Source organism: Oncorhynchus nerka, linkage group LG13 (assembly GCF_034236695.1).
Source record: "Oncorhynchus nerka isolate Pitt River linkage group LG13, Oner_Uvic_2.0, whole genome shotgun sequence".
NCBI classification, from domain to species: Eukaryota; Metazoa; Chordata; class Actinopteri; order Salmoniformes; family Salmonidae; genus Oncorhynchus; species Oncorhynchus nerka.
The window spans coordinates 58,432,015-58,559,457 of NC_088408.1; the positions used below are offsets into that span (position 1 = coordinate 58,432,015).

The 127,443-nt window shown below is 43.0% G+C and overlaps 1 protein-coding gene across 1 annotated transcript; it reads right to left on the bottom strand.

The window, feature by feature from the left end:
• Window positions 1–61,732: 61,732 nt before the first annotated feature.
• Window positions 61,733–105,445, bottom strand: tmem161b (transmembrane protein 161B). Its single transcript, XM_029677454.2, has 12 exons — window positions 105,223–105,445; window positions 75,192–75,295; window positions 74,068–74,151; window positions 71,452–71,549; window positions 71,101–71,257; window positions 69,080–69,231; window positions 68,620–68,680; window positions 68,339–68,479; window positions 66,621–66,734; window positions 66,088–66,262; window positions 65,867–65,963; window positions 61,733–65,754 (listed from the first exon to the last, which is right to left on the bottom strand). Exons 1-12 carry the CDS (start codon window positions 105,223–105,225, stop codon window positions 65,471–65,473), a joined length of 1,470 nt encoding a protein of 489 aa, XP_029533314.1. The 5' UTR covers window positions 105,226–105,445; the 3' UTR covers window positions 61,733–65,470.
• Between the last annotated feature and the right edge of the window lie 21,998 nt (window positions 105,446–127,443).

Sequence of the window (127,443 nt, forward strand, 5' to 3'; positions counted from 1 at the left end):
TGTACATGGCTGTGACTATAATTGAAGAGAATTCTCTTGGAAGATAATGCGGTCGGCATTTGATTGTAAGCAATTCTTGGTCAGGTGAACAAAAGGACTTGAGTTCCTGTATGTTGTTGTGATTACACCACGAGTTGTTAATCATAAGGCATACACCCCCGCCCTTCTTCTTACCAAAGAGATTTTTGTTTCAGTCGGCGCGATGCGTGAAGAAACTGGGTGGCTGTACCGACTCTGACAACGTATCCCGAGTGAGCCATGTTTCCGTGACACACAGAATGTTACAATCTCTGATGTCTCTGTGGAATGCAACTCGTACCCTAATTTTGTCCACCTTGTTATCGAGAGATTGGACATTGGCGAGTAATATGCTAGGAAGCGGTGGATGGTGTGCTCACCTTCTGAGTCTGACCAGTAGGCCGTTCCGTCTGACTCTCCTGCGGCGACCGCGTTGTTTTGGGTCGGCCTCTGGGATAAGATCGCATGTCCAGGGTGGAGGTCCAAACAAAGGATTCGCTTCGGGAAAGACGTGTTCCTGGTCTTAATGATGGTAAGTTGACATCACTTTTATATTCAATAGTTCTTCCCGGCTGTATGTAATAACACTTGAGACTTTCTGGGCTAACAATGTAAGAAATAGTACATAAAAAACTAATAAATGCATAGTTTTCTAAGGACCTGAAGCGAGGTGACCATCTCTGTCGTCGCCATCTTGCGGTAGGCTGCCTAACAGACAACCCGTGGAATTGCTCCAGCAATGTTTTCAATGCTCAGTCATGCCGTTCAGCCAAGGTCTGGAACCCTCGTTCCTTCAAATGTTGGCTCCTTGGGAGTAGATGGCATTGTGGAGCTGGTCAGAGTCTGCTGGGTCAGTCATGGCCAGTTAGTGCTCATGCATTTCAGGGAAAACCCAGATGCAGACAGTGTAGAAGTAACAAAAGTTTATTACTGGAACAGGGGCAGTATCACGGAGCGCATGTCCATGACTTGTAGACAATGACACTGAAACAAATTATTGGTTGAAGGAAGACTCTTTATTGTATCTCTTCAAGGTATAGCTAAGAATCCTGAAACCAAAGCGAATGTTGGATTGAGTAGCACATTCCATTTGCCAACAATACTGCGCCAAAGTCTAATGTTTGTTGCGCACGCCAGTTACAACTAACAATGTTTCTACTGTGTATAAAGCTGCCCATTTAAATGTACATGCTCTAGCATTGTGAAATGTATTATTAGAATAACAATTGAAGTATTAGTAGAGTATAACCATATCATTTAACCTACCTCTGTTTGTCTGAAGCGCTGTGCTGTTTCCTTGTTGAAGTGTCGGTGTGCATTAAGCATGCATGAGGCAAATTAGTCTACGAGTCATCAAGGAACATTTATTGGTTGACGGGACTAACAAAAAGGGATGAATTATCGTGGCGGTGAATTACGTCATGAATGTGTATTGTGTGACTTAAAGTAGAAGTTATGGCACAAGTTATTGAAGAGTGTGTTTATGTAAAACTGTTGTTTATGATATATGTCCATGGGAAAGTATGCATTATGGTAGAAATGTGTTTTGTGGCTATCATGATGGAACATTCTTAGCTGAAGAGAGTTCCTGGAAAGAGTACTTAGGTGCTCATTTGGCTTTTCCCTGGGGGAGAGCAGGCAACAGGTTGGCTAGAGCAGAGTTATACCTGTGCTTTGTTATAGGCAAAGAGTTGTTACCGGAATAATTTATATTGAGAATATGTTTGATTTATTCAAGTCTTTGTCAACGTCCCATTTGTTATTTTCTGTACAAGGTTTATTGGCCGATTATTCGTACACTTAATATTGTTAATATTGTAAATGAAAGCCCCTAAGAGAGGTGAGCACCAGGACATCCTGTCTGTTTCCTCACTGTCCAATCCTCCGCTTTTGTTACTGCTTCACAGGCAGGCAAAACGACAGGTCAAGAGCAGCCAGAGGTCAGTAATCCAGATCATTCCTAAAGGTACAGAACGGCAGGCAGGCTCGGGGCAGGCAGAATGGTGAAAACTGTGAAAACTAGAAAACAGGAACTAGAAACACACAGGAGCCATGGGAAAACCGCTGCTAGGCTTGATGAACAACACAAACAGGCAACAGACAAATAGAGAACACAGGTATAAATACACTGGGGATAATGGGGAAGATGGGCAACACCTGGAGGGGTGAGGAGACAAGCACAAAGACCAGTGAAACAGATCAGGATGTGACAGTAATGATATACACTGAGTGTACAAAACATTAAGGACACCTGCTCTTTCCATGACATAGACTGACTAGGTGAATCTCTTATTGATGTCACTTGTTAAATCCACTTCAATCAGTGTAGATGAAGGGGAGAAGTAAAGTTCAAAAATTATTTTAAAGCCTTTAGACAACTTTAGACAACTTTAGACATGGAATGTGTATGTGTGCCATTCAGAGGGTGAATGGGCAAGACAACATATTCAAGTGCCTTTCAACAGGGTATGGTAGTTGGTGCAAAGTAAACCGGCTTGAGTCTTTCAAGAAATGCAACTCTTGCTGGTTTTTCACACACAACAGTTTCCCATGTTTATCAAGCATGGTCCACCACCCAAAGGACATCCAGCCAACGTGACACATCTATTTGGAAGCATTGGAGTCAACATTGGCCAACATCCCTGTGGAACGCTTTCGAAACCTTGTAGAGTCCATGCTCTGACAAATTGAGGCTATTCTGAGGGCAAAAGGGTGGGTGCAACTCAATATTAGTGTCACGTTCTGACCTTTATTTCCTTTGTTTTGTATTTATTTAGTATGGTCAGGGCGTGAGTTGGGTGGGCAGTCTATGTTTGTTTTTCTACGTTTTGGGTATTTCTATGTTTCGGCCTAGTATGGTTCTCAATCAGAGACAGGTGTCATTAGTTGTCTCTGATTGAGAATCATACTTAGGTAGCCTGGGTTTCACTGTGTGTTTGTGGGTGATTGTTCCTGTCTCTGTGTTTTGCACCAGATAGGGCTGTTTTTGGTTTTCCACGGTTATTGTTTTGTAGTGTTCATGTTTATCTGTTTTTATTAAACATGAATCAATATAACCACGCTACGTTTTGGTCCGCCTCTACTTCACCACAAGAAAACCCTTACAATTAGGAAGGAGTTCTTCATGTTTTGTACACTCAGAGTATACCCATTGATTCTTAAAGAATATAACATACAAATGTATCATGAGCTTAGTTCAACTGTTGTACCCCATCAGAACCCAAAATACAATATTTGTAAAAAGGGGTGTAACGTATTTAAGTAAAAATACTTCTTTACAACTTTTACTTCACTATACTCCTAATAAAATAATGCACATTTTTACTACAAACATTTTCCCTGACAAGCAAAACTATTCGTTACATTTTGAATTGTAAGCACTTATCAAAAGAACATTCCTGGTCATCCCTACTGCCACTGATCTGGCGGACTCACCAAACACATGCTTTATTTGTGAATTATGTCTGAGTGTTGGAGTGTGTCCCTGGCTATCCATAAATATAAAAAAATATATAATAATGGTTTGCTTAATATGACATTTGAAATGATAGTTTCAAAATTTGATAGTTAAGTATATTTGTGAGCAATTACATTTATTTTTGATGCTTAAGTATATTTTAAACCAAATACTTTTAGACTTTTACTCAAGTAGTATTTTACTGGATGTCTTTCACTTTTACTTGACTGATTTTGTATGAAGGTATCTTTACTTTTACTCAAGTATGACAATTGGGTAATTTTTTATTTTGTCAATCAATCAAATGTACTGTATTTATAAATGTCTTCTTACTTCAGCAGATGTCACAAAGTTCTGTACAGAAACCCAGCCTAAAACCCCAAACAGCAAGTAAAGCAGGTCTAGAAGCAAGGTGGCTAGGAAAAACTCCCTAGAAAGGCCAGAACCTAGGAAGAAATCTAGAGAGAAACTGGGCTATGATGGGTGGCTGTGATGCTGTGCCGGGTGGAGATTATAACAGAACATGGCCAAGATGTTCAAATGTTCATAAATGACCAGCATGGTCAAATAACAATCACAGTGGATGTCGAGAGTGCAACAGGTCAGCACCTAAGGAGTAAATGTCAGTTGACTTTTCATAGCCGATCATTCAAAGTATCTCTACCGCTCCTACTGTCTCTAGAGAGTTGAAAACAGCAGGTCTGGGAAAGGTAGCATGTCCGGTGAACAGGTCAGGGTTCCATAGCCGCAGGCAGAACAGTTGAAACTGGAGCAGCAGCACGGCCAGGTGGACTGGGGACAGCAAGGAGTCACCAGGCCAGGTAGTCCCGAGGCATGGTCCTAGGGCTCAGGTCCTCCGAGACAGAGAAAGAAAGAAAGAAAGAAAGAAAGAAAGAGAGAGAGAAAGAGAGAGAGAAAGAAAGAAAGGAAAAGAGAGAATTAGAGAGAACATACTTATATTCACACAGGACACCGGATAAGACAGGAGAAGTACTCCAGATATAGCAGACTGACCCTAGCCCCCCGACACATAAACTACTGCAGCATAAATACTGGAGGCTTAGACAGGAGGGGTCAGGAGACACTGTGGCCCCATCCGACGATACCCCGGGACAGGGCCAAACAGGTAGGATATAACCCCACCCACTTTGCCAAAGCACAGCCCCCACACCACTAGAGGAATATCTTCAACCACCAACTTTCCATCCTGAGACAAGGCCGAGTATAGCCCACAAAGATCTCCGCCATGGCACAACGCAAGAGGGGGGCGCCAACCCGGTCAGGAAGATCACATCATTGACTCAACCCACTCAAGTGACGCACCCCTCCTAGGGACGGCATAAACAATGTAAATGTAAACAAGCACTGTATAGCCTCAGAACATGGTTAAATTTGATGATTTTGATATGATGGATGGTCGGTCGGTCAGCCCTTGCATCCATAGCTCGGTCTATGAATTTGAGAGTGGTTACATTTCTCAACGCCCATCCCTCAGCTTTCTAACAAAATGTAGGTGGGGTGACCGCTTTGTTATTGTTTCAATTAAAGATTTGAAATGTAAATAATCAGATATAGTAAGCCTACATCGTAATACCTTTAAATCATTAGTACCTGGAATGAATGTGATTCCGACCATTATTACCCCACTAAAACACAGCTTGAACGTATCCTCCCAGAATCACCACCACCAACCCGTTGACAAACTCAGTGAAAACCTGATAAAGGAAAGACTCAATGAGATCTGTGTGCGTTTTCTCTGATAATTTGCATTCCGAGTGGGGGTATCTCAATGATGAGCCTACTCTCCCCTCCACGAAAAGCTACATGCGTGTGTGTGAGCAGCCATGCACCTCTGGTAGAAACTGCCTACGGTGACAGCGCGGTATGCTAATCCCGTATCTGCCTCCCGGTCTCTCAGCTGTCTTGGCAGATGTGGAGCAACGTTTTAGCCCCTGCAGTGTGCCGTAGGGCACAAATGCTCGCCAGCGTTTGTGCTATTCAGAGGGTGAAGGGAAAGGGAAAGGGGATACCTAGTCAGTTGCGCAACTGAATGCATTCAACCAAAATGTGTCTTTCATATTTCACCCAACCCCTCTGAATCAGAGAGGTGCGGGGGGCAGCCTTAATTGACATCCATGTCATTGCTGCCCAAGGAGCAGTTCTTGTTAAACGGCCTTGCTTAAGGGTAGAATGGCAGATTTTCCCACCCTGCCGGCTCGAGGATTCTAACCATTACCCTTTCGGTTACTGGCCCAACATGCTCAACCGCAAGGCTACCTTCCAAATGGGAAAATGAGAAAATGTTAAATGCCTTTGAACGGGGTATGGTAGTAGGTGCCAGGCGCACCGGTTTGCGTGATGGGCTTTTCACGCTGATGGGTTTTTCACGCTCAACAATTTCCCTTGTGAATCAAGAATGGTCCACCACCCAAAGGACATCCAGCCAACTTGGCACAACTGTGGGAAGCATTGGAGTCAACATAGGCCAGCATCCCTGTGGAATGCTTTAGACACCTTGTAGAGTCCACGCCCCGTTGAATTGAGGCTGTTCTGAGAGCAAAAGGGATTGCAACACAATATCAGGAAGACGTTCCTAATGTTTTGTACACTCAGTGTAGATAATAAAACACACATATACTGACATTATAAATAGTCCATTGATTGAAAAGGAGAGCAGAGTTTCTACATACCGAAATCAAGCTCCATGATGGGCAATCAAAATACATTCAATGAATGAATTCAAGAACTGGCAATACTTGCATAGGTCTATTTACTGCGAATTTGGAAATCAAATCACACCATTTTTGGGAAGACTGAAGAGTCTAAATGTATTTGTCTAAATGGATTATACAATTAAACACAAACACTATATCTAAGAGAAAGGTTATATCTGCAACCAAGGTTGTCCACCACCTTAACCATTTCAGTTCATCAGTCTGTCTGGCAAAGAACAGGTCTTATTCCTTTGGTCCTCCTCATGACAACCCAGCCCCTGGCCCCCTGAAGTGTTTATTAAGGGGTCTGTTGAGGGGGTAGCGGATGGGTGACAGGTGGTCAATAAATACCCCCGTCCACCTTAACGACAGAGGGGTGGCTGTAGAGCAAACAGCAGGATAGTTGCTACCACACTCTAGTTGTGAGCACAGAGAATGTCATTACACGGTAAGGTCTGTACCAATTGACTGATATACCATTTGGACTCCCTGGCTTTGCATCTTTCCTTTGACTGGATCATAGCTTTGGCAATAATCCAAGGAACACACACCCTTTTCTGTCTCATTGCTTTATTAGATGTTGGACATTCATCATGGAACCAGCAGGCCACCAAGACTCCCTGAGTGCTTTCTATAGCATCAGCTAATCACAGTTATAAGCTCACTTGGAGGACTGGAAAGAGGAACGTCTCTGCTCTCTGGCTGTGGTGTTGTTTCACCTCCCTGGCCCTGCCACCCTTGACTGTCCTCTCTCTGAGAAAGTCCTCATTTGGAGAAACCCAGTTCCCCCTGCTGTATTCCAGCATAACAGTCTACATCATTAGTGACAGAGGTAAACGACTACCATGGCTATGCCCGTGCTCATGGCTATAGGCGGGAGGGTTTCAGACCAGCATTCTAAGAGACAAATCTGAACCAGGACGGGTCCAAACTTACCCAGTTGCCACAGACTGGAGGTTGATCCAACCACTCAGCTTATAGCTATGGTGCCACTATGGCACTTAATATCAAATGTGTCTGGGCACAGTGCTCTGTAGGCCGGGGCTGGGGCTAGGGCGAGGGTGACTGGATCAAGGCGATTCCACCTTCCTGCTTGTGACAACAGGGCAGAGTGGTGAATGGCTGGGAGGGCATTTTAGATTCATTTTATTTGTTTAAATACTAGATACCGAGAGGGACTTGTACAATGGGTCACAGTCTTTCATTTAAGTACATGGGTAATTGATATACTGCTGCTCTGCTTCACAGTACTCTTTATTGGAAGGGTGAATAGAAAAAGTAGAGTTTATTACACTGTCAGACCACTGACCAATTCTGCTTTGCTCCTTTGAATAGAGAAATGTCACCCTTTGGATGAATACACAATTAACACCATTAACACACAATTAGTTAAAATTATACTGTATCCAATGCACTCATTATATGAGATACTAAAAGAATAGGCTTTTATCCAGTCTATAACATTCACCTCAGATTGCAATTTCTCACTATGTCACAATTCAACTATGCTCAGACCTTTCAATGTGGCATGGGAATCCAACTCCACACAAACCATATGTTTATCTCTCAATAGCTTTATTGTCCAGGAGATCCTCACAGAAACTACATTAGAATATGTCTCCTACCCAAGGTGACAATGATGGCATGAAATCACTGTAGTCTCAGCAGACTGTATTCCCCCTCAACTCTCTCTCTCTCTCTGTCTCTGTGTTGAGCCCATCTCTCACTATTTCCCCCCCTCCTCTTTCTCTCCCCCGTTCTCCTTTTCCCTCCATTCAAAGGGAATGTCTAACTGAATTTGAAATGCAGTGCCCCATCTTTCAAGGAACTGAGCTAATGAGACGTTTTGCCTTGAATTCCACTCTGGACAAGAGACCCTGTTGGACAGAGCCTGAAAATGACATCCCAGTCAGGTATAGCTGTCCAGATAACCCCCAAGACATATGCATCTCATAGAAGAGAGAGAGAGACAAAGCATTTACTATCTCATCCTGGAATAACCGTGGCCTGAGGTCATCTGCCTTTGGCCTAACGAGCAGGAACCTGGACTTCATCAAATAAATCAGAAATACAGACATTGTCATACTACAAGAAATATGGTATAGATTAGACGGACCCACTGGTTGCCCTCTTGGTTACAGAGAGCTGGTAGTCCCATCCACTAAACTACCAGGTGTAAAACAGGGAAGGGACTCAGGGAGTATGCTAATTTGGTATAGAGCAGACCTAACTCACTCTATTAAATTAATCAAAACAAAAACATTTTACATTTGGCTAGAAATTCAAAAGGAAATGATCTTAACAGAGAAAAACGTCCTACTGTGTGCTACCTATACCCCCCCATTAGAATTCCCATACTTTAATGAAGACAGCTTCTCAATCCTGGAGGGGGAAATCAATCATTTCCAGGCCCAAGGACATGTACTAGTCTTTGGCAACCTAAATGCCATAACTGGACAAGAACTTGATACTCTCAGCACACAGGGGGACAAACACCTGCCTGAAGGTGACAGCAATTCCCTCCCCCATATGCCCCATAGGCACAAATATGACAACATAACCAACAAAAACGTGTCACAACTCCTGCAGCTCTGTCACATGCTGGGTATGTAAATACTCAATGGTAGGCTTCGAGTGGACTCCAATGGTAGGTACAACTATAGCTAATTTCTTGGCAGTAGTATTGTAGACTACTTCATCACTGGCCTCTACCCAGAGTCTCTCAGAGCGTTCACAGTCAGCCCACTGACACCCCTATCAGATCACAGCAAAATCACAGTCTACTTGAACAGAGCAATACTCAGTCATGAGGCATCAAAGCCAAAGGAACTGAGTAATATTAAGAAATGCTATAGATGGAAGGAATGTAGTGTGGAAACCTACCAAAAACAATTAGGCAACAACACATTCAATCCCTTTTAGACAACTTCCTGGTCAAAACGCTCTAAACAATATAAACAATATATTTGACCTCTCAGATTCCCCATCAAATCTAAAAATTTCAAACAGAAAACTAGGACAAATGGTTTGATGAAGAATGCAAAAACCTAAGAAAGAAATTGAGAAACCTGTCCAACCAAAAACACAGAGACCGAGAAAACCTTTGTCTACGCCTTCACTATGGGGAATCACTAAAACAATACAGAAATACATTACGGAAAAAGAAGGAACAGCACATCAGAAATCAGCTCAACGTAATTGAATAATCAATAGACTCTAACCACTTCTGGGAAAATTAGGAAACACTAAACAAACAACAACACGAATAATTATCTATCCAAAATGGAGATGTGCTGTAGAACCCATTGCCCTTTATGGTTGTGAGGTCTGGGGTCCACTTACCAACCAATAATTCACAAAATGGGACAAACACCAAATCTGCATGCAGAATTCTGCAAAAATATCCTCAGTGTACAACGTAAAACACCAAATAATGCATGTAGAGCCGATACCAGCTAATTATTCATATCCAGAAAAGAGCCATTAAATTCTACAACCACCTAAAATGAAGCGATTCCCAAACCTTCCATATCAAAGCCATCACCTACAGAGAGATGAACCTGGAGAAGAGTCCCTTAAGCAAGCTGGTCCTGGGGCTCTGTTCACAAACAGACCCCACAGAGCCCCAGAACAGCAACACAATTAGACCAAACCAAATCATTAAGAAACAAAAATATAATTACTTGACACTTTGGAAAGAATTAAGAAAAAAAACAGAGCAAACTAGAATGATATTTGGCCCTAAACAGAAAGTACGCAGTGGCAGAATACCTGACCACTGTGACTGACCCAAACTTAAGGAAAGCTTTGACTATGTACAGACTCAGTGAGCATAGCCTTGCTATTGAGAAGGGCCGCTGTAGGCAGACCTGGCTCTCAAGAGAAGACAGGCTATATGCACACTGCCCACAAAATGAGGTGAAAACTGAGCTCCACTTCCTAACCCCCTGCCAAATGTATGACCATATTAGAGACACAAATTTTCCTCCGATTACACGGATTCACAAAGAATTAAAAAACAAACCCGATTTAGTTAAAGTCCCATATCTACTGGGTGAAATACCAATGTGTGCCATCACAGCAGCAATATTTGTGACCTGTTGCCACAAGAAAAGGGCAACCAGTTAAGAACAAACACCATTGTAAATACAACCCATATTTATGTTAATTTATTTTCCCTTTTGTACTTAACCATTGACACATCGTTACAACACTGTGTATATACAGTTGAAGTCGTAAGTTTACATACACCTTAGCCACATTTAAACTCAGTTTTTTTTCTAAATTCCTGATATTTAAACCTAGTAAAAAGTCCCTGTCTTAGGTCAGTTAGGATCACCACTTTATTTTAAGAATGTGAAATGTCAGAATAATAGCAGAGAATTATTTATTTCAGATTTGATTTCTTTCATCACATTCCCAGTGGGTCAGAAGTTTACATACAACCAATTAGTATTTGGTAGCATTGCCACAATAAGTTGGGTGAATTTTGGCCCATTCCTCCTGACAGAGCTGGTATAACTGAGTCAGGTTTGCAGGCCTCTTTGCTCGTACATGCTTTTTCAGTTCTGCCCACAAATTTTCAATAGGATTGAGGACAGGGCTTTTTGATGGCCAATCCAATAGCTTGACTTTGTTGTCCTTAAGCCATTTTGCCACAACTTTATGGATACTTGGGGTCATTATCCATTTGGAAGACCCATTTGCGACCAAGCTTTAACTTCCTGACTGATGTCTTGAGATGTTGCTTCAATATATCGACATACTTTTCCTCCATCATGATGCCATCTACTTTGTGAAGTGCACCTGTCCCTCCTGCAACAAAGCACCATGATGCTGCCACCCCGGTGCTTCATGGTTGGGATGGTGTTCTTTGGCTTGCAAGCCTCACCCTTTTTCCTCTTAACATGATGATGGTCATTATGGCCAAACAGTTTCATCAGACCAGAGGACATTTCTCCAAAAATAACGATCTTTGTCCCCATGTGCAGTTGCAAACCATAGTCTGTTTTTTTATGGCAGTTTTGGAGCTGTGGCTTCTTTCTTGTTGAGTGGCCTTTCATGTTATGTCGATATAGGACTCGTTTTACTGTGGATCTAGTTAATTTTGTACCTGTTTCCTCCAGCATCTTCACAAGGTAATTTGCTGTTGTTCTGGGATTGATTTGCAATTTTTGCACCAAAGTATGTTCATCTCTAGGAGACAGAACGCGTCTCTTTCCTGAGCGGTATAACGTCTGCGTGGTCCCATGGTGTTTTTACTTGCGTACTATTGTTTGTACAGATGAACGTGGTACCTTAAGGCGTTTGTAAATTGCTCCCAAGGATGAACCAGACTTGTGGAGGTCTACAATTTTTTTCTGAGGTCTTGGTTGATTTATTTAGTTTTTCCCATGATGTCAAGCAAAGAGGCACTGAGTTTGAAGGTAGGTCTTGAAATACATCCACAGGTACACCTCCAATTGACTCAAATTATGTCAATTAGCCTATCAGAAGCTTCTAAAGGCACAGTCAACTTAGTGTAAGTAAACTTCTGACCCACTGAAATTGTGATACAGTGAATTATAAGTGAAATAATCTGTCTGTAAACAATTGTTGGAATATTTACTTGTGTCATGCACAAAGTAGATGCCGTAACCGACTTGCCAAAACAATATTTTGTTAACAAGACATTTGTGAAGGGGTTGAAAAACTAGTTTTAATGACTCCAACGTAAGTGTATGTAAACTTCCAACTTCAACTGTACATAATATGACATTTGAAATGTCTTTATTCTTTTGGAACTTCTGTGAGTGTAATGTTTACTGTTCATTTCATTATTGTTTATTTCTCTCTTTTGTTTATTACTTCTACTTCACTTGCTTTGGCAATGTTAACATATGTTCCCCATGCCAATAAAGCCCCTTGAACTAAACTGGAGAGGGAGAGAGAGAGAGAGAGAGAGAGAGAGAGAGAGAGAGAGATAATTCAACCCTTTATAGTGGAGGGGTCACTATGGGCTGCCATTGTAAAGCTAAGAGCTGACCTGAAAATATTGTATGTGAAAGACAGACTGTTCTATACATACATTAGGGCTTATACTGAAGAAGAAAAAACACAAGGGTCTAGTGGGGAAAATGAGGTGACAATTAGATTGAGCAGTAGGTGGCGGGCTGGAGTGGAATGGCGTGAGGTGAGAGGGATGAAGGGCGGAGGGGACAGAGATGGGAAGGGGTGGGGCCCGTGGAAACAGGTACACTTGACAGTTTGCGGTTTGGGCGAGGGATCAGCCGAGAGGTGCAACACGTGAGAGATGATGAAAGAAGATGAAAGGTTTGCGTCCGAGAGGTTCTCCTTTTAATCAGGAGCCCTGTGGAGAGAGCACTGCTGCCTGTGGTCCTGCGGCCGCTGCTACCCACTGTCATGCTAATGAAAGGGTCTTGGGGTGTGAATGGAGGGAGCTAGCTTGTTACCAGAGTGCTAATAAATGCATGCGATAGAGATGTGAGGGGTTTTACTGGTTTATTCAGATCCTCACTAACTTTTGCTGAAGCAGCATAAAATACGAGATGTAACAAAACACTGATACACTGACAGACAAGAACACTCTACTCAGCCAACTGGATGCAGTCTATCACAGTGCCATCCGTTTTGTCACCAAAGCCCCACATACCACCCACCACTGCGACCTGTATGCGCTCGTCGACTGGCCCTCACTACATATCCGTCGCCAGACCCACTGGCTCCAGGTCATCTATAAGTCTTCGCTAGGAAAAGCTCCGCCTTATCTCAGCTCACTGGTTACGATAACAACACCCACCCGTAGCATGCGTTCCAGCAGGTACAGTATATCTCACTGGTCATCCCCAAAGCCAACACCTCCTTTGGCCGCCTTTCCTTCCAGTTCTCTGCTCCCAATGACTGGAACGAATTGCAAAAATCGCTGAAGTTAGAGACTTATATTCTCCCTCACTAACTTTAAACATCAGCTATCTGAGCAGCTAACCGATCGCTGCAGCTGTACACAGCCCATCTGTAAATAGCCCATCCAATCTACCTACCTCATCCCCATGTTGTTTTATGTGTGTGTGTGTGTGTGTGTGTGTGTGTGTGTGTGTGTGTGTGTGTGTGTGTGTGTAGCGGCAGGGTTTTGCAGCATGGGGCTGAGTGGGATGTGAGGATTGGGTATGTAATAGTGGCCCAGCTGCAAAGGGTGATAAACCATGATGAATAAATATTCCTGTCTGATAGAGCGGTTGTTCATGTAATTGTTGACAAGCTGAGACACAACCTTCCACCATAAAAATAACCTTTGACCATCGTTAATAAGGCATATTTTTGGGATTATTCAACCAATGTAATTGTCCTGGTTAAATTAGGATATTCTAGGGCAAAATAACTATCATTATAGGGTTGAAATACTATGGTTGGCAGCTATTTTGTTCCATTATATAGCATTATGGCATCCTAGGGATTCATTGGAGTCATCCAATACATGTTCTTCACTACAATTCTTGATCAGTACAATGGGAAGGCACCTCCCCCTGACAAAAGTTAACCACCACTTCATAAAATCCTTACCAAAAAACAGCCCAGTACAGCCTGTCAGACAGATTCTCATGTCAGTAGTATTTGCTTGGGAGACCCATACTGCCCTCCCAAGCAAAACATGCAGTAACTGCTCATAGTGTGGAACTGAGAAAAATGGCTTCAAAGTTTCTTAATTGTCCAGCCAAATGAATTCTAGGGATATCATTGGAGATGTATATATGTTGCCTTACTATGAGTAAATGTTTTATTCATGTTGACCCTGACCTCGGACATGACCTTTGACCCTTAACTTCTTTGAGATAGGGGGCGCTCTTTTAATTTTTGGATAAAAAACGTTCCCGTTTTAAACAAGATATTTTGTCACGAAAAGATGCTCGACTATGCATGTAATTGACAGCTTTGGAAAGAAAAAACTCTGACGTTTCCAAATCTGCAAAGATATTATCTGTGAGTGCCCCAGAACTAATGCTACAGGCGAAACCAAAATGAAGTTTCATACAGGAAATGCCCCAGATTCTAAAGGCGCTGTGTTCCAATGTCTCCTTATATGGCTGTGAATGCGCCAGGAATGAGCCTTCCCTTTCTGTCGTTTCCCCAAGGTGTCTGCAGCATTGTGACGTATTTGTAGGCATATCATTGGAAGATTGACCATAAGAGACTACATTTACCAGGTGTCCGCCCGGTGTCCTGCGTCGAAATTATTGCGTAATCCCCAGGTCCATGCGCGTTCCATTTCTTCAGAGGAGAAAGTCAACTGCCACGAAGGATTTATCATCGATAGATATGTGAAAAACACCTTGAGGATTGATTCTAAACAACGTTTGCCATGTTTCTGCCGATATTATGGAGTTAATTTGGAAAAAAGTTTGCGTTTTAATGACTTAATTTTCGTTTTTTTTCTTACTCAAACGTGATGAAGAAACGGAGGGATTTGTCTACACAAATAATATTTTTGTAAAAACTGAACATTTGCTATCTAACTGAGAGTCTCCTCATTGAAAACATCTGAAGTTCTTCAAAGGTGAATTATTTTATTTGAATGCTTTTCTTGTTTTTGTGAAAATGTTGCATGCTGAATGGCAGGCTTAATCCTATGCTAGGCTATCAATACTGTTACACAAATGCTTGTTTAGCTATGGTTCAAAAGCATATTTTGAAAATCTGAGATGACAGTGTTGTTAACAAAAGGCTAAGCTTGAGAGCAAATAGATTTATTTCATTTCATTTGCGATTTTCATGAATAGTTAATGTTGCGTTATGCTAATGAGCTTGCCTAGAGAATTTACACTCCTGGATACAGGTTTTTTTCGTAGCCAAACAAAACGGAGCGATTTGTCCTACACAAATAATATTTTTGTAAAAACTGAACATTTGCTCTCTAACTGAGAGTCTCCTCATTGAAAACATCTGCAGTTCTTCAAAGGTAAATTATTTTATTTGAATGCTTTTCTTGTTTTTGTGAAAACGTTGCATGCTGAATGCTATGCTAAATGCTATGCTAAATGCTACGCTAGCTATCAATAATCTTACACAAATGCTTGTTTTGCTATGGTTGAAAAGCATATTTTGAAAATCTGAGATGACAGTGTTGTTAACAAAAGGCTAAGCTTGAGAACTAGCATATTTATTTCATTTCATTTGCGATTTTCATGAATAGTTAACGTTGCGTTATGGTAATGAGCTTGAGGCTGTATTCACGATCCCGGATCCGGGATGGCTAGAATCAAGAGGTTAAACGGCAGTTAATGCCTTCTTCCTTGGCATGATATGTTATAAATTGCAGGGTAATACCAAAGCAAAGAGCAGTATCGGCCATTTTCATTTCTTAGTTTACTATACTTCTCATTTATGCTATTAATAAAAGAGTAGTGTAGTTACTGACAGTGTAACAGAGATGAAACTGCATCCTTTGTGTGTCTTCCACTAAGATACCAGTTGCATTTACATAGCAATGTAGGTTCTGCGTCAGTCACATCACATACGGTGTTTGACAAGTAGCCCATGTCTTGTAATAAGAATAAATGTGAAAAGCAGCCCTGCAATTGTTTGAATTACATGAAATGATTACCTGTCTTGTAATATATAATGATGGAACATGATAGAAGTATGACATAGGGTAATACCAATTATTTTTTAAATACCATGAGATTGCTAATAAAAACAATTTATTTTTATTTTTTCAAATGACACTTGGATAAATAAATAACAGCTTTAAGAAAACATTTTAAACAAATTGACATGCTCATATTCATAAGAGGACATAAATGACATTCAGCTACAATTGCTAAAATGTGAAAAGCTACATTACATTTTTCAGTAACATTTCACTTTTTAAGTGAAACTTCTTCAGTGCTCTTCCATATCACTCCTCATCCTCAGCAATGCTGTTCACACCCAAGGTGTGACCGGGATCAGAGGACACATCTTGGTGATTATGTCCATCTTAATGGACTCTTCTATCCCTCTATCTTGTGTATCGGCTTTGGTGCCGCTGCCTTCTTCAGCTTGACGAATGAATGGCCAGCTTTCCATGCCAGGATGTTTTCCCTTTAAATTTCAACCACCTCCACCTTGCCTGGCGACCACATGGAGGAAGTCCCCGAAGTTGTTCCCCGAAGTCGTACACCACACCTCCAGGTTGAGATTTAATTTCCTGTTCCACACCATAACGAAAACGGTCTGCACTCATGAAGGTGTGTCCCGGCTCGAGAAACTTGAGGGTGATGTCCTGCATCAAATTTGAGTCATCATTGACAACACTCACCAGTGATGTTAGGAGGCACCAGTTTGTGTTTTGAGAAGTGCAGTAATCCACCCAATACATGGCTTGCTTCACATCCCTCTCTCCAGTGCTGTTACGTAAAATGAAGTAATCTCCTCTGCCTTCTGACCAGCTGTTCCTTCATGCCATACAACTGAGATTGTTTTCTTCTTCTTTTGAAACTTCTTTCCAACGGTGGCGAATGTCTCATGATAGACAACGATTCTTCTTGTGAACACTGCTGTTTTCACACCTGGCATGCGAGGGAGCATGGCGACTTTCTGCATATCAACGTTCCTCACAGACCAGTCCTCAGGCCAATCTTTCTGTGCATCAGTCTGGTAATGGCTTCTGCTCTGCCCTGCAGACTTCTTATGTTCCTCATATTTCCTACATTGCATGCAATCGGGGTTGGTGATGGTGAATTCAGGTGCTGCATAGCTGTGGTCTTGGCAGGGTTGGGTTTCCATGGCCTCATTCTCCCTGTGCTCCATCTTCAGATGATGACCCTGCACCAAACAGAGTTTGCACTCCTCCTCCCCAAGTTTCATAATGCTGAAGTCCCTTCCCTTTATTGCACTTCGATAGGTTTGTAACTGTAGCTGGCATCTTTGTTCTTCTCCTTGTGGTCATTGTGCATGAACCAAACATTGAAATCATTTGGGAAGTAGAGGCGACGTGTGGCATGCTCTCGTCTGTAGTGGCTGATTTTGGGATGAAAGGACTCAACGTGTTGCGGGATTGGATTCATGTTCAATCAGAACCGCTCTGGTTTGGAAGGTGGTACTGAAACGACCTGCTGCATCGACTGTCAGCGCCAGCAGTGATATTTGTCTCAGATTGCTGTGCCACCATGTTGAAGATCCATGACCTCTTCTCTTTATATTTCATCTCCCAATACCTTCCCATATTTCCTTTTGCCTACCCTCTGAAATATTCCTAGTACATTCCCTCTTGCATTTGGGACCACATGGCTTACCCATTGGTGGAATTTGGGATTTCTTGTTTTATAGTCGGTCTGGAGTTGTGTCCACGGGCTCAGCTGCCACTTGGAACATTGGAACATCCAACTCTAAACGTGGATGATAATCCTCATTATCATCATCGGCAATTGATTTCTCATCTACTAGACGGATGTCTAAGGAGTCAGAGACCACCCACTGGTTCTCTATCTCTTCAGATAGTGTTGACACTGTGACTTCAGTTGAAGGGGGCAGATCAGGAATCTTTGTTGGGATGTGGCCCTCAAAATCGACTGCAATAAATAGAGCAAATAATCAGGGACGTGCATCCTAATGATTCTATTCATAACGGATGATAATAATTAATACTGACATTTTGTGGTGTGCAAACATACGATCATGATCCTTTTCAGGTGTTCTATAATATAGGATATAATCAATGTTGATTTTATCTTGTGCAAACATTATCATAATCATTTTCACTGGCATAATTCAGTTCATCTATTCATTTCATACCTGCTCCCAAAAAGGCTCTTAAATTTGCATCTTTATTTCCAAATATAAAAAAATTGCATGGATGGAGATGGACAGGAATAAAACCTAGTATTGACATGGTTGTACTGTCCTAATGCACCCTCACATGGCAGCTTTGATCCACATAGATACTAAATCATCCAGGGATTGGGACCACAGGGATTGGTGGAAGTCATTTTGGCTAAATGTTTTTTCCGCATTCATGTAATGATGGCACTGAAGCAGACACACTGAGCACACGTTTGGCATGCCAAAGCTTGTTGTACTAATTACATATGCCACCAACGAAGGTATGGATACAATTTGGGATTTTAACTTTCCTGACCGGGACAGTCACGCAATACTGGAATATAAAAGAAAACCAGAAACCCTGAACATGTGAGTAGATATATTATTAATGAGCTAGCAATGCTGTGTGTGTGTTCAACCGGAAAACGAGTGTGCGTGGCTTTTGACAATTCAGTATGGGGTGCACGTCCAACTGACCGTCAGCTGGCTAGAGATCGTGTGTGTGTGGTGTAATGTTACTGATTCAAATAACCCATGAATGTCAGAATACAATTATAGGGATTATATCAATTCTAGATATAATAGATTGAATCTAGTATAAACTGCTACAGAGAGCGAAATCACACAGTCGGCCGGAACAGCTGTTGATCTCATGCATGGTTCAGTGTTGCTTACCTCAAAGCAAGCAAAGAAGGCATTTAACTCATCTTGTAGGCTTGCTTCACTGGGTGGCTCACGTTTCCCTTTGTAATCACATTTCCCTTAGTCAACACAGGACTAAGATCTAATCCTACTACGCCGGCTCTGATGCTTGTCGGATGTGGCAGGGCTTGTGAAATTCACAGATTACAAAGGGAAACGTGAGCCACCCAGTGAAGCAAGCCTACAAGATGAGGTAAATGCCTTCTATGCTTGCTTTGAGGTAAGCAACACTGAACCATGCATGAGATCAACAGCTGTACCAGCCAACTGTGTGATTTCGCTCTCTGCAGCCGATGTGAGTAAGACCTTTAAACAGGTTAACACTTACAATGCTGCGGGGCCAAGTGGATTACCAAATCAAATCACATTTATTTGTCACATACACATGGTTAGCAGATGTTAATACGATTGTAGCGAAATGCTTGTGCTTCTAGTTCCGACAGTGAAGTAATGTCTAACAAGTAATCTAACAATTCCCCAACAACAACCTAATATACACAAATCTAAAGGGGTGAATGAGAATGTGTACATATAAGTATATGGATGAGCGATGGCCGAGCGGCATGGGCAAAGTGCAATAGATGGTATAAAATACAGTATATACATGTGATATGAGTAATGTAGGATATGTAAACTTTATTAAAGTGGCATTATTTAGAGTGGCATTGTATGAAGTGACTAGTGATCCATTTATTAAAGTGGCAAGTGACTGGGTCTCAATGTAGGCAGCAGCCTATCTGAGTTAGTGATTGCTTTTTAGCTGTCTGATGGCCTTGAGATAAAAGCTGTTTTTCAGTCTCTCAGTCCCAGCTTTGATGCACCTGTACTGACCTCACCTTCTGGATGGTAACGGTGTGAACAGGCAGTGGCTCAGGTGGTTGATGTCCTTGATGATCTTTTTGGCCTTCCTGTGACATCGGGTGCTGTAGGTGTCCTGAAGGGGAGGTAGTTTTCCCCGGTGATGCGTTGTGCAGACCGCACCACCCTCTGGAGAGCTTTGTGGTTGAGGGTGGTGCAGTTGCCGTACCATATTGTGACACAGTCCGACAGGATGCTCTCGATTGTGCATCTGTAGAGGTTAGTCAGGGTTTGGGGTGACAAGCCAAATTTCTTCAGCCTCCTGAGGTTGAGGAGGCACTGTTGCACCTTCTTCTGTGTGGGTGGACCATTTGAGTTAGTCTGTGTTGTGTACGCCTAGGAACTTAAAACTTTCCACCATCTCCACTGCTGTCCCTTCTATGTGGATAGGGGGGTGCTCCATCTGAAGTCCATGATCACCTACATTGTTTTGTTGACATTGAGTGAGAGGTTGTTTTCCTGACACCACACTCCAAGTGCCCTCACCTCCTCCCTGTAGGCTGTCTCGTCGTTGTTGGTAATCAAGCCCACTACTGTTGTGTCGTCTGCAAACTTAATGATTGTGTTGGAGGTGTGCATGGCCACAAAGTCAAGGGTGAGCACGGAGAACATGCGGGGCTGAGCATGCAACCTTGTGGGGCCCCAGTGTTGAGGGTCAGCGAAGATATTGATGTTGTTTCCTACTATTACCACCTGGGGTGGCCTGTCAGAAAGACCAGGACCCTATTGCACAGGGAAAGGTTGATACCCAGGGCCTCCAGCTTGATGATGAGCTATGATAAACTATGGTGTTGAATGCTGAGCTGTAGTCAATGAACAGCATACTTACATACTGTAGGTATTCCTTTTGTCCAGATGGGATAGGGCAGTGTGCAGTGTGATGGCGATTGCGTCGTTTGTGGAGCTGTTGGGGCAGTATGCAAGTGCGCCTAAGGTGACCAATTAGGTGGAGGTGATATGATCCTTGACCAGTCTGTCAAAGCACTTCATGATGATAGAAGTGAGTGCTACGGGGAGGTATCAAGTTAGTTCAGTTATCTTTGCCTTCTTGGGTACAGGAACAATGGTAGCCATCTTGAAGCATGTAGGGACAACAGACTGGGATAGGGAGCAATTAAATATGTCCGTAAACACACCAGCCAGCTGGTCTGCGCATGCTCTGAGGACATGGCTAGGGATGCCGTCTGTGCCAGCAGCCTTGCGAGGGTTAACACAGTTAAATGTTTTACTCACGTCAGCCATGAAGAAGGAGGGGGGGCAGTCCTTGTTAGAGGGCTGCGACGGTGGCACTGTGTTATCCTCAAAACGGACAAAAAAGGTGTTTTGTTTGTCTATAATTGTGATGTCTGCATCCGTGACTGGTTCTCTTTTTGTAGATTGTAATTTCCTGTTCAATTGCGACTCCACCTTGTCCCTGTACTGGCATTTCGCTTGTTTGATTGCCTTGCTGAGGGAATAACTACACTGTTTATATTCAGTCGTATTCCCAGACCAGTAGGAGCAAGATAGTGGTCATGGTGGTCGGATTTGCCAAAGGGAGGGCGGGGGAGGGCTTTGTATCCATCACGGAGGTTAGAGTAGCAGTGGTCGAGGTTCTTGCCCGTGTGTTTAGCGCAATCAATATGCTGGTGGAATTTAGGTAGCCTTGTTCTCAAATTAGCTTTTTTTTAAATCCCTAGCTACAATAAATGCAGCCTCAGGATATATGGTTTCCAGTTTGCATATAGTACAGTTCATTGATGGCCGTCTTGGTGTCTGCTTGACTATAAATGACGAGAATTCTCTTGGTAGGTAAAATGGCCTGCAATTGATTGTAAGAAATTCTAGTTCGGGTGAGCAGAAGGAGTTGAGTTCCTGTATATTGTTATGATTACACCATGAGTCGCTAATCATAAAACATACACCCCAGCCCTTACTCTTCCTAGAGAGGTGTTTATCTCTGTTTGTGCTATGCATGTAGAAGCTCGGTGGCTGAACCGATTCCAACAACATATCCCGAGAGAGCTATGTTTCTGTGAAGCAGAGAATGTTACAATCCCTGATGTCTCTCTGGAAGGCAACCCTTGCTTGAATTTCGTCTACCTTGTTGTCAAGAGACTGGACATTGGCTAGTTGTATACTCGGGAGTGGTGGGCGATGTGCCCATCTACGAAGCCTAACCAGGTGGCTGCTTCGTCTGCCCCTTCTGCGGCGCTGTTGTTTTGGGTCGACAACTGGAATTAGATCCATTGTCTTGGTTGGTGGTCAGAACAGAGGATCCCCTTCGGGAAAGTCGTATTCCTGGTCATAATGTTGGTAAGTTGACATTGACGCAAACTCAGGATAAAGGAGAGGTTGGAAATGTCAGTGAAGGCACTTGCCAGCCTATCAATGCATGCTTTGTCTGAAATACCTATATGTTTCAAGCAGACCACCATAGTCCCTGTGCCCAAGAATGGCAAGGTATCCTCTAAAAATGCCTATCGCCCCGTAGCACTCACATCTGTAGCCATGAAACGCTGGTCATGGTTCACATCAACACTATCATTCCAGACACCCTGGACCCACTCCAATTTGCATACCACCCCAATAGATCCACAGATCTCTTTTACACCTGTGTGGGAATATTGTTCATTGACTACAGCTTAGCATTCAACACCATAGTGCACTGCAAACTCATTTCTAAGCTCAGGACCCTGGGACTGAACACCGCCCTCTGCAACTGGATCCTGGACTTCCTGACGGGCCGCCCCCAAGAGGCAACCTTTCCCTCAATGTCACTAAGACAAACAAGCTGATTGTGGACTACAGGAAACAGAGGACCGAGCATATCCCCATCCACATCAATGGGGCTGTATTGGAGCTGGTCTAGAGCTTTAAGTTCCTCTGTGTCCACATCACTAAGGAATTAACATGGTCCACACACACCAGCACAGTTGTGAAGAAGGCACGACAACGTCTCTTCTCCTTCAGGTGGCTGAAAAGATTTGGCATGGGCCCTCAGATCCTCAAAACGTTCTAAAGCTGTTCTACAGCTGCACCATCACCGCTTGGTGGGGCAACTACTTGGCATCCGACCACAAGGCGCTACAGAGGGTAATGTGTATGGCCCAGTACATCACTGGGGCTGAGGTCCCTGCCATCCAGGACCTCTATACCAGGAAGGCCCTAAAAATTGTCAAAGACTCCAGCCAGCCAAATCATAGACTGTTTTCTCTGCTACCGCACGACAAGGAGTACCAACGCACCAAGTCGGGAACCAACAGGATACTGAACAGCTTCTACCCCCAAGCCATAAGACTGCTAAATAGCTAACCAAATATCTACCAGGACTTTCTGCATTGACCCCCCTTTTACACTAACTGTTTTGACTCATCTCATACGCTGCTGCTACTGCTTATTATCTATCTTGTTGCCTGATCACTTTACCCCTACCTATATATACATATCTACCTCATTTACCTCGTACCCCTGCAAATCACCTCGGGACTTGTTCCACGTGCATATAGCCAAGTTATCGTTACTCATTGTGTATTTATTGCTTGTGTTATAATCTTTTGATTATCGTTGTATTTTTCTCTCTGCATTGTTGTTAGGGGCCCGTAAGTAAGAATTTCACTGTTAGTTTACACTTGTTGTTTATAAAGCATGTGACAAATAAAATTAGTTTTGACTTGATTTTGATTTGGCCATAGGCCACACCATTGTCTGAGCCAGTCGTGTCGGGTTGGTCGAGTGGAGGGACAGCATTGTTGCACGTGTCATCCAGACTGAAAGGGTAAAAGAGAGGGCCAATGGGGTGCACAGCCTTCCAAACAGCCCGTGACTTCTCCCACAGACCTCTGTCTCGTCTGTACCCTCCCACTCCACAAAAACATGGGTGTACGGAACTTGATCAATGTCACTAGCTTTCACAGGGAACATCTATATTTAGTTTTTTACTAGTATGCTATCAATCTCATTACCATGTCTAATGTGGTACGTGGGAATATTGTTCATATAATGGTTCAAATATCTGGACATTTTTTCTTGAAATGTCAAACTACTGCCTTTGATAAAATGGAAATGATTTATAAAAGTTGACACTGCCACATCAAAATGAGTATGTCTCTCATAGGGAATTACACAGTGCACTGATGTTCTGTGCTACAAAATGATGTTCCTCTTTTCTATTTGGCAGTCCATACATGGAAACTGTTGCACTATATTTATAAAACTGTCTTTTACTAATTGTGTCACAATATCAACAAACATACTGTCAAAAATATCTAATGTAGCTCTCTGAAAAATGTACTCAAATTTAGTTCTAGTTTTTACATCTCCACTCAACTGACTTTAATTTCCACCCCTTCTGCCTTCTTGGACCACAGAGATTTGTATCGCAAAAAAATGCTTTGAACATTTTATATTTGCCATTTAGACATTTTAAATACATACATTTTCCCATAGTCTTAAACTGCGTAAGTATTGCATATTTAGTTATGCGGATGCCCATAACCATACAGGGTAGGGGCGGCTTTTTGCACCTGCATGTTTCGAAGGTCCATGTCTGTTAAGGGGAAGTAAGTGTCCCCTGCATTCTCAACAACAAACTACAAAACACAAGCTATAAAATACAAAATAACAACCCCATCATAGGTCTCTGTTTTGGATAATGCTGAGCCATTTGAGGTCCCTACATTTCGTTCTTTCTCTACAACCTATATTCTCCGGTAAAGTGCCCCGAATAGTTGCACAGCCTTTGGCCAAGATAACTTCACAACAAATGATTATTGTAGCCATCAACGAGCTTGCTGCACCTTTCTACTGGCAATTTGGCAAACTTTTCAGCAGCAAATCGCTGCAATTCTTCAATGTTTTAAGGGTGCCCTCCCCCAACTACGGTTTTCAGCTCTCACCATAGGTTGTGCATGTGATTCAGATCTGAACTCTTAGATGCCCACTCCAGAACAGTCCAGCGCTTCCTATTTTTAACCATTCCAGTGGGCTTTGATGTTTGTTTGGGGTTGTTGTCCTGTTGGAAGACCAACATCCTTCAACAGAGACACAGTTCTTGGAATCTGTGTTGAATATCCAAAAACCCCTTGATAATCTGCTAATTTCATAATTCCTTGCGCACATTCCAAGGCCTCCATTACTCCATTACCAGGGGCAGCAAAGCAACCCCACAGCATTATCTAACCTGCTTTGCTGCCCCTGATACTGGAGGTCTTGAACATCCGCAAGGTTGTGGGTCTTCCAGCAGGACAACGACCTCAAACACACATCAAAAGCACCCTGGAATAGTTCAAGAAGAAACACTGGATTGTTCTGGAGTGTCCAGGGAAGAGTCTAGATCTGAATCACATCAAAATCCTATGGTGAGAGCTGAGAACAGCAGTTGGTGGAGGACACCCCTCAAACGTTGAAGAATGAGAGCAGTTGTGGTTGAAGAGTGGGTCAAATTGCTATAGAAAGGTGCAACAAGCTCACTGATGGCTACAAGAAGCATTTTAGCCAAAGGCTGTGCAACCAAGTCTTGGCTCTGCGGTGCTAAAACTTTTGTCCATGCCATTTGTCTTCGGTATTTTTTCAGTTTCAACTTCTTTTAGAAGAAATAGGGAATGATTTAAGAAAAGTGCAAGTGTAACAATATATTTGTACATACATTTATGAAATACAGTGAGTCATCTTTATTTGCCTTAGAAGGTCAAAACACTCAATTCACATAGGCTGATTGCATTAAGATGTTCATTATCAATGTTCAATAAGCGTTGTAGTATTTATGGGAAAAGATGGAAAAAAATTCTCAATCAGGTCCAACATTATTGGCACCCTTGATAAAGATGAGCAAAAAAGACTTGTATAAAAGAAATAATACAAATACTGAGTTATATAGTATGCTCCAAAAAAATAGGAAATTCTGCTTATAAAATTGCTCAGAGAATGACTTTTTGCTTAAGAGGATTTTCATCATTGATACCAGCCCTCACCAATATCACACTAAATATACATATCCTAGCATTGACTTAATCTCTTTGAATTGCATTTTTAAATGCTTTTCACAGAGAATATCTGATAGAACCGCACATGTAACTACATTTTCTTAAACTCTCTCTCACTTTCATTGGCCTTAAGTTGTCTGTGTTTGAATCCAAATGTCAAAGAGATTTTGAGGTAAAAATGGAAATAGGGCGAGTGTGGGAGAAAGTGAGAGGGGGGACATAAGAGGGAAGATTAGACTGTTTAGAAGGTAGGCGTGAACCTGAAAAGCAGGTCAACCCTATAATGTGCCAATTTAGAGGGAGGATCATTAGAGGCATTTACCATGACTTTTCCCTACACTCTAGTCCTCTGGTAATTACACTGTAGGTCCCTCTCAAGTGCGTTGAAGAAAATGGTGGAGATCCTATAAAAGCCCACTTAGAATACAGTGCATCCAGAGAGGAAGCCAAGGTTGTTATTACATCACTTTGGGATGCATAGGGATCTCCATTATACCTGCAGAGTGTATAGATGGGCAGAGAAGAGGAGAGAAGAAGATGGAGATTTTCATACTGGCAGCCCTGAACCATATTTTACTCCATTGTTTCTTTCTCGGGAACAGAAGTGCAGGATGCGGTATGAATGACAGCATGGGTGATGAATGTTGACGTGAGGACCTGCTTTACATTCCCACTAATTGCTCTGCCTTGCTTGGTCCTGGCACGTTTGTAAAAGGTGGTGAAAGGCGCTTTTTTAGGGTCGAGCGAGGGGTCAGTGAATTGGGGGGAAGGTGGGGGTTGAAGAGGAGGAGGAGGAGGAGGAGGAGGCGCCTCAGTGCTCTTGATAAACTCAAGTGAAGGACAGAGAGGTGAAGACCTAGCTTGTAGTTCTCTGTAGCTCGATGTCTTAAACACCCATAGTAAATCTGTCCACAGTTTAAAGCATCATACATCGCTAGTATGTTTTTGGTGTGGATAGGACATCATCTGCATTCTATCAGGTAGTCCTGTCAATGACGCAAGCATAGAGAGATGGTTGAAGAAGACAAACTGCGGCCATGTTAGAAATCGACAAAGAAGACAGGGAATAGTAACGGTATTATACACTGGCAGACGTGTCACGGTTTTTGATTCACGTTGTGCTGGAAAGCCCTAAGACTGGAAGAAATCCTGGGTTAGGAAAAAAAATACCTATCTCTGCTGATGCTATTTTAATTAAATAGTTGCTAGGTTACACAGAGAAAGACGACAGGGGTAGGTAGGTGGTGGGACAGGCGCCTGGCGAGGGGGGTGGTGGTAGTAGTGGTGGGGGAGAGGGAGGAGTTTGTTTGAGGAGGGGACATGTCCCTGAACCATGAACACACATCCCTTTGTCACCCAGTCTATAATAAGGATTTCAAATGCGAGACGTATTGACATGAAGTACAGTGAGTGATTTTATGCTCTTTCTCTATTTCTCTCCCTCCTTTCTCCCTTTCGCTCTCTCCCCCATCTCTCTCTTTCTTTCATTTCTCTCACAGATCAGAGGAAGGGGAAAGTCCCCTTTTATCTTGGGGACAGTGCTTTTCACCTCCACCGGTGACTTACTGGGGGCTGATGCTCTCGTTTCAACCTGGGATACCAGACGATGGCGGATGCCTCTGGCCCACGTACCCTGGCAACCATTCCTGGAGCCAGACAAGCCTTGCCCACAGCCCCCCTCTCCAACCCTCTACCCCCTACCCCTTTAATCGAGCAGTCCTCATCCCTCTAGCCCGCCACCCAACGTCCTCAGTCTGCGTCCAGGGCTCTGGCCACACATAAACCCGAGACAGGTCTCTGATGGATGGGGCTGGCTGGAGAAAGGAGAGAGGCCCTTGATGTTGGAAATAAATCTGACAGGCCCTATTGGAAAGGGCCAGGCCTAATCTTTCCCAGCAACTCTGTAGACTAAGGCTTATTCCTTTTCTTGTTCTGTAGCCTTCCCTCTCTTTATTAACCCTCCCTCCCTCTGTCCATCCTTCTCTTCGTCCATGTCTACAGAGATAATGCTGTAATTTACTTTCAAGCATTGTGGAACATGAATGATAGTGGCTTTTTTTCAACGCAGTACACATTAGCCTTTAACAGATAATAGCCTACTGGTAAGAGGAATAAATAAAACATTTGTGGTCACAATTGCTAGGTGCTAAAAGTGAAATAATTCTTATTATTTCATAAGATTCCAAACAGATACTGATAAAAGGTGGTCTGGTCCATCTTCTTTTCAAAGGTACTTTGCTTTTATTTTTCATATTCACGGGGTAAAGTATGGACGTATAAAGACAATTAAGCAATGCCTTTCCCATTACTCTGTATAGTGCCTTTAGAAAGTATTCATCCGCTTGACTTATTCCAAATTGTGTTGTGTTACAGCCTGAATTCAAAAATGGATTGAAGTTGACACAACAACACAAAATTACATTTTCTCAAATATATTGAAAATGAAATACAGAAATATCTCATTTACTAAACATTCACACCCCTGGGTCAATACTTTGTAGAAGTCTCTCTGGGTAAGTCTCCAGGAGCTTTCCACACCTGTAATGTACAACATTTGCCCATTATTATTTTCAGAATTCTTCAAGCTCGTGAAATGAGTTGTTCATTATTATTATTATTTTTTTCAACTTTATTTAACCAGGTAGGCCAGTTGAGAACAAGTTCTGATTTGCAACTGGGACCTGGCCAAGACAAAGTGTGACAAAAAACAACAACACAGAGTTACACGTGAGATAAACAAAAGTACAGGCAATAGAAAAATCTATATACAGTGTGTGCAAATGGAGTAAGGAGGTAAGGCAAAAATTAGTAATTATAATTGAGCAAATTAACACTGGAGTGATAGATGTGCAGATGATAATGTGCAAGTAGAAATACTGGTGTGCAAAAGAGCAAAAAAAGGTCAATTAAAAACAATATGGGGATGAGGTAGGTAGTTGGATGGGCTATTTACAGATGGGCTGTGTTAATCATTGCTAGACAACCATTTTCAGGTCTTTCCATAGATTGTCAAGTAGATTTAAGTCAAAACTTGGCCACTCAGGAACATTCACTGTGTAGATTTGGCCTTGTGTTTTAGGTTATTGTCCTGCTGAAAGGTGATTTCATCCCCCAGTGTCTGAATCAGGATTTTGCCTGTGCTCTATTACATATATTTTTAATCCTGAAAAACTTCCCAGTCCTTAACAATTACAAGCATACCCATAACATGATGCAGCCACCACTATGCTTGAAAATATAGAGTAGTATTCAGTAATGTGTTGTATTGGATTTGACCCCAAACATAACACTTTGTATTCAGGACAAAAAGTGTATTTATTTGTCAAATGTTTAGCAGTTTGTCTTTAGAGCCTTGTTGCAAACAGGATGCATGTTTTATTCTGTACCTGTGTCACGTTCACTGTCTTAAAACTCCCTGTTATAAATGAGCCAAGGCGCAGCGTGCATGTAATTCCACATCTTTAATAAAGTGAAACCTTCGCAAATAACAGGTAAACAGAAACCGAACGTGACGCAACTGTGGCGCACACAAACACACACAGAAAATAAATATTTACCCACAAACACAGGTGGGAAAAGGCTGCCTAAGTATGATTCCCAATCAGAGACAACGATAGACAGCTGCCTCTGATTGGGAACCACACCCGACCAACAAAGCAACAGACATACTAGAATGCCCACCCAAATCACACCCTGACCTAACCAAATAGAGAAATAAAAAGTCTCTCTACGGTCAGGATGTGACAACCTGCTTCCTTCTTTTCACTCTGTCAATTAGCTTAGCATTGTTGAGTAACTACAATGTTATTGATCCATCCTCAGTTTTCTCCAATCACAGCCATTAAACTCAACCATTGGCCTTATGGTGAAATCCCTGAGTGGTTTCCTTCTTCTCCGGCAACAAGGATCCCTGTGTCTTTGTAATGACTAACCCCTTTGTAGTGACATTCTCAAAGGGATATTCAATGTCTGCAATTTGTTTATCAACCAATAGGTGCCCTTCTTTGCAAGGCATTGGAAAACCTCCCTGGTCTTTGTGGTTGAATCTGTGTTTGAAATTCACTGCTTGACTGAGGGAAATTACAGAAATTGTATGTTCAAAAACATGTCATACACTATTATTGCACCCCAAGTGAGTCCAACTTAATATGTGACTTGTCAAACAAATGTTTACTACTGAACTTATTTAGGCTTGCCATAACAAAGGGGTTGAATATATTTTTGACTCAAGCCATTTCAGCTTTTCATTTATAATTTGTTTAAAAAAATCGAAAACATAATTCCACTTTGAGAAATAAAGTGGGGCGGCAGTGTAGCCAAGTGTTGGACTAGTAACCGAAAGGTTGTAAGTTCAAATCCCCAAGCTGACAAGGTACAAATCTGTCGTTCTGCCCCTGAACAGGCAGTTAACCCACTGTTCCTAGGCCGTCATTGAAAATAAGAATTTGTTCTTAACTGACTTGCCTAGTTAAATACAGGTCAAATTGACATTATGGGGTATTGTGTGTAATCCATTTTAAATCCAGGCTGTAACACAACAAAATGTGGAAAAAAGTCAAGGGGTGTGAATACTTTCTGAAGGCACTGTAGGTAGGTCTCCTAAGTGTGTACACATGTGTAACTGACTGTAAAGAAACACAATGAATATAGTTATGACACACACACACCTGTCAACATTAAGTGCTTTGAGAGGCTGGTCATGGCCCACATCAAGGCCAGCTTGCCAGACAATATGGACCCATTCAAATTTACCTACCATTTCAACAGATTCACGGAAGATGCCATCTCCATTGCTATTCATTGACTAGAGTTCAGCATTCAACATATTTTTTTCCCTCTAAACTTGTCACCAAGCTCAGGGCTCTGTGTCTCGAAATCACCGTCTGCAACTGAATCCTGGACTTATTGTCGGGCAGGCCACAAGCTGTGGGGATTGGCAACAACACCTCCCCCAGTCTTAGAAAAAAGGGTTCCAAAAGGGTTCTGCGGCTGTCTTCATAGGAGATCCCTTTTTCTTTCCAGATAGAACCCTTTTGTGTTCCATGTAGAACCCTCTCTGGAAAGGGTATTACATGGAACCCAAAAGGGTTCTACCTGGAACCAAAAGGGGTTCTTCAAAGGATACTCCTATAGGGACAGAACCCTTTTTGGTTCTAGATATCGCCTTTTTATCTTCTTGAGAGTGTAACTCTCAAGACTGGTGCCCCGCAGGGATGTGTCCTCAGCCTACTGCTGTACTCCCTGTTCACCCATGACTGTGTGGCAAAGCACAACACCAACTCCATCATCAAGTTTGCTGACAACACCACGGTCGTAGGACTTCAGGAACCAGGGAGGAGGACACGCCCCAATCCACATCGACGGGACTGCGGTGCAACATCATCAAGGACTCCGCTCACCCCAGCCACGGACTATTCACTCCGTTACCATCTGGCAGACAGACCTCCGGACTCAGAGACAGTTTTTACCCACAAGCCATCAGACTACTGAATTCTTGAACTGAGCTCCCTGCACCTTAACACACATGAACTAACTCACACACAAACACACACACACCCTACACACACTCCATTATTGCTGCAACTGTACACCTATTCATATTACTGCAAAATGTCTATTTATTATTGCACAATCTATTGCACAATTCCCCGGCATATGTGTACATATCCTACTTTAATTAGTTTGAGTGCCTCCTTGTATTATATTTTAGCTACACTTGATCCTATTTCTCATTCATTCATTCATTCATTCATGTATTTTTTGTACCCTTTTATTAACTTAATCACTTTCCTTTTGTTGTCACTTATCAGTAGGGGAACATGTAAGTAAGCATTTTGTTGCATTGTGTACTCCATGTTTATCATGTGTACACCTTGTTCCTCAATTAAATGTTTTGAGCTTATGCCGCAACCGTTTGTGGTAGATTGTGGCAGGTTGTGGTAAATTGCATCATTCTGTCATTGTACCACACTACACAAGGGGGAGTTAGAACGCTGATCTGTCGGTAGTCTAAACTGTGGCACAAATGGACTATCTTTTCGGAATGAATCGAGGTGTGAATGTTTCTGTCCGAGAGTCTCTCTTCTCTGGCACTATAGTCCTGCATCTGGCAAAAATATATATTAGCTGGTAAATAGAATTGCGCAATTACACTTGACATGATGATTTCTTTTTAAATAGACACGGTGGGCTTTTGGTTTTTCTCCCTCTAAAAACAGAAATAAATCATTCTAAATAACAAACTGGCTTTATTTACCACCGTGTGAAAGAGTGATAGCCCCTCTACATAAAGTGAGTTTCTGAAAGAGTCCTTCTTTGCTGATGTGAAGAAGAAACTGGAAAACAGGTTGCCCATATTTTCAAGACCAGAGCTACTATTTAGTAGGCTATTTCGCAGCATTAAGCTATATTTGTCAGCATAAAGCTGAGTAACTCACTGATTTGTGGCTTTGAATCAAAATACCAACATTCTTTCTGATAGTTTTTAATAAAGAAATGTTTTGACAAAATTAACCTACTCATGTTGTGTATGTTCAATTATTTGTGACATTGTGGTTACAATGAAGAATGTAAACAAAATCAATGGAATAAATCCTATTCGTAATGAATAATCAGATGCGTGTTGCAAACATATAATTTGTACTTATTTCATTTTTAGACAATACAAAACATACACATACAAACGACAATTGCATCACACCTGCCCATAACGAATAAACAAACTTGATCTTGAACACACATGGTCAACAGCATATCCACAGCAGTGGTTTGGTTTTGCATGCATCGTCCAACGTATTGCTATAGCAGAGGTTTAGCCTTGCGGGCAGTGCAGGAATCCGAGTGTCTGTCCGCTGGCCTGGCCAGACTCAGTCTCCCCTGGGAGCCTCCATTGATTCCACTGAATGGCCCTAATGACCTAAGTTACTCCCAGGCCGCCATTTGTCTAAAAGGTGACATGAAGAGGTCAGAGGTCAGGTCAATGTGGATGTCAATATGTGACCTCTTAAGAGACAAAATCAAATCACAACAATAACTCTAAAGCAGGACCTTATTCACGCTCATCAAACAGATTCATTCATTCTCAACGATACTAACAACCTCTTCACAAATTACATTTATATGTGTATATTTTGCTTTATTTTGGTCAAGTCAACCTTATTGAAAACCAAACACAAAAATACAGTTGTCAGAACAAAGCCCAAAACATGTTTCACACATTAGATTTGGATCCAATTTTTATTTTCACATATATAGTGTAGCTACACTAAATATGGATACTTAAGACTGCTGTATTTTTCTGCATAATTGCCCAGATTAATTCCATAATATACAGCTAACTGCCAAAATAAAGGAAACACCAACATAAAGAATCTCCCATAAGTGTTCAATTGGGTTGATATCTGGTAACTGAGATGGCGATGACATATGATTTATATCATTTTCATGCTCATCAAGTCATTAAGTGACCACTCGTGCCCTGTGGATGGGGGCATTGTCATTCTATTGGGCCATAGCCATGGTAGCCCAAATAATGGCCTGCCCAGCCAGCATTTCTATACATGACCCTAAGCATGATGGGATGTATATTGCTTAATTAACTCAGGAACCACACCTGTGTGGAAGCACCTGCTTTCAATATACTTTGTATCCATCATTTACTCAAGTATTTCCATTATTGTGCACTTAGCTGTATATTGATCCATGAAAGAGTTTATTTGTGTTTAATATCCTCTATTTGATGAGATTCTATTGTTCTCAATCTAAATTAAATGTAATTTCCTGATAGTATAGTACAGTGTTAAACTGTCTTAATGAGGAACATAGCTTGATTTTCAGGAACTGTGTGGAAGGGCTGGGGGTGTAGCACTCCCTGAATGTATTGCTCATCATCAGCCTTAATGAAATATTGTGATGCAAATTAACTCTATTAGAATTGAGACATGCAGGAAACGTGGCCTGTAGCACAATAATGCAGATATCAGCTGTGTGTGTGTGTGTGTGTGCGCGCGCGCGTGTGTGTGTGTGTGTGTGTGTGTGTGTGTGTGTGTGTGTGTGTGTGTGTGTGTGAGGCCCAGGGTTTCGGAGGTTCAATTAGTGGTGTTGCACATTTTGTCAATCTATCACAGAGTATAAATCTTATCAAACCAAAATGCAATCCAGGGACCAATATTTAATTGAATTGGGAAAGATTACTTATTGGGTAGACTTTTTTCCCCACTCTCTTCGATGCACAGCAATGTAATGATAGCACAATAGGCCAATGGATGAGGACAGCGGTCACAATCTGTCAGTCATGCTGATGTTCCATGTGTGACACTAATATCGTGTGATGCATTTCAAATCACAGACACCCTCATTGCACATCCCTATAAACTACAGCAGAATTTCAGGCTATTCCACCCCTTACTATCATGATTGCAACTTGAAAGAAATAGAAGTGCGGTACCATTGCTGAATAGAAACCATGATCTTACGCTTAAAAAATATAGATTTGCATTCGTCACCTGGTTGTGTTGGATATGAATGCTTTAATAAGCTGCTTTCTCACTGGACAATCCATTGCAGTTCTGTCCATAGACACTAGGGGGAAGTCAACCCCGTTTCTTCATAAATGAGATCTCTATAAGTGATCAAACCTGATGAAAAATATCAATTGATTGGCATTGACTTTGACGTTGTGTTTCCACTTGGTGCAACAATTCAGTGTCAATCTAATTTCCGGGTGATCCTTTGTAATATAAAAGTCTAATGTAAAACCCTATGTTTGTCCTACTGTACTTACATTATCTGTATAAAATGTCCTGTACAGAAGGATAAACTACCAGATCTAACAGCTATCATGTTTTTATTTTGAAAACCACATTTGCTGTAGCTGTGTTTTATAATCTTTTATCATTGTATTACTTCACTGATTCCTCACACGCACGCACGCACGCACACACACACACACACAGATATGTTTTATACTTGTGAGGACTTTTGGGGATTAACAATTTCTGCCCATTCAAAATCCTATTTTCCCTAAACCTAACCCTAACCCTTAACCTAACTTTAATTATAATCCTAACCCTAAACAAAACCTCTAAGCCTAAAATAGCCTTTTTCCTATGGGGACCGTAGAAATGTACCCACTTGCCAAAACCTAACAAATAAAACCTAATTCTAAACCCAACCCGACTAACCCTAAATCAAACCCTAAGCCTAAACCTAACCCCAAAGCCTAAAATAGCCTTTTTACAAGAGAGAACAGACACAATGTCCTCACTTCTCAGAATTTTTGTTGGTTTACTATTCTTGTGGTACTCAAAAAGTATAGTAAAACTTGTACACACACACACACACACGTTTGTTTGGTGTGGCGATAAGAATAAAATGACATTCGGTGTGGTAATACAGAGATTCATACTTTTTTATAAACACTTAGCTATACGTTTGATATTTCCTGTCTCTGACCTGAGTATAAGCATGTCAAACTCCTCTATTTTGGAGTCGGATGTGGGAATGGATAGTAAAAGCCATAAAATGTGAGACCTGTGACATGTTCATTGCAGTCAAACAGGAAGAGGATACTTACCTATATACTTGTGATAAATGCAAAAAGCTCTGTGCCTCAAAGGGCCAGGATCATTGAGCTACTAGAGGAGAACAGGGTCCTAAGAGAACATCACGCTCTGGCTAAGGAGACTTCAAGACTGCATGCTATTTTTGATGCAACAATTCTAAATGACAGAGGGGAAATTCTGGGTGCTCTACGAGATTGGGCTCCTCTGTGGATACTTTCACATCCCACCGACAAGAACCGGAGATCTACTGCATTTTCTTCTACACCATCAGAAGTAAAGTGGAATCGAGTTAGAAGGAAGAGATGAGGACGATTCCAATGAATTTTCCCTCTCCCACTCGTTCAGACCTACGGCTCTCTAACCGTTTTTTGGCTCTGAGCACCCTGACTTCACTGGGGCCCTCTGTCAAATGACCTACTCCGCCCCACCCACGCCCTTCCCACTCAACCTCTGATCCTGGATTGCTGAGCCAACCACGCCCCCTTCATACATCAGCCATCCAGGATCTCTGGCTCTGGGAATCCATGACCCCTCCTCCCAAGGTAGTCATCGTCGGGAGTTCCATTGTCCGGGATGTGGTGGTTGTTGGGGCAAAGACTTTCTGCTTCCCTGAAGCCAGGGTGTGTGACATTACCGGGAGCTTACGGCCATCCTAGACTGAAATCCGGAGCTGCACACGGTGGTCATGCATGCCAGTACTAACAACATCAGGCTGCGGCAATGAGGGGAGTTGAGACAGGATTTCTAAAACCTGAGGGAAAGGCTATTGGCTACCGACAAGCTGATTTATCTTTTCTGGCACTATCCCTACACACGATCGTTGAGTTGAAAGAGCAAATTTATCGTCAATTTCGACTTATTCTGAGAACGTCCTCAGTTCTTAAAAAAGGACAGCATGCACCCGAATAGGATAGGAGCTAGGATGCTGAGTGCTAATATTGAAGAAAACATTTATTATGGGATATCAGTCCTTATCCTCAACAGGTAACCCGAATTGACTCTTGTTCGAGGCATAGGCTTAAAGGTTCCGTTCTGGGCAATCTCTAAGTATCTATTCCAATTCAAGCCAACCCCATGGTATTAACTAGTAGGGGTTACCTGCTGAACATGGCATGTTTGTATTAGAAAATCCGTCTGATCTGAAATCCCACAGCTGCGGCCTTGAACTGATTCGTGTAAAAGCCAGAAGTTTGATTTCGAAAATGTATTTTATTGTAAACCAATAAGGACATTTTGGTTGTAACTGAATATTGGTTAAAGAAGTCTGTGCCCGACTCTGACGTGTATCTGACTGGTTATAATGTTTTTATATCTGATACAGTCTGCAGAGGAGTGGGTGTCGCTTTATACATACAGAGCAACTTAAATGTGGTGATGGATACAGAAACCTCTGTCCCTAAGCAATTTGAATGTCTAGTCCTAAATGTGGGACCACCTGATGCTACCGGGAATTTATCACCCTCCCTCGGACTCCATATGTGCTCTGAGTCTCGATTGGTTGATGACACCATCTGATGGGCTGAAAGATATTTGTACTGAGCTAAATCTAATTTAGCTGAGAACTAAACGAACTCACCTCAACTTTCAACACCCTGAAAAATCTAATCTTGTAGATATTATTCTAGCAAATGCCTCTCATAAGTTTACAGCCAATGGAATATTTGCCAATGAGTTCAGTGACCGTTGTCCCGTTGCCTTTATAAGAGGTGTTAAAATGCCTAAATCTCGCTCATTATTACAAAAATACATTTTAGGAATTTGAACCATTTTACATATATGATCACATGTTTGTGATCATTGTTGAGTATTCCATGCAGCGTACTATCGCAAATATGTGATTGGAACAGTAGCAAAAGAACGTATGATTGCAACAGACGTATCTGAAAAGCATCTAAACAATGTTTTGTACTGATGTTAAATAAAGGCTTTATTCCTCAATTTCACCTTTTATTGTAAAACATAAATGCAAACTTAACTTCATCATCCAAACAGCACACGGAACACAACCACAGCCAAACTCATTCCATAAACCTGTCTAAATAACAGGTTGCGTTGCCAAACAAAACTAAACTAAATTCAGACCCATTGACTTTTTCCAAAATTTGTTACATTACAGCCTTATTCTAAAATGGAAAAAATATATTTTTCCCCTCATCAATCTACACACAATACCCCATAATGACAAAGTCAAAACATGAAATACCATATTTACATAATTATTCAGACCGTTTGCTATGAGACTCGAAAGGGAAGTGACCAAGAACCCGATGGTCACACTGAAAGAGCTCCAGAGTTCCTCTGTGGAGATGGGAGAACCTTCCAGAAGGACAACCATCTCTGCAGCACTCCACCAATCAATCAAATGTATTTATATAGCTCTTCGTACATCAGCTGATATCTCAAAGTGTTGTACAGAAACCCAGCCTAAAACCCCAAACAGCAAGCAATGCAGGTGTAGAATCATGGTGGCTCCAGTCCTCTTCTGGCTGTGCCGGGTGGAGATTATAACAGAACATGGCCAAGATGTTCAAATGTTCATAAATGACTAGCATGGTCAAATAATAATAATCACAGTAGTTGTCGAGGGTGCAGCAAGTCAGCACCTCAGGAGTAAATGTCAGTTGACTTTTCATAGCCGATCATTCAGAGTATCTCTACCGCTCCTGCTGTCTCTAGAGAGTTGAAAACAGCAGGTCTGGGACAGGTAGCACGTCCGCTGAACAGGTCAGGATTCCATAGCCGCAGGCAGAACAGTTGAAACTGGAGCAGCAGCATGGCCAGGTGGACTGGGGACAGCAAGGAGTCATCATGCCAGGTAGTCCTGAGGCATGGTCCTAGGGCTCAGGTCCTCCGAGAGAGAAATAAAGAGAGAAAGAGAATGAGAGAGAGCATACTTAAATTCACACAGGCCACCGGATATGACAGGAGAAGTACTCCAGATATAACCAACTGACCCTAGCCCCCCGACACATAAACTACTGCAGCATAAATACTGGAGGCTGAGACAGGAGGGGTCAGGAGACACTGTGGCCCCATCCGATGATACCCCCGGACAGGGCCAAACAGGAAGGATATAACCCCACCCACTTTGCCAACGCACAGCCCCCACACCACTAGAGGGAAAACTTCAACCACCAACTTACCATTATGAGACAAGGCCGGGTATAGCCCACAAAGATCTGCGCCACAGCACAACCCAAGGGGGGGAGATCACATCAGTGACTCAACCCACTTAAGTGACGCACCGCTCCTAGGAACGGCATGAAAGAGCACCAGTAAGCCAGTGACTCAGCCCCTGTAATAGGGTTAGAGGCAGAGTCTCCCAGTGGTAAGAGGGGAACCGGACAGGCAGAGACAGCAAGGGCGGTTCGTTACTCCAGAGCCTTTCCTTCACCTTCACACTCCTGGGCCAGACTACACTCAATCATATGATCCACTGAAGAGATGAGTCTTTAGTAAAGACTTAAAGGTTGAGACTGAGTCTGCTTCTCTCACATGGATAGGCAGACCATTCCATAAAAATGGAGCTCTATAGGAGAAAGCCCTGCCTCCAGCTGTTTGCTTAGAAATTCTAGGGACAATTAGGAGGCCTGTGTCTTGTGACCGTAGCGTACCTGTAGGTATGTACGGCAGGACCAAATCAGAGATTTGGAGCAAGTCCATGTAAGCAGGTAGGAGCAAGTCCATGTAATGCTTTGTAGGTAAAACCTTGAAATCAGCCCTTGCCTTGACATGAAGCCAGTGTAGGGAGGCTAGCACTGGAGTAATATGATAAAAATGTTTGGTTCTAGTCAGGATTCTAGCAGCCGTATTTAGCACTAACTGAAGTTTATTTAGTGCTTTATCCGGGTAGCCGGAAAGTAGAGCATTGCAGTAGTCTAACCTAGAAATAACAAAAGCATGGATTAATTTTTCTCCCTCATTTTTGGACAGAAAGTTTCTGATTTTTGCAATGTTACGTAGATGGAAAAAAGCTGTCCTTGAAACAGTCTTGATATGTTGGTCAAAAGAGAGATCATGGTCCAGAGTAACGCCGAGGTCCTTCAGTTTTATTTGAGACGACTGTACAACCATCAAGATTAATTGTCAGATTCAACAGAAGATCTCTTTGTTTCTTGGTGCCTAGAAAAGCATCTCTGTTTTGTCTGAGTTTAAATGTAAACGTTTGCAGCCATCCACTTCCTTATGTCTGAAACACAGGCTTCTAGCGAGGGTAATTTTGGGGCTTCACCATGTTTCATTGAAATGTACAGCTGTGTGTCATCCGCATAGCAGTGAAAGTTAACATTATATTTTCGAATGACATCCCCACGAGGTAAAATTTATAGTGAAAACAATGGTGGTCCTAAAACGGAACCTTGAGGAACACATACATTTACAGTTGATTTGTCAGAGGACAAACCATTCACAGAGAAAAACTGATATCTTTTCCGACAGATAAGATCTAAACCATGCCAGAACTCATCCGTGTAGACCAATTTGGGTTTCCAATCTCTCCAAAAGAATGTGGTGATCGACGGTATCAAAAGCAGCACTAAGGTCTAGGAGCACGAAGACAGATGCAGAGCCTCGGTCTGATGCCATTAAAAAGTAATTTACCACCTTCACAAGTGCAGTCTCAGTGCTATGATGGGGTCTAAAACCAGACTGAAACATTTCGTATACATTGTTTGTCTTCAGGAAGACAGCCTTTTCTAAATTCTTTGAGAGGAATGGAAGATTTGATTTAGGCCGATAGTTTTTTATATTTTCTGGGTCAAGGTTTGGCTTTTTCAAGAGACGCTTTATTACTGCCACTTTTAGTTTGGTACACATCCGGTGGATAGAGAGCCGTTTATTATGTTCAACATAGGAGGACCAAGCACAGGAAGCAGCTCTTTCAGTAGTTTAGTTGGAATAGGGTCCAGTATGCAGCTTGAAGGTTTAGAGGCCAGGATTATTTTCATTACTGTGTCAAGACATATAGTACTAAAACACTTGAGTGTCTCTTGATCCTAGGTCCTGGCAGAGGAATACGCAGATTTAAAGCGGAGTCCGTAATTTGCTTTCTAATAATCATGATATTTTCCTCAAAGAAGTGCATGAATTTATTACTGCTGAAGTGAAAGCCATCCTCACTTGGGGAATGCTGCTTTTTAGTTAGCTTTGTGACAGTATCAAAAATACTTTTCTTATTGTTCTTATTTTCCTCAATTAAGTTGTAAAAATAGGATGATCGAGCAGCAGTAAGGGCTCTTCGATACTGTACGGTGCTGTCTTTCCAAGCTAGTCGGAAGACTTCCAGTTTGGTGTGGTGCCATTTCCGTTCCAATTTTCTGGAAGCTTGCTTCAGAGCTCGGGTATTTTCTGTATACCAGGGAGCTAGTTTCTTATGAGAAATGTTTTTAGTTTTTAGGTGTGCAACTGTATCTAGGGTATTGCGCAAGGTTAAATTGAGTTCCTCGGTTAGGTGGTTAACTGATTTTTGCCCTCTGTCGTCCTTGGGTAGGCAGAGGGAGTCTGGAAGGGCATCAAGGAATCTTTGTGTTGTCTGTGAATTTATAGCACAACTTTTGATGCTCCTTGGTTGGGGTCTGAGCAGATTATTTGTTGCATTTGTAAATTTAATAAAATGGTGGTCCGATAGTCCAGAATTATGAGGAAAAACATTAAGATCCACAACATTTATTCCATGGGACAAAACTGGGTCCAGAGTATGACTGTGACAGTGAGTAGGTCCAGAGACATGTTGGACAAAACCCACTGAGTCGATGATGGCTCCGAAAGCCTTTTGGAGTGGGTCTGTGGACTTTCACCAATCAGGCCTTTATGGTAGAGTGGCCAGACGGAAGCCACTCCTCAGTAAATTGCACATGACAGCCCACTTGGAGTTTGCCAAAAGGCAACTAAAGACTCAGACCATGAGAAACAAGATTCTCCGGTCTGATGAAACCAAGATTGAACTCTTAGCCTGAATGCCAAGCGTCACATCTGGAGGAAACCTGGCACCATCCCCAAGGTGAAGCATGGTGGTGGCAATATCATGCTGTAGGAATATTTTTCAGCGGCAGGGACTGGGAGACTCTTCAAGATCGAGGAAAAGATGAACAGAGCAATGTACAGAGAGATCCTTGATGAAAACCTGCTCAAGGGCACTCAGAACATCAGACTGGGGTGAAAGTTCATATTCCAACAGGACAATGACCCTAAGCACACAGCCAAGACAACGCAGGAGTTGCTTAGGGACAAATCTCTGAATGTCTTGAACCTGGAATTGAACCCGATCGATCAAACATCTCTGGAGAGAGCTGAAAATGGCTATGCAGCAACACCCCCCATCCAACCTGGCAGAGCTTGAGAAGATCTGCAGAGAAAAATGGGAGAAACTACCCAAGTACAGGTGTGCCAAGCATGTAGCTTCATACCCAAGAAGACTCAAGGCTGTAATTGCTGCCAAAGGGGGCTTCAACAAAACACTGAGTAAATGGTCTGAATAATTATGTAAATGTAATTTAAGTTCTTTTTAATACATTTGCAAACATTTTTAAAAACCTGGTTTTTCTTTGTCATTATGGGGGATTGTGTGTAGATTTTATCAATTTTAGAATAAGGTTGAAACATAACATAATGTGAAAAAAGTCACAGGGTCTGAATACTTTCTGAATGCACTGCTAGTTAGTGTCGTGACATTACTTTCATTAATCTGCTGACTGTTATTTATTGAATCAACTAACTATGTTTAATTATTACCCGATTAAATTAATAATGTAACAATTAACTCATTAGGAATTTTGGGCACCACAAGAGCGGTTTTTTGAAGAGTTACCATCTCCCGAAGAAAACTCTAAAGGTCTTTACCTATCGCATCCATAAAACAGTCAACATATTATATCATAACCTCTTATATATCATATCATCATTCTGAACAGTCGTAACCTTCTAGGATCTGCAAACACCCTAGCCTTACTTATGATTCAGTACTTCACAGATTGGTAAAATTATTTATTTACTAGCTAACTAAATAATAACACAGAATAAGCATACACACGAGGTTAATACATGAGAAAAGGGTCCCTAGCGGACTAACACAACATATGGTGGCTTGTTACACAGAAAATGAAGAACCAGGTTGTTGGCCTTTCAGTTGAATGCTTGTATGCCTCTGATTGTCCAAGAGGGGTCTTCCCTGTTCCGTCTTCTACGGATTTTCACTCTGGAAGATGCTCCTTGGAAAGGCTAGCCAGCCGAGTCAATGGGACCCATTGGTGATGAGCGTAGTAGGATACGGCATTTGAGAAGAGTAGTGGGATGTTCCCCCTTAAATTTTCTAGATATTTGGCTTAGAACAGCTAATCAGCTGTACCAGTAATTGTCCGAGAGGGGAGTTTTCTCCTCTCTCCGCATCATGTTGATAGTCAGAGTTTGAACCACTTTACATGGGCAGATGCAGCCTAGCCATGTTCTGGTCTAGTCTCGGAGGTGAGTATATTTTCTTCACCTCGTGTTGAGGTTCCAAGTTCCAATGTGTAGCGACCGCTCCACGCTTTTCTGGTCTAATGTTAATCTCTCTTCCAATCCTTTTATGCACTCTGGCCGAAGGGGATGGTTCCATCAGTCTGACACGCTCTCTGACCTCACTCGGGACGTGGCTAATTACTATGCACAGTTTAACCTCTTCAGTCGACCCTCTACTTTTTTGAACATTCTGTTAAAAATCGCGCAACATTTCAGCGCCCTGCTACTCATGCCAGGAATATAGTATATGCATTTGCTTAGTCTGTGTGGATAGAAAACACTCAGACGTTTAAAAAACTGGTTAAATCACTGCTGTGGCTTTACCAGAACGGCATTTACATCGAAAAGCACAGGAAAAACTGATCACTGAAAATGGGGAAAATATATCCATGCGCTACTTGAACCCATTGATAAACGTGAACCACAATTAATTGCCTGAGGTTGCAGTACCTACAGCTTCCACAGGGTATCTAGAGTCTTGTCATTTCCTTCGAGTTTTTTTTCTTGGTCAAACACATACAGGACACCGTATCTAATCCGGTCTGGGACCGGATATTTTCGTTGAGTTTCTAGCCGGACATTTTTCCAGACGGACAGCTAATGATCTTTACATCGCCTCCTGATGAATTTTATCGCTTATTAACGTTTACTAATACCTAAAGTTGCATTACAAACGTATTTCGAAGTGTTTTGTGAAAGTTTATCGTCGACTTTTTGAATTTTAAAAATGACGTTACGTTTTGAAACGATGTTTTTTTGGTTTATCACACAGTCTACATATAACGATATCTAGGCTTTATATGGACCGATTTAATCGAAATAAAGACCCAAATAGTGTTTATGGGACATCTAGGAGTGCCAACAAAGAAGATGGTGAAAGGTAATGAATGTTTTCTATTTTATTGTGCGGTTTGTGTAACGCCGAAATGCTAATTATTTTGTTTACGTCCCCTGTGGGTCTTTTTGGGTGTTACATGCTATCAGATAATAGCTTCTCATGCTTTCGCCGAAAAGCATTTTAAAAATCTGACTTGTTGCCTGGATTCACAACGAGTGTAGCTTTAATTCGATACCCTGCATGTGTATTTTAATGAACTTTTGAGTTTTAACTAATACTATTAGCATTTAGCGTAGCGCATTTGCATTTCCAGAGTTCTAGTTGGGACGCAAGCGTCCCGAGTAGAAGCAACAGGTTAAAGGAGAGATTATCTGATGGCTCCTAAAATCACAGTCATAGCTTAAATCTTAGGGCTGAGATCCCGTTAACGCGATCGATATGACAACAGCCAGTGAAAGTGAAGGGTGCCAAATTCAAAACAGAAATCTCATCAATTAAAATTCCTCAAACATACAAGTATCTTATACCATTTTAAAGGTAATCTTGTTGTTAATCCCACCAGTGTCCGATTTCAAATAGTCTTTACAGCGAAAGCACCACAAACAATTATGTTAGGTCACTGCCAAGTCACAGAAAAACACAGACATTTTTCCAGCCAAAGAGTAGAGTCACAAAAATCAGAAATAGAGAAAAATGAATCACTAACCTCAAATCAAATCAAATGTTATTTGTCACATACACATGGTTAGCAGATGTTAATGCGAGTGTAGCGAAATGCTTGTGCTTCTAGTTCCGACAATGCAGTAATAACCAACGAGTAATCTAACCTAACAATTCCACAACTACTACCTTATACACACAAGTGTAAAGGGATAAAGAATATGTACATAAAGATATATGAATGAGTGATGGTACAGAATGGCATAGGCAAGATGCAGTAGATGGTATCGAGTACAGTATATACATATACATATGAGATGAGTAATGTAGGGTATGTAAAACATTATATTAAGTGCATTGTTTAAAGTGGCTAGTCATACATTTTTTTTTACATCTATTTCCATCAATTTCCATTATTAAAGTGGCTGGAGTTGAGTCAGTATGTTGGCAGCAGCCACTCAATGTTAGTGTGAGGTTATTTTCCTGACACCACATTCCGAGGGCCCTCACCTCCTCCCTGTAGGCCGTCTCGTCATTGTTGGTAATCAAGCCTACCACTGTCGTGTTGTGCGCAAACCTGATGATTGAGTTGTAGGCGTGGCCACGCAGTCGTGGGGGAACAGGGTGTACAGGAGAGGGCTCAGAATGCACCCTTGTGGGGCCCCAGTGTTGAGGATCAGCGGGGTGGAGATGTTGTTACCTACCCTCACCACCCGGGGCGGCCCGTCAGGAAGTCCAGTACCCAGTTGCACAGGGCGGGGATGATGACGAGTTTGGAGGGTACTACGGTGTTAAATACTGAGCTGTAGTTGATGAACAGCATTCTCACATAGGTATTCCTCTTGTCCAGATGGGTTAGGGCAGTGTGCAGTGGGGTTGCGATTGCATCGTCTGTGGACCTATTGGGGCGGTAAGCAAATTGGAGTGGGTCTAGTGTGTCAGTTAGGTGGAGGTGATATGGTCCTTGACTAGTCTCTCAAAGCACTTCATGATGACGGAAGTGAGTGCTACGGGGCGGTAGTCGTTTAGCTCAGTTACCTTAGCTTTCTTGGGAACAGGAACAATGGTGGCCCTCTTGAAGTATGTGGGAACAGCAGACTGGGATAAGGATTGATTGAATATGTCCGTAAACACACCAGCCAGCTGGTCTGCGCATGCTCTGAGGACGCGGCTGGGGATGCCGTCTTGGCCAGCAGCCTTGCGAGGGTTAACACGTTTAAATATTTTACTCAAGTCGGCTGCAGTGAAGGAGAGTCCGCAGGTATTGGTAGCGGGCCGTGTCAGTGGCACTGTATTGTCCTCAAAGCGAGCAATGGGGCTGGTTTTTCTTTTGTAATCCGTGATTGACTGAAGACCCTGCCACATACCTCTTGTGTCTGAGTCGTTCAATTGCGACTCTACTTTGTCTCTATACTGACGCTTAGCTTGTTTGATTGCATTGCGGAGGGAATAGCTACACTGTTTGTATTCGGTCATGTTTCCGGTCACCTTGCCCTTGTTAAAAGCAGTGGTTCGCGCTTTCAGTTTCGCTCGAATGCTGCTATAAATCCACGGTTTGATGATCTTCATCAGATGACACTCATAGGACTTCATGTTACACAAAACATGTATGTTTTGTTCATATTTATATCAAAAAATCTCAGTATACATTGGCGGGTTATGTTCAGTAGTTCCAAAAACATCTGGGGATTTTGCAGAGAGCCACATCAATTTACAGAAATACTCATTATAAATGTTGATGAAAATACAAGTGTTATTCATGGAAATATAGATAAACTTCTCCTTAATGCAACCGCTGTCAGATTTCCAAAAAGCTTTACGGAAAAAGCAAACCATGCAATAATCTGAGTACGGCGCTCAGAGACCCAACAAGCCAAAAAGATATCTGCCATATTGTGCAGTCAACAGAAGTCAGAAGTCAGAAATAACATTATAAATATTCACTTACCTTTGATGATCAGAATGCACTCCCAGGAATCCCAGTTCCACAATAAATGTTTGATTTGTTCGATAATGTCCATCATTTATGTCCAAATAGCTACTTTTGTTAGCGCGTTTTGTAAACAAATCCAAAGTCACGAAGCACGTTCACTAGGAGCAGACAAAATGTCTAAAAGATCTGTTACAGTCCGTAGAAACATGTCAAACGATGTATAGAATCAATCTTTAGGATGTTTTTAACATAAATCTTCAATAATGTTCCAACCGCAGAATTCCTTTGTCTGTAGAAAAGCAATGGACAGGAGCTACCTCTCACTCTGCCAGACCACTGACTCAAAGAGCCTTTATGAGCCCCTCCTTTACAGTAAAAGCCTCAAACAAGTTTCTAAAGACTGTTGACATCTAGAGGAAGCCTTAGGAAGTGCAACATGACCAATATCCCACTGTATCTTCAATAGGGAATGAGTTGAAAATCGACCAACCTCAGATTTCTCACTTCCTGGTTGGATTTTGTTATCAGGTTTTTGCCTGCCATATGAGTTATTTTGTACTCACAGACATCATTCAAACAGTTTCAGAAACCTCAGAGTGTTTTCTATCCAAATATACTAATAATATACATATATTAGCAACTGTGACTGAGGAGCAGGCAGTTTACTCTGGGCACCTCTGGGCACCTTATTTATCCAAGCTACTCAATACTGCCCCCAGCCATAAGAAGTTAAGAAAAATAAGTTCAGAATTGTTCTTATTTCATTTACTACGTTAAGGATGGAACTTGACAGTTGACGGATATACTTTCCATGTTACAGTATTACCTTTATAACTTTTTTAATGATATCACAAAATAAACACCAATATGACACTACTTTTCTATATATCATCTCTGACCATTCCCCACATTCTTATGTTAGAAATATTGTTCCAGTATTCGCTTTAGAAACTGTTAGAGTTTTGGTGGGAAGACAGTCTGCTAACAAAGACATTCATTTGGTTAAAACTGAAGGGGGATAGAGAGTCCTCTACTCCTGTAATGTACGACAGGGTGTGAGCTGTCAAACCGGCAGCAGCTCCCTCCTCTCCTCTTCTGTGGGTGAGAGAAGGCGTGGTTACTGTCATCCACCACCAAGCTGATCTGACCCATTCTGATTCTCACAGGACAGTCATGACAGTAGCGACCTAACAGCTAGACTTTTTTTCAATGTACCACTTCTCTTGTGAGCACAAGGGAAACATTTATATTGTACAAAACTGGGTCCAGAGTATGACTGTGACAGTGAGTAGGTCCAGAGACATGTTGGACAAAACCCACTGAGTCGATGATGGCTCCGAAAGCCTTTTGGAGTGGGTCTGTGGACTTTCACCAATCAGGCCTTTATGGTAGAGTGGCCAGACGGAAGCCACTCCTCAGTAAATTGCACATGACAGCCCACTTGGAGTTTGCCAAAAGGCAACTAAAGACTCAGACCATGAGAAACAAGATTCTCCGGTCTGATGAAACCAAGATTGAACTCTTAGCCTGAATGCCAAGCGTCACATCTGGAGGAAACCTGGCACCATCCCCAAGGTGAAGCATGGTGGTGGCAATATCATGCTGTAGGAATATTTTTCAGCGGCAGGGACTGGGAGACTCTTCAAGATCGAGGAAAAGATGAACAGAGCAATGTACAGAGAGATCCTTGATGAAAACCTGCTCAAGGGCACTCAGAACATCAGACTGGGGTGAAAGTTCATATTCCAACAGGACAATGACCCTAAGCACACAGCCAAGACAACGCAGGAGTTGCTTAGGGACAAATCTCTGAATGTCTTGAACCTGGAATTGAACCCGATCGATCAAACATCTCTGGAGAGAGCTGAAAATGGCTATGCAGCAACACCCCCCATCCAACCTGGCAGAGCTTGAGAAGATCTGCAGAGAAAAATGGGAGAAACTACCCAAGTACAGGTGTGCCAAGCATGTAGCTTCATACCCAAGAAGACTCAAGGCTGTAATTGCTGCCAAAGGGGGCTTCAACAAAACACTGAGTAAATGGTCTGAATAATTATGTAAATGTAATTTAAGTTCTTTTTAATACATTTGCAAACATTTTTAAAAACCTGGTTTTTCTTTGTCATTATGGGGGATTGTGTGTAGATTTTATCAATTTTAGAATAAGGTTGAAACATAACATAATGTGAAAAAAGTCACAGGGTCTGAATACTTTCTGAATGCACTGCTAGTTAGTGTCGTGACATTACTTTCATTAATCTGCTGACTGTTATTTATTGAATCAACTAACTATGTTTAATTATTACCCGATTAAATTAATAATGTAACAATTAACTCATTAGGAATTTTGGGCACCACAAGAGCGGTTTTTTGAAGAGTTACCATCTCCCGAAGAAAACTCTAAAGGTCTTTACCTATCGCATCCATAAAACAGTCAACATATTATATCATAACCTCTTATATATCATATCATCATTCTGAACAGTCGTAACCTTCTAGGATCTGCAAACACCCTAGCCTTACTTATGATTCAGTACTTCACAGATTGGTAAAATTATTTATTTACTAGCTAACTAAATAATAACACAGAATAAGCATACACACGAGGTTAATACATGAGAAAAGGGTCCCTAGCGGACTAACACAACATATGGTGGCTTGTTACACAGAAAATGAAGAACCAGGTTGTTGGCCTTTCAGTTGAATGCTTGTATGCCTCTGATTGTCCAAGAGGGGTCTTCCCTGTTCCGTCTTCTATGGATTTTCACTCTGGAAGATGCTCCTTGGAAAGGCTAGCCAGCCGAGTCAATGGGACCCATTGGTGATGAGCGTAGTAGGATACGGCATTTGAGAAGAGTAGTGGGATGTTCCCCCTTAAATTTTCTAGATATTTGGCTTAGAACAGCTAATCAGCTGTACCAGTAATTGTCCGAGAGGGGGAGTTTTCTCCTCTCTCCGCATCATGTTGATAGTCAGAGTTTGAACCACTTTACATGGGCAGATGCAGCCTAGCCATGTTCTGGTCTAGTCTCGGAGGTGAGTATATTTTCTTCACCTCGTGTTGAGGTTCCAAGTTCCAATGTGTAGCGACCGCTCCACGCTTTTCTGGTCTAATGTTAATCTCTCTTCCAATCCTTTTATGCACTCTGGCCGAAGGGGATGGTTCCATCAGTCTGACACGCTCTCTGACCTCACTCGGGACGTGGCTAATTACTATGCACAGTTTAACCTCTTCAGTCGACCCTCTACTTTTTTGAACATTCTGTTAAAAATCGCGCAACATTTCAGCGCCCTGCTACTCATGCCAGGAATATAGTATATGCATTTGCTTAGTCTGTGTGGATAGAAAACACTCAGACGTTTAAAAAACTGGTTAAATCACTGCTGTGGCTTTACCAGAACGGCATTTACATCGAAAAGCACAGGAAAAACTGATCACTGAAAATGGGGAAAATATATCCATGCGCTACTTGAACCCATTGATAAACGTGAACCACAATTAATTGCCTGAGGTTGCAGTACCTACAGCTTCCACAGGGTATCTAGAGTCTTGTCATTTCCCTTCGAGTTTTTTCTTGGTCAAACACATACAGGACACCGTATCTAATCCGGTCTGGGACCGGATATTTTCGTTGAGTTTCTAGCCGGACATTTTTCCAGACGGACAGCTAATGATCTTTACATCGCCTCCTGATGAATTTTATCGCTTATTAACGTTTACTAATACCTAAAGTTGCATTACAAACGTATTTCGAAGTGTTTTGTGAAAGTTTATCGTCGACTTTTTGAATTTTAAAAATGACGTTACGTTTTGAAACGATGTTTTTTTCGTTTATCACACAGTCTACATATAACGATATCTAGGCTTTATATGGACCGATTTAATCGAAATAAAGACCCAAATAGTGTTTATGGGACATCTAGGAGTGCCAACAAAGAAGATGGTGAAAGGTAATGAATGTTTTCTATTTTATTGTGCGGTTTGTGTAACGCCGAAATGCTAATTATTTTGTTTACGTCCCCTGTGGGTCTTTTTGGGTGTTACATGCTATCAGATAATAGCTTCTCATGCTTTCGCCGAAAAGCATTTTAAAAATCTGACTTGTTGCCTGGATTCACAACGAGTGTAGCTTTAATTCGATACCCTGCATGTGTATTTTAATGAACTTTTGAGTTTTAACTAATACTATTAGCATTTAGCGTAGCGCATTTGCATTTCCAGAGCTCTAGTTGGGACGCAAGCGTCCCGAGTAGAAGCAACAGGTTAAAGGAGAGATTATCTGATGGCTCCTAAAATCACAGTCATAGCTTAAATCTTAGGGCTGAGATCCCGTTAACGCGATCGATATGACAACAGCCAGTGAAAGTGAAGGGTGCCAAATTCAAAACAGAAATCTCATCAATTAAAATTCCTCAAACATACAAGTATCTTATACCATTTTAAAGGTAATCTTGTTGTTAATCCCACCAGTGTCCGATTTCAAATAGTCTTTACAGCGAAAGCACCACAAACAATTATGTTAGGTCACTGCCAAGTCACAGAAAAACACAGACATTTTTCCAGCCAAAGAGTAGAGTCACAAAAATCAGAAATAGAGAAAAAATGAATCACTAACCTCAAATCAAATCAAATGTTATTTGTCACATACACATGGTTAGCAGATGTTAATGCGAGTGTAGCGAAATGCTTGTGCTTCTAGTTCCGACAATGCAGTAATAACCAACGAGTAATCTAACCTAACAATTCCACAACTACTACCTTATACACACAAGTGTAAAGGGATAAAGAATATGTACATAAAGATATATGAATGAGTGATGGTACAGAATGGCATAGGCAAGATGCAGTAGATGGTATCGAGTACAGTATATACATATACATATGAGATGAGTAATGTAGGGTATGTAAAACATTATATTAAGTGCATTGTTTAAAGTGGCTAGTCATACATTTTTTTTTACATCTATTTCCATCAATTTCCATTATTAAAGTGGCTGGAGTTGAGTCAGTATGTTGGCAGCAGCCACTCAATGTTAGTGTGAGGTTATTTTCCTGACACCACATTCCGAGGGCCCTCACCTCCTCCCTGTAGGCCGTCTCGTCATTGTTGGTAATCAAGCCTACCACTGTCGTGTTGTGCGCAAACCTGATGATTGAGTTGTAGGCGTGGCCACGCAGTCGTGGGGGAACAGGGTGTACAGGAGAGGGCTCAGAATGCACCCTTGTGGGGCCCCAGTGTTGAGGATCAGCGGGGTGGAGATGTTGTTACCTACCCTCACCACCCGGGGGCGGCCCGTCAGGAAGTCCAGTACCCAGTTGCACAGGGCGGGGATGATGACGAGTTTGGAGGGTACTACGGTGTTAAATACTGAGCTGTAGTTGATGAACAGCATTCTCACATAGGTATTCCTCTTGTCCAGATGGGTTAGGGCAGTGTGCAGTGGGGTTGCGATTGCATCGTCTGTGGACCTATTGGGGCGGTAAGCAAATTGGAGTGGGTCTAGTGTGTCAGTTAGGGTGGAGGTGATATGGTCCTTGACTAGTCTCTCAAAGCACTTCATGATGACGGAAGTGAGTGCTACGGGGCGGTAGTCGTTTAGCTCAGTTACCTTAGCTTTCTTGGGAACAGGAACAATGGTGGCCCTCTTGAAGTATGTGGGAACAGCAGACTGGGATAAGGATTGATTGAATATGTCCGTAAACACACCAGCCAGCTGGTCTGCGCATGCTCTGAGGACGCGGCTGGGGATGCCGTCTTGGCCAGCAGCCTTGCGAGGGTTAACACGTTTAAATATTTTACTCAAGTCGGCTGCAGTGAAGGAGAGTCCGCAGGTATTGGTAGCGGGCCGTGTCAGTGGCACTGTATTGTCCTCAAAGCGAGCAATGGGGCTGGTTTTCTTTTTGTAATCCGTGATTGACTGAAGACCCTGCCACATACCTCTTGTGTCTGAGTCGTTCAATTGCGACTCTACTTTGTCTCTATACTGACGCTTAGCTTGTTTGATTGCATTGCGGAGGGAATAGCTACACTGTTTGTATTCGGTCATGTTTCCGGTCACCTTGCCCTTGTTAAAAGCAGTGGTTCGCGCTTTCAGTTTCGCTCGAATGCTGCTATAAATCCACGGTTTGATGATCTTCATCAGATGACACTCATAGGACTTCATGTTACACAAAACATGTATGTTTTGTTCATATTTATATCAAAAAATCTCAGTATACATTGGCGGGTTATGTTCAGTAGTTCCAAAAACATCTGGGGATTTTGCAGAGAGCCACATCAATTTACAGAAATACTCATTATAAATGTTGATGAAAATACAAGTGTTATTCATGGAAATATAGATAAACTTCTCCTTAATGCAACCGCTGTCAGATTTCCAAAAAGCTTTACGGAAAAAGCAAACCATGCAATAATCTGAGTACGGCGCTCAGAGACCCAACAAGCCAAAAAGATATCTGCCATATTGTGCAGTCAACAGAAGTCAGAAGTCAGAAATAACATTATAAATATTCACTTACCTTTGATGATCAGAATGCACTCCCAGGAATCCCAGTTCCACAATAAATGTTTGATTTGTTCGATAATGTCCATCATTTATGTCCAAATAGCTACTTTTGTTAGCGCGTTTTGTAAACAAATCCAAAGTCACGAAGCACGTTCACTAGGAGCAGACAAAATGTCTAAAAGATCTGTTACAGTCCGTAGAAACATGTCAAACGATGTATAGAATCAATCTTTAGGATGTTTTTAACATAAATCTTCAATAATGTTCCAACCGCAGAATTCCTTTGTCTGTAGAAAAGCAATGGACAGGGAGCTACCTCTCACTCTGCCAGACCACTGACTCAAAGAGCCTTTATGAGCCCCTCCTTTACAGTAAAAGCCTCAAACAAGTTTCTAAAGACTGTTGACATCTAGAGGAAGCCTTAGGAAGTGCAACATGACCAATATCCCACTGTATCTTCAATAGGGAATGAGTTGAAAATCGACCAACCTCAGATTTCTCACTTCCTGGTTGGATTTTGTTATCAGGTTTTTGCCTGCCATATGAGTTATTTTGTACTCACAGACATCATTCAAACAGTTTCAGAAACCTCAGAGTGTTTTCTATCCAAATATACTAATAATATACATATATTAGCAACTGTGACTGAGGAGCAGGCAGTTTACTCTGGGCACCTCTGGGCACCTTATTTATCCAAGCTACTCAATACTGCCCCCAGCCATAAGAAGTTAAGAAAAATAAGTTCAGAATTGTTCTTATTTCATTTACTACGTTAAGGATGGAACTTGACAGTTGACGGATATACTTTCCATGTTACAGTATTACCTTTATAACTTTTTTAATGATATCACAAAATAAACACCAATATGACACTACTTTTCTATATATCATCTCTGACCATTCCCCACATTCTTATGTTAGAAATATTGTTCCAGTATTCGCTTTAGAAACTGTTAGAGTTTTGGTGGGAAGACAGTCTGCTAACAAAGACATTCATTTGGTTAAAACTGAAGGGGGATAGAGAGTCCTCTACTCCTGTAATGTACGACAGGGTGTGAGCTGTCAAACCGGCAGCAGCTCCCTCCTCTCCTCTTCTGTGGGTGAGAGAAGGCGTGGTTACTGTCATCCACCACCAAGCTGATCTGACCCATTCTGATTCTCACAGGACAGTCATGACAGTAGCGACCTAACAGCTAGACTTTTTTTCAATGTACCACTTCTCTTGTGAGCACAAGGGAAACATTTATATTGTTTAGAAAAGAGATGCGTGTCAGCTAAGCCAATAGTAGCTAAATTCTTTATGACAGCCACAGTTGTTTATGTTTGACAAGTGAATAATCCCAGAATGCCATTCACTATAAAATGCAAATAGTCAGAGTCAAAGATGGCTGCGCCCATTGCCCCAAAAATATTAACTTAATTTGGCCACTTTTCAGCATATCAATAATCTTCAATGTACTTGTTACAGTGTATACAAAAACCAGAGCACATGACTTGACAAGTCATTTACAGTCACCTCACAGATTATCACCCCAAATAGAAGCCAGCTGCCTAGCCTAACCATAGCGCGAAAGCTAAACATGGTTGTTGTTTAATTTGCGGGGAATTTCAAGTCAATGGGGGATAGAAATGGGGGATGGTATCGTGACAACAGCTCTGGTGGACATTCCTACTGTCAGCATGCCAGTTGAATGCTTTTATTTCAGCTCATGAAACATGGGACCAACACTTTACAATTTGTTTATATTTTGTTCAGTATAGCTTGGACTAAGACTGACTGATTCTACATCTGATTGGCCTTCCTTCAGACATTTGAGAAATAGATGTCTATCCCTGGTTAAAATCAACATATTTCTTGAAATGTGTGTCAGAGAGTGGTTGTGCAGCCTAGCCAATCCAGCCAATTTCTGGAAAGGGATATTTGAAACAAAACTCCACCCATTCATTGCCCCAGCAGTTTTGACAGCCTCCGGTCACATACTAGAAAACATTTATATTTGTGATGCTTTTAATAACCATTCACTTTAGCTGGCCACCTGTTTGAAAGGATAAACTCTGAAAAGTCATCTCATCCCACTAGAGGGAGTCTTGTAGTCACCTCAGAGCAGATTGTAGAGAATGATGCACTAACAGACTCGGTTGCAACACTCACTACCGAGTTCCAAACTGCCTCTGGAAGCAACAAGCACAAGAACTGTTTGTTGGGAGCTTCATGAAGTGGGTTTCCATGGCCGAGCAGCCACACACAAGCCTAAGATTACCATGCGCAATGCCAAGTGTCGGCTGAAGTGGTGTAAAGCTTGTCGCCATTGGACACTGGAGCAGTGGAAACACATTCTATGGAGTGATGAATCATGCTTCACCATCTGGCAGTCCGACAGATAAATCTGGATTTAGTGGAAGCCAGGAGATTGCTACCTGCCCCAATGCATAGTACCAACTGTAAAGTTTGTTGGAGGAGAAGTAATGGTCTGGGGTGTTTTCCTGGTTCGGGCTAGGCCCCTTAGTTCCAGTGAAGAGAAATCTTAATGCTACAGCATACAATTTCATTCTAGACAATTCTGTGCTTCCAAATTTGTGGCGCTTTCCTGTTTTAGCATGACAATGCCCCCATGCAGAAAGTGACGTCCATACAGTTTGTTGATATAGGTGTAGAAGAACTTGACTGGCCTGCACAGAGCCTTGACCTCAACCCCATCGAACACCTTTGTCATGAATTGTCATGACAAATTGATCTTGTCTCTCCCTAAATATCAAGGAGCCAGATTGTACAGTCAACTTTCCTGCCAGGTCTTGACTATGGTGACACCATTTACCAGATTGCAGCAGCCCCTACTCTTAAACCTTTGGATACCGTCTACCATTGTATCACTGGTGACAGTTTAAATACTCACCACTATATCCTGTATCAAAAGTTTGGCTGGTCATCATTAAAGTCCCCTAGATTGATTCATTGCTCACTTTTTGTTAGCAAAGCCCTACTACAAGCTTCCAACTTAGCTAACTTTAAAAAAAAAAGAAGGGGTGGGGTACTTACCTAAATTGGTTCTTAAAAGTATAAAAACAAAAAAGTGTAAAAACATGAGATACCAAACCTACTCACAGGGTTGGTTAACTCTTGAGGTTCCTCGGGTCTCCACCAAACTAGGTAAATCTTCTTTTAGTTTTAATGCATCTCATTCCTGGAACCAACTGCAAAATACACTGCAATTGGATGCTCTGGTGCTGCTCGGGCATTTAAAAATATTAATTGCGGAACTACTTTCTGAGGAATGTGGCAGTTTTTTGTTTGTTTGTGTTTGCTGTATTTTAGTTTGTTTTTGCACAATATCTGATTTTGATGTGATTTTTCTTGTGAATTGTATATGCAGTTCTCCCTTGCAAAAGAGACCTTTGTCTCAATGGTGACTCTGTTTAAGTTAAATAAAGGTAAAACTAACCCTAACTCTAATTCCATCCCTAATTAGACTTTTTCCTGTGGGGACTGGCAAAATGTCCCCACTTGTCCGGATTGTCCTTGCTTTATTATCCTTGTGAGGTCTTCTGGTCCACACAAGGATAGTAAAACAAAACACACACACACACACACACACACACACAGTGCTCAGAAAGGAGACTGCTAATTAAAGGCTGTGCTAGAATGCACCATGGAGACCGCAGAGGAGCAATATTCATCTCAATGTGAATTGATGTAAGAGCACTGTTGATTACGAGGAGAGCAGCCAGCCATTTCATATCGCTATGAGGAGCCAGCACAACCCAAAATTCACTCATGACTAGATGTAGATTTATTTTGCCCGTGAAGGGAGAAAAATCGTTATTTTCCCATCTTTGCTTGTTTCTGACTGATCACACAGTATCCTCTCACTGATGTTATGTGCCCCCCCCTCACACAAACGCATACCCACGCAGGGCCAGCAATAGCCTTTTGGGGGCCCCAACCAAAATCAATGGGGGCCACCTGGAGTTCAGGGCCCCTGGGCACCTGCCATGCATAATCAGTTGGTATTCGGCTATGATAACAACAAGTTTAGATTGCTGGCTAGACTAACTGACCAATCTACAAACTGACATAACAAGAGAAAAACTGCTGTTCCGCAAATGTCGAAATTCCACCTTCTGTATTCTACTATTTTTACTCTCAAAAGTTGGTTGAGACCCCGACTGAGTTTATTTTATTTTGTTGATGTTAGGGGGGCCCGTAGCGATCATGTACACACACACACACACACACACACACACACACACACACACACACACACACACACACACACACACACACACACACACAGAGCTCAACAATGACCACTGCACTTGACCACTTGACCATTAAAGAGAGTCTGACTGAGTGTACCCCAAACGAACCCTTTGGGGATAGGAATACATCCAAACAACAATTTCAGTGGACACATTAACGGAGGATAGTTTGGATAGGAGGACCTCATGATTCACAATATCAAAGGCCTTTATAAGATCCAAAAATAAAAGGGTTTGAAAGATCATACACAGCAAATCCCCAGGTCCTAAATTGCATTTTTGTGTGCATGTTCTGTAGACCAACAGACCCCCTCCCTCCCCCACTTGCCTACTACATTTACTATGGACAAAGATGTTCTATTATACTGACAAGATAGTCAAGTGACTGCTCTAACAATGGAAGTATATGTCCTCAAAGATAGAAGGCATGCAGGAGGAGGCGAGTTCAGGTGGGACCATTCTAGCCAAAGAGGGCAGATACGCCTGTGAGTTCCCGAAATGTCACGTGTGTCCACTTATATCAGAGCATTTGTAACAACCTCACCTTCGCGAAACTTCTATCCGATCAAATAAGCTTTGTGGCAAATTAGCAATGATTTTTTGTTGTTGACCATATTCGAAACTTTCTTAATGACATTCATACAAAATTTCCTCACTTCGTGGTCTTACTTTTGTGGTTGGATTTTGACAGTAAACCCTCTCTCTTCGCCTCTTCCTCTTTGCTATGAATCACTGTTTGTTTATTTCATGAAAACAACTGTTTCCCTGAGCCTCCTTTTGACATTGAAATTCTCAGTCTGATTGTGTGGGCGTGTCAATATGAATTTAAATACATTTACATACACAGCCCTGATTTTTATTTTACCTTTATTTAACTAGGCAAGTCAGTTAAGAACAAATTCTTATTTTCAATGACGGCCTAGGAACAGTGGGTTAACTGCCTGTTCAGGGGCAGAACGACAGATTTGTACCTTGTCAGCTCGGGGGTTTGAACCTTCCGGTTACTAGTCCAACACTCTAACCACTAGGCTACCCTGCCGCCCCATTGGTTGGTGGATAGGATCGTCTAGACCAGGGCTGCCCAACCCTCTTCCTGGAGCTCTACCATCCTGTAGGTTTTCAGTCCAACCCTAATTTAACACACCTGATTCTACTAATTAGCTGCTCAATAAAACCTTAAATAGCTGAATCAGAACTGCTAAATTAGGGTTGGACTGAAAACCTACAGGAAAGTAGATCTCCTGGAAGAGGGTTGGGCAGCCCTGGTCTAGACTCTATTTCCCCCCACTTACCCTTCAAAGTAGGAGGATACAAATCAAAGATGACTGGTCATTGGTCAGAATAATCAGATCAGATTGTGACGTCTTGATCTGGGCTAACCAGACTGAAATTCAAGGCATTTTTTTCAAATAGCTCTTACACAAAAATGGCATTATCATAATTTTCACAATTTCAGAGTGTTATTTCAACCTCATAGTGTGGATATTTGATTTTTAAAACCTGGAAAAGCATGTTTTTAACTGCACTGCCTCTTTAAGGTCATGTTTGGTTTATATAAGCTTGTGGCTACTGGTGTTACTGACATTACCATACCATTCACAGATTGTTCACAGACTGTAGTATTCCTTTTGATGTTCACTCTCAGTAGCACAATATGTTTTAGGAATCTTTTTTTGAAGCATTGCAAATATTCTGGCCAAGATATTTTGTCTATCTTTAGTCAAATGTGATACAAGGGAGTATGTGGGTCTTATTTGTGTACATAACTTAGGTAAGATGAGATGGTAAGGTACACCAAATCAAACAAATTCAGTCTATACCCTGCTTCAAATGATAATGATTTTGCAAATAGACTACAGGTTTGAGAAAACAAAAGCTGTTGCTGGGCTCAAGCTATAAAAATGGTGTGTGTGATCTGCCCTTGATTTCATTGACGGCCCTTTCGGCAGGCCACGTTTTTTCCTTGTCCCAAATCTGAAGTAGAATTGCTAATGTTCTATAAAAACAGATCAGAGGCTTCCAGGGAAATGTTATGTCCTCTTTTGGGCCATTCAATCCGCAAGGTCAGGTCATTGATGGAGTAGCTCCTCTTCATTGCTACTAGTTCTCACAATCCCAATAACACAATGGTGGAATTCCTATTCTCCCTCAGACAGAGAGCTAGCGATTAAAGGGACACCTCTCCAGAAGGTTCTGTCATTCTTGCTGTGGAATAGGGTGGTGGGGGTCTGGAGGGGTACGCCAAACCCCCCAAAGGGGTGCTCTGTGGCCCTCTGTAGAGAAACAGACTGGTCTGAATAGGCCCCTCTCAAGGGAAAGAAAGGAACCTCTCCAGAGGTTTGTTTTGAGATCCTGCCTCTGAAATGAATGTATTGGCCCAGTTTCTCCTGTTCATATGGAATATGGACAATGGCACTCACAGGCTTTATTATAGCTCCCCTGCACTATCCAATGAATGCCTCATAATGCTTGAGTTGGATGAGAATGACCCCCCGGTCCTACAACACACCACCCCACCCCAACAACGGAGGACAGGCAAAGCAAATCAATAGATTGATTTAGCCAATTTCAGGTAATACAAGGACTTCCAATTAGTCTAACGTGACATTCTGGGCTAAATCAAAATATAGGATGAAAAAACTATATTGAACACCATATCGTGAGCATCTGGTTTACAATGGAGTAGAACATGTGTTTCTCAAACGTGACTAGTTTGAGGCCTTGGAACACGAAGTAATCTAGAGTGAGAGGCTTATCAGACCAATGAATTTATCAATGTACTTGACAGGCTGGCGCTGACCTTGTGAGGACCAAACCTGGACTGAGCCAGAAGGGACCAAAACATCTTGAATAACAAGGCCACTTACTAAAGTACAGTTCTTTATTTACTTCTGTTTAACTATGCAACAGTACAATGTTGTTGCTATTAACTGTGGCCAGGTTACACATGCTACTGTAACAGTAACAGTTGCAGTTGTCTCACAGTTGGTTAAAGTCTGCCCCGCCATCTGGACAACCCCTGAGCTAAATAAAAGCAGGGGCGTAGTGTCATAATGCAAACTAACAGTAATTATACTGTATGTATTACACTGAAAAAAAATATAACATGCAGTGTTGGTCCCATGTTTCATGAGCTGAAATAAAAGATCCCAGAGATTTTCCGTACACCAAAAAAAGCTTATTTCTCTCAAATTTTGAGCTCACTTTTGTTTACATCAGTATTTCTCATTTGTCAAGATAATCCAGCCACCTGACAGGTGTGGCATATCTAAAAGATAATTATCATGCTGTTTAATCACACAGGTGCACCTTGTGCTGGAGACAATAAAAGGCCACTAAAATGGGCAGTTTTGTAACATAACACAATGCCACAGATGTCTCAAGTTGAGGGAGCGTGCAATTGGCATGCTGACTGCAAGAAAGTGCCCCATGGTAGCGGTGGGAATTTGGTATGGACAACGAACACAATTGCATTTTATTGACTCTAATTTGAATGCACAGAGATACCGTGGCAAGATCCTGAGGCCCATTGTCGCGCCATTCATCCACCGCAATCAACTCATGTTTCAGCATGATAATGCACGGCCCCATGTCACAAGGATCTGTACACAATTCATTGAAGCTGAAAAGGTCCCAGTTCTTCCACGGCCTGCATACTCACCAGACATGTCACTCTTTGAGCATGTGTGGGATGTTCTGGATCGACAGCGTTTTTCCAGTTCCCGCCAATATTCAGCAACTTCGCACAGCCTCTGAGTAGTGGAACTACATTCTACAATCAACTGCCTGATCAACTCTATGCGAAAGACATGTGTTGTGCTGCATGAGGCAAAATGTGGTCACACCAGATACTGACTGGTTTTCTGATCCACTCCCTTACCTTTAAGGTATCTGTGACCAACAGATGCATATCTGTATTCCCAGTCATGTGAAATCCATAGATTAGGACCTAATGAATTTATTTCAATTGACCGATTTCCTTTTATGAACTGTAACTCAGTAAAATCTTATACATTGTTACATGTTGTGTTTATATTTTTGTTCAGAATATATTCATCTGGCACTTTTCATTATGGTTTTAAAAACACTCAAAATTGTATGGATGTAACTCAACCCATCCATGGCCAATGTTTAAGTCTACCTGGGTGATGCACGGCAGCCTTTTTGGATTGACAATAACAGGGTGAGCCTTAACACATTGGGCACGTTCCACTGCCCAGGCATTGCTAATGAATAGATAGGCATTTTAAGTATCAGCTAACTACATCATACGTTATAGAAATCTGTCAATCGATGACGTGGCACACAACCATTGGTTGAGGGCTGCAACGTCTGAGCAGGGGAACACAACCATTGACTGACTTATCGCAATGCCTCGACAGAGGGGTTGACAGAGGGAGGGACAAGACAAGGACACATTACACAGTCTTTTGGAAGGCACCGTTTCTGAAGTTGTCCAACATTTTTTGTACTGAACACTACCTAACAATACTAAAAGACTAGGAGAAAATTAAAACTGTAGCTAATGTTTTGCACTGGTAACATATGGATTATTAGGAGTCTAGACACTATATTCTCACATGGCCTCATTTTAACACTTGTCCATTGGCAAATTTCTGCATTAGCTGTCGAGAACAGGTGCCATATGCCATGCCTATGGTGGGTAAAGTGGGTCCTTCCTGCAATGTCCACACCTCTGATGCGGAAAGCTCAAGTGAACAGCAGTCTAAAAAGGTCCTCACTGATATTTCAGAACAAACCTGTTCAAAATGTTAAAAAGATAATAAAGACTTGAATGTAACCCTCAAGCTGAGTAACTATTTGTAACAGTCACGCAACCTATGGGGCCTCTGGGATAATAAGCCTCTGGGCCAATAAAATAGCTTTTCCTTGTGCAGTATTTCATCCCGGCCAATTATCAACCAGTAAGTCAGTAAATAAAAAGTATTGAGATCAAAACCAAATTCCAAAACACATGGTAATGATTGGAATTTATTAAAGACAAACTAAACCAGAAAAAAATAAATACATGGAGGAATAGTAATACTTTTTAACTAAATAAAAACACTAAAGTGGTGACAGACAAGGCAAACAACACCTTTTTGGCCAATGGATTGTAAAAGTATCCCAGCTACTTTTGACATATCAGGGGAAATATATATCTAAAAAAGATGCGATTTGTCTTGTACACGTTTCTGAACTGATTGAAAACATCATAGTCCAATAATACAATGTTTGGTGTTAAGATTATATATATTTTTTTACAGGCCCCAAAATATATTGAACTTAAAACCCAGTTTCCGAGTGGGTAGGGAGGATGTGGGCGGGTGGAGGGGGATGGGTCAGCTTCATATTCTTTTATTTGATTGTTTTAGTGCTTGTAACCCCCCTCTGAAAAAGAAAAATGACAAAACTAAATAAGTTGGTCACAAAAGAAAACATGGTGTTCAGAGGTAAAAAAAAAAGAATCTTCTGTTGACCTAATCACGAGGCATAGGGCTAGGAATAGGAGCCAAGTGCAGTCATTAACCGTTGAGGGTACAAATTAAAATCACATACCAATAATTTATCATTTTTACATTTAAGTCATTTAGCAGACGCTCTTATCATCACAAAGAAACATCTGAAATTAGGCAGGATTGATACATTCATAGTGTGCATACTCTCCACCTTTCAAATAAATAAGAACAAGTGAAGACTTTTGACCGCTCTTTAAAAGCTTGAAATGGGCACGGTCTAACGTACTCGACATCCAAAAACATACCGTACGAGTCAAAAGTTTGGACACGCCTACTCGTGGAATGGTTTTTCTGAAGTTTTGCTATTTTCTACATTGTAGAATGGCAAAGACATCAAAACTATGAAATAACACATGGAATCATGTAGTAACCAAAAAAGGGAAACACAAATCAAAATATATTTTATATTTGAGATACTTCAAAGTAGCCACCCTTTGCAGTGAACAGCTCAAATAAGCAAGGAGAAACGACAATCCATCATTACTTTAAGACATAAAGGTCAGTCAATCCGGGAACATTTCAAGAACATTGAAAGTTTCTTCAAGTTCAGTAGTGGCAGCGGGTGCCGCTGTGGCCTAAGGTACTGCATCGCAGTTGCTAGCTGTGCCACTAGAGATACTGGGTTGAGTCAGCCGGCCACGACTGTGAGACCCATGGGGCAGCACACAATTGGCCCAGCGTTGTCCTGGTTAAGGGAGGGTTTGGCCGGCAGGGATGTCCTTGTCCCATCGTGCTCTAGCAACTCCTGTGGCGGGCCAGGCACATGCAGGCTGACAAGGTTGCCAGGTGTACAGTGTTTCCTCCGACACATTGGTGTGGCTGGCTTCCGGGTTAAGAGGGCATTGTGTCAAGAAGCAGTGCGGCTTGGTTGGGGTGTTAAGGAGGACGCATGACTCGCGACATAAGCCTCTCCGAGTCCTTACAGGAGTTGCGGCGATGAGACAAGACTAACTACCAATTGAATACCACAAAATTGGGGAGAAAAAGGGGTAAAAGTGTTTTTTAAATATATAAAAAGTTCCATCGCAAAAACTATCAAGCGCTATGATAAAACTGGCTCTCATGAGGATCGCCACAGGAATGGAAGACCCAGAGTTACCTCTGCTGCAGAGGATAAGTTCATTAGAGTTAACTGCACCTCGGATTGCAGCCAAAACAAATGCTTCAGAGTTCAAGTAACAGACACATCTCAACATCAACTGTTCAGAGGAGACTGTGTGAATCAGGCCTTCATGGTCGAATTGCTGCAAACAAACCACTACTAAAAGGACACCAATAATAAGAAAAGATTTGCTTGGTCCAAGAAACACGAGCAACGGATATTAGAACGATGGAAATCTGTCCTACTGCCGTGTCTTTGTGAGACGCAGAGTAGAACGGATGATCTCCACATGTGTGGCTCCCACCGTGAAGCATGGTAGGACTATCATTTGTTTTTGAACAGGACAATGACCCAACACACTTCCAGGCTGTGTAAGGGCCATTTGACCAAGAAGGAGAGTGATGGAGTGCTGCATCAGATGACCTGGCCTCCACAATCACCCAACCTCAACCCAATTGAGATTGTTTGGGATGAGTTGGACCACAGAGTGATGGAAAAGCAGCCAACAAGTGCTCAGCATATGTGGAAACTCACTCTAGATGGTTGGAAAAGCATTCCAGGTGAAGGTGGTTGAGAGAATGCCAAGAGTGTGCAAAGCTGTCATCAAAGCAACAGGTGGCGACCTTGAAGAATCTGAAATATATTTTGATTTGTTTAACACTTATTTTGTTATTACATAATTCCATGTGTTATCTCATAGTTTTGATGTCGTCACTATTATTCTACAATGTAGAAAATTGTAAGAATAAAGAAAAACCCTTGAATGAGTAGGTGTGTCCAACTTTTGACTGGTACTGTATCTATGTTTAGCTTTCTCAATGAACCATTAAATAAACTGTTTGACAAAGTTATCTGGCTAACTCATTGACCGTGCTATGTAGTATACCACTCTGTCCAGACAACTGTTCTTTACTCCTGAACGGGCTGGACAATTATCCCTGTGTTTGAGCTTGTGACTATGTGTGTGTGTGTGTGTGTGTGTGAGAGAGTGTCAGTAAGCCTATGAAAGTCTGTACATATACACTTGTGCATATCTTGTTCTGAGTACACACTTGTGCTCTATTGGTTCCTCATGGGGACTCTGAAGACAGAAGGCCGCATTGTTGCTGTAAAACTATCAGTCATCAAATCTTACAGCCCACTGGAGGGGTCACTCTTACTTGGCAGCTCATTCAAATAAAAACACATTTCTAAATTCACAATTTGATCCATGAAACAAAAACAGAAGACCTAAAAATGGTAGTTTCCCTACTGGCTCTACAAGGGGTGGACGGGGACAGGGGAGGGTGGAGGAAAGAGGCTGTAGCTTACAATTGGCATTTGACTTGACACTTCTCCTATTGATCAAAATGCCCTTTTAGTTGTACACCAACCTAACAGCAGGGATCTTACTCACATTCACACGTACCATTCCCTTGACCAAGGCCTGTGTGTTGCTGCCCTCCCTGACTGTCGTCACAACTGGTCAGAAGGGGCACACGTTTCTCTCAGCTCTTCCAGTATGGCTCAGTTTGTACCAGGGACAGTAAAGGGGGGATAAAATATTTCAGAAATCATAAGGAACGTACATTTAAAAACCCATGTTCGTCCTTGGTAGCCAGTTAGACATATTTAAATTTAACAGTTTCAAGTGACGGGATCTCAGCAGGGACTCTCCCAGTGAGGTGTCCCCTCCTTCTCCAGTAGGACAAGCATCGCAGTGGTGACCTCTTATTGGCTGCTTTAGTTCACACATCCCTTTACAACATCCACAGCCCCCCACCACCACCACCACAAGGTTCTCTGCTGCTCTGTTTAAGACTGTACGCACATAAATATTACCATTTACTCTCATTTATATTAGTGTCTTTTTGTTAAGGATTTGTGAATCCTGCTCTCAAAATAAAAAGGTAGTAAAAGTCAAGTTAAGAGTCATCCATGAAGGAAGCACTGGGGGGTGAACCAGGGGTTCTCTGGAGATATGGTCATGAGTGACGTGGCTGTGGGAGAGGAGAATGGTTGTCCTTAGAGCCCTGCCCCACACAGTCGTTTCTGAACGGGGCTGGAACAGAGCCCAGTGGGACACCACCCTGACCCTGGGGGAATGCTGCTATGCCGCCATGAGATACTGGTGGTAGAAGAGGCCGAAGATGGAGGTGGAAAAGAGGCAGGCAGCGATCCACCAGGTGAGGAAGGAGAGGAGGCCACGGAAAAGCAGGGGGGTGAACACTGTTCGCAGGCCCCCGAGGGCCACCGACAGCTGGACCACCGATGCCTGGGCCACCACAGCCAGCCCTGGAGCTGCAGTTGCTGCTGCAACCACAGCAGGGTCAGAGTTAATCTCCATTGGGCAGGGGAGGTCTTCCTCAGAGTACACCCCCCAGGAGTGTCCACCTATAACACAAAGAGTAGGGTGCTACATTAGCAGTGTGGTGGACTAATGACGGCTGCTAAATGGTTCAATTTAATATATGAGCAATAATTTCTGATGATGTGCCAAACTCACCTAGGGTTTTTAGCAGGAAGGTTGTATGCAGCAACATCACCAAGGGTGCCATATACTGCAGTGCGATTACACATAGGTAGTAGAAAACACGGGCCACCTTGGAAACAAAAGAAAAAAAAGAGTACTCCCTGTCAAGAGGAACTCTTAAAACCCCATTTGTTTTATCATACTCTGCCCATCTGTCAAGGCCAAATGATTGGCTGATTTGAGGCGCCACTCACCATCTTCTGCAGGTCAATGGTGCTGATGCGTCCCGCCTCCTTCTTCATCTGCTCCACGCCCTTCTGGGCCAGGTTGAGGTAGGCCTGGAGGTGGTGCCTCATCATGGCCAGGCGCAGTACACACAGCAGCAGGATGGCCCACAACCGCAACGTGTCATAGGTCTCTTCAGTCATCCTGGTGAGGAGTCAGACACAGCAAGTGTGTGTGTGTGTGTGTGTGTGTGAGTGAGAGAGGAGTCAGACACAGCAAGTGTGTGTGTGTGTGTGTGTGTGTGAGAGAGGAGTCATACACAGCAAGTGTGTGTGAGTGAGTGAGTGAGTGAGTGAGTGAGTGAGTGAGTGAGCGAGCGAGCGATGGGTCAAGGAAAAATAAATGAGATAGTGTGTGAGAGAATGTGAGGGTATGAAAGCCAGGAGTGACAGGGATAGGTGGAAAGAGATGTTACAGAGATGTGAAACTTTGGGAAGGCTTCATCCTTTGACCATGCATGTGGTTGAAAAATGTACTGACAAACAAAACAAGGTGAACTTACAAAGGCATACTCTCCTTCCCCAGGGCAGGATTCAGGAGGTAGTCCTTGGTTATAGGCTTCACCCACAGCAGTACCATAATAAGAGGGGAAAGGAAGTTGATATGAAGCAAAGTCCTGGAAGAGAAGAACAAAATAAATGGTCACATATTCTTGTCAGTAAAACGCTTTGCTTATCCAGGAGTACAATGTGAATACTGTATGAGCACTATATGTTTATGGCATACTATCATCTACACTAGAGGTCGACCGATTATTGGAGGACCAAAAAATCCAATACAGATTAACTGGCCGATTAAAAAAAATATTTTTTTATTTGTAATAATGACAATTACAACAATAGTGAATTAACACTTATTTTAACTTAATATAATACATCAATAAAAATCAATTTATCCTCAAGTAGATAATGAAACATGTTCAATTTGGTTTAAATAATGCAAAAACAAAGTGTTGGAGAAGAACGTAAAAGTACAATACTTGCTATGTAAGAAAGCTAACGTTTCAGTTCCTTGCTCAGAACATGAGAACATATGAAAGCTGGTGGTTCCTTTTAACATGAGTCTTCAATATTCCCAGGTAAGAAGATTTAGGTTGTAGTTATTATAGGACTTTTCCCCTCTATACCATTTGTATTTCATTAACCTTTGACTATTGGATGTTCTTATAGGCACTTTAGTATTGCCAGTGTAACAGTATAGCTTCCGTCCCTCTCCTCGCTCCTCCCTGGGCTTGAACCAGCAACACAACAGCCACCACATCGAAGCAGCGTTACCCATGCAGAGCAAGGGAAACAACCACCCCAAGGCTCAGAGCGAGTGAAGTTTGAAACGCTATTAGCGCACGCTAACTAGCCAGCCATTTCACTTTGGTCACACCAGCCTCATCTCAGCAGTTGATAGGTTTGAAGTCATAAAGAGCGCAATGCTTGACGCACAACGAAGAGCTGCTGGCAAAATGCACAAAAGTGCTGTTTGAATGAATGTTTACGTGCCTGCTTCTGCCTACCACCGCTCAGTCAGATACTTAGATACTTGTATGCTCAGTCAGATTATATGCAACACAGGACACACTTAATAATATCTAGTAATATCATCAACCATGTGTAGTTAACTAGTGATTATGATTGATTGTTTTTTATAAGATAAGTTTAATGCTAGCTAGCAACTTACCTTGGCTTACACCATTTGCGTAACAGGCAGTCTCCTTGTGGAGTGCAACGAGAGAGAGGCAGGTCGTTATTGCGTTGGACTAGTTAACTGTGCGGTTGCAAGACTGGATCCCCCCAGCTGACAATGTGAAAATCTGTCTTTCTGCCCCTGAACGAGGCAGTTAACCCACCGTTCCTAGGCCGTCATTGAAAATAAGAATGTATTCTTAACTGACTTGCCTAGTTAAAGATTAAATGTGTAAAAAAAATACAGATTTCCGATTGTTATGAAAACTTGAAATCGGCCCCAATTAAATCGGCCTAATTAATCGGCCATTTCGATTAATTGGTCGACCTCTAATCTACACTCATTGAGGACCAGCCAGTAGACCACATTACTTATTGGTTTATTCAGATCTCCATTAGCTTTTGCCGATGCAGCAGCTATTCTTCCTGGGGTCCACAAAAAACAATAATTTAAAAACTCACACCTACTTCAACCAGCCCATTTATGAATGGGACAACAGTGTAACTGCGGAGAGGGTGAGGAGGAGAGAAGAGAGGGACTCACTGTGTGACTTTGGCTGTGGTCAGGTTGAGGGCGTCCAGGTGCATTTGAGCCAATCGTAGGCCGGGAAAGGTGAGGAATGCACCAATCAGAGAGCAGAGCAAGGCCAGGATCAGCTTAAAGGTGAGTTTAGATATGGGACCCCTGGAGAAAAGAACAGACCCAGTTGTACTGGGCTAAAGCGTACGCCACAGTCATACAACTTGTGAAAACGCGCACACACACAGTCCACGAGTCAATTAGATTCAAGACCCATGCATACTGATAAAAAAGCTCATACTTACTGGGACTCTAACCCCTGGTTTTCCAAAAACTGTGTGGCACTTTCAGAGAAATTTGCAAAACCTAGATTGAAATGAAAACACGATTACATTTTAAAAATGCCCAGAAAAATAACAATTACAGTACATTAGACAAAACAAATGGAATCTAGTAAGAGATTTAATCTATTCCTCTAATGTAGTGTTCTTCCACCCCGGTCCTAGGGAAGCACAGAGTTTGCAGGCTTTTGTTCACTCATCACGAACACAGCTAGTTGGATAGAACTTGATGTGTTAGTACTGGTCTGGAACAACAGCCTGTGGGTCCCAAGGGTTGTAATCACTAGGAAGCAAACGGGACGAAAACGCTAGTTTTCTTTTTCCATTACAAAATGTTGTGCTATGTTTTGTACTAGGACCCATGTGCAGGACGGAAGAGCACTGTGGGCTAGCCATACTGACAGATGGCTCATCGCCCACTCACCTGTCTCCAGGCCAAACTCCAGGTAGTTCTCAGTGACGATGAGGATGGCCATGGCTTTGACAAAAAAGAAGAAAGCGAAGGTGATGCAGAGCGAGCGCTCGCCACCTTCCTCCAGCTTGAAGTAGAAGGCCGTCAGGGAGAACAGGGTCTTACTGTGGGGCAGGGGAGTTAAGGAAAATGCCAGCAGAAACACACCACTCATGAAATATAGCCTACTAATCATATTGCTGTGAGCCATGGCCGTGTAGAGACGTTTCTGCAGTAATGGTGGTGGCTCATTAACATAATGGACTCGAAGGATCAGAAGCACGCAACAGTACTCGACAGTGACCCTGCAACAAGCATGCGCACACACAGTCTCGCTTCTCTCACTCTCTTAAGCAGAGGCTGTCACACATTTACCATGAGGCTCAATGGGCCGGGCTTCCTCAGAACTAGAATGGTGTTTTCTGCGGTGCCTTGCTGCAGTGTTTCTAGGGTGCTAAGTAAGGACATAGCGTGCTTCTAGAGCTGCCTCGCATCTCCAAGGTGATGGAGTTCAGCCTTTATTCCACATAGCAATCTCTCAGGCCATTCTGAATGGGGAATCATGGTAATGTAGGCAAGCCAATGGATTAGCCTTTTCCTGGGGGACACAACCAGGATACTAAAGGCTGCATAAAAATAAAAAAAAGTACCTGACAACTTAAGAGCTAGTTTCTCTCAAAGGAGCAATGAAGCCCCATTATCAGATCTCAGTGAGGCAGCTTCTAATGTAGCCCTAAATACACCTTGGGAAGCAGCCACAGAACGCAAGTGGCAAATTTCGATGCAGCATTTCAGCGAGAGTAGCTTTAGCCCACTTCGTTATACCATCACTGATTGTCAGGATAAATCTAGGCTAACCAACAGGCCACTCAATGGGATGTCTACCTGTTGTGCATTCAACTTCATCAACACTTATTGAAATCCCTTTCTGTTAGGTGGAAATCACAGAGCTTGGGAAGAATCCAATGTTCCAATACCTCATACTGTAACTTCACAAAAAATGCAATCTGCTAAATCCATTCCAATTTGGCAGTTTTAAGATTCCATTCCATGGCTGACGTGTGTTAAGTCGAGGTTAACACAACAGTTTCCCGGCTGCAGCCTCTGGCTCTTTACTTCTCCAAGAGGGTCGCCCGAGACGGGAATATGAAATCAAGTGTGCCATTAACACACACACACACACCATCTTCATCATCCACCTAGCCGTGCAACCCCTCCTCCACGTACCACCCACTCCCAGTCGCCTCTTTTCCCAAGCAAATCAGTCTGGTGGGCTGTGAAAATTGGGCCTCCAATCTTCCTCAGCAGGCACGCAGGAAATGGCATGCCTTCTGACCGCACTCAGCCAGGGAGCGTGGGAAAGATTGATCCCCACGGACTGCGGCGGAGGATAATGCGTATGATTTGGTGACGCGTCGGCAGAAGAGAGTAGCAGGGAGGCATGTGGTGGCAGGCAGTGGCTGGAGCTGTGTCTGTCAGTTTATGGCTACTTACTGCCGTCTGCCTGCTGAAATGGAACCTGGGAACAATCAAGGCTCTCTCTCTCACATGTTTTTTTACACTCTCACAGACAAAGAGATGTTAACCGGCAACAGGTAGGGAACAAAAGGTAGGATTCTCAGTATGTGCACGGAGTGATTAAATGCAAGAACTCTAATGAAAGTAAAGTCTTTTCGAGGTACGTTGAGCAGTGTGCAAATAAATAAATAGAACAGCAGAATACGTACCATCGTGCATGTGATAGTCGCAAGAGAAAAAAAAAACAGCGTTCACTGTTCGCAGTAATGTCTTTTTGTTATGTAATAGACGTTTCGCCATTAATGACTTGGCTTGTCAAACGTTGCCATTCGTTGAGACTGGGGTTCCACTGAAACCCCGACAACCTCTAGACCTGGATCGCTGTTCAGCAGGACATTGTGACAGATGGATGTTATATAGAAGGAATGATCGAAAGAGAGAAAAAGGGATTGGACGATGTACTGACTGAAGGATGCATGACGAAGGCGAGGACGAGCAGGCACCACACCACGCTGATGTTCATCTCCCCAGAGGGCTGGGCCACTGTGTAGTACAGCTCTGTGATCAGATACACCACTGTGGCAGCCACCGTGAAGTCCACCAGCCACTGGAACTCTGGGAAGTAGTGCAACGCTGCAGGAGGACGAAGAGGAGGATGACTGATTTACTGTTCTGTTACTTGGTTGATTTATGACAGTAATTCTGGACTGTGATGATGTGCTCAAATACTGAACGATGAAGATTTGTTGAGGTTTAAGAGGGGAAAACAAAACTGGTTATAAAGATAAGAGGATAACTGAATGGTGCCAGTAGATATGGCCTCATACCTAACGTGTCCACTTCTGTGATGCACTTGGTCTCCAGCTGCAGGTCTATGTCCTTGGGAATGGTCAGAGGCTTGTTCTCTATGTGGCCATTGTTCCTCCTGGGACAAAAGACAGAGCGCCAAATCAATACCAGACAGACATGGGGGAAGAGAGAGACAGACATGTCCTATGTTGCAGGCAGGTGTACTCTGTGTAATTTTTCTGGTCATTAGTCTACCTCTAAAAATCGACTGCTATCGTGTCAATTTACTGGCTAAATTAAAGAAAAACACATCATATCCCAGACTATATCAAACTTAATCTGTGTACAAGGTCATTTGGGCATCTGCGAGATGGCTAGCGTCATGGAGGTCACGAAAAACGTGACAAAGTATTATGTGCGCACGTTGATGAGGCAGACGGCCGTGTTGTGTTTCTGAGCAGTCAGATAGTTAGCAACAATGACAAGAAGCTGCCATGGGAGGAATCGTAGGTGGCTCATTTCAGCTCGTTGTATCTTTTAATTGATACAATGTCTAATTGATTAATGTCAGGTCTACCCTAATATGGCTAAAATAAGCTATCTAGCTAACAAACAACTGTAAACATGTATTTGAGAGACACCAAGTGCAAATGTATGTTTTCAATAAACATTTGGAGACTGAATATAGTTTACATGTTGTCAACAATCCAAGCCAACACAGTATGTTTTGGCCCATAGTTGTACACGCGTCGGTTTTGTTGTCTAACAACCAACCAGTCTATTGTCAACCCAACCAAGGCATACTGAGCACTGACGCTAGCTCTTTTGTAGTGAAGAGTAGGGCCCATGTAATTCACAAGTCCAATATTTTGTCATAGGGCTACAGGGTGCAAAATGCAGTAAGACTGCAGGAGCAGCACATGGCACTGGCTGGGCCAGCTGTTCCTTGGACAAGCCAACCTTTCTAGAGGGCCTCCGGGACACAGGGCAGTGTTTGTTCAGCCATGTGTGTGTGCTGGATTCAGAGGACAATACTATGGCAAGACACTGGGGCCAAACTTGAAATGTGTCCAAGGCATCTTTGGGGGACCTGACAGGAAAAAGTGTTCTTGGCTTCACAACAAAAGGAATGGAGATGTGTGGCACAAGCAGGCAAAGGGACAGTGGTCCGTTTTTGAAGCGTAACACGGAACCCAAACCGGCTGTGCGCGTGCGCCATCATACATACATTTATTTTGTTCCCCTACACCAAATGCGATCACGACACACAGGTTAAAATATCAAAACAAACTCAGAACCAATGACATTAAACATGTATGGTAATTTAACTAGTTAGCTTGCACTTGCTATCTAATTTGTCCTGGGATATAAACATTGAGTTGTTATTTTACCTGAAATGCACAAGGTCCTCTACGCCGACAATTAATCCACATATAAAACGGCCAACCAAATCGTTTCTAGTCATCTCTCCTTTTTCCAGGCTTTTTCATCATTGAACTTACATGGCGATTGGCATATAAAAACTTTCATAGTATTACTATGACAACCGGCAAAAACATTTCGTCTTTCAATCACCCACGTGGGTATAACCAATGAGGAGATGGCACATGGGTACCTGCTTCTATAAACCAATGAGGAGATGGGAGAAGCTGGACTTGAAGTGCGATCTGCGTCAGAAATAGGAATGACTTCTATTTTAGCCCTTGGCAACGCAGATGCTCGTTGGCGCGCGCGAGCAGTGTGGGTGCAATAATTGAATAACATGGATTTCTAAATTTATTTATAAAATAACAACTCAATGTTTATATCCCAGGACAAATTAGCTAGCAACAGCAAGCTAGCTAAACAGGACAAATTAGCTACCAAGTGCAAGCTAACTAGCTAAATTGCCATACATGTTTAATGCTTTTCGACCTGTCCCCAAATTAATGTCATTGGTTGTTTTGATATTTTAACCTGAGTCAAGATCGCGTTTGGTGTAGGGGGACACAATACATGTATTCACGATAGCGCACGCGCGCAGCCGGTTTGGGTTCCGTGTTAGTAAACGTGGCGCTGTGCTCCAATCTGCCTCATGGAGGCCTAGGAATTGGACTAGATCTACGTAATGGCTCCAAGCAAGAACCTATAAGATAAACTTCATAAGATTTAATTTTCAAATGTTTGAGGACATTTCACATTGCCAAACCTTGCTTTCTATTAGGCTAAAAGGCATGAACACAAAATGGAGATGAGGAATAAATATCAACATAACGTAAGTCTTATTTCAGAACTCGCCATAGTATCGTCATGACTTCTACCTGAAACCCTTACATGGGGTTGGCCCTAAAGCTTGTTTTGTTGGGAGTCTTAAACTATGGTTTATTCACCACTGAAAGATGTCACCTGCATGGCCAGAACTGACCAACCATTCAAGGTTCTCCCACCTTAACTCACTAACATAAGACAGCCAGAGACCATTTTCGCAGGCAAGGCAAACAAAAAAATATGTCAGTCCTCTCACTTCAAACAGGCCTTAAACAAGCCTCCTAAACACATCAGCTTAATCTCTCAAATGCCGTGCCCGTGTTCACCATCCATCTCACACGTCTGCCTTTCCTTCCTGCTTGATGAGAGGTGCCACTCGCTCCCCTCTGCTCCACCCCCCTCCTTACCGGTCTTTCTTGCTCTTAGTTTTTTGTTGCTTTCCGGCAAGGCTCCTCAACTCATCTTCCGTAGGGTGCTGGTACCACCGCAGACTGGGAAAGGAGGAGACAAGTGAGTAATCAAGGTAGCTTTAGAACTACACCAGTGGTCCCATGTCCTTGAGGGATGAAGGGTGGACAGGCTTTTACACATCAATCAATTAACCAATACATGTGTTTTTTGTATTGTGCAAGAACAATATATTTACACAGGCTATGGCCCACTAGGACCAGTATTGGTGACGTTATACATCACATACCCCAAAAAGTGAGCCCTTCTATTGTTTGTGGTTCCAGGCCTTCATGATTGAAAATGATTAGGACCATCAATTAGCGAACAATCTGGGTTTTGCGATAATTTACCTTAGAAAATACACACAAGACATCCCTCAAAGCATATTCAATGTATTCAAGACAACTAATACACCCTTGACAAATACTTGCCAGAAGTTTACAAAGAGGGTAGTTATCGTGTCCTTTGAGGACTGTACTTAAAACAAGAGCTAATTTAAGAGCAGCCTTTTGAAGACTAACATTTCACGCAAGCTCTAACTTTGTCACAAGCCCTGAGAGGCATAGGCATGAGGGAGGAATAGAGGGCTTGTTTTCATTCATTCATCTTTATTTATTTATTAGGGGAAACTTAATTGCAGATCTCTCTGAAGCAACACTGAGCCTCCTGTTTGAGCTAAAGTATTTTTTTTTAAATGCATCAACAGCCTCCTAGAAAGAAAAAAAAACACTGGTGAATTATTAAGCGTTTTCTGGGGAGCTGTTTACTCAAAAACACATATCGCACTAATTAGAGGAAACGAGACGGGTGATTTATTTGTATTGCCCGTCCTCTCGGGTTCTCCCAATATTTGATGATGCCCTTTGGTCTATGCGACGAAACTTAAATTATTATTTTATTTTTATTCCCTTTCAGCAGACAATGAATAAAGAGACCGTGTACAAATTGAGCAAATACTATTTCCCGCATTGTTAAGACTTGAAATGAATTGTTCTGATGGGAAAACCACTGAGGAGATTAAATCATGGCTCTTAAATACACCACCAAAAACATTAATGTCAGGTACAGAGTTCTACATTACCTGCCACTGCAGAGTAGCCATCTTGCAAAGGAATAATGAGGAATGATCTTCTGAATTACACTGGCCATTACCATAGTAACCACCAGCTGCACACCGATCACCCCCTGAGGGAGGGAAAAACAAATCAAGTTATAATTTAATAGGAATTGGACAGATATGAAATACATACAGTTGAAGTAGGAGGTTTACATACACCTTAGCCAAATACATTTAAACTCAGTTTTTCACAATTCCTGAAATGTAATCCTTGTAAAAATTCCCCGTCTTAGGTCAGTTAGGATCACCACTTTATTTTAAGAATGTGAAATGTCAGAATAACAGTAGAGAGAATGATTTATTTCAGATCTCTTTCTTTCATTACATTCCCAGTGGGTCAGAAGTTTACATACACTCAATTAGTATTTCGTAGCATTGCCTTTAAATTGTTAAACTTGGGTCAAATGTTTTGGGTAGCCTTCCACAAACTTCCCACAATAAGGTTTGTGAATTTTGGCCCATTCCCACTGACAGAGCTGGTGTAACTGAGTCAGGTTTGTCGGCCTCCTTACTCGCACACGCTTTTTCAGTTCTGCCCACACATTTTTATGGGATTGAGGTCGGGGCTTTGTGATGGCCAATCCAATACCTTGACTTTGTTGTCCTTAAGCCATTTTGCCACAACTGTATGAAGTTTGCTTGTATGGTCCATTTGGAAGACCCATTTGCAACCAAGCTTAACTTCCTGACTGATGTCTTGAGATGTTGCTTAAATATATCCACAATTTTTCTTACTCATGATGCTATCTATTTTGTGAAGTGCACCATTCCCTCCTGCAACAAAGCACCCCCACAACATGATGCTGCCACCCCTGTGCTTCACGGATGGGATGGTGTTCTTTGGCTTGCAAGCCTCCCCCTTTTTCCTCCGAACATAACGATGGTCATTATGGCCAAACAGTTCTATTTTTGTTTCATCAGACCAGAGGACATTGCTCCAAAAAGTATGATCTTGTCCCCATGTGCAGTTGCAAACCGTAGTCTGGCTTTTTTATGGCGGTTTTGGAGCAGTGGCTTCTTCCTTGCTGAGCGGCCTTTCAGGTTATGTCTATATAGAACTCGTTTTACTGTGGATATAGATACTTTTGTACCGGTTTCCTCCAGCATCTTCACAAGGTCCTTTGCTGTTGTTCTGGGATTGATTTGCACTTTTCGCACCAAAGTACGTTCATCTCTAGGAGGCAGAATGTGTCTCCTTCCTGAGCGTTATGACGGTTGTGTGGTCCCATGGTGTTTATACTATTGTTTGTACAGGTCAATGTGGTACCTTCAGGTGTTTGGAAATTGCTCCCAACGATGAATAAGACTTGTGGAGATCTACAATTTTTTTCTGAGGTCTTGGCTGATTTCTTTTGATTTGCCCATGATGTCAGGCAAAGAGGCACTGAGTTTGAAGGTAGACCTTGATATACATCCACAGGTACACCTCCATTTGACTCAAATGATGTCAATTAGCCTATCTGAAGCTTCTAAAGACATGACATAATTTTCTGGAATTTAAAGCAGTTTAAAGGCACAGTCAACTTAGTGTATGTAAACTTCTGACCCACTGGAATTGTGGTACAGGGAACTAACTATAAGTGAAATAATATGTCTGTAAACAATTGTTGGAAAAATTACTTGTGTCATGCCTAGATGTCCTAAGCGACTAGGTGCACCAATGTGTACCTAATCATAAACATCAACGCCTTTCTTAATATCAATACACAAGTATACATTTTTAAACCTGCATATTTAGTTAATATTGCCTGCTAACATTTCTTTCTTTTAACTAGGGAAATTGTTCTGTGCAACAGAGTCAGGGTATATGCAGGAGTTTGGGCCGCCTGGCTCGTTGTGAACTGTGTGAAGACTATTTTTTCCTAACAAAGACTGCCAACTTCGCCAAAAGGGGGATGATTTAACAAAAGCACATTTGTGAAAAAAGCAATCATTGCACGAATGCACCCAACCATAAACATCAATGCCTTTCTTAAAATCAATACACAGAAGTATATTTCTTTAAACCTGCATATTTAGTTAAAAGAAATTCATGTTAGCAGGCAATATTAAATAGGGAAATTGTGTCATTTCTCTTGCGTTCATTGCACGCAGAGTCAGGTATATGCAGCCGTTTGGACCGCTTGGCTCGTTGCAAACTAATTTGCCAGAATTTTACGTAATTATGACATAACATTGAAGGTTGTGCAATGTAACAGCAATATTTGGACTTATGGATGCCACCTGTTAGATAAAATACGGAACTGTATTTATCTGAAAAAACAAACATTTGGTTTTCTAAATGATCGTTTCTGGATTTGACCATATTAATGATCTATGGCTCGTATTTCTGTGTGTTATTATATTATAATTAAGTCAATGATTTGATAGAGCAGTCTGACTGAGCGGTGGTAGGCAGCAGCAGGCTCGTAAGCATTCAGTCAAACAGCACTTTCCTGCATTTACCAGCAACTCTTCGCTGTGCTTCAAGCATTGAGCTGTATATAACTTCAAGCCTATCAACTCACGAGATTAGGCTGGCAATACTAAAGTACCTATTAGAACAGCCAATAGTCAAAGGTATATAAAATACAAATGGTATAGAAATAAATAGTCCTATAATAACTACAACCTAAAACTTATTACCTGGAAATATTGAAGACTCGTGTTAAAAGGAACCACCAGCTTTCATATGTTCTCATGTTTTGAGCAAGGAACTTAAATGTTACCTTTTTTTTTTTTACATGGTACATACTGCACTTTTACTTTCTTCTCCAACACTTTGTTTTTGCATTATTTAAACATGTTTCATTATTTATTTGAGACCAAATTGGTTTTATTGATGTATTATATTAAGTTAAAATTAGTTTTCATTGGTCATTCAGTATTGTTGTAATTGTCAGTATTACAAATATATACATAAAAATCAACTGATTAAATCGGTATCAGCTTATTTTGGTCCTCCAATAATCGGTATCGGCGTTGAAAATCGTGATCGGTCGACCTCTACTCTAGACCCAAACTGCTACAGACCTATATCTATCCTAGCCTGCCTTTCTACGGTCTTCGAAAGCCAGGTTAACAAACAGATTACCAACCATTTCGAATCCCACCATACCTTCTCCGCTATGCAATCTGGTTTCAGAGCTGGTCATGGATGCACCTCAGCCACGCTCAAGGTCCTAAACGATATCCGCCATCGATAAGAGACATTACTGAGCAGCCGTATTCATCGACCTGGCTAAGGCTTTCGACTCTGTCAATCACAACATTCTTATTGGCAGACTCAAAAGCCTTGGTTTCTCAAATGATTGACTCGCCTGGTTTACCAACTACTTCTCTGATAGAGCTCAGTGTGTCAAATCAAAGGGTCTGCTGTCCGGACCTCTGGCAGTCTCTATGGGGGTGCCACAGGGTTCAATTATCGGGTTGACTCTTCTCTGTATACATCAATGATGTCGCTCTTGCTGCTGGTGATTCTTTGGATCCACCTCTACGCAGACGACACCATTCTGTTTACCTCTGGCCCTTCTTTGGACACTGTTAACTAACCTCCAGAAGAGCTTCAATGCCATACAACTCTACTTCCGTGGCCTCCAACTGCTCTTAAATGCAAGTAAAACTAAATGCATGCTCTTCAACCGATCGCTGCCCGCACCTGCCCGCCCGTCCAGCATCACTACTCTGGACGGTTCTGACTTAGGTATTTGTAGTTATTCACATATTCTAGGTGTCTGGTTAGACTAAACTCTCCTTCCAGGCTCACATCTCCAATCCTAAATTAAATCTAGAATTGGCTTCCTTTTTCACAACAAAGCATTTTTCACTCATGCTGCCAAACATACCCTCATAAAACTGACCATGCTACCGATCCTCGACATCGGTGATGTCATTTACAAAATAGCCTCCAACACTCTACTCAAGAAATTGGAAGCAGTCTATCACAGTGCCATCCGTTTTGTCACCAAAGCCCCATATACTACCCACCACTGCAACCTGTACGCTCTCGTTGGCTGGCCCTTGCTTCATACTCGTTGCCAAACCTACTGGCTCCAGGTCATCTACAAGTCTCTGCTAGGTCCCCGCCTCATCTCACGCTCCAGCAGGTATATCTCACTGGTCACCCCCAAAGCCAATTCTTCCTTTGGTCGCATTTCCTTCCAGTTCTCTGCTGCCAATGACTAGAACAAACTGCAAAAACCACTGAAGCTAGAGACTCATATCTCCCTCACTAGCTTTAAGCACCAGCTGTCAGAGCAGCTCACAGATCAATGCACCTGTACATAACCCATCCAACTACCTCATCCCCATACTGTATTATGTATCTTGCTCCTCTGCACCCCAGTATCTCTACTTGCACATTCTACCATTCCAGTGTTTAATTGCTATATTGTAATTACTTTGCCACCATGGCCTATTTATTGCCTTACCCTACCTCATTTGCACATGCTGTATATAGACTTTTTTCTACTGTATGTTTGTTTATTCCATGTAACTATGTTGTTCTACATGTCAACTGCTTTGCTTTATCTTGGCCAGGTCGCAGTTGCAAATGAGAACTTGTTCTCAACTAGCCTACTCAGTTAATTAAAAGGTTACACTAAGAGCATAACTTTTCTACACCCTAATTTTCTAATTCTAGTCCAACCAATTACACACACACCCCACCCATGGGTCAGGTCTGTGCGCGGCTCTGTGGCCCATCCCGTGCCACTGCCCTCGTGCATTGAACCTTCGACCTTGCGCGTTCAATGGATGCAGCTGGAGAACTGCAAGGCAATCCCACTGTGCACCACTCGGGAGCCATGACCAATATATATTGTCCTGCTAATAACAGGGTTAATAATATATCTGAGAATATCCAGCAGGCTTTTATATAATCATAAATGAATAATAATCAAGGTTTAAAAATAACAATATTTGAGATGATTTTCTTTTCAAATAATGTAAAATTGGTGAGAAAAAGGTGATTCTTGAACATGGGGTGAGACATCGCTACTAATTTGTCAATTAAGCCCGTTTGTTATTTAGAATGATTTATTTATGTTTTTAGAGGGAGAGAAACCTACAATCATCTCATGGGTCTCCCAGTCAATGGCGGCACGGGTATTGAACCAGCATCTGTAGCAATGCAGCTTGCACTGTTATGCAGCGTCTTAGACCGTTGCACCACTATACAACCTGAACAGTCGGGAGTGGACTACAGTACTACAGTAAGAGCAAACTAATCCTAACAAAATAAAATAAAAACCTTAGTTTAACAGTTTTAGTAAGTAATAGTGCAGTCGTGCACAATTAGTTTCTATTTAGGTTTATGTCGCCCATTCACTGTCAGTTAGAGACACAGTAGGACCAAAAAGCATAATCAGTGCTCTCTCCCCCTTGCGTTGGTCTGGAGCAACAAAGCAGTGACGCAGGGTACCGTACTAAACCACAAATTACCTAAATCAAACAGCATAATCTCAACATTTTCAGTTGAGCAACCACTGTACGTGCACACTAGACGGTCAAATTGGATTTATTTGCTCTCAAGTGGTTTTTAGTCTGTTTTTTTGCATATCTTGTTGCTTGCTAGTTAGCTACTCTGTTGACCGTTTGAAAAGAACATGTGGTAGCTAACTAGCTTGAGAATGGTTTACAAACAAATTAGTGAATGCACTCTAAAGCTAAACAGCTACCTAGTTAGCTAGTTTGACTGCTGTGGCTAGCCAAAAATAACCAATTTAAAAAGTTGGATCAGCTTCTCCTATGAGCCTTTGAACATTCAAAATAACTGGGAAATGTTAATGACAGGCATTGTTGTCACGTTAGCTTGCTATACAACTGAGTGATAGGAAGCATGAGCACCACCAGCCTACACCACCGTGCACACACAGGTCGTTACTATGACAACTAGCGTAGCCATGTCAGAAAATGGACTTCAGTCTGAACACAAATCCACATTTGGTCACTTGTAACTTGTTTGAACAGTCAGTATACCGAATGGGATTTGAAAAAGGCCTGCGGTGTGAACAAGGTAGATGCATTACCATGTGTATGGGATTCAACCTGTGGCCTTCACTTCTGATGAGAGCATCATTCATGTGGCTTTGGTATGCATGGTCTCTTGTAGTATCAAATCAAATTTTATTTGTCACATACACATGGTTAGCAGATGTTAATGCGAGTGTAGCGAAATGCTTGTGCTTCTAGTTCCGACAATGCAGTAATAACCAACAAGTAATCTAACTAACAATTCCAAAACTACTGTCTTATACAGTGTGAGGGGATAAAGAATATGTACATAAGGATATATGAATGAGATGATGGTACAGAGCAGCATAGGCAAGATACAGTAGATACATATGAGATGAGTATGTAAACAAGGTGGCATAGTTAGTGGCTAGTGATACATGTATTACATAAGGATGCAGTCGATGATATAGGGTACAGTATATACGTATGCATATGAATAATGTAGGGTAAGTAACATTATATAAGGTAGCATTGTTTAAAGTGGCTAGTGATATATTTACATAATTTCCCATCAATTCCCATTATTAAAGTGGCTGGAGTTGAGTCAGTGTCAGTGTGTTGGCAGCAGCCACTCAATGTTAGTGGTGGCTGTTTAACAGTCTGATGGCCTTGAGATAGAAGCTGTTTTTCAGTCTCTCGGTCCCAGCTTTGATGCACCTGTGCATCTGTAGAAGTTTGTGAGTGCTTTTGGTGACAAGCCGAATTTCTTCAGCCTCCTGAGGTTGAAGAGGCGCTGCTGCGCCTTCTTCACGATGCTGTCTGTGTGAGTGGACCAGTTCAGTTTGTCTGTGATGTGTATGCCGAGGAACTTAAAACTTGCTACCCTCTCCACTACTGTTCCATCGATGTGGATAGGGGGGTGTTCCCTCTGCTGTTTCCTGAAGTCCACAATCATCTCCTTAGTTTTGTTGACGTTGAGTGTGAGGTTATTTTCCTGACACCACACTCCGAGGGCCCTCACCGCCTACCTGTAGGCAGTCTCGTCGTTGTTGGTAATCAAGCCTACCACTGTTGTGTCGTCCGCAAACTTGATGATTGAGTTGGAGGCGTGCGTGGCCACGCAGTCGTGGGTGAACAGGGAGTACAGGAGAGGGCTCAGAACGCACCCTTGTGGGGCCCCAGTGTTGAGGATCAGCGGGGAGGGGATGTTGCCTACCCTCACCACCTGGGGGCGGCCCGTCAGGAAGTCCAGTACCCAGTTGCACAGGGCGGGGTCGAGACCCAGGGTCTCGAGCTTGATGACGAGCTTGGAGGGTACTATGGTGTTGAATGCCGAGCTGTAGTCGATGAACAGCATTATCACATAGGTATTCCTCTTGTCCAGATGGGTTAGGGCAGTGTGCAGTGTGGTTGAGATTGCATCGTCTGCGACCTATTTGGGCGGTAAGCAAATTGGAGTGGGTCTAGGGTGGAGGTGATATGGTCCTTGACTAGTCTCTCATAGCACTTCATGATGACAGAAGTGAGTGCTACGGGGCGGTAGTCGTTTAGCTCAGTTACCTTAGCTTTCTTGGGAACAGGAACAATGGTGGCCCTTTTGAAGCATGTGGGAACAGCAGACTGGTATAGGGATTGATTGAATATGTCCGTAAACACACCGGCCAGCTGGTCTGCGCATGCTCTGAGGGCGCGGCTGGGTATGCCGTCTGGGCCTGCAGCCTTGCGAGGGTTAACACGTTTAAATGTCTTACTCACCTCGGCTGCAGTGAAGGAGAGACCGCATGTTTTCGTTGCAGGCCGTGTCAGTGGCACTGTAATTGTCCTCAAAGCGGGCAAAAAAGTTATTTAGTCTGCCTGGGAGCAAGACATCCTGGTCCGTGACTGGGCTGGATTTCTTCTTGTAGTCCGTGATTGACTGTAGACCCTGCCACATGCCTCTTGTGTCTGAGCCGTTGAATTGAGATTCTACTTTGTCTCTGTACTGACGCTTAGCTTGTTTGATAGCCTTGCGGAGTGAATAGCTGCACTGTTTGTATTCGGTCATGTTACCAGACACCTTGCCCTGATTAAAAGCAGTGGTTCGCGCTTTCAGTTTCACGCGAATGCTGCCATGAATCCACGGTTTCTGGTTAGGGAATGTTTTAATCGTTGCTATGGGAACGACATCTTCAACGCACGTTCTAATGAACTCGCACACCGAATCAGCGTATTCGTCAATATTGTTATCTGACGCAATACGAAACATATCTCAGTCCACGTGATGGAAGCAGTCTTGGAGTGTGGAGTCAGCTTGGTCAGACCAGCGTTGGACAGACCTCAGCGTGGGAGCCTCTTGTTTTAGTTTCTGTCTGTAGGCAGGGATCAACAAAATGGAGTCGTGGTCAGCTTTTCCGAAAGGGGGGCGGGGCAGGGCCTTATATGCGTCGCGGAAGTTAGAGTAACAATGATCCAAGGTTTTTCCACCCCTGGTTGCGTAATCGATATGCTGATAAAATTTACGGAGTCTTGTTTTCAGATTAGCCTTGTTAAAATCCCCAGCTACAATGAATGCAGCCTCCGGATAAATGGTTTCCAGTTTGCAAAGAGTTAAATAAAGTTTGTTCAGAGCCATCGATGTGTCTGCTTGGGGGGGATATACGGCTGTGATTATAATCGAAGAGAATTCTCTTGGTAGATAATGCGTCTACATTTGATTGTGAGGAATTCTAAATCAGGTGAACAGAAGGATTTGAGTTCCTGTATGTTTCTTTCATCACACCATGTCTCGTTCGCCATAAGGCATACGCCCCCGCCCCTCTTCTTACCAGAAAGATGTTTGTTTCTGTCGGCGCGATGCGTGGAGAAACCCGTTGGCTGCACCGCCTCGGATAGCGTCTCTCCAGTGAGCCATGTTTCCATGAAGCAAAGAACGTTACAGTCTCTGATGTCCCTCTGGAATGCTACCCTTGCTCGGATTTCATCAACCTTGTTGTCAAGAGACTGGACATTGGCAAGAAGAATGCTAGGGAGTGGTGCACGGTGTGCCCGTCTCCGGAGTCTGACCAGAAGACCGCCTCGTTTCCCTCTTTTTCGGCGTCGTTTTATTGGGTCGCCGAATGGGATCCATTCCGTTGTCCTGTTTGAAATGCAGAACACAGGATCCGCGTCGCGAAAAACATATTCTTGGTCGTACTGATGGTGAGTTGACGCTGATCTTATATTCAGTAGTTCTTCTCAACTGTATGTAATGAAACCTAAGATGACCTGGGGTACTAATGTAAGAAATAACACGTAAAAAAACAAAAAACTGCATAGTTTCCAAGGAACGCGAAGCGAGGCGGCCATCTCTGTCGGCGCCGGAAGGGGTCTGTCTCTATTGGCACAACAAGGATCATTTGTGCTTAATTTGATACAGCCTAGCCAAAGGTATACAGGGTGGAAGTGGTGGGTTTGAGATTTGAGTATTAGTGCTGCATTTGTTGGGGGGGGGGGGGGGGATACAGTTACATATCACAATATTATTTTGAATACTATTACAGTGCATTTGGAAAGTATTCAGACCCCTTCGCTTTGTCCAAATCTTGTTACATTACAGCCTTATTCTAAATTTGATTAAATTGTATTTGTCCCCCTCATTCATCTTCACACAATACCCAATAACGACAAGGCAAAAACAGTTTAGAAATGCTAGCTGATGAGGCCTGTAATTTTCATCATAGGTACACTTCAACTATGACAGACAAAATGAGAAAAAAAATCCAGAAAATCACATTGTAGGATTTTTTATGAATTTATTAGCAAATTATTTTCTCATTTTGTCTGTCATAGTTGAAGTGTACCTATGATGAAAATTACAGGCCTCATCTTTTCAAGTGGGAGAACTTGCACAATTGGTGGCTGACTAAATACTTTTGCCCCACTAAGTATTCTGACCGTTTACTCAGTACTTTGTTGAACAAACTTTGGCAGCGATTTCAGCCTTGTATCTTATTGGGCAGTTTCTCCCTTTCTTCACTGCAGATCCTTCGAGCTCTGTCATGTTGGATAGGGAGCGTCGCTGCACAGCTATTTTCAAGCCTTTCCAGAGAATTCCGAGCTCTGGCTGTGCCACTCAAGGACAATGAGACTTGTCCCGAAGCCACTCCTGCGTTGTCTTGGATGTGTGCTTAGGGTCGTTGTCCTGTTGGAAGGTGAACCTTCGCCCCTGTCTGAGGCCCTGCGCACTCTTGAGCAGGTTTCCATCAAGGATATCTGTACTTTGCTTTGTTCATCTTTCCCTCAATCCTGACCAGTCTCCCAGTCCCTGTCGCTGAAAAACATCTCCACAGCATGATGCTAACGCCACCATGCTCCACCGTAGGGATCGTGCCAGGTTTCCTCCAGACGTGACACTTGGCATTCAGGCTAAAGAGTTCAATCTTGGTTTCATCAGACCAGGCCTCGATTCTCATGGTCAGACTCCTTCAGGTGCTTTTTGGCAAATTCCAAGCGGGCGGTCATGTGCCATTTAATGAGTTGCTTCCGTCTGACCACTTTACCATAAAGGCCTGATTGGTGGAGTGCTGCAGAAATGGATGTCCTTCTGGAAGGTTCTCCCATCTCCACAAAGGAACTCTGGAGCTCTGCCAGAGTGACCATCGGGTTCTTGGTCACCTACCTGACCAAGGCCCTTCTCCCCCAATTGCTCAGTTTGGCAAGGCAGCCAGCTCTAGGAAGAGTCTTGGTGGTTCAAAACTCCTTCCAAGAATGATGAAGGCCACTGTGTTCTTAGGGACCTTCAATGCTGCAGAAATGTTTTGGTACCCTTCCCCAGATCTGTGCCTTGACACAATCCTGCCTGAGTGCTACGGACAATTCCTTCGACCTCATGGCCTGGTTTTTGCTCTGTAATGCACTGTCAATTGTGGGACCTTATATAGACAGGTATCTGACTTTCGAAATCATGTCCAATCAGTTGAATTTACCACAGGTGGACTCCAATCAATTTGTAGAAACATCAAGGATGATCAATGGAAACAGGATGCACCTGAGCTCAATTTCCAATCTCATAGCAAAGGGTCTGAACACTAGTAAATTAGGTATTTCTGTTTTAGTTTTATTATTATTATTATTATTTGTAAACCTTTCTAAAAACCTGTTTTCGCTTTGTCATTATGAGGTATTGTGTGTAGATCGATTACATTACATGTTTACTTCATCAATTTTAGAATAAGGCTGTAAGGTAAAAAAGAAAAGAAAAGAAAATTGGAATATTTGGAATATAAAGAAAATAATATTTCACTACAAGTATTTTCCACCTTTTAAATGAAAAGTCTAGTTAATTTATAAGTTTAAATTCGCTTGTCAGAAGTCTGTAAAGCCTTCTCCCGCTAGAATGAACAATATGCATCTTCTAGTGATCTATTGACAGGACATGTGCCTTTGTTACAAAGTGAGCGATGACAGGAAATTGCTAGTTTGTCAGTCTGCGGTTTGTCCATCCTCTGTGTTGTTTTTTTTGCGATGTCGTTGGCTGCATTCACATTTATTTTCACGAATGGAGAGCATGATGCTTCTTCATCGTCTCCTGTGAGTGAATTTACACATCCCATGTAAGTGTTAACGATGAGTTCTAATCCACTTAATAATTCATCTTCTTTCCCATGTATCATAGGTCTTTAACCAGCCACTGAGTCAGGGCACATAGGCTATTTACTGTTCCTTGATTGACGACCGAACTTGTGTTGACTAGTTTATAAAAGGTGCCAAACTGCCCTAATAAAAGGGGCCTCCAGCGTGGCGCAGAGGTGTCACTACAGACCATGAGGGGTGCACAATTGGCCTAGTGTCGTCCGGGTTCGGCCGGCCGGAATGTCCTTGTCCCATCTCGCTCGAGCAACTCCTGTGGCGGGCCGGGAGTATGCACATCGACTTCGGTCGCCAGTTGTACAGCGTTTCCACAGACACATTGGTGTGGCTGGCTTCTGGGTTAAGCGAGCAGTGTCCCAAGAAGGAGTGTGGCTTGACAGCGTCGTGTTTCGGATGACGCATGGCTCTCGACCTTCGCCTCTCCCGAGTCCGTACGGATGTCTGATGTTCAGACTCTGCTTGCAGATGTAAGAGAATAAATCCGTACTGCCCTTTCCACTTCACTGTTACTCCAAGCAGAGGAAACTGCAGTTCTGAAACATCAAAAAGCGTGAAGACTTCTACCTGAAGCTCGTACATGTTGGACACCAAGTATGCTGGCAAGAGCATCCTGTCTGGTGCAGATTAACAAGGCCTATGGTGTCATCACTAACGTGTCTCGCCACCTTGGCCTGGATGAGGGCAAGGTTCTTGGCAGTCTGGCAAAGTACACTTCCAAGCAAGGGCTTTGGGTTGGAGATGCAATATGGCAGCAGTCGTGCAAACATATTTCCTCAGCCACCTGGCGGAAGGAACTTTGGGGATCTTTGGGGAAGGCAACCAAAGCTTTTTGGGAGATGCAATGGATCATTGGGGATCATTCAATATTCCCTTTCTTTTGTTGTTCTGTGAAATCATCTCATGTGAAAAGTCAACTCATTTAATTGAAGTTCAATTCGTAAGTAAATTTTATGACTAATTTTACATTTCCATGTATTTCTATTTTAATAATTTGCAATTGTCTACTTATGATAAGGTAAAAGGTTTACGTTTGTCTCCATATGATATGATACATATATTCAATGCAAACATCTATATGTAAATGGTATTAATTTGCATATAGTTCCATTAATTCCCAAGGAAAGTTTCCACCTATTGAATATTCCCCAAAATGTGCAATCCTAGCAGTAACTAACATTTTATTGATCCATCCTCAGCTCTCTTATCACAGCCATTAAACTCTGTAATTGTTTAAAAAGTCAGCATTACCCACATGGCAAAATCCTTGAGTTCAGAAGGACGCCTGTATCTTTGTCGTGACTGGGTGTATTGACACACCATCCAAAGTGTATTTAATAACTTCACCATACTCAAAGGGATACTTAATGTCTGCTTTTTTTTAGTTTTACTCATCCACCAATAGGTGCCCTTTTTTGCAAGGCATTTGAAGAAAAAAAAATGGTCTTTGTGGTTGAATTTTCCTGCAATTCTATATTGTTTCTCAACAGGGAATCAATGTTTATGACAGAATCCATGCTCTTGCAACAATACATTCAATTGAGAGTCGTTTTTCAGACTAGATTACTAATCTACCGCCCTCCCTCAAAGTCCCACCCACAGTGATTGACAGGTCTGAAACCCTACCAATTCTGTGACTCAAACATCCTGCCCCCTCCCCTGACAATCCCACCCACAGTGAATGATTGACAGGCCAAACAGTTAAAAGGATTATTCCCCCAAATGACAAAACAAAATTAGTTTCCTTACCTTAAGTGTCCAGAGCAGCAGAGCCAATAAAATACATCATTTGAAGAACAAATATCAGTGTGGCAATTTATATCTTGCAGCAAAACAGTAACTATGGCTTTAATCTCAAAACAGATTTTATGTTTAAAAAGGTCACCTTACTTAGAAAATACCCCCGATCATATAGGCGATGTCCAAAACAACGCAACACACTGAATTCATACATGTTCAGTCATTTTAAAGTTGTCTCTCTACTCAATACACAACAAATCGTACAACGCTGGGAGGTAAAGTCGTTAAAGTATTTAATAATTTAGTTGTGTAATTTCGGGTGGAAGACAGCTTCTTCTTTAATAACTCGCTGGCTGGCTACTTTTTCTACTTGGCTGGCTACTCCATGTACGCCTACTTACAGAAAACATTGTTAGGAAAGAGAAAGGGTTGTACAACTTATTCAACTTAAATGTCTTCTGCATTTAACCCACCCCCCTCTGTTAGTTGGCTGTACCTGCACCAAAACTATAGCTTGTTCTCCATCTTCTTTTTAAATAGTGAGCCAACATGTTTTCAGCACTTTGATTTCCCTGACGGACCAAAACTCGTTTCTCTGCAGCAGACATATGGAAAATCAAATCGCAGTACTGAATCGCAATACATATAGAATCATGAGAATAGCCATATCGCCGCCTAAGTAAAGTGATAATATCGTATAGTGAGGTGCGGGACCGTGCTGCTCAGTTGCTCAATGCGCTTGCAATGTCAGGGTTGTGGGTTGGATTCCCATGTGGGACCAGTGTAGAGGGAAAAAACGTGTATGCACTCTCACTACTGTAAGTCACTCTGGATAGGAGTGTCTGCTAAATTACTAAAATGTACAGTACTGGGCCTAGACTACGGTGTAGCTGTTCATTTAAAGAAAAATAGCCTACTATTTGTGCAATATGTCTCATTAAAACAGTGCAAAGCACTGAAAAATCACTGCAAAGTAAAGAATGGAAGTCTTGTTTACGTTTGATTAGATTACATCAATTTAGGAACTTCTACAGTGACCTTCAACTGAGTTGAGATAGGGACAGTTAAGAGTCCCTCAATGTCATTTCACCTTCTTGTCCTTCCGACCAACACGAGAGTAAAGATAAGCTTTTTTCCTAAAGACCCGCAGATATTGTAGGTCATAACCAATGTAAAAAAAGAAAATAGCAATCCGGCACTGAGCAAATTTCAGGTCTGCTGAGAGCAAAACTTGAACATCGTGAAAATTGTGTGCAACTTCCAGCACACATTTACTCAGAACACTGATGCTGTACACACTTTAAGTGACAGTTTTAACAGAGGCCAAGTAGGCTACTGTGGCTATTTGATCATAATGTAGGCCTACCATAAAAAAACAATGGTGAAAAATGCAACCCATAACATTTTAACATGGAAATAGCTGTTCTATCATTCAGCCTACAGTAGCAGCAAATGTGTTCCAAAAGTCCATGATACTTTTGAAAAAAACAAAACAAGGGCTACACATTAACCTGTTCATCCACTTGTCCTTCAGACAAGGTGACTGAAAATGTGTTGTTTGATGCAAGAAACTACTTTACAAAATAAAATGAATTATTATTCCCATACCATTATTACAGAGAATCCAAAATTATGCGAGCCTCTGGCTATTGGCTACTTAGCTTATTCAAGATAGTCTCAATACAACACTGCCCCTTTAAGACAAACAAAGCTCTTTACCTGACTTAAAAAAATTAAAAAACTTTATTTAACTAGGCAAGTCAGTTAAGAACAAATTCTTATTTTCAATGATGGCCTAGGAACAGTGGGTTAACTGCCTGAAGTTCAAAGTGAATGGCACATGGTACAAATCTGTCGTTCTGCCCCTGAACAGGCAGTTAACCCACTGTAAATAAAGGTAAAATAAAAAATGTATTGATAGTGGCTAACAGTAAAGTGTAGCTTTGATAGTGTTAACTAAAGGGGAAAACTTGGTTGAAGTTCAACCTTGTGCTTCTCTGCAGGGGCTGATATTTAACCTGTACCCAGCTTAGAGTGAACATTGGTAGTAACCGCTTTTACAGATATATGAAAGGGGAGTCAATGAACATCTCAAAATGCTTTTGAAATTGTGCTTTGAGAGTTCACGTCATCCACTTTCTCTTTAGTCCTTCCATCCTCAGATCCTCAAAAGGTTCTAGAGCTGGACAAACGAGAGCATCCTGACGGGTTGCATCACTGCCTGGTATGGCAACTGCTCGGCCTCCGACCGCAAGGCACTACAGAGGGTAGTTTGTTTGGAGATCTTGATTGACGTCATTTCCGGTCACAACTTGCAGACTTGTTTACGTGTTGCTGTGCGTTTTGTTGCCAACCTATTTTGCTACCTGACAACTTTACGGTTTTTACTTTTTAATTAAAGTTTATATTTTTGTTTTTTCCCTCAACTTTTTCACTCCGGACGCTTTATCTGGACATGGTTTGTCAGGACCTCCAACAGCCGAAGCTAAGTAGTAACATTAACATGATGCCTTCTAATTGCAGTCGCTGTACTCATAATATACAGGAGAACGATCGCCTTACGGCAAGGATAGCTGTGCTACAAGCCCAGCTTTAGACACAATCGTTAGGCAAGGGTAATTTCAGTGTAGGAAAGGATGAAACAGCGTCTGTGCCACCAGTAAGTACAGATAGTAGTATAAATCCCCTGGCACAGTCCCCGCAGCCGGACAACTTTCTCACGGTTTCTGGAAGGAAATGCTGTAGGAATGCTCAACCGGTGTCGCTCATTCAGCCGACAGAAACTTTCAACCGGTTTTCCCCATTAAGCAGCGAGTCGGAGTCAGAGGCCGAGCCTTCTCTTGTCTCTACTCCTCCCGTTACGGGGTCTGAGACGCCGAAGCTTCCCACCATTAGCTCTGACAAATTGAAAACTCTAGTCATTGGCGACTCCATTACCCGCAGTATTAGACTTAAAACGAATCATCCAGTGATCATACACTGTTTACCAGGGGGCAGGGCTACCGACGTTAAGGCTAATCTGAAGATGGTGCTGGCTAAAGCTAAAACTGGCGAGTGTAGAGAGTATAGAGATATTGTTATCCACGTCAGCACCAACGATGTTAGGATGAAACAGTCAGATCACCAAGCGCAACATAGCTTCTGCGTGTAAATCAGCTAGAAAGATGTGTCGGCATCGAGTAATTGTCTCTGGCCCCCTCCCAGTTAGGGGGAGTGATGAGCTCTACAGCAGTCTCACAACACAATCGCTGGTTGAAAACTGTTTTCTGCCCCTCCCAAAAGATAGAATTTGTAGATAATTGGCCCTCTTTCTGGGACTCACCCACAAACAGGGCCAAGCCTGACCTGCTGAGAAGTGACGGACTCCATCCTAGCTGGAGGGGTGCTCTCATCTTATCTACCAACATAGACAGGGCTCTAACTCCTCTAGCTCCACAATGAAATAGGGTGCAGGCCAGGCAGCAGGCTGTTAGCCAGCCTGCCAGCATAGTGGAGTCTGCCACTAGCACAGTCAGTGTAGTCAGCTCAGCTATCCCCATTGAGACCGTATCTGTGCCTCGACCTAGGTTGGGCAAAACTAAACATGGCGGTGTTCGCCTTAGCAATCTCACTAGGATAAAGACCTCCTCCATTCCTGTCATTATTGAAAGAGATCATGATACCTCACATCTCAAAATAGGGCTACTTAATGTTAGATCCCTTACTTTAAAGGCAATTATAGTCAATGAACTAATCACTGATCATAATCTTGATGTGATTGGCCTGACTGAAACATGGTTTAAGCCTGATGAATTTACTGTGTTAAATGAGGCCTCACCTCCTGGCTACACTAGTGACCATATCCCCCGTGCATCCCGCAAAGGCGGAGGTGTTGCACACATTTACGATAGCAAATTTCAATTGACAAAAAAAAAAAAAAGACGTTTTCGTCTTTTGAGCTTCTAGTCATGAAATCTATGCAGCCTACTCAATCACTTTTTATAGCTACTGTTTACAGGCCTCCTGGGCCATATACAGCGTTCCTCATTGAGTTCCCTGAATTCCTATCGGACCTTGTAGTCATAGCAGATAATATTCTAAGCTTTGGTGACTTTAATATTCTAAGCTTTGGTGACTTTAATATTCACATGGAAAAGTCCACAGACCCACTCCAAAAGGCTTTCGGAGCCATCATCGACTCAGTGGGTTTTGTCCAACATGTCTCTGGACCCACTCACTGTCACAGTCATACGCTGGACCTAGTTTTGTCCCATGGAATAAATGTTGTGGATCTTAATGTTTTTCCTCATAATCCTGGACTATCGGACCACCATTTTATTACGTTTGCAATTGCAACAAATAATCTGCTCAGACCCCAACCAAGGAACATCAAAAGTCGTGCTATAAATTCACAGACAACACAAAGATTCCTTGATGTCCTTCCAGATTCCCTCTGTCTACCCAAGGACGCCAGAGGACAAAAATCCCGAGCTCTGAAGCAAGCTTCCAGAAAATTGGAATGGAAATGGCGCCACACCAAACTGGAAGTCTTCCGACTAGCTTGGAAAGTCAGTACCGTGCAGTACCGAAGAGCCCTTACTGCTGCTCGATCATCCTATTTTTCTAACTTAATTGAGGAAAATAAGAACAATCCAAAATTCCTTTTTGATACTGTCGCAAAGCTAACTAAAAAGCAGCCTTCCCCAAGAGAGGATGGCTTTCACTTTAGCAGTGATAAATTCATGAACTTCTTTGAGGAAAAGATCATGATTATTAGAAAGCAAATTACGGACTCCTCTTTAAATCTGCGTATTCCTTCAAAGCTCAGTTGTCCTGAGTCTGCACAACTCTGCCAGGACCTAGGATGAAGAGAGATGCTCAAGTGTTTTAGTACTATATCTCTTGACACAATGATGAAAATAATCATGGCCTCTAAACCTTCAAGCTGCATACTGGACCCTATTCCAACTAAACTACTGAAAGAGCTGCTTCCTGTGCTTGGCCCTCCTATGTTGAACATAATAAATGGCTCTCTATCCACCGTATGTGTACCAACCTCACTAAAAGTGGCAGTAATAAAGCCTCTCTTGAAAAAGCCAAACATTGACCCAGAAAATATAAAAAACTATCAGCCTATATCGAATCTTCCATTCCTCTCAATTTTTTTTAGAAAAGGCTGTTGCGCAGCAACTCACTGCCTTCCTGAAGACAAACAATGTATACGAAATGCTTCAGTCTGGTGTTAGACCCCATCATAGCACTGAGACTGCACTTGTGAAGGTGGTAAACGGCCTTTTAATGGCATCAGACCGAGGCTCTGCATCTGTCCTCGTGCTCCTAGACCTTAGTGCTGCTTTTGATACCATCGATCACCACATTCTTTTGGAGAGATTGGAAACCCAAATTGGTCTACACTGACAAGTTCTGGCCTGGTTTAGATCTTATCTGTCGGAAAGATATCAGTTTGTCTCTGAATGGTTTGTCCTCTGACAAATCAACTGTAAATGTTGGTGTTCCTCAAGGTTCCGTTTTAGGACCACTATTGTTTTCACTATATATTTTACCTCTTGGGGATGTCATTCGAAAACATAATGTTAACTTTCACTGCTATGTGGATGACACACAGCTGTACATTTCAATGAAACATGGTGAAGCCCCAAAATTGCCCTCGCTAGAAGCATGTGTTTCAGACACAAGGAAGTGGATGGCTGCAAACGTTCTACTTTTAAACTCTGACAAAACAGAGATGCTTGTTCTAAGTCCCAAGAAACACAAGAAACTGTTGAATCTGACAATTAATCTTAATGGTTGTACAGTCGTCTCAAATAAAACTGTGAAGGACCTCGGCATTACTCTGGACCCTGATCTCTCTTTTGAAGAACATATCAAGACCATTTCAATGACAGCTTTTTTCCATCTACGTAACATTGCAAAAATCAGAAACTTTGTCCAAAAATGATGCAGAAAAATTAATCCATGCTTTTTTCACTTCTAGGTTAGACTACTGCAATGCTCTACTTTCCAGCTACCCGGATAAAGCACTAAATAAACTTCAGTTAGTTCTAAATACGGCTGCTAGAATCCTGACTAGAACCCAAAAATTTGATATTACTCCAGTGCTAGCCTCCCTACACTGGCTTCCTGTCAAGGCAAGGGCTGATTTCAAGGTTTTACTGCTAACCTACAAAGCATTACATGGGCTTGCTCCTACCTATCTCTCTGAGTTGGTCCAGCCGTACATACCTACGCGTACGCTACGGTCACAAGACGCATGCCTCCTAATTGTCCCTAGAATTTCTAAGCAAACAGCTGGAGGCAGGGCTTTCTCCTATAGAGCTCCATTTTTATGGAACGGTCTGCCTACCCATGTCAGAGACGCAAACTCGGTCTCAACCTTTAAGTCTTTACTGAAGACTCATCTCTTCAGTGGGTCATATGATTGAGTGTAGTCTGGCCCAGGAATGGGAAGGTGAACGGAAAGGCTCTGGAGCAACGAACCGCCCTTGCCATCTCTGCCTGGCCGGTTCCCCTCTTTCCACTGGGATTCTCTGCCTCTAACCCTATTACAGGGGCTGAGTCACTGGCTTACTGGGGCTCTCTCATACCGTCCCTGGGAGGGGTGCGTCACCTGAGTGGGTTGAGTCACTGATGTGATCATCCTGTCTGGGTTGGCGCCCCGCCCTTGGGTTGTGCCGTGGCGGAGATCTTTGTGGGCTATACCCAGCCTTGTCTCATGATGGTAAGTTGGTGGTTGAAGATATCACTCTAGTGGTGTGGGGCTGTGCTTTGGCAAAGTGGGTGGGGTTATATCCTTCCTGTTTGGCCCTGTCCGGGGGTGTCCTCAGATGGGGCCACAGTGTCTCCTGACCCCTCCTGTCTCAGCCTCCAGTATTTATGCTGCAGTAGTTTGTGTCTCGGGGGACTAGGGTCAGTTTGTTATATCTGGAGTACTTCTCCTGTCCTATTCGGTGTCCTGTGTGCATATAAGTGTGCTCTCTCTAGTTCTCTTTCTTTCGCTCTCTCAGAAGACCTGAGCCCTAGGACCATGCCTCAGGACTACCTGACATGATGACTCCTTGCTGTCCCCAGTCCACCTGGCCATGCTGCTGCTCCAGTTTCAACTGTTCTGCCTTATTATTATTATTATTGGACCATGCTGGTCATTTATGAACATTTGAACATCTTGGCCATGTTCTGTTATAATCTCCACCCGGCACAGCCAGAAGAGGACTGGCCACCCCACATAGCCTTGTTCCTCTCTAGGTTTCTTCCTAGGTTTTGGCCTTTCTAGGGAGTTTTTCCTAGCCACTGTGCTTCTACACCTGCATTGCTTGCTGTTTGGGGTTTTAGGCTGGGTTTCTGTACAGCACTTTGAGATATCAGCTGATGTACGAAGGGCTATATAAATAAATTTGATTTGAGTGTGTACGGCCCAGTACATCACCGGGGCCAAGCTTCCTGCCATCCAGGACCTCTATTCCAGGCGGTGTCAGAGGAAGACCCTAAAAATTGACAAAGACTCCAGCCACCCTAGTCATAGACTGTTCTCTCTGCTATCGCGAGGTACCGGAGCACCAAGTCTAGGTCCAAGAGGCTTCTAAACAGATTCTACGCCAAGCCATTAGATTCCTGAACAGCTAATCAGATGCCTACCCAGTCTATTTGCATTGCCTGCCACCCCCCCCCCCCCCGACGCTACTTTCTGTTATTATCTATACGTAGTCACTTTAATAACTCTACCTACATGTACGTAATTACCACTGACACAGGTGCCCCCGGCACATTGTACCTGTACCCCCTGTATTAGGCCCAGCTATTGTTATTTACTACTGCTCTTTAATTATTTGTTATTATCATGTCTTACTTTTTTAGGGATTTTCTTAAAACTGCATTGTTGGTTAAGGGCTTGTAAGTAAGCATTTCACTGTAAGGTCTGTTGTATTCAGCACATTTGACAAATACAATTCGATTTTAGTCCTTGGAAGATAACAGGTTACGGGCTGTTAGGGAAGAAACTGAACAAATCATTATTGAAACAATTTCCTAAGCCACTAATAGAGTTGTAGTGTAGCATGTGTTTTCAGACATGAGTTTGAACCAACTTCATGCAGGAGACAAACTCAATTACATGAGGGATTATTAGAGAAATAATATTAGGAAACAATTAGATAAGGCTTATTAGTAAGCAACTTACGAGAGTACACATTAACTCACCGTCAACTAAAGTACACCCCAATAAAAAAATGGGTCTCTAAGATAGCCATTTAGGACTGTTAATACTGTACAATGCAGAATCGCTCATACACACTCCCAATGAAAGTCCAATAATTTGTCCACTGTAATTTCCAACAATGGAGTAGGCTACACCGCAGCAAGGTGCACTTCTTCTGTTATGATATACAACTGCAGAAACAAAGAAGTGAGACCATTAAATGTTTTTATTGGCACATTTGAGGCACTTGCAAAAACAGCCATCAGTGCAATAAAACATTTTTGTGACTCTCAGCACCTATTATGCTCATCTGAGAACAAGCAGCACTCAACAGTGGGAAGCTGGTCCTGTGATAGCCAGCTTAGGCTTTAGCACAGGGGATTTCATTTCAACCCTTACGGATCAATACTCTCTTAAACAGGCTGGGTAGAATCATTCATATCGTGCTCTTACCTTACACGCTCAGTGTAGGGTAGTCCAACTTTTACACACCGATGGCTGTTTTTGCAAGTGCCTTTGCAAGCCATATCAGCACGTACTCATGTGGATGCGCGCCCGCACACACGAATGTAGGCCTTGTAATACCACTAAATCTTAAGACACATTTTTGTCATTTGAATAATGATTGAGTCGAGTTATTGTCAAACTGACAAAAACAGTGGGCCATTGTGGTCAACAAAATGCCCTTTCATGTGCCACATTTTAGTCACACGTCACATTTGTATGCCTCATTAACCTATAGTAAATATAAAATCACTGACTTCTATGTGCAAACATACATAGCCGTGTCCTACCAACACATTTTTCTGCATAACATCCTATTCTCTTCCCAACAGCAGAAATATGACAAACATACAGTACCAGTCAAATGTTGACATACCTACTCATTCAGGGGGTTTTTCTTAGTTTGTTTTAACTATATTCTTCATTGTATAATAGTGAAGACATCAAAACCATGAAATAACATATGAAATCATGTACTAACCAAATAAAAGTGTTAAACAAATCCACATATATTTTATATTTGAGATTCTTCAAAGTAGCCACAATTTGCCTTGATGACAGCGTCGCATACTCTTGGTATTCTCTCAAATCCAAATTAAAAATCAGTCACATACACATGTTTAGCAGATGTTATTACGGGTGTAATGAAATGCTTGTGTTTCTAACTCCCAACAGTGCAGTATTATCGAACAAGAAATATCAAAAATTTTACAACAACACACAAATCTAAAGTAAGGAATGGAATTAAGAAAATATAAATATTTGGACAAGCAATGTCGGAGTTCAAAGACTAAAATACAGTAGAATAGAATACAGTACATACAGTGAGGGAAAAAGGTATTTGATCCCCTGCTGATTTTGTACATTTGCCCACTGACAAAGAAATGATCAGTCTATAATTTGAATGGTAGGTTTATTTGAACAGTGAGAGACAAAATAACAAATAGAAAAACGCATGTTAAAAATGTTGTAAATTGATTTGTATTTTAATGAGGGAAATAAGTACTTGACCCCCTCTCAAATCAGAAAGATTTCTGGCTCCCAGGTGTCTTTTATAAAGGCAACAAGCTGAGATTAGGAGCACGCTCTTAAAGGGAGTGCTCCTAATCTCAGTTTGTTACCTATATAAAAGACACCTGTCCACAGAGGCAATCAATCAATCAGATTCCAAACTCTCCACCATGGCCAAGACCAAAGAGTTCTCCAAGGATGTCAGGGACAAGACTGTAGACCTACACAAGGCTGGAATGGGCTACACGACCATTGCCAAGCAGCTTGGTGAGAAGGTGACAACAGTTGGTGCGATTATTCACAAATGGAAGAAACACAAAAAAACTGCCAATCTCCCTCGGCCTGGGGCTCCATACACGATTTCACCTCGCGGAGTTGCAATGATCATGAGAACGGTGAGGAATCTGCCCAGAACTACACAGGAGGACCTTGCCAATGATCTCAAGGCAGCTGGGACCATAGTCACCAAGAAAACAATTGGTACTGAAATCCTGCAGCACCCACAAGGTCCCCCTGCTCAAGAAAGCACATATATATGCCCGTCTGGAGTTTGCCAATTAACATCTGAATGATTCAGAGGACAACTGGGTGAAACTGTTGTGGTCAGATGAGACCAAAATGGAGCTCTTTGGCATCAACTCAACTCGCCGTGTTTGGAGGAGGAGGAATGCTGCCTATGAGTAGGACATTAAAATGCAAATCAATTTATAACATTTTTGACATGCGTTTTTCTGGAATTTTTGTTGTTATTCTGTCTCTCACTGTTCAAATAAACCTAACATTAAAATTATAGACTGATCATTTCTTTGTCAGTGGGCAAACGTACAAAATCAGCAGGGGATCAAATACTTTTCTACCCTCACTGTACATATGAGATGAGCAATGCAGAGTATGTAAACATTAACATGGCCAGTGATTTCAAGTCTATGCATATAGGGCAACAGCCTCTAATGTGCTAGTGATGGCTGTTTAGCAGTCTGATGGCCTTGAGATAGAAGCTGTTTCTCAGTCTCTGTCCCAGCATTGATGCACCTGTACTGACCTCGTCTTCTGGATGATAGCGGGGTAAACAGGCAGTGGCTTGGTTGGTTGTTGTCCTTGATGATCTTTTTGGCCTTCCTGTGACATTGGATGCTTTAGGCATCCTGGAGGGCAGGTAGTTTGCCCAATTGAGGTGTTGGGCAGACCGCGCCACCCTCTGGATAGCCCTGCAGTTGTGGGCAGTGCAGTTTCCATACCAGGCAGTGATACAGCCCGACAGGATGCGCATCTTTAAAAATGTTTGAGGGTTTTAGGTGCCAAGCCAAATTTCTTCAGCCTCCTGGAGGTTGAATAAGCGCTGTTGCGCCTTCTTTACGACGCGGTCTGTGTGGGTGGACCATTTCAGTTTGTCAGTGATGTGTACACTGAGGAACTTTCCACCTTCTCCACTGCGGTTCAGTCGATGTGGATAGGGAGGTGCTCCCTCTGCTGTTTCCTGAAGTCCACGATCATCTCTTTTGTTTTGTTGACATTGAGTGAGAGGTAATTTTCCTGGCACCACACTCCCAGGGCCCTCACCTCCTCCCTGTAGGCTGTCTCATCATTGTTGGCAATCAGGCCTACTACTGTTGTGTCTTATGCAAACTTGATTGAGTTGGAGGTGTGCGTGGTGAGGTAGTCACATGGAAGGTATTTCAATTAACAGGTGTGCCTTGTTAAAATTTAATTTGTGGAATTTCTTTCCGTAATGCGTTTGAGCGAATCAGTTGTGTTTTGACACGGTAGGGGTGGTATATAGAAGATAGCCCTATTTGTAAAAAGACCAAGTCCATATTATGGCAAGAACAGCTCAAATACGCAAAGAGAATTGGCAGTCCATCATTACCTTAAGACCGGAAGATCAGTCAATCCGTAAAAAGGTTTCTACAAGTGCAGTCGCAAAAACCATTGAATGCTATGATGAGGCGGAAGACCCAGAGTTACCTCTGCTTCGTTAGCGTTAACTGCACCTCAGATTGCAGTCCAAATAAATGCTTCAGAGTTCAAGTAACAGACACATCTCAACATCAACTGTTCAGGGGAGACTGTGTGAATCAGGCTTTCATGATCAAATTGCTGTAAAGAAACCACTACTAAAGGACACCAATAAGAAGAGACTTGCTGGGGCCAAGAAACATGAGCAATGGACATAAGACCGGTGGAAATTTGTCCTTTGGTCTGATGAGTCCAAATTTGAGATGTTTGGTTCCAACCGCCGTATCTTTTTTAGACGCAGAGTAGGTGGATGGATGATCTCGCAATCTGTGGTTCCCATGGTAAAACATGGAAGAGGTGTGATGGTGCTTTGCTGGTGACAGACTCAGTTATTTATTTAGAATTCAAGGCACACTTAACCAGCATGGCTACCACAGCATTCTGCAGCGATTAGCCATTCCATCTGTATTGATCTTAGTGGGACGATCATTTGTTTTCAACAAACAATGACCCAACAAACCTCCAGGCTGTGTAAGGGCTATTTGACCAAGCAGGAGAGTGATGGAGTACTGAATCAGCTGACCTGGCCTCCACAATCACCCGCCCTCAACCCAATTGAGATGGTTTGGGATGAGTTGGACCAGAGTGAAGAGAAAGTAGCCAACAAGTGCTCAGCATATGTGGGAACTCCAAGACTGTTGGAAAAGCATTCCAGTTGGTTGAGAGAACGCCAAGAGTGTGCAAAGCTGTCATCAACACGAAGGGTGGCTACTTTGAAGAATCTCAAATATTTCCTACATTTGTATTTGTTTAACAGTTTTTTGGTTACTGCATGATTCCATAAAGTTTTATTTAAAAGTTTATATATTCACTATTATTCTACAATGTAGAAAATAATTTGTTTCTTAAAATAATAACTTGAATGAGTAGGTGTCTCCAAACATTTGACTGCTACTGTAAATAAAAGTACTATGCGTTTCACCTCCATCACTCGGTGGCATCATTGCAATTGTTATCAACATTCTACAGACCCCGCAGCCACATTGGTGTCCAAAGTAGAACAGGGGCTCATTACTTTGAACAAGAGCTAATGACTTCCAGTGATGTGGTCAAGTCACTAAACCTTTCGTCCGAATCGAGTCCCAAGTCCCCTGTGCTCGAGTCGAAGTCCGAGTCAACAATGGTCAAGTCACGAGTCGTGTCACAAGTCCCTTTGGCTGAAGTCCGAGTTCCAGTGCTCGAGTCCTGGTCTAAGTGCTCAAGTCTGAGTCACTAGGTCTACATAAATTTGATTAAGTTAAGTCCTTTTTCCATTTAGACACTGTTGCTATCCCTTTCCCGGCAGGGTAGCCTAGTGGTTAGAGCGTTGGACTAGTAACCGAAAGGTTGCAAGTTCGAATCCCCGAGCTGACATGGTACAAATCTGTCGTTCTGCCCCTGAACAGGCAGTTAACCCACTGTTCCTAGGCCGTCATTGAAAATAAGAATTTGTTCTTAACTGACTTGCCTAGTAAAATAAAGGTCAAATTAAAATTAAATTTAAATTATGTGGCACCAAATTGTTGCATAAAGGCTAACGATGATGTTACCAGGGCCACGCAAAATTATCTTGAACTTGGCAGATAGACATTCCATGAATAGAGGTGATGTTATTCCTTATTCAAAAATGTCAGATACACGTTTGTTCTACATAGCATGTTTTGATCTGAATGTTCCAAAATGTTGCGTCCTACTGAAAACGCCCTAGGTTGTCATCTATAGCTAGCCAATGAGGTATCATGACTGAACAAGGTGTAGCCTAAGCAAATGGTTAACGGTCCGCAAGTCCCCTGGTTTTAGAACAGCCCCGCCGCCAATTCATTTTGAAAAAGAAACGTAGTGGGAAAAAAACGTTGGGCCGTTATTATGGGTCATATCGTTTGAACGGCAAGGGCTAGAACCAAGATGTTTTCTCTGATGAAAATAAGGAGACTTGGCTGCATGGGCTACAGAACCTGGCTATGAAATGCAGTGGGGAAAGTGGGAGGGTTTAACGAGACAACAATTCCAACAAATTCCACAGACAGCCTACTTTTCTATACTGAAGGGAGAGAAAACATAGCTAAACAGTTGTTTTACTATGAAGCTCAATGCTGCACGTTTTTAATTTCGTAAAGCAGCTGGTGCTTCTTAACCAAGCAAAGGGTAGCTAACTAGAAGGCTGGTGGTGACTGAATAGCTACTGGGAAGCAAGAGTCGCCTGAGAGATGTATATAATCAGAGCCGGAGCGGAGACCGTCTGCCCACACTCAACGCTTGCGCATCTATGCAGCTAATATTGATTGTACTTATCACTGAAAAGCTCTCAATCTCTATCAAAAACTATTTTCCAGTCCATTTAGTAGTCAGATTTTAGTCACAGAATTGTGTCTAGTCTCGTGTTAGAAAAATAAACGTTGGTTTTAGTTTTTTCTGGGTCCATTTGGTCAGCGATAGTCTGGTCAATTACCATAGAAAGATTGGTGTTAACGAATATTTTAGTCACTATTTCTGTTGGCAAAATTAACACTGGCTCAGAATACATCGAGAAGCCTTGGACAACTGAGACTGCCTTTTCCATTAGCTGGGAGACTGCTACCATGAGAGAAAATGAGGTCATCATGTGGGGGAAGAAATGTGAGTGAAAGGGTGAATTTCATAGTGTTTCTACTGTGCATTTTTATGGCTAATTTTACCTCACTTTCCCCTCTAAGAGTACTCTACTGCAGAATATGCTGATGTAGCACCTTCATGAGGCTCTGTGAGCAGAAAATAAGAGAAATTAAGTGTTTTAATTTCACTGGTTTCCTGATTCTGACCTGACCACTGACTATTACTGGAGTTGAGAGAGGGAAGGGAGATGTGGGTAGAGAATGCGGAAGAGAAGATGGAGGGAATAGATGTGTGTGGGGGGGTTGACTGGAATTTGGGAGACCCTAGGCAGGCATCACACAGTGCAGCATGCACTCTTAAAGCCAAAGTCAATACCTCCACTAGAGTCACAGAGGGGGGGAGTAGGACCCATAATGTTGCAATTTACTCTTCATCTGACATCTTTAGAAATGTGACCTCTGGTATCTGACAATAACAGGCAGGATGGAATTTCTCAGACTCTTGGATGTACAGGGTATATAGGTCAAACAGACACTAACACACAGTTGGGTCGGTCTTGAACATTCTCCATAGGGTCCTCTAGGACTCCCAAGCCTGGGGAAATTGAACATCAGCATGGGCTCTCTTATCTTCCCCAGTCCCCACGACCCCATCCACACAGGGGCCAATTGAAGGCCGAGGGGGGCACAGGGGAGATAACAAACACCTCAGAGCTCAATCACCCCCAACAGGCGGCCTGCCATCTTGCCCCTGAAACCAACTGGAGACCAGAGAGGGGAGCCCATCTCCACTGCCCCCTGGTTAAGCTGACAGTTGGTGAAAAGCTTCAAGGTTTCCCTGCCTGGAAATGGTACTCACTACTAGCAATATGGATTCACAGAGAAAACATGCAAGAATATCAAAGTCAGTCAAATAATTCTGTGTAGACCAATATCACTTGTGAATAATAGACAATAATGGTGTGCTACACACGCACTGATTGATTATTGTTAAGCTATTATCCATATATACTATTGAGCAGCCATAGTGCACCCCATTAAAAAAGCTTACTACAGCCACCTTACCTGTGAATCGTGGGCCAATTGCATGAGAGCTGCAAGTACAGGTAAGGCAAATCAGTGACTTTCTGACTCTGTGTTGCACTGACCATCACACATGACAATGTAGCTTAATAGTTTATCTAACATGTCCAATCTGAATAGCCCAGGCATCATAAGGCATAAATGCCATTAAAAAAAGGTATCTCCATGATGTTATAAATGTGTTATAAACTGCTTATAATTGGCATATCAAAGACCACCCTCAGTGGGTGAGTGCATCCTTAAAACAACGAAGTATCCTAAATCTCACTCCTGTGCTTCCATTATTCACAAATGAACCATGAGTGCTTTCAAGTCCCTTTTCTAAATTGCAATGAATTCCAGCACTATCTGAAAAAGATAAGGCGCTTAGGTTATACCAAACTACTAAATTAAGAATTCTCCTTCTCCTATAGTTTAGGAGACCTTATGATAACACACAATTCACCTAAACATAAATGGAAATCAATTGTAAATCTACATTTAGATCAGAGATGGTAGACCAATCTTCCCATTCAGAATGTTTTAAATTGTAGTGTTTGGTTTTTGGTAGTACATTTCAATTTCAGAACATGCCAAGGGATTCTATGGAATCTGATATTACTTTTATGTTACATCGTTTGTACATTCGGTGCCGTATAACTTGAGAAGTTTAAAGTTATTATTTACAGGTTGCCCTGAGGATTTAGCAAGCATTACCAGTACCATAATATTATAAGAGACAAAAGTACGAGGGACATACAGTGTATGGCTGATAAAATGCAATATCACAACATGGCAAGGTAGAAAATAACCCACAAGCATATGGCCTCGCGGAGGGCATTCTGAGGTCAAAACGAGTGTTCTATATAGAGGTGAGAAACACCTTTCCCTACCTGCACATTCTCAATGATTGACATAATCAAAGTGAACATGGCAAGCTAGCAAGGTTCTAGCTGTTTGCTGAGCATCACGAGCGCCAAATTCTCCAGCAATCTAAGTAGTTGTCAGAATAAGATGGATAAAAACATTGGCTATCGAGTAATAGTAACTAATTGGAGTTCACTGCACAGGTGTCTGAGGTTCGATAGCTACCTGCAGTTAGCTAGCTAGCTTGCTAACCTAACGTCAGCTACCTAGATATCGTTAGTTCGCTCGCGCAGGAACCGAATGCATGACTTGGAACTAAACATGCAATATTACATATGGTTGTGAAACTTCAGTATATATTAGAAAGTTCTGCATTAAGAGCTAGTGCTGCAGCAGATGTGTAATATTATCCAGCTAGTTAGCTGGTTGCTCTCTGATATCAAGCTAACGGCTAACTGGTGTTAATGGTAAGCTTGCCGTGGCATAGAATACTCACCATGTTGATGCAGTTGTGCTGAAATGGACTTAACGCCGACAACTGTCACACTAAGCTCCCCGAGTCGGAAATCGAGCGGCGCGGAGCACATAAGCCTTTCTGAAGTTGGTGATATTTAAGATTAATTAATTTATAAATCAAACTGCTGCAATTATATTTCAATGACCAATTCATTCAAGCTCGGTTCCCAAATGTTTTCAACTGCAATAGAGGTCACGCTAAGACTCTGGGTATATAGGCGTCTCTGAATATGCCTGTTTACAGTGTGACTTATGTGGGCGTTACTTTCTTTTAAACAAAAGCCTGGCACATTGCATTTGATACGGATATCTTTAATGTAAACCCATATTTACGGACAATGAAATATGGCATACTTTATATTGTAATATGTGGATTTTATTTAGGCATTTTAGAACACAATAAATGTACCTAAGGACCCCTAGAACGGCTGAAGGTACACGTGACTTTTATTTTCACCAGTCTGTCAATGGATGAGAAACCCAGCGAGATCTGAATGTTAAAACTAAAGAATGTGCAGTGTTTTAGAAATGTTTTATTTGGCAGGTGAAGATTTTCTAGTATTTGCCTATTGCGAATTTGAAATAGCCTCATGCGCTACAGTGGGTTGTACTACTTTAGTGAAGCCTATGGCCTAATTTGACATGATGCACCATTTCAATAAAAAAAGAAAATAAAACATAAATGATTCTGGAGTAAGTGCAGTGGCGACCCGTCATTCTGTTATGTGACGCCAAAATAACAACATGCAAAAATAACATTGAAAATACACCTGTTTAGCTAAACATAAATAATGTTGTGTTTTTTTGCACGTTTTGCACGTTATTGTAATTAAAACAGGCATGGAGCAGGTCTCGAATCCTCGACCTTCTAGCCCAAGGTCCTGCGCGCTACTGTGCTGCAAAAGCATGCTCGTGCGGCAGAGTCGATTTCCGCGCTTATAAACCCGGGGTCGCTTACACTACTCCCTCCTTTCAAAGAGCGCGTCCTCGCGCTAGCTTGCAACTCTACGTCTTACAGGAACGCGCTCACCGGCCAAGCACACGCACTGTCGTGGATGAAAGTTACGATCACTTCTGACACCAATGCAATGACCTGATTAGATCATAAAGGAACAATTGTTCAGAGGATTGAGTTTACGAATTGACGGTTTATTAACCCAACTTTACACAGGCTACTGTTTGGCCATAGCCCATGCCAAATAAATGAAAGATACCCCACAATACAACCGTGACCGTCTTTTGTGAAGGCCAGACGTAAGAGAAAGAACAATGGCTAAACCTGGTCTTAACTTCCAATGCTCCATTCCCCTGCCCAACCCCCCTCCACGCCACTCCGCCAACCACCAGGATGCCCTGCATCAGAACATTCCAGGCATTCCCGTGATTGGCAGATAGCAGGTTGTTTGGCATGTCGGACCCTGCGAACACTGGTAAGCACAACACAACCCACTAATAGCCGAACACATAACACCGCTGTCTGTGCAGGTCGCTACACAGCCCCCCGACCACAAAGTCTCTGAAGCGACCCGGAGGTCTCCTTTGCCTGCGTGGCCGTGATGGTCACGGAGTGTCCAGATGTGAAACAGGGGGCTCCATCCGTGGCAGGGGGCTTCCCCTCTGGGACCCAGGGGATGAAGGAAGGGATATGGGTGACAAGGAAGCGGGAACGGGGAATACAGTCCGTGGCTCCGGGGAACCACGCGGTGACACAGGGAGGGAGACAGGGGGAGTGGGCTGTCTGGAACCTTGTCAGCGGCACCTGGGGGTGGGTGCCTGGAGAATATCATTGCCAGAGTGGGGAATTTTGGGGGGGCCCTGGGGTTTGGGGAGCAGAGGCCCCTCTGTATGGGGCTAACCTGTCCGGTGCAGTGCCACCTTTCTCCCCCTGGGAGGAAGCTGCACCCGATAAACAACACTCTCCAGGACGCTGCAGGGTCCCACCCAGTGACTGTCCAACTTGGGGCATCTGCCTTTTTTCCTTAGGGGGCTGTAGACCCAGACCAGCTCCCCAGACACAAAGTGCCTTCCCCGGGTGTGCACGTCATAGTTCCTATTCTGCCTCACACCTGCATTCACCAGCTGCTCTCTGGTGAAGGTGTGGGCTGTCGCCAGGTGGTACTGGAGTCTCCGGGCATACTCCGGCCCCGGGGAACATGAGGGCTATCCAGGGGCCGACCAAACGCCATCTCCGCATGGGTGCGGATCTCTCTCCCCAGCATGAGGAGGGCAGGCGTGCAGGAAGTGGAGTCTTGGACAGCGAAGCGGCATGCCATGAGGACCATAGGCAGGTGATTGTCCCAGTCATGCTGGTGTTTGAAAGAGACGATGGCCAGCTGCTGTCCAAGCATTTTGTTGAAGCGCTCCACATGGCCATCACTTTGAGGATGGAGAGGAGTAGTGCGGGTCTTGTGCATACCCAGCCTCTCACACATGGTGGCGAACACACGGGACTCAAATGTTCTGCCTTGGTCGAGGTGGATGGACTCCGCAACTCCAAACCTGCTGCCAGGGCATCGAGGATCGTCTCTGCCTCCTGGTCAGGCAGAGCATAGGCCTCGGGCCATTTTGTGAAATAGTCCATGGCCGTGAGCACCCAGTGGTTTCCACTGTATGTGGTGGGGAACGGCCCAACTACATCCACTCCCACCCTCTCCATGGGAGCCCCAACTGGGAACTGTTGGAGCTGAGCATGAAAACGGCCTGGGGGGCCCTTTCTCGCTGTGCAGTTGTCACAGCGGTGGCAAAAGTCCTCCACATCCCTCTTGTGCTGCCCCCAGTAAAAGCCCTGACGGAGGCAGCGCAGTGTTTTTGTGACCCCAAAGTGTCCAGTGTCCAGTCCCCCAATGAGTACTCTGGAACGCAGCCTCCCGCAATGCTTTTGGGACCACCACCTGCCACCTCTCCTCTGCCATCAGCCAGCCGCAGTCTCTCAAACTTTAACCACAACCCTTTGGTCGTGAGTGAGAGCGCTATCACCTCTTCCCATTGGTGGCCTCACCTGCGCCTCTACCCACTGTAGCACTGGCTGTAGGTCTGTGTCCCGTCTCTGCTGCTGCCCCCATTCAGTCACATCGACAGTCTGCAGCTCACAACAGACAGGCCTGCTCGCCCGACACACTGTGGCACAGACCCCCTCCTCTGCATACAGCTCTCTCTCCCGTCCCTCTCTCCGCTCACAGTGGAGGCAGCCGTCTGCAGAACTGGGCCGATGGGACATGGCGTCGGCGTTGGAGTGGCGTGCCCCTGCCCTGTGCACCACTGTGAAGTCATACGGCTGAAGCTCCTCCAACCAGCGTGACACCTGCCCCTCTGGCTCTCTGAAAGACATGGGCCACTGGAGAGCAGAGTGTTCAGTCCTTACAGTAAAGGGCAGGCCACCCAGGTAGTACCTGAAGTGTTTGACGGAAGCCACAACAGCCAAGAGCTCCCGCCGGGTGACACAGTAGCGACGCTCATGTTTGTCAAATGTTTTGTTGAACTACGCCTTCACTCTCTCCCCCTCTGGCCCCACCTGGGCCAGCACCCCACCCATGGCCACATTGCTCGTGTCTGTGTCCAGGTTAAAGGGCAAGGTGAGGTCAGAGGGGGCGAGCACGGGGGCCTCAATCAGTGCACGTTAGAGGGTGTTGAAGGCCATGAGTCTCTGCAGCTTTAACTGTTGGAGTAAAGGGTTTCTTGGGTTGAGTGAATGTGACATTAGGGTGAATTCCGGCCATCCCTGGAAGCTCAGTGTGCCCCCATTTAGGTCTAACTGGCAGCCTGTGCTCCTAAGAAAGTCCAACCTCAGTATACAAGGGTCCTGCACAGCCTCCACCCACACAGGATGATGCACAGACCACAGAGTCATTGTTCCCTTCCCTTTCATGGGTGCCAGCTCACCTGTGACTGTGCAGAGCTGCACAGTTGTGGGCTCACACTGAGTCCAACCTGGCACAATAACTGTGGACCCAGTGTCCATCAGGGCAGAGCAGGGCACCCCCTCCACAGTGACATGACAATGGTCCCCAACACAGGTCCGGCCCACCACAACAACAGGCGCCATCCGCTTGCCCTCGTCTGCTTCTGGGGGAAGTGGAGCCTTGCTTTCCCGTATGTGCCGGTGGGCTCCTCCTGAAGAAGATGGTGGTTGGGGATAGAAAGCCAGGGGTCCGCACTACCTGGTCTATGCGGACCCGGAGCTGTATCCCTAAGCTCTGTGGGACATGGGGCAATCCCGGCGCAGATGGCCTGGCTGGCCACAACCCCAGCAGACCATGGGATCAGGGCGTGTGTTTCGTGCCGCCTGTTGTGACACAGCACGAATGAGTTCTGTCATTTCAGCCACCCATGCAGGCTTTTCCAGCTCCGGGCTGCTCTGCCCCCCAGCTCGCACAGAGGGTCTGTCTCCCTGCACCCCCACCAAAGCCCCAGCCCACACCAGCTCCCTCTTCAAAGCCATCTCCAAGGCTATCTGCAATGACTCAGGATGAGCCAGCTGGGTCTGTATGCGCAGCTCCGTAGGAGAGAGCACCTGTATGAACTGGTCCCATGCTAGCTCGCTCTGCAAGGAGGGGGGCATGTGAGCATATGCCCGCCGAGAGAGGCTCTCAATGTCATTAGCTAGCACCCGTAGAGGCTCTCCAGGCTTGCCTGCGTCAATTACTCAGTTCGGAGCGCAGTAGCCCGGGCTGTACACACTGTCCATAGCGCCTCCTCAGTGCTCCCACTAAAGCACTATAATCACGTCTGTCCTCGGGGCTAATCAATATCAAACAGGCCAGAGCATCATCCATGAGGCATAAAGCCAACTGCAGTGCCCTATCTTCATTCGAACACCCGCTAAAATGAGCTGACAGTTCAAACTGAGCATGAAAAGCTTCCCAATCCGCGTTACCGGAATACTTCGGGGTCTTAACAGATACGGACGCAGCCGGGAACTGGGCGTCGCCACGTTTGTTTACATACTGAGCCCCAGATTCCTCGTCCCGCCGCGTCGACGTCACCCCTTCAGTCTGCCCACCAGAATCCGCTCAGTCGACGAAGGACTCATGCCCGCTTCGGCCACCATCACTCTAATGTCCTCCCTCAAGCGGCCTCTGGGCTCCGACGCCCTGGCGATCTTCTCAGCCAGATCCTCCAACGTCCATGCACACGCACCTCCTTGGCCATAATCGTCCCCTACCTCCACCTTCACTTTCAGATTCCCTCAAAGCATTTTCAACCCCCGTTCTCGCCTATGGTAGCTAGCCACAGAAGTCAGCTAGCTAGCTGGCTAACTTTTATCAACGTTTTTACTTCTGACGCTAATGTAATGAACAGGCAGGGAGCAGGTCTTAATCCCGGACCGAGGTCCGGCGCGCTATCGACTGCAAACAATGTAAAATATATATATATATATATATAATAATAATGAATCATTGAGTTAATAAAGAATACAAACATGGTCTATTTTTTTGCTTTCTTGAGTAAGGCAGCTCCAAAATACAGGTGTTTCATCCTAGTACTTTCTGTAGTGGTGGGGCAGCCAGCGGAAAATATGGAGCGTTGGGGTTGGTAATGTATTCTAGTTGCACCGTGATTGTCTCAGTGTTCTGTCACTCATGGGGACACAACATCACTGCAAAATCTACTCGGAGAGCTCGAAAATGGAAGCCCCGCATCTGCACTCGGTCCGCAGGTAGTATTACATTTCATTACATTTCATTATAGTACAACGGTTTGATTTGTCTAATCTTATCAATTTCTTCTTAGCTAGCTACACAGCCGTCTTTGTATCATAGATAATTGCGTAATTATCGTATTTCGTCGTCCTAACGCAGTCTACACTGCCCTGCAGCTAGCCAGCTAGCTAACGTCCACCGTTAGCTAGTCCACCGTCTACCGATTAGCAGCACAACTATTACACTCAACTGAACGACTTGATTAGTGTAGTGTTAGCTAGCTACATAGTTGTCTTTGCTGTCTTCGTACCCAAGATAATTGTGTAGTTTAGAGTGTGTAGTTTTATGTCGTCCTTAACATAGGAGACTCTGCTAGCTAGCCAACAGCTAGCCAACGTCTACCGAACAGAACTTCTGCACTCAACAATCCGGTCGCATTTCGCTCGCTCCACAGGTAGTATCACATTTTTCATTTCATTTCATTACAGTACAACGGCTTGATCTGTTTGATCGTAGCTAGCTACATAGCTAGCTACACAGCCGTCTTTGTATCAAAGATAATTGTGTAGCCTAGAGCGATTTCCTAGGTTAGTTAGCCAGCTATTGTCGTTCTTTTAACGCAACGTAACGTAATCAACACTGCTAGCTAGCCAGCTAGCCCCGAATAGCAGCACAGTAGAAACTATTACACTCAACGGAACGACTTGATTAGTGTAGTGTCAACAACGCAGCCAATGCCTACTTAGTCAACAACGCAGCCTCTGCCAGCTAGCCTACTTCAGCAGTACTGTACCATTTTAATCATTTTAGTCAATAAGATTCTTGCTACGTAAGCTTAACTCTCTGAACACTCGTGACGTGTAGTCCACTTGTCATTCCAATCTCCTTTGCATTAGCGTAGCCTCTTGTGTAGCCTGTCAACTATGTGTCTGTCTATCCCTGTTCTCTCCTCTCTGCACAGACCATACAAACGCTCCACACCGCGTGGCCGCTGCCACCCTAATCTGGTGGTCCCAGCGCGCACGACCCACGTGGAGTTCCAGGTCTCCGGTAGCCTCTGGAACTGCCGATCTGCGGCCAACAAGGCAGAGTTCATCTCCGCCTATGTCTCCCTCCAGTCCTCGACTTCTTGGCACTGACGGAAACATGGATCACCACAGACAACACTGCTACTCCTACTGCTCTCTCTTCGTCTGCCCACGTGTTCTCGCACACCCCGAGAGCTTCTGGTCAGCGGGGTGGTGGCACCGGGATCCTCATCTCTCCCAAGTGGTCATTCTCTCTTTCTCCCCTTACCCATCTGTCTATCGCCTCCTTTGAATTCCATGCTGTCACAGTTACCAGCCCTTTCAAGCTTAACATCCTTATCATTTATCGCCCTCCAGGTTCCCTCGGAGAGTTCATCAATGAGCTTGATGCCTTGATAAGCTCCTTTCCTGAGGACGGCTCACCTCTCACAGTTCTGGGCGACTTTAACCTCCCCACGCCTACCTTTGACTCATTCCTCTCTGCCTCCTTCTTTCCACTCCTCTCCTCTTTGACCTCACCCTCTCACCTTCCCCCTACTCACAAGGCAGGAAATACGCTCGACCTCATCTTTACTAGATGCTGTTCTTCCACTAACCTCGTTGCAACTCCCCTCCAAGTCTCCGACCACTACCTTGTATCCTTTTCCCTCTCGCTCTCATCCAACACTTCCCACACTGCCCCTACTCGGATGGTATCGCGCCGTCCCAACCTTCGCTCTCTCTCCCCCGCTACTCTCTCCTCTTCCATCCTATCATCTCTTCCCTCTGCTCAAACCTTCTCCAACCTATCTCCTGATTCTGCCTCCTCAACCCTCCTCTCCTCCCTTTCTGCATCCTTTGACTCTCTATGTCCCCTATCCTCCAGGCCGGCTCGGTCCTCCCCTCCCGCTCCGTGGCTCGACGACTCATTGCGAGCTCACAGAACAGGGCTCCGGGCAGCCGAGCGGAAATGGAGGAAAACTCGCCTCCCTGCGGACCTGACATCCTTTCACTCCCTCCTCTCTACATTTTCCTCTTCTCTCTCTGCTGCTAAAGCCACTTTCTACCACTCTAAATTCCAAGCATCTGCCTCTAACCCTAGGAAGCTCTTTGCAACCTTCTCCTCCCTCCTGAATCCTCCTCCCCCTCCCCCCCTCCCTCTCTGCAGATGACTTCGTCAACCATTTTGAAAAGAAGGTCGACGACATCCGATCCTCGTTTGCTAAGTCAAACGACACCGCTGGTTCTGCTCACACTGCCCTACCCTGTGCTCTGACCTCTTTCTCCCCTCTCTCTCCAGATGAAATCTCGCGTCTTGTGACGGCCGGCCGCCCTACAACCTGCCCGCTTGACCCTATCCCCTCCTCTCTTCTCCAGACCATTTCCGGAGACCTCCTCCCTTACCTCACCTCGCTCATCAACTCATCCCTGACCGCTGGCTACGTCCCTTCCGTCTTCAAGAGAGCGAGAGTTGCACCCCTTCTGAAAAACCTACACTCGATCCCTCCGATGTCAACAACTACAGACCAGTATCCCTTCTTTCTTTTCTCTCCAAAACTCTTGAACGTGCCGTCCTTGGCCAGCTCTCCCGCTATCTCTCTCAGAATGACCTTCTTGATCCAAATCAGTCAGGTTTCAAGACTAGTCATTCAACTGAGACTGCTCTTCTCTGTATCACGGAGGCGCTCCGCACTGCTAAAGCTAACTCTCTCTCCTCTGCTCTCATCCTTCTAGACCTATCGGCTGCCTTCGATACTGTGAACCATCAGATCCTCCTCTCCACCCTCTCCGAGTTGGGCATCTCCGGCGCGGCCCACGCTTGGATTGCGTCCTACCTGACAGGTCGCTCCTACCAGGTGGCGTGGCGAGAATCCGTCTCCACACCACGTGCTCTCACCACTGGTGTCCCCAGGGCTCTGTTCTAGGCCCTCTCCTATTCTCGCTATACACCAAGTCACTTGGCTCTGTCATAACCTCACATGGTCTCTCCTATCATTGCTATGCAGACGACACACAATTAATCTTCTCCTTTCCCCCTTCTGATGACCAGGTGGCGAATCGCATCTCTGCATGTCTGGCAGACATATCCGTGTGGATGACGGATCACCACCTCAAGCTGAACCTCGGCAAGACGGAGCTGCTCTTCCTCCCGGGGAAGGACTGCCCGTTCCATGATCTCGCCATCACGGTTGACAACTCCATTGTGTCCTCCTCCCAGAGCGCTAAGAACCTTGGCGTGATCCTGGACAACACCCTGTCGTTCTCAACTAACATCAAGGCGGTGGCCCGTTCCTGTAGGTTCATGCTCTACAACATCCGCAGAGTACGACCCTGCCTCACACAGGAAGCGGCGCAGGTCCTAATCCAGGCACTTGTCATCTCCCGTCTGGATTACTGCAACTCGCTGTTGGCTGGGCTCCCTGCCTGTGCCATTAAACCCCTACAACTCATCCAGAACGCCGCAGCCCGTCTGGTGTTCAACCTTCCCAAGTTCTCTCACGTCACCCCGCTCCTCCGCTCCCTCCACTGGCTTCCAGTTGAAGCTCGCATCCGCTACAAGACCATGGTGCTTGCCTACGGAGCTGTGAGGGGAACGGCACCTCAGTACCTCCAGGCTCTGATCAGGCCCTACACCCAAACAAGGGCACTGCGTTCATCCACCTCTGGCCTGCTCGCCTCCCTACCACTGAGGAAGTACAGTTCCCGCTCAGCCCAGTCAAAACTGTTCGCTGCTCTGGCCCCCCAATGGTGGAACAAACTCCCTCACGACGCCAGGACAGCGGAGTCAATCACCACCTTCCGGAGACACCTGAAACCCCACCTCTTTAAGGAATACCTAGGATAGGATAAAGTAATCCCTCTCACCCCCCCTCCCCCTGAAAAGATTTAGATGCACTACTGTTCCACTGGAGGTCATAAGGTGAATGCACCAATTTGTAAGTCGCTCTGGATAAGAGCGTCTGCTAAATGACTTAAATGTAAATGTAAATGTGCTGCCATAGAGTTACATTAGAAGGGCCCATCCAAGAAGTCTCAAGGTCATTGGCCACAGATAAAAGGACATCAAATCACGTTATCGGCGATGTCATTTACAAAATAGCCTTCAACGCTCTACTCAGCAAATTGGATGCAGTCTTTCACAGTGTCATCCGTTTTGTCACCAAAGCTCCATATACTACCCACCACTGCGACCTGTACAGTCTCGTTGGCTGGCCCTCGCTTCATACTCAACGCCAAACCCACTGGCTCCAGGTCATCTACAAGTCTCTGCTAGGTAAAGCCCCGGTCTATCTCAGATCACTGGTCACCCTAGCAGCACAGTAATACTGTGCGCCTCCGATAGTCTGTTCTGGACATGGGGATTGTGAAGAGACCTCTGGTGGCATGTCTTGTGGGGTATGCATGGGTGTCCGAGCTGTGTGTTAGTAGTTTAAACAGACAGCTTGGTGCATTCAGCTTGTCAACACTTCTTACAAAAACAAGTCATGATGAAGTCAATCGCTCCTCCACTTTGAGCCAGGAGAGATTGACATGCATATTATTAATGTTAGCTCTCCGTGTACATTTAATGGCCAGCCGTGCATCCCTGTTCTGAGCCAATTGTAATTTTCCTAAGTCCCTCTTTGTGGCACCCAGAGTATGTGAGCAGAGTTGAGTGGTTGGAAGTCCCACTTATCACTCTGGATGTGAAAAAACTGCAGCTCCGAAATTCGCTCCATTCATTAAAATCATAATTTGACCAGCACCCATCTATTTTTGTGACTCCCTGGACTTACCATTTGGTTTTGAAGTATTGAAACCAAACCATATGATTTGAATGAAAAGTACAGTATTTGAATAAACAATGAAAGATGAATGTAAGAAGCACACATTATTTAAAATAGAATACATGTAATATTAAACAGCATATAAACACTCTAAATAGGTCAGGAGCCAGACAGAGAGCCTAAAGAACAAACAAAGATGAATTATTTAGACTATATTATTTCAATAATTTCAAGGCTATAGCCTGCAGAGAAATACATTGTGAAGCATTTGTGAGTGTGACACAATAGGCTGGTAGGGACATAAAGCGCTCAGCATTTCAAATTAAGTCAAATTAATTTATATAGCCCTTCTTACATCAGCTGATATCTCAAAGTGTTGTACAGAAACCCAGCCTAAAACCCCAAACAGCAAGCAATGCAGGTGTAGAAGCACGGTAGCTAGGAGAACTCCCTAGAAAGGCCAAAACCATGGAAGAAACCTAGAGAGGAACCAGGCTATGAGGGGTGGCCAGTCCTCTTCTGGCTGTTCCGGGTGAAGATTATAACAGAACATGGCAATGTTCAAATGTTCATAAATGACCAGCATGGTCAAATAATAATAATCACAGTAGTTGTCGAGGGTGCAACAGGTCAGCACCTCAGGAGTAAATGTCAGTTGGCTTTTCATAGCCGATCATTCAGAGTATCTCTACCGCTCCTGCTGTCTCAAGAGAGTTGAAAACAGCAGGTCTGGGACAGGTAGCACGTCCGGTGAACAGGTCAGGGTTCCATAGCCGCAGGCAGAACAGTTGAAAATGGAGCAGCAGCACGGCCAGGTGGACTGGGGACAGCAAGGAGTCATCATGCCAGGTAGTCATGAGGCATGGTCCTAGGGCTCAGGTCCTCCGAGAGAGAGAAAGAGAGAATTAGAGAGAGCATACTTAAATTCACACAGGGCACCGGATAAGACAGGAGAAATACTCCAGATATAACAGACTGACCCTAGCCCCCCCCCCGACTTATAAACTACTGCAGCATAAATACTCGAGGCTGAGGCAGGAGGGGGCAGGAGACACCATGGCCCCATCCGATGATACCCCCAGACAGGGCCCCAGACAGGGCCAAACAGGCAGGATATAACCCCACCCACAGCCCCCACACCACTAGAGGGATATCTTCAACCACCAACTTACCATCCTGAGAGAAGGCCGAGTATAGCCCACAAAGATCTCCGCCACGGTACAACCCAAGGGGGGGCGCCAATCCAGAAAGGAAGACCACGTCAGTGACTTTTGCGCAAAACAGTCACAAGAATTATGTTTAACAATAAACATCTTCATGAAAAATAACACGGAAAAAACGAACCTGCCTGGCGCGTCAACAATACACACGTAACACAAGCAATCTTACATAAAGACATGATGGGGACAGAGGAATAAATACATGTAGATTGATTGGGGAATGAAAACCATGTCTGCAGAGAACAAGACAAAAAAATGGATACATTTAAAATGGAGCGGCGATGGCTAGAAAGCCAGTGACGTCGACCGCCGAACACCACCCTAACAAGGAGAGGAGCCGACTTCGGCGGAAGTCGTGACACATGTAGTACATACACCATCATGCTTTCGGGGTCTCTTTTCAGAATACCTACATCACTGCACTCCCTCTCTTGCTGTTGGTCCTCATCTTTGTAAGTCAAATTGATTTTGTACCTCTCTTTTATCAGTTTCTATATTTTTTTTATTTTAATGTTTAACTAGTCAAGTCAGTTAAGAACAAATTCTTCTTTACATTGACAGCCTAGGAACAGTGGGTTAACTGCCTTGTTCAGGGGCAGAACGATAGATTTTTACCTTGTCAGCTCGGGGATTCGATCTAGCAATCTTTTATTTACTGGCCCAAAGCTACAACCACTAGGCTACCTGCCACCCACTATATGAAAATATTTAGCGAATTCCATGACAGTAGCTAAAGCAAGGGGCTATAGCAGCAATTAAGTAGACTACAAATGCATGCTGGGCCGGGCATGCCCTGAGCTCATGAAGCGAGAAGGCCGATGCTCCAGCCAAATTGGGCATGTTCTGCTCCTCACTCCAGCTCCTCTCCGCTCACATACTCTGGTGGCACCTGACCACACAACTGAACAGTAGTCCAGGTGCGACAAAACTATTGTCTGTGAAACCTTCCTGGTTGATCATGTTGTTAAGAAAGTGGTTAGAGCGTTGGACTAGTAACCGGAAGGTTGCAAGTTCAAACCCCCGAGCTGACAAGGTACAAACCTGTCGTTCTGCCCCTGAACAGGCAGTTAACCCACTGTTCCTAGGCCGTCATTGAAAATAAGAATTTGTTCTAAACTGACTTGCCTAGTTAAAGAAAGGTAAAATAAATAAATAAATAAAAAGAAGGCAGAGTAGACCTTTATTATGGACAGACTACTCCACATTTTAGCTACTGTTTTATCAACATGTTTTGACTATGACGGTTTACAATCCAGGGTTACTCCAAGCCATTTAGTCACCTCAACTTGCTCAATTTCCACATTATTCATTACACAACTTAGTTGAGGTTTAGGGTTTAGTGAATGATTTGTCCCAAATTTTGTCCCAAACCGATTCTGAAACTAACTGCAGCTCTTTGTTAAGTAATGCAGTCATTTCAGTCGCTGCAGTAGCTGACGTGTAGTGTTGAGTCATCCGCATACTCAAAGCCAGTGGAATGTCATTAATAAAGATTGAAATTATAAATGGGCCTAGACAGCTGCCCTGTGGAATTCTTTATTCTACCTGGATTATGTTGGAGAGGCTTCCATTATAGAACAGCCTATGTGTTATGTTAGAGCGGTAAGTCTTTGTCCACAATATGGCTGGGGGTGTAAAGCCATAACACATACGTTTTTCCAGCAGAAGACTATGATCGTTAATGTCAAAAGCTGCACTAAAGTCCCCAGTCTTTTATAATCAATTTCTCTCAGCTAATCATCAGTAATTTGTGTAAGTGCTGTGCTTGTTGAAAGTCCTTCCCTACAAGCATGCTGAAAGTTTGTTGTCAATTTGTTTTCTGTAAAATAGCATTGTATCTGTTCACAACACAACTGACTAAGGGGTTGGTAACAGGCTGATTGGTTGGCTATTTGAGCCAGGAAAGGGGGCTTTGCTATTCTTGGGTAGCGTAATGACTTTTGCTTCCCTCCTGGCCTGAGGGCACACCCTTTCTAGTAGGCTTAGATTGAAGATATGGCAAATAGGAGTGGCAATATTGTCCGCTATTATCCTCAGTAATTTTTTATCCAAATCAAGTCAAATGTTATTTGTTTCATACATGTGTTAAACAGATGTTATTGCGGGTGTAGCGAAATGCTTGTGTTTCTAGCAAGTAATCTCTAACAATACACACAATCTAAAGTAAAGGAATGGAATTAAGAATATATGAATATTTGGACGAGCAATGTCAGAGTGGCATAGACTGATACAGTAGAATAGGGTAGAATACAGTGTATACTGTACATATGAGATATAATGCAAAATATGTAAACATTATTAAAGTGACTAGTGTGTATTTGCCATTCATTTTGCCTCATCCCTCTCAACCTTACAACTGTTCAATTCCTCATCAATTCAAGAGGATTTCACAGTTTTTACAGTCATTTTCTTAATGGGTGCATGCTTATTATTAACTGGAATAATCAATTTCATAAATGTGTCAAGTGCAGCGCCTGGTTGCTCCTCATTACACACCACAGACCAGAAAATATTATTTACATCGTCAACATATCACTACATTGTCCAATCCACATTGTGTTAACCCTTCACAACTTTTTGAGTTGTGTATAGCGATGGTGAAAAGGGTTGACATTGTCCTTTGGGTGTGACTGATAGATGCTAATTTGTCCATAAACAGTTAGACAGGCTGAATGCCCCTCCCTATTATATAGTACATCAGAGATTGGCCAAGAGTTTAAATGTCCATTCGCAGTAGGCTAAATTGTGTTTGTGTATTTCTGAATCATAATACTTTTTACAGTGAAAAGGCCTTCATCAACAGTGTAAATAGGGAAATAGCCTATGGCCAATTAGATTATGTATGCTGCACAATGTTCAAGAGATGGCCTACTGCTTGGGTACTCAAATCTTTCCCTGGAGGTCTAAATTACTGCTGGTCTTCTGTTCCCTGATTACAGGGCAAGAATTTTAAAAAGCAGTGTTACTGGCTTCAAGGTCCAGATTTCAATTTGAAGGGCCTACTCATATCCTTTCCATAATGAATAAATGGAAACATATGGCTCATGTTTAGGACTTAAGAAGCAACATAATGACAATACTGTATTTTTCCAACAGTCTAGATAATTTATTTTGTAGATATGTTGCCCTAACAGTAGGGGAAGACAGTATACAGCCTAGTACAAGACTGTACGGAATGTTAGCCTAAACAATATGGCATAGTGTAGCTAAATTATAGATTGATACGCTGTAGCCTACAGTCAATGCGTATTGAGTTATCAACAAGTCTACATTGTTTCTTAACTTCCTAATCTAAAAGCAATCTAAATATCTGCAGTGATTCATAGCAGGCATACTCTCAGTCTCAACATGTCTTGTGTTATGTATACTTACCATTGATATCAGAGGGTGGGAGATTGGGGGAAGTGTTGGGAGTGTAAATGTGCATCTGCATGGGTGTGGGCAGCCAGCTTTAGGGCGTGTGCGAGTGTGTATGTATTTGCAGATGCGAAGGTGTTCATTCGCCAGTCTAGAGCCCTCCTCTCTTATTGCATGGATCCCCACCCCCATTATGCATAACTTCAGCCCTCTCTCTCACACACACACACACACACACACACACACACACACACACACACACACACACACACACACACACACACACACACACACACACTCGCAGGAGTGTGTTTCTCCCCTGTTTCTCAATCTGCCATGTCACTCATTTCCCTTGTTAAGAAATCACACCTCAGGCCTGACTTGAGCTTAATGTGTTGTAATATAAAGCCAGCAGAGAATGCAATTAATTGTGGAAATATTGTCATATGCGTACACCACAAGTTCTATACCTACGTATTTCATATATAGTGCATGGTTATTTAAAATGTGATACTTTTCTGACAGTACACTGTGACTTAGTGACAATAACATTTTGAATTAAATGAAAAGCAATGCTCTGTATTATATTGCGTCCATGCTGTAAGCCCCCATACAGTCAGCAGCTCTGTCATTGCTAGAACATGGACTGTATTCTCTGTGGAACAGAGGAGTTCTGTTCTTAACACAGCCCAGATATCAAGTGTAGTTTTATTTTTAGATGAAACATAGTAGTCGGCATCCAGTGCGTACTGTTGAGTTTCAAACTCGTTCCTGGTTTAGTCCATGTGACATCTCCTCAGTGTCTCCTGCTCTTTTCAGTTCCCGCTCATGAGCCCTGTGAGATAAATCAAGCTGATAGAAATATTACAGTAAAACCTCTGCATAGTCAATCAAACACACTCATTGCGCAATGTCACACTTCATTTTTAATGACAGAGCTTTTTGGTATTTGAAAGCTGGTGAGCATTATAGATCATTTCCTTCTTTTATCATTCAACAGTTTGAAATGCATGCTACTAATCTCAGCAGTATACTGCCTCAGTGCGGAAGAAAATGGAACAAAAAACCCAGTCAATCCGGACACTGAAATGGTTCGGAGAGCAATTTTGAAGTCTCTTTGGTGTAGTGCCTCCTTCCCCGTTCGCTCTAATCTACAAGAATGCAAATGAAAATGCAAATGAAAATACTACTGAATAATGTATGTGTCGTATTCCTTAATGCAAACCAAGAGCTTTCCACTTAAATAGAATAATGTAGCTTTGGAGCATACATTTGTTTTCGCCAAAGCAATGCAGCACACAAACGGTTCTGTTTGACTATTTGGCAGAAGCTGCACATGTAAACATCTACTCTGGCTGTATTTTACAAGGATCATCAATACATGATTCTTCGTATTATTGTGTGACAGGCTGGGTTTTTGCTGTGTTGTAATCAACCTGACCTCCATAATCTCTACCATAACCTGAATGCCAGTAGGCCTACTGGACATACTAGGGAGCTGATATACAGAACCTCTATTTCATGACTTTCTTGTGCAACATTTACCTGTATTTTAAATCCATTGTCATTGCTTGGAGGGAATGGCCAATGTTTTGAATATTACATACTTCATTTTTCCTCACAAATGATTAAACATTTGGGTTATTTTAATATTCTCTGCCTCTGCTATTGAATATGTCAATATGTAAACCACTGACGTTAGCTCCTCACCATCTGATGCTAATTCTGCGTGATTACAACCCCGCAACTTGAACCTTTCAATGCCCTTCCTTGGACCCCGTGCTAAAATAATCCCAGTGTTTTCACAGGACAAGCTTTTCCCTCAATTATACACTGTTCCACCACACATCCACTATTCAGTAGGTTATATAGTTTCCCATTTCAGGAAATAAAAATATATTTTCCTTCAGAAAATACTCATACCCTTTCACTTATTCCACATTTTGTTGTTACAGCCTGAATTCAAAATGGATTAAATATATTTAATTTCTCTCCTATCTACACACAATACCCCTTAATGACAAAGTGAAAACATGTTTTTAGAATTTTTTTGAAAATGAAATACAGAAATATCTAATTGACATAAGTATTCAACACCCCTGAGTCAATACATGTAAGAATCACCTTTGGTAGCGATTATGGCTAGCTGTGAGCCTTTCTGGGTACGTCTCTAAAAGCTTTGCTCACTTGGATTGTGCAATATTTGCAGATTATTCTTTAAAGAATTCTTCAATTTCTGTCAAGTTGGTAGTTGATCAGTGCTAGACAGCCATTTTCAAGTCTTGCCATAGATTTTCATGCCGTTTTAAGTCAAAACTGTAACTAAGCCACTCAGGATCATTCAATGTTGTCTTGGTAAACAAAACAACTGTGTTTTAGGTTATTGTCCTGCTGGAAGGTGAATTTGTCTCCCTGTGTCTGTTGGGAAGCAGACTGAGTGAGGTTTTCCTCTAGGATTTTGCCTGTGCTTAGCTCTATTAAGTTTATTTTTGCCGATGACAAGCATACCCATAACGTGACGCAGACACCACCATACGTGGAAATATGACGAGTGGTACTCAGTGATATGTTGTGTTGGATTTGCCCCAAACCTAACACTTTATATTCAGGACAAAACTTTTATTTCTTTGCCTTACTTTAGTGTCTTATTGCAAACAGGATGCATGTTTTGGAATAGTTTTATTCTGTACAGGATTCCTTATTTTCACTCTGTCATTTAGGATATGTATTGTGGAGTAACTACAATGTTGTTGGTCCAACTTCAGTTTTCTCCTATGACAGCCGTTGAACTCTGTAACTGTTTTAAAGTCACCATCAGTGGAGACCCGTCATTCAGGGCAAGTGAGGCAGAGCAAGCCGAGCCCCAACAGTTTTAAGCTCCACCTTTTTTTAGCTTAAAAAATACTAAATACTTTTTGGGTTGCCTGGTTTGCATGTTATTTTGGCATTGATATGTGTCACATATCAGTTTGCAAACAATGTAACATTTTTATAAATAACATTGAGTTAAGAAAGCCGCATACAATCTTGGTTTCCTTTTTGTAGCTCTGAAATGCAGGTGTTTCAGCCTAGCGCAGTGCTTTCTATGGTTTTCGTTGTTGTTTTTTATTGAACCTTTATTTAACTAGGCAAGTCAGTTAAGAATAAATTCTTATTTACAATGACGGCCTACCACGGCCAAACCCAGACAACGCTGGGCCAGTTGTGCTCCGCCCTATGGGACTCCCACTCACAGCCGGGTTGTGATACAGCCTGGATTCAAACCAGTGTGTCTGTAGTGACGCCTCAAACGCTGAGATGCAGTGCCTTAGACCCCTACGCCACTCGGGTGGTGGGGCAGCCATCGGAAAATACAGAGCGGAGGGGTTGGTAATGTTCTCTAGTTGCGCCTTGATTGGCTCAGCATTCTGGGGACACTAAATCACCGCCAAATCTAAGGGTAGAACTCGAAAATTCAAGGCCCTTGAGGGCTGCCATAGATTTACATTAGAAGTGTCTATCCAATAAGGCTCAAGGTCATTGGCCACAGATAAAATTATGTCAAATCACGTTATATGTACAGTAGCTTTGATTGGACTGATCATGTCAACATCACACTTTCAAAATCTTAGCTAGCAGTCATCATCATGAATCAAGTTGGCAATCTACTGGCTAATCCTTTTTAATCCTTGTCATATGAAGAGAAATAATTAAGAGAAATTATAGATATAACGTATCGGTATCAGAAACGAAGGTAAAACCCAGATGCAGACAACGTCGAATTAACAATGGTTTAATAATCCAATGGGCAGGCAATAGACAGGTCAAGGCAGGCAGGGGTCAGTAAACCAAAGGTGGGGCAACGGTACTGATGGCAGTCAGGGTCAGCAGAGGTCAATAATCCAGAGGTGGGGCAACTTTACAGGTCAGGGGCAGGCAGGCAGGCTCAGAGTCAGAACAGGCAAGGGGCAAAACCAGGAGGGTGAGAAAAAGAGACTGGGAACAGCAGGAGCTGAGACACAAAACCAGTGGTTGACTTGACAAACAAGATGAACTGGCAATAGACAAAAAGAGAACACAGGTATAAATACACAGGGGATAATGGGAACGATGCTTCTATCTTTGTAGTGACTGAGTGTATTGATACACCATCCAAAGTGTAATTAATAACTTCACCAATGTTCAAAGGGATATGCAATGGGTGCTTTTTCAAAGTGTTTTATCTACCAGTAGGTGCCCTTCTTTGCGAGGCATTGGAAAACCTCCCTGGTCTTTGTGGTTGAATCTGTGTTTGACATTTTAATTTCAGCTTTTCATTTCTTATGAATTTGTTTAATTAAAATTACTAAAAACATAATTCTACATTGACATTATCGGCTATTGTGTGTAGGCCAGTGACACAACATCTACATTTAATAAATTTTAATTTGAAGGTGAAACAACAAAATACGGAAAAGGTCAAGGTGTGTGAATACTTTCTGAAGGCACTATATATAGGGAATTTGGAAAGTATTCAGACCCCTTGACTTTTTGCCAGATTTTGTTACATTACAGCCTTATTCTAAAATTGATTAAATAGTTTTTTCCCTCATCAATCTACACACAATACCCCATAATGGCAAAGCCTTGAGTCTTCTTGGGTATGACGCTACACGCTTGGCACACCTGTATTTGGGGAGTTTCTCACTTTCTTCTCTTCAGATCCTCTCAAGTTCTGTCCGGTTGGATGGGGATTGTCGCTGCACAGTTATTTTCAGGTCTCGCCAGTGATATTAGATCGGGTTCATGTCTGGCTGAGCCACTCAAGGACATTCAGAGACCTGAGGCCACTCTGGAGAAGGTTTTCATCAAGGATCTCTCTGTACTTTGCTCCGTTCATCTTTCCGTCAATCCTGACTAGTCTTCCAGTCCCTACCAGTCCCTGCCGCTGAAAAACATCCCCACTGGATGATGCTGCCACCACCATGCTTCACCGTAGGGATGGTGCCAGAGTTCAATCTTGGTTTCATCAGACCAGAGAATCTTGTTTCTCATGGTCTGAGAGTCCTTTAGGTGCCTTTTTGAAAACTCCAAGCGGGCTGTCATGTTCCTTTAACTGAGGATTGGCTTCCAACTGGCCACAAGACCATAAAGGCCTGATTGGTGGAGTGCTGCAGACATGGTTCCTTTAAGACCTTCAATGCTTTGGAAACCTTCCCCAGATCTATCTAAACATATTTTAGAGTTGAGATTCTTCAAAGTAGCCACCCTTTGTCTTGATGACAGCTTTGCACACTCTTGGCCTTCTCTCAACCAGCTTCACCTGGAATGCTTTTCTAACATTCTTGAAGCAGTTCAGCGTGAGTAAGGAGGGGATGGAGGGAGGGAGAGAAATTCTTATTTTAATCAGGTAATTACGCCAGTGGAATTAGAAGTATCCTTATTTTCTCAGGCGGCAGTCAGAGTATAGAGACGTTGAAGTGATTCCAGACTTAATCCTTGGATAGAGCAAACTCTCTGGGATAATGTGGAGTGGCTGTAGGCTGGTGGAAGACAACAGGATTTTAAGGTGAGGCCTGGGAGCGCCTGGTCGCAGTGTTCCCCAGGTTCTGGGAAGTCATTTGTATTGATGAGGATTTTCTTCATGCTTTAGCTCTTCATAACCACAGCACAGTGAGAGGGGCCCAGCATCCTTCTCACCAAGGTCTCTGGCCTCACTGGATGGAACTTACAAACCCACCCAGTTACCAATTGATAAGATATTATGTATATTTGTGCATACTTTTGTTATTCAATGTAATAGTATATCCTCTGTGTTGTTTTATGAATATAAACAATATGTATGTACAGTGTCCATATATGTCTAATATGTACAAGTAGGCCTATTCAAATATAGTAAACCATGAATTGCGTCAATAATGAATGTAGGATAATACCTGCCACTAAATGAACTTGTTACTGGTTTGTGAGATGTGACGTGTGTGTTTGTCAAGTGTCCTGCCAGTCAAATTAATTTGTTTAATGTAAATTATAAATGTAACTTAGAGACTGCTTTAAAGAAGGCTAGGTCATATTTTGTTGTTGTTGTGCCTATTTTATCAAGATACCTTTCTTATCATTTCAATGTGAAAGAAGCACAGTTTTGCATTAGGCTTATAATATTGGCAATTTGCTTCTCCACAACAGTCAATTTTCATTGCTCTCAATGAAAACGAATGGTAAGCAATCTTTTTTTTTATGTAGATATATAATTATGCAATCTTTTTGTATGTATTTTAATACATTTAATTAACACATTTGCATTTGATAGGTTATTGCAGCCTAATACAAAAAATGACTTGAAAAGCACCAGCAGTTTATTGAGAAGTGAGTCTATTGTAAGATAATAACAATATAGGTTTCCGTGCAAGACTTTGACCTTGGGGTTAAGGGTGTTTGACCATCATTTGACCTCACATATGTTACCTTATCAACCCCTGCTTGTTAACCGCTATTGATCACCTCTCCCCGGAGACATCACACAATAATGACACAAAAGAACAAAACATTATTGATACTGTACAGGTTTGGTACATGTTTGTTTTGATTCTTGTTACTTGCAAATTGGATTTTTCCTACTTTGAATTAAATGATTGAATATTCACTGGATATTTTCATTTTATAAAGGTAAGTAATAACTATCTACCTAACAACGAAAATTAAATACTTAATTGTATAAATTAATACCCCCTTTCCCCTCCCTTCCCACCCCATACAGCATTTTATTTTTCTTCAGTCAATGCTAGGCCAAATCAATCTGGAACATTAATTACGGGTAGATTTCCAGTGTTTATATTAATTATTGATGTCAATTCTTGTGCTTTGTTGCTCATATAATTTGGGAAATTTCACCATGCCTTGTTTAAATGAGTTTTGAGGTATAGATATCAATCCTTTGTAGAGAATAATAGGGTGCATTGCAGTCGATCTGACTGTATAAACTAAAAGAAAAGTAGACTCCAAATGCTCATATATAGTGATACGCTTTTGGACACGAATGTGAAAAATCACTGTTCTGTAGGCTTATACTTCAAAATCAAATGGCCAATTCATGAAAACGTCTGTCATGTAGCTGGCAGTGTCAAAAACTTTGACATTAAATGAGCTGATGCCGATTGAAACATGCGCTAATAGGCTTACATACATCTTGACGCACTGACTCACCAAGCAGGGATAAAAGTATATTTTCAATAATATATTAACAACAACATTAT

What these genes read in the sequence shown, in the direction of transcription:
- tmem161b (XM_029677454.2), bottom strand. An exon ending in CTCGTCCTCGCCTTCGTCAT is followed by an intron (nt 69,232 to 71,100) that starts GCATCCTTCAGT and finishes CCTGCCCCACAG; the next exon opens with TAAGACCCTGTTCTCCCTGA. An exon ending in CCATTGACCTGCAGAAGATG is followed by an intron (nt 65,964 to 66,087) that starts GTGAGTGGCGCC and finishes TTTGTTTCCAAG; the next exon opens with GTGGCCCGTGTTTTCTACTA.